The 123,214-nt window shown below is 45.7% G+C and overlaps 2 protein-coding genes across 6 annotated transcripts; both read right to left on the reverse strand.

The window, feature by feature from the left end:
• Window positions 1-19,118: 19,118 nt before the first annotated feature.
• Window positions 19,119-46,304, reverse strand: TMEM248 (transmembrane protein 248). 3 transcript variants are annotated; one of them, XM_075905077.1, is made up of 7 exons: window positions 46,162-46,304; window positions 31,370-31,546; window positions 28,509-28,794; window positions 26,542-26,692; window positions 24,772-24,955; window positions 24,299-24,442; window positions 19,119-22,254 (listed from the first exon to the last, which is right to left on the reverse strand). In XM_075905077.1, exons 2-7 carry the CDS (start codon window positions 31,526-31,528, stop codon window positions 22,234-22,236), a joined length of 945 nt encoding a protein of 314 aa, XP_075761192.1. In that variant the 5' UTR covers window positions 31,529-31,546; window positions 46,162-46,304; the 3' UTR covers window positions 19,119-22,233. The 3 variants fall into 3 exon arrangements, with proteins under 3 accessions (XP_075761192.1, XP_075761193.1, XP_075761191.1); XM_075905078.1 differs by lacking the exon at window positions 46,162-46,304 and adding an exon at window positions 44,831-45,088 and having other exon boundaries at window positions 28,575-28,794; XM_075905076.1 differs by lacking the exon at window positions 46,162-46,304 and adding an exon at window positions 44,831-45,086.
• Window positions 46,305-60,028: 13,724 nt separating this feature from the next.
• On the reverse strand, window positions 60,029-121,025 carry RABGEF1 (RAB guanine nucleotide exchange factor 1). Of its 3 annotated transcripts, XM_075905079.1 has the most exons (10): window positions 120,885-121,025; window positions 92,238-92,422; window positions 89,327-89,493; window positions 82,426-82,545; window positions 77,345-77,514; window positions 76,121-76,202; window positions 66,796-66,928; window positions 66,298-66,389; window positions 64,473-64,729; window positions 60,029-62,317 (listed from the first exon to the last, which is right to left on the reverse strand). In XM_075905079.1, exons 2-10 carry the CDS (start codon window positions 92,414-92,416, stop codon window positions 61,919-61,921), a joined length of 1,599 nt encoding a protein of 532 aa, XP_075761194.1. In that variant the 5' UTR covers window positions 92,417-92,422; window positions 120,885-121,025; the 3' UTR covers window positions 60,029-61,918. The 3 variants fall into 3 exon arrangements, with proteins under 3 accessions (XP_075761194.1, XP_075761196.1, XP_075761195.1); XM_075905081.1 differs by lacking the exon at window positions 82,426-82,545 and having other exon boundaries at window positions 77,345-77,511; XM_075905080.1 differs by lacking the exon at window positions 82,426-82,545.
• Window positions 121,026-123,214: the final 2,189 nt, after the last annotated feature.

Below are 123,214 nucleotides of genomic sequence, written 5' to 3' on the forward strand. Positions count from 1 at the left end.
ATTTCCCCACGCAGGCTTGTCCACATGCCGCATTTCCCCACGCAGGCTTGTCCACGCGCCGTATTTCCCCACGCAGGCTTGTCCACATGCCGCATTTCCCCACGCAGGCTTGTCCTCATGCTGTATTTCCCCACTTGCCGCATTTGCCCATCCGTTCCGTTCCTGACCTCACTGCCAAAATAGCCAATGAGTTCCTTCTCATAGCACCCACTCTTGCCCAGCAGCCTACAGGATCATCCCCCTGAATTAGGGTTGCCAGGTGTCCGGTATTCTACTGGACAGTCCGCTATTTGCACTCTTTGTCTGGTAAAAAAAAATCAGAGAATACCGGACATGTGCAATGTCCCGTAGTCTCTGATTTTTCCGACTGCGCACCGAACGGAAGCCTGGTGCGGGCGGGGGGAGGGGCTGGAAGGCAGGGCTACAATCGGCACTAGGCACCTGTGATTGCACAGAAGCCTGGCAGGGGCGGAGGGAGTGTCTGGGAGTCTGCCCCCACAAGGCTCCTGCACAATCACAGGCTCCCAGCACCGATCGTGGCCCCACCTCTCAGCCTGGGAGTCCCAGCTGAGAGGCGGGGCCGCGATCGCCGCCTATCCCGTGCGCCTTTATTTATTTATTTAGTTTGCTTGACCAAAAAAATACCGGGTGTCCAGTATTTTTTGGGAGACCATCTGGCAACCCTACCCTGAATAGCCAACAGCCGCTACTGCACTGAAGAGGGTGAATTTCATCTGGAGCTCAATGCCCCACTCTGCCAAAAGAAACCAAATCTTAGAAGAGAAATGTCCCCATGGTGGAAAATGCCACATTTTCATTTCTCCCCACCACCTTTACTACAGAAATATGCAAGAGACGTCTTAACACCTCGCAGCTCCCACACAAAACACTCTGCAAATGTCTTTCTCTGCTGGTTTTAGTTTTGGTCTGTTGCATATAGCAGCAGGCAATGATAGATGTAACCCAGAGCACTGTTCGAAATACCAAGTACTGCCTTTCTTAATGGTGTACCAAGGGACATTGTAATTCAAACTGCCCCAGTGTAACACACTCCAAAATGTAGGCAGCAGTTTGTTTTGCAGCCAACGATCTCGTAGACGACTCCACACAGACGACTCCAGTAACTCCGGCCATAAAGGCACTACCCCGTTATCTATCTGGATCTCATCATAGAATGGCCACAGTAATTTAGGAATCAAATTAGTGATCAACATTACCTAAAAAAGGCACAGTTGTGTCAATTCATTGTTTCATTTACTATAGGTCTAGTTAGTCACAATTAAACAGTAAGATGGGGAAATATTTAGTTTTGAATACAGTATTCTCACAGCAAAATGACTGTCCAAGTGTTATGATATCAACTCCAATTGGCAAATTACACAGTAATAGCATCCTGACTGGTCAATGATTAATTAAATCACACAGGGTTTTAATATCATGTGCTGCAATAACAATCACAGGAAACACACTCAAGAGCCACTTGCAGCTTGCAAGCCTGAGTCCGAGTATCCCTGATGATCATCATCAGTGGGAGAGACACATTAGCCCTACGACGGGAAACAGAAACAGGCTAGAGTTGTCTAAAATCAGGCCGTTTGTGGCTGTTCTGGGGCTAGGATCACTGTCACGTGCATTATCCATCATATCTCCCATGCAAGCACACATCACTGGTCTGAGGGTATATTACCTGTCAAGAACATTAGTTCCATGTTTTAGCTAAATCTAAGAAACACAGAGACACAGCTGTGCTTTTCACATCAGCCTGCCTGTTCGTCTTACACACGCAGCTCTAGACTTCAAATACTCATTGCAGCAGAGCAGCCATTTCAAATTCTTCATGAAAGATGTCTGTTTTGTGCGATGCATTTTAATAGCAAATATTAACCCTCCCCCAGCCCTGAAAGTTTTGAGCGAGGTTGCATGATGGGCTGGGGGCGGGGAGGAGGGACAAGTATTAATGTTCTTTAAAAGGAATAACTGAGCAAGGTGGACTAGTCATTTTGTAGTGGGCCTGATTTCATTTCCTGGAAGTGGCGAGGGCCTAACTGACCAGACTTGCTTCATCACATCTCCCTATGATCGACTAGACATGCAAAGTGACCTTGTTTACTTCTTAATTCACACTGCGACTTCTCAAGTTGTACACAGAGCGTCAGCATATGTCAAAACTTCAGCAAATTGTGATTCTGTCTGCAAACACCCACCCACACATATTATGCACCCACGCGCCTTCCTGCTGTTTCTTGTTCTAGCACTCAAGAGAGACAATGGCACGTCCCAGAAGTGTCTCCAGCAGGAGTACGTGTTACTTAGAACACTGCACACGAGAAGGCAGGAGCATCAGCACTGCTCTTGGTGCAAGGTGCCGCCAGGCTGGTTGGACAAGGAGATCTCCAAAGCCTCGGTGCTGCTGCACAGTTGGAACATGTCTGTGAAGATGCTGGCCCAAGGGTTTCTATTTGGGGCCTGTGAGATATTTTGTTTCCCATTGCCCATGCACAGGATTGCCAGATTCCTCTGGTTTCTGTCCACACGGGTTTTTCCCCACCAAAGTGACACACACATGTGAAGTGAGGTGAGTGCTGATTGGCTGCAGAGGGCGCCATGTGCTCCCTCTGCAGCCAATCAAAGTGTGACTACAGTTCAATCGGCGCCCCCTGCAAGTTATGCAACGTGCACACATGCAGTTAGGGAAACTACCCTGTCCTGGGAAGATAGTTCTTCTCTATGCCGGTGCTGTCTGCCCCTTCGTAAGAAACGTACCCAGCTGTTTCTTTAATGCATTTGCTAAAAACACCTTCACAATATTTTTTACAGCTGCTCTGACAGCAGGTGTGTACTGATTGCTTGCTGTGTGAAACAGATTAGTGATTTACATTGCCCCATTTTACACCTTTGGAAGCATGAGAAAGTGACTAGGACTTCACTATAAGCTCTGTCAATTCCCTTGTCCTCCTCTCCTAGAATTTAAGAACCCCCCACTCCCCCCTCAAAAAAAAGGCTGTACTAGTGTGCACCATTGGCTAAGCAGGGATCAGCTCAGATAATTGATTGATGAACAGTCAGTCATTTTTATGGAGGATTTTTTTTTAAATTTCTAACAGTTTACTAGCTCAAAACACATACGATGAGTCTTCACTAGTGCCTCTGGTTTCCCATAGACACAGAATAAAAGCCACATGCTTGCACTTTAACAGTGACCTACTTTAGTTTCACAAAAACAATGAATGAAAGTAAAGTTTCAAAGAGTGAGAGAGGGGAAACAGTGTATGTGTCTAACATGCATCATCTCCAGAAACAAAATGGCTGCCTGCCATTGCAAACAGTCAACGCCTTCGAAAGGTAAAAGATACATCACCCAGAAGAGACAGCCATAACATGAGAGCTGCACAGCTGAGAAGACCACAGTTGTTATGCATCCCTTGGAACTGACAAATATTAAACCCATTAGGTGGCTGGCAGTCTGTCAGATGGCTAATTGCCCTAGGTGCACTCTCAGCCTGTTCTCATGCAGAGAGATTAAAGGATTCATCTCCAGCTGTAGATTAGGACAGGGTTCAGGACAAAGAAATCCTGGGTAGCAGCTGGGTTCAGTGGGACTGAAATCTTGCAAGCTTCCTTCAGGAGATTTTGCACCAAAGTAGCACAAGATTTCTGCCATCTGTCTCTTGCTAAAACAGCCTGCATGCAGCAGCTTGTGCTCACCTATACAAGGGCTCCCCATGCTGCTAGGACGTGTGGTAACCTTACATGTTTGTGAGGGGTGTCGAATTCCCTCCATGAGAGATGCTGCCAGTGCAGTTTGGGCAGCGTTTTCGTTTGCAGGGACCAGTATTTACCAGTGTTTCACAGGTGAGCCGAAAAATCTCAGTGTAAGCGCACGTCACCCAGCCCTGTGACCTGGCGCTGTGGGGCCATGGAGCTCAGAGACTGATTGCTGAACTGTAAGTTAGAAATGTGCAAACAAAGCTAGTCACAAACCATGCACTTCCTAGGAACGGCCAGGCTGGGTCAGACCAACGGTCCATCTAGCTCAGTGTCCTGTCTGCCGACAGGGGCCGATGCCAGATGCTCCAGTGGGAATGAATGGAACAGGGAACCACCAAGTGATCTGTCCACTGTCACCCATTCTCAGCTTCTGGCAGAGGCTGGGGACACCATTCCTATCACCCTGCCTGACAGCCATCGATGGACCCGACCACCACGATTTATCTAGTTCTGTTTTGAACCCTGTAAAAATCCTCGTCCTCACAATGTGCACAACTTCACCAGGTAATTGCCGAATGGCTGGAGAGTGAGGGACGTAGCACCGCAGGAGTCACCCCGGGTATGTCTACACTACAGCGTTATTTCGAAATAGCTTATTTCGAAATAACGCATCTACACACAAAATGCATTTCAAAATAGTGCGTTCACACTGAGTGGACGCTGAATTGCATTTAAGGCCGGCCAGAACCAGGTCCAGCAGGGCACCAGGTCAGGACTTACTGTGTGTGGCTGCTGCCTGAGGCTATCTGAGGTCTGTGCTTAAAGGCCACCTCCCCTCTTCCCCCCCCCCCGCCCGGAAAGCCAGTTCTCAGGTTTCCCTGCTTGCTTGTCTACCTCGATGAGGGACAGCAAAGCATTTTGTCTCGGTGTGCTCTGGTTGCCCTCATTCGGGACACCACAGCACTCTGCAACATGGGGCCAGAGCTGCCCCTGGGCACTCTGGTGCTTCTCTTGGATGCGTTGCTGTGAGACTGGCTGCATTTGCTGCAGGCTGCCAACCTGGAAGTCCATCGGGGGGCTGTCAGTACCCAGGAGGCCCTGCGGGAGAGCTTCCACCCTGAGCAGCACTAACAGTCTCCCTGGTCTGCCCCACTAGGGGCTTGTGCCTCATTCCTCTCTCATGTCCTTCCACTTAACCCCCCCCCCTCCCCGCAGCCCCTCTTCCTGATGTAAAATAAAATACATGTTTTTTCATAAACACAAGCTGTCTTTATTTAACAAAACTGGGTGGGGGGGGGGAAGGAAACTGGGGAAAGGATTTGGGAGAGGGGAAGAGAGAGGGTGGGAGTAGGGAGCGGGAAACCTGGGAGGAGGGAGCTGGAAGGGGGAAGCAAGGGGAAGAAGGGAGAAGGGAAGCTCAGGGCTCAAGGTTGGGGGTCTTGCCGGACCAACTTGATTTTGAAGCGAACCTGCTCCTGGGTTCACATGTGGCCTTTGGTGGCCAGGCTGGCAGCTATCCTGCCATAGACGGCCGCGTTCCTCCATCTAGTGCGGAGATCATGGACATTGTGGGCATCCCCCCCCACACCTGAATAAGGTCCATGATCTCTGCCCTGGACCAGGAAGGCACCCGCCTTCTCCAAGCCCTGGCAGGCTCCTGGGAGCTGGCAGACTGCTCCTGGGGAGCGGTGGAGGGCTGGCTGCCAGTGGCTTGCTGGCTCATGTTTTGGGGCCACTGGGTCAGGGGCCCCGGTGGCCACTGCTGGCTCTGGGCTGGCAGGCTTGGAGCTGGCACAGGCACTGTGGCCAGAGACTACCCCTTTAAGGGCTCTGGGAATAGGGGGAGGGAGAGGAGTGTTCTTGGTTGAGGCTACAGCGGCCACCAGGGTACCACAGCACTTATTTCAAAATAGCTATTTTGAATTTGACATTATTCCTCGTAGAATGAGGTTTACCAAATTCGAAATAAGAGCTCCGCTATTTCAAATTCATTTCAAAATAGCGTTTTGGCTGTGTAGACGCTAGGAAAGTTATTTCGAAATAACTTTGCTGTGTAGACATACCCCCCTCCCCCCCCACACACAGCAAGTGTCCTCATTTCCACTTCTTTGGCTGTGACTTTAATCCAATAAGTCAGTTCTTAATGAGTGGCTAATACCTTTGATCCTTCCCCAGGCCCCACAGGTTTTCCAGGTCAGAGGAAAGAGGACACAATCTTCCTCTGGCCCAGTGAAGGTATTGACACCCCCCCAGATCGTCTAGAGACGCAGGGAATGTAACCATAATCCCAGCAGCAGATGGAAGGATAATTGGGGCAGTCATGAGAGAGCAAAGCTGACTCATGCACCATTCGTTCACAGAGGATTCAGCCTAGCCAGACATGTTCTTCCCCGGAGATGCCCACGCTCATTTATAATGTGTCACGGCGCTCTGCGTAAGCCTGTAATGACTGGCCAGCCAGTCTCTTTCCTGGATGGCTTTAAAAGAAGAGCTACAGGGACGCGAGCTATCAAGCCGAAGTTAGAAGTGGCATTTATTGAGCTACCTTCCTCCAGGAGCCACACACAATTCAGGCATAACTCTCCACGCTGCAGACCCTGTACCTGCCAGTTACCATCTCATCCCCCTCTCCAGTCTGCCCACCCCCACACTGCTCTCCTCACGCACTTTGTAGCTGTAGCGATGTGCCAGGGTCTCCTACCACTTATAGTTTCTTATCTCCTCAGAACATTTTGCAAACCCACTGTGAAGTGATGCTCCCCAGAGCCAGGGAGCAAAGCCCAAGCGCGTGTGCAGTATCCCCTTGCTCACACCAACCCGTAACCGGTTGATGGGTCTGCCAGGGCGCGAGCTGGAGAGTCAGAAACAAGGGGTGAGGAAAGCAAGAGGAAGTCACCCACACGCTGTAGCAGGAAGAGGTAGTTTATCCCAGCTCTTAGGGATAGCTCAAACGTGCTGTGGAAGTGTCATTGCTTCCTTTCAGACATCGCCGATTGGTATCTACTCGTCTGGCTAGCGTGCTAAGTACTCGTAGTTATGGACTTCTGGGGTTGACAGGAGAGTCACAACTGGACTCTTCCCAGAATGAACACCAGAATGGGCAGCAGGTTGGCTAATCATGCCGCCTGTTGATATTTCTGAATAGCAACTACTCCCACGGACGGGTTGGGGTCAAAACCTGGTATCACCAGGACAGAGGCTCTCTGTTTGCAATTAATCTGGCCTGTCCCAAGGATAGGGGCCAGTCAGGGGATGCGGATGTGTCCAAGACATCCCTGTGCTCTGACAAGCCCTGGTTGCTAAAGGACCATCCCCTCCTTCTGGGGCCAGGGGCATCCAGGTATAATTGACTTCAACGGGCTTTGGATCAGATGATTTTGGGGCCAGGCTTGCCTCCCCACAGGTCCCCTGGATGGAGAATGTGTAAACAAGGCTTAAATGCTGCCTCTGAGCCCCTCCTGGACCCACCCACTCTGATCTTGCAGCTCCACAGAGGACCTGGCCCAGTGCCCATTAAGATCCCAGCTGTGCAATCCCCAGGAAAGTGGTGACGGAATGATGAAGAAAACAGACTCAGGGAGCTAGCTGTGTTAGTCTGTAACTTTAAAAATGAGTAGTCCTGGGGCACCTTAGAGACAAAGCAAAACATAGATCTAGTATCAGGAGTTTTCGTGGGCAAAACCCACTTCCTTAGATGAGCAGTCTAAGGTGCTACAGGACTATTTGTTTTTGAAGAAAACAGAATAACTGGAATCAGAGCATTTTAATAATGAAGCCTTAAGGGTCAACGCTACTGCAGTTTCCCTCTGTCTAAGAGGGGCGAGAGTCTTGACAGCCCGGCAGGAGCCATGATCAGGATGCTGGGTTGGGGCAGGGGGATACAATGGGTTTTATTTATACTTTTCACAACCCTTTTTTTAGGAGTCTAGACCTCCCCGTGAGCTCACCATGGTCTTCAGGCTGCTTCATAAGTTTCTTGAGACGTCTGACTCCACACACCCTTTGTCATCAGTTGTACCTGTCCTTGGGCTTCTTTGCTACAGAAGGATCATATAGTGATTTGTGGGAAGTATTAATACATTACAGCATACTAGGGCCTTCATTATCAGTGGGAAATAGGTCAATGGAGGGATGATAGGAGTTACTATAGAGAACTTTCTGGGTGTCTGGCTGGTGAGTTTTGCCCACGTGCTCAGGGTTTAGCTGATCGCCATATTTGGGGTTGGGAAGGAATTTTCCTCCAGGGTAGATTGGCAGAGGCCCTGGGGCTGTGTCTACACTGGCCACTTATTCCGGAAAAGCAGCCGCTTTTCCAGAATAACTTGCCAGCTGTCTACATTGGCTACTTGCTTTTCTGGCAAAGCAATGACGATCTAATGTAAAACCATCATTGTTTTTCCAGAAAAACTATGCTGCTCCCGTTCAGGCAAAAGTCCTTTCCGGAAAAACTGTTCTGGAAAAGGGCCAGTGTAGACAGCCCAGTAGTCTTTTCCGCAAAAAAGCCCCGATCACGAAAATGACGACCGCTTTTTTGCGGAAAAGCGCGTCTACATTGGCATGGACACTTTTTCGGAAAAAGTGCTTTTCCGGAAAAGCATCCTGCCAATGTAGATGTGCTTTTTCCGGAAATACTTATAACAGAAAACTGTTCTGTTTTAAGCATTTCCGGAAAAGGGTGCCTATGTAGACACAGCCAGGAGGTTTTCTCCTTCCTCTGTAGCATGGGGCACAGATCACAGCTGGAGGATTCTCTGCATCTTGGGGCCTTCCAAGTATTTGAAGGCTTCAATATCTGAGACATAGGTGAGAGGATTATTCTAAGAGGGGTGGGTGAGATTCTGTGGCCTGCACTGTGCAGGGGGTCAGATTAGATTATCATAATGGTCCCTTCTGACCTTAAAGTCTATGAGGGACCCCTCTTTCCCAGCTGATACAAAGCCACTGACATTTCCAGACAGGTTTCAGTCTCTGCCATTGATTTGTATTCTATTTGCTTCGCCTGCTGCCGGGTGAGTTTGCTCCTTACCTCCGAGCGAGGGCGCGTGAAGAAATGCTGCTCCCAGTGATTTTCTGAGGCATCTTGGCTCTCAGTGATTTTCGCTCTACGTCTAGCCTAGCTCCACCCTTTAGAGCAGCCCCCAGGAGTTGCTGCTCTGAAACCTTGCCAGCAGGGGGCAGTCCTAACACCTGGGCCACCCGTCTTCAGCGGAGGCAACCTGCAGCCCTTGGAGCAGGGGTCTCCAAGCTTTTTAAGCACAAGATCACTTCCTAAATTTAAGTCAATCCAGAATTCACCTTGAACCCAAATACTCTTGCCCCACCTCCTTCCCTGGCCCTTCTCCAAGGCCCGGACCTGTCCACACTGTGGAGATGAGGTATAGGTATGGGGGAGGGGGACATCCTGACATCAGCAGCATGGCGAGGGGGGGGCAGCCTCCCGGCCAGACCAGTCAGGCTCACCCATCAGAGGCTCCAGGATCTACCAGTGACCCCAGTCTACTGCTTGGTGGCCACAATCTCAGTACTTAGGGGGCAGGGCGAATGGATGGCTTGTGGGGCTCAGCATTCGGCTATAGGGTCTAAGAATCGTCCCGGGGTGAGTTACGCTCACTGTTCAGAAATTACACTTGCCCAGGGAGCTGAGCCCGTGCCCCAGGGTCCTGTAGTGACGCCTCAGGCTAGCACCTTTCACAAGCACTAAGTGGATGGGAATTGGGCTGGAGGCCGGCCATAGGGCGCCCGGCGCAGGGGAAAGCAGTGCAGTGCTAAGGGATCAGCCGGTGTCCGTGATGTGACAGTAGAGCCAGGTAGCACTGACTCACCTAAGGTACCAAGCTGCTCTGCTCTGCAGTCACAACGGACGAGCCGGGGTTTACACGGGGGCTCCCATTTTACTAGACATAAGGGCACGTGAAGGGAGGGGCCGAGGGGAGAACGAGTGGGCCTCGAGGAAAAGGCCAGTTTGGGCACCTTTGGCCTCTGCTCTTCCAGGCCGTTTCCACCACTCCTGGGTTGATAAAGCGGGTGCGTTACTGGTCATTTCCCCTTCTCCAGCGGGACACACCAGAGGTGGCGCTTGGATCTTTCCTCTCCCTCAGGCCTCACAAAACAACCCCGCCTCTCTGTGTGCAGGGCTTCTGAGCCCACCACGCAAGAAAGCCACGGAGCTCTTGCAGTACCAGGGGCCCCAGGCACACTGCCTTGTGATGGGGAGGGCAGAGCTGGACCTGCCGGTTCCCGCCCACACCGCATGGGTCAGTCACGCAGCCGGCACAGCCTCAGCCGGCCCTGCAGCCCCACACCGCCAAAGAGCATCTGGAGCAAAACGTTTCCCCGTGAATTCACCCTTAGCACTCCGGCTACCAATTGGCGGGGGGGGGGGGCACCTGCATCTCCCAGTGAAACGCTCCCTCCGAGAAGAGAGACCATCACACCACGGCCGCCTGCGATTGTTTCAATCATTTCTCTCTGGCTACCACGTAGCCTTGTGCCTGCACCACTCTGGCGCACGGCTCCCCAGGGCGGAGCGGAACGATGCACGTGCTCCCCCGCTCCGGGGATATTCTGAGCCCTGGGTCCGCTCCTGCAAGCAAGAGGCCTCTCCCTTCCCCTTGGAGACGGAGGAAGGCCTGTCAGGATTCCTAGTGCAAGTGCCTTTCGCCATTGAACTGGCATTGAACTCCTTCGTAATGCTGCGTGTCTCTGGCTCTGCCTCTGTGTAGCTCCCGAAACCGGTCAGACCAGTTACACAGCCTGCCCGCTGAGGGAGAGGGGATGGACTTCACAGCAGCTAGCTCCCTGCGTTGTCTTTCCCTTACTGGTAAGATGCATCTGGTAGTTCTTGGTATTGTGTACAGCAGCCAGTACAATAAATCAAACCCACAGCTCTCCATACACAATAGTCACAGTACTACGCACACCCTCCCTGGCCTGCCTTAGTGCAGCTGCTCTGGAGAAGTCATTTCTGCTGAGCCTTAGTTCTGCAGCAAATGGACGCCACAGACACTTGGCCTTTCACTCCCCTCCCCTCAGGAGGCTTTGACAGCAGATGACTGAGGAGCGTATGGCTAGCCAGTAAGACTAGTTACTCCTCAATCTGCACAGGGCAGTCGAGCATTATAGGGTGGCTCAGTCATCAGCAGGATTCATGGCGTGAATGGGCTGCAAGTGCTCTGGAGGAAGCCAGAGGTTTCAAACAGATCTCTTGGTCTCTTGGAGAAGGGGCCTGGGCACTTGGGGGGACAGGAGGGTCTATCCGCGCTGTTCTTACTCCTTCCGTCAGAGCCATGCTCCATAGATGCTAGCAGCCTCAGCATAGCTGCAACACTAGGGGGTAGCACAGAAAGTGAAAACAAGTCTGTGCTGCCCAATAGAAACCATGCAGGGAACCACAGGGTGCCAGGATCTAACTGGCCAGCTTGGAACCTGGCAGCAGCACTAACATCCCCCTCCTGTGAAATACACAGACAACCGGCAATGGCCAGTCCTGGCTGTACCCAGCACTGCAGCCTCTCACCCCGCACTAGGGCATTGTGCTTGGACTAGAGCTCCACCTCGATCGTCAACACCCGTCACCCCAGTGCTCACCATCATCCTCCAGGCCCAGCAGGGATAGGCCAGCTCTGTGCTTAGCTTGCAAGGCTGGGGGAGGAGTGGAGGAGAAGAGAATCACAGCACAGAATAGTGCAGCAGCAGGACATGCAAATGCAGGTTTGACACATCCGCCCTCCTTCAGCTCTGACACCTGCTACTGTGCCCTGAACCTCACAGCCCCTTGAAGTTATCGATGCACACATCAGCCAATTCATGCAGCTCTCTTTGTACCACAGTAGCACCGAGGCTAGTCCTAGGCATCGTACAAACCCGTGGCAAGAGACAGCTTCCAGCGTGAACAGATGAGGGAACCAGGAGACCCGTGTCCTATTCCTGGCCCTGCCATCAGCTTCCTGCCTGACCTAAGGAGAGCCCCACCCTGAGCCTGTTTCACTTGGCGGCTTTTCCGGGCGCAGTGTCTTACTCTGTATGGATAGCACCCAGCACCTCTAATCACTTTACAGGGCGCAGCAAACCGTACGGCGAGGTGCTTATGGAAACATTCCATCAGCCATGAATTTACTCAGCCAGTACAAGAAAGCAGCGTCCTGAACTACAGCTTGCAACTCAGAATTTCCATTGCCAGCCCGAATGCACCTAGTGGACTCTTACTGCCACCTAGTGGTAATGATACCTAAACTGTCCCCACACTAAGGCTGTGTCTACACTGGCAAGTTATTCTGGAAAATCAGCCGCTTTTCTGGAAAAACTTGCCAGCTGTCTACACTGGCCGCTTGAATTTCCGGAAAAGCACTGACGAGCTAATGTAAAATCATCAGTGCTTTTCCGGAAAAACTATGCTGCTCCCGTTTGAGCAAAAGTCTTTTTCCAGAACAGTTTTCCGGAAAAGGGCCAGTGTAGACAGCAGAGATTTGTTTTCCGCAAAAGAGCCCCGATCGCGAAAATGACGATCGGGGCTTTTTGGCGGAAAAGCGCGTCTAGATTGGCCACGGACGCTTTTCCAGAAAAGTGTCCTGCCAATCTAGACGCGCTTTTCCGAAAATGCTTTTAACGGAAAACTTTTCCGTTAAAAGCATTTCCGGAAAATCATGCCAGTGTAGACGTAGCCCAACAGTGTGGTGCGAGAACACTCGGAGAAGTTAGAGGTGGAAGAGTCCAGGACCAGTGCAGCACTGCTCCTTACTGAACATTTACTAACTCTTCGTCACCTCAAGGATGCCACGTGGTGGCTTGCCCCGGCCTCCCTTCTGAGACCAGTCCACTGGGCCAGTGGCCACCAACCGGTAGATCGGGAGGTACTGGTAGATCTTGGAGCCTCTGACAGGGGATCCCGACTGGTTTGGCTGGGAGGGTATCAAGTACCAGCACGTCAGCTGCCCCTCCCCCCACCGCTGTGCTGCTCCCATCCTTTGCCTTAGAGCTCCCCCCCAGGAGCCTCCTGCTTGCTGTGCAGGGTGAGGAGACAGAAAAGGGGGGACGCGGGTGTCAGGGTGTCCCCCTCTAGTATCCCAGAAGAGTGCTGCAGTCCAGACATAGCCCTCGCCAGATTATGTTCCCTCCGCCCCATGTTTCTAATGTCTCAGTCCTGCTAACCTAGCTCTCTCCTCAGTCATACTGGAAATTGCCATGTTTCTTCTACATATTCCATTCCCAGGATGTTTTCTCTCCCAGTTCATTAATAACTGTGGTAAATAAAGCTGGATGGAACACTGGCCCCCTCACAATTTAGCACCCCACAACTGAGCATGCCCCGTGACTGGAGGCCTGCCGCCTTTCAGTCCACCGGACTCTGCCCCATTAAAGCCCATTTGAATTCATCGGAAGTACAATCTGGTAAAAGTCCTATCAGTTGTGTTCTCTTCAGCTCCCCACAAGATGGAGTGGTGCCACTCACCCCCAGGAAACCACAGATTGTGGCCAGCTCAGGTGTGGGCAGAGAGAATCCAGGGCCGCTCCGCTTCTGCCTGGGAGTTTAATCCTGCTTTGCTGGGCTACAAAATCCAGACTCGACCAACTCACAACACGACCCATCCTGGGCATGTCTGCAAGGAAACAGTCCCGCTGCTTTCCTAAGAATAGAATCAGAAAAGCCTCGCTTTGGTCATCTAGTCCAACCCCCTGCTCCAAGCAACCCCAACCCCCACTAAATCATCCCAGCCAGGGCTTTATCAAGCCTGGCCTTAAAAACCTCTACCATTCTGCCACCTGCCCAGGTGACCCAGCCCAGTGTTTCACCACCCACCTACTGAAATAGTTTTTTCTAATATCCAATCTAGACCTTCCTCACTGCAGCTTGAGACCATTGCTCCTGCCACTACTGAGAACAGTCTAACTCCATCCGCTATGGAAATCCCCGTCAGGTAGAGGAAGGCTACTATCAAACTCCCTCCTCATTCAAGAAGACTACACAACTTAACCCCTCCCCCCGTCAGATTGGCCTAGCTGCAATCAGAGGTTATTACCAGCAGCTGAAAGATGCAGTGTCAATCAAACCAGCCGCAGTAGCTACGGGCCTTGATCATAGGGTCACCATATTTCCCAGAGAAAAAAACAGGACACCCCGAGCTGCTCAGGGAAGCTCTCCTCCCATCCTCCCGGTGCGGCCGCTGCCTGGTGCTGGAATCCTGCTGCCCCTCACCACACAGGAATGCTGCCTCTCCCCTGGCTCTGCCTCCCTCTCCACTCCTCCCCCCCACCGCACCACCCCTCGCTTTTCTGAGGAAACCCGGCATTTGTCCCATTTCTCTTGCCAATAGACCAAGTTGGTGGGAGCAAATGGGACAAATGCCTCCTTGTGGCAAGAGTCAGGACAGCTGGGACAGGGCTTAAGAAAGGGACTGCCCAGGCCAAAATGCTAAGACTTGATTAGCATTTGCTGAACTACTGCCTTGTGTCTGGGGGGCCAGCCCATGTGCCTGCTAAGTCTGAGCTAAGGCCTCACTTGCTCTTTACTAGAGCATTTGTGTCTCTTTACAGCGTCTGAGGAAGGCCTGGGGCCCCTCCAAAAACAGCTCCCCCACCCAGACAAATAGCAAAAGGCCATGCACACACACTGGGCTCATCTAAAGCACTGGCCTAACTCTGCCGCCACTGAACAATTCAAGCCCCCGGGGAACAAGCTGCTACTCTCAAGAGTCCCACTGTGAGTTTTAGTTGTGATCCCTGAAGAAGTCTGGTGACAGCTGGGCTAGAGATCTATACCTCTAAGGGCAGGCCCTCAGCTCTCCCGCAGCCCTCATAAGAGTTCCGACACCACCGGTTTAGACCCTTGCGTAGCTTGGGGACCCCATGACCCAACTGATCCTTGCTTGGCACAACAGCTTGTTGGTCATTTGCAGCCAGTGTAAAAGATTAGGCTTCAGGCTGCTCTATGTTGTGTGGAGATTGGGCTGATGCCTAGTGGGACTAAAACCAAGGGACTCCAAGCCCCTTTTTCCCTGGACTGATCCTTACTGCAGCTCCGCCAGTCTAGAGTACCTGAGCCCAACTAATACCCAGACTTCCTAGGGCAGGCCTGCGCAAAACACAGCCCGCAAACTGGATCTGGCCTGCAGAGACAGTGGGGAGCCCCAGTCAGGCTCCACTGCTTGCCCCACACAGCACTCAAACGAGGCTGTGGGGTACTTTCTCTAAGTCTGGAGGGCAACCGGGGGGGAGGGTTCAGACACTGCTCCCACCCCCAACACAATCCCATTGGCTAGTTTCTGGACAGACACTGGCCAATGGGAGCTGCCTGTTTGAATAACAGGCAGCCACGAAGCACAGCCCTTCTGCTCACTCACTCAAACACATGGCCAAGCAGGCAGAAACATTTTAAGCCCTGCAAGCCCTTAGTTCTGCAGGCAGGCAAGTCTCCTGGGCTGTGTCTACACTGGCATGAATTTCCGGAAATGCTTAAAATGGAATACTATTCCGTTTTCAGTTTTTCCGGAAAAGGAGCGTCTACATTGGCAGGCTGCTTTTCCGGAAAAGCCCTTTTTCCGGAAAAGCATCTGTGGCCAATGTAGACGCGCTTTTCCGGAAAAGACTACGGGGCTGTCTACACTGGCCCTTTTCCGGAACAGTGTTCTGGAATAAGGACTTATGCCCGAGTGGGAGCAGAATAGTTTTTCCGGAATAGTGGCTGATTTTGTACAGTAGAGCATCGTTGCTTTTCCGGAAATTCAAGGGCCAGTGTAGACAGCTCGCAGCTTATTCCGGAAAAGCGGCTGATTTTCCGGAATAAGTGGCCCAGTGTAGACACAGCCCTGGAGAGAACCTGCCTCTGGCACCTGAACCCCTGCCCTCCCCAATCCTCTGCTCAGCTATTCCACATGCACCCATATTCCCTCCCAGATTGGCACTCCAATCCCTTCCTATCCTAGGTCACATCCCAGAACACTGCACCCCAGTCCCCCGCTCTAGGTCCAACTACCTCCTTCACCCAAACTCCCTCCCAGACTCTACTCTCCCTCCTATACCCCAATCCCTTACATCAAGTTCCTTTCTGCACCCAACCTACATCCTAGACCCCGCACCTCCTCCATTAATATCATGGAAGAGTGCAGTCCTTGACCACTTTCCAAAATCTTGTGAGTGGTCCCCCCCCCGCCCTGTCAAAAATCATTGCCCACCCCTGTCCTAGGGTGAGTGTTGAACTGCTAGAGTTGGCACACCACCTTCTGCACAGAAATAGGGGTTTCTAGGATGAATAGCCTGCAAGAAGGACCCTACGGCTAAGCGACAGGGTTTGTACCTAGGCATTTAGCTGCAATTCCCTTGTATCTGGCGTTTTTTTTCCAAATGAGCAAACTGTGGGAATTCTCACAGCTCTTAGTTCAGTTTCTTATGAAACATTTGTATCCTGGCCACAGCATCTAGGTTAACTTATTACAAAATGAATCCTATCTGGACCCAGCTTTTCCCCCGGCTTTTACGTGTCCTGCTCCAGGAACTGCCCTGTGAGTCTCCTGAGCAATGGAATATGCTCCCCCTTTCAACAAGGTGTTTAACCCTGTATGTGCCAGAAAGGCAAAGCCCAGATGCATAGGTTAAATTCTGCTCTGAAACATCCTCCTTGGAGTAGACCAAATTAAACCATGGGTCATGTCTTTTCAAATGCTTGCTGAGAATTACAGTCCTCTGCTCCCCTTCCAAGGTTACACACATTTAATAGGATACCATACCGCCAGCAGACCATGGCTATTTTTCCAGACAGCATAAGCATTGCCAGGAATCCACTGAGTAAACTTGCTTGTTTGCCAACTGGTTTTGCTTCCTCCTTTGGTTACAAAAGCATGTTTGTTTAAAGGGAAAACACATGAAACTTGCTTCAACGACTAGGCCAGCACCCCTTGGGACAAAGGGTTTAGATCTTTTTGTTCTACAAGTAGCCAGCATAGCACTAGACGAGGTAGGAGTTAGAGGTGAGTGTAGCTACACTAGAATCATACAACACGTAGGCACGACGCTAGCTCTAGGAAACCAACTCTTTAGGGTCTGGAGCATTTCTGCTAGTGGAATGGATTACAGACCAACACTTTACCTGCAGGTTACATTTGCTGATAGCTTGTTTGCAGAATAAGCCAAAGCAAGATAGCTTTTTTGTGCCCTACTCATGCAAGGTGGGCTTTCTAGTGCTCATCAAACATTTGGTGGCTTTGGTTTATTGGGTGGTTTCCTTTTTTGCCCTCTTAATGCCTAAGTGTGTTGCCCAGCTGAAGCACAAAACTTAATATACCACCGCACCATCAGCAGACCATGGCTATTTTTCTTCTGCGCCAGAGTTCAAAGAGAATGTTGCAGAACTAGTTCATCTCTGCTTCATACTCTTATATATCAATAGTAACCTAGTGCCTCCTTAATTTGTTAGCTGGAGCCATGCTGAGGGCAAGGTCCCATTCAGTTAAATAATTTGTGCCCTGCCTAGGGCCAGGAGGCATCTTTTAGGCATTTAGTTACATACGCCACAACACACAGCAGTGATTATTGTTGGAATCAGACTAAGAGGCACAGTTTGAGTCACAAAGCTGGGGCAGAGGCGAAACAACCAAAAGCTAATCAAAGTAAACATGCTTAGCCTTGGAACTTGAAGGCTGTATTTGAAGACCCATGAAAGAGAGAGAATTCTGAGAGGAAGGGACACTACACCAAGGCCTGGTTGACACAGAAATGACACCAACTGAACACAATGGGTGCAATTTGTGTGAACAGCCTAGAGAGCCCTTCTGCCGACTCTCAAAAACTGAGCCAGAAGCCTGCAAGAGAACTAAGTTTTAACTGCAGAGCTGGGCATATAAACCATGTGAACCGTCTCAAAGAGATGTCTGTTCCTCACAGAATCGGGACAAGCTCGCTGTTAAAGATTCAGTTCCATGGAAGAAATCCAACAGATTTTAAACTGTTACACTGTGACAGAAGTTACTGTGCAGATAGTCAGCACTTCCCAAAAATTGTAGTGTATGAATGGCATAGCACATCCCTATAAAAGATCATTTAAAGGAGGGCCTTCACATTATGCCAGAAGCGCCTTTTTCCTTGCAAAAGACAAATCTCCCCTCTTCTCAAATGGATTATCCCCAGTCGTTGAAACAAAATTTCATTCCTTGGTTCATTTCAATTTCATCATCCTCCACATTAGCCACATTTATAATGGTGGTTCTCAAACTGATTTGAGCGCACTTCCCTTCTGTGTGTCTACAGTACCAATTTCACCATACAAATTATATACACTGATTTTTAAAAATGCAACTCTCACTAAATGTTAAAGCCAGTAAGGCCCTTGTTCCAACAGAGCTAACGAACCATTGTAGTGAGAGCAGAAGCAAAATCACAACTGTGGTTGATGCTTACAATTAAATGTGTATGCAGTGTTGTAGCAAAATGGATTAATGTTCTGATAATTACTTTGTATAAAGCTATGCAAGCTAAACAGACACGTCAGAATGGACAACGCTATGTGAGGCGCTGATACATCTGGAGAAATCAGCTTTGCTAGTTATTCATTATTGTGGATAAAATGTATGCATTAACTTCCCCCCAAAGTTTTTCACATGCCCTCCACACATTGTGTATCCCCAGAGCCTCCCCCTTGCCATCTCAGAATGTCTGGCATAAGACAAGTGACTAGAAAGGGTATTGCAAAAGTATTTATATATGTTCAGAAGCGAGCATGGGTGAAGGAACTAGACAAAATGCTCACAAACGGTACCACTTGGATATCAATGTTTTCATTGCTGTACTTGCTACCCAAACAGCAGACGTAGCATGTACAGCAGGAGAACCAGAAAGGAAAAGTGATAAGAAGAAAAATCACCATTTTGGCTTCCCTGTCCCAGCAGTTACAGATCCAAAGAGGAAGCAATCTACAGTGCTAGTGGAAAACAGCCGGGAAGAATATTTTTAAAGGGAAATGACCCTTTAAAATGACCCATCAAGACCAAAATATTCTGAGATGTGAATCTGTCCTGTTTATTTCAAAGGTAACTTGAAACTATTTTCTGTGCCTTTCCCCACCAGACATTTCTCATCTTAGCCATCCTGTTATCTTTTCAGTGTAGAAATCTGTACTGTGTTGATGAAACTTGTTGAACTATCTTTAACTGCATAGCAAGACAATGGAGCGTCAGGTACAAGGAAAAATAAGTGTCATGATAAAATGCAGAACTCATTTTGGACATCAAAACAGACTTCTCCGCATGAGACACATTTTAAGTCTAAACTTAAGTGTTTATTGGAGCATATGCACAAGGTAGGGTTGAAATTTCAGACTACTGTGCTGTATCAAAACAAATTCCCCCGTATTGCAAACAGCGTACAGAGTGATTTATGAAGTGTCCACAAAAAACTGGTTTAAAAAAAAAAAAAGACACACACAATGGAATAAACTTTTTATTCTGCAAAGTAATATCCACATCTTACAAACACAAAATTAATATAGGAGAGAAATGTCATTATCAAATCAGCTATTAACCATCATGCAACAATACAAGTGAATTTTTTTAAATATACCATCTTAACCCTACATCAACTTGCAGAGGAAGGCTATAAACCAAGGCTCAGATTTTCTATGTAATGCCAAAAGAAAAATCCAACAGAAATGGCAGCTTTCTAACAACAAGAAAATACTTACAAATAGAATCAAAACTGATTCAAGTCATAGTTAAAAAAAGAAAAAGAAAACAAAAAGGAAAGATCAATATGATCTGAACAACCACTTTAATATTAAGTTTTTACCTTTCTGCTTGGCTGCATTAATTTTGTGTGTGAACTGTGCCTAGGTACAATCAGATACTCTTAGAAGTATGACAGTCTCAGCCCACTGAGTGATCTCACTTATTCTGCAATACCTAGGTACAAAGGGGGTAAATCAAAAACGAAAAGTACGTCCTTAATGCTAACTTCCTTGCATTTGTGGATTGCAATCTGAGTTTAATGTTTATTGTAGTGCAGTTAATTGTGGGATTTGGCTGTATTTTTTAAGCTGTCCCCTCTAATAATCAAACACACACTATATAAAAGCCTGTTCCCCAACAAAGCCCAATATTTTATTTTTATTTTTTTAAACACACAATTGCATTTTACTGTCTAGGCAGTTCTGTTCGGGGCTTGACAGTTTGCTGAATTATATAATGGATTTTAGATTTATTTAAAGTATCTTTATGTGATCATGGAAGAGTTCTCTGGGCATTTTTTTATACTTCCTGAATTAGCACCAACCTCCTTCCCAAGTTACCAGTTCTGAGCCACTCCCTAGTTGGTTTCAAAGATGAGTACTAAATAAAAAGGATGAGGATGCAGATATGAGAACAGTATAAGAGTGTTTCTCTAACTTTCTATGTATTTTTACTCAGTACATTTACTGCATCATTGTTGCAGTTTTACTAGTTAACAGCATTTTAAGCTGAAGAATAGAAACCCAGGTTATTTCATTTCTGGAATTCAGACTAAATGGCTGTCTCTAAAGTTTAATTTAAGATATCTGGAGGAAAAACCCCCACATTTTAGTGAAATAATTTTTCAGTGTGTGGTGGCTATCACAATTATATGAGGAACCATTTTCTGAAGAAAAATCTGATTTTTTTTCTTCAAAAATTCTGAAAAAAAATATGAATCTGCCATACATTGGAGTCCTAAAGCAATTTTATATAATATAGAACATATAAAATGGTCTGCAAATCACAACAGAGTGCAATCAATGCCAACAGATCAGAAATTACACTTAGGGATGTAAGCGACTAGTCTCTCCCTCCACCCCCGCAAAAAGGGATGGGAGAACAGAAGCTGGTGCTGGGCAGGGGGTGGGGGGCGGTGGGAGGGGGCCTGGCTTAAAAGCTGGTTCCCCATGAGGCACAGGGGAGCAGCGGGGGACTGGACACAAGCTTGGACAGCTGATTCCTGGCTCACACTGGGTTCCCCCCACTGCACACCAGCCTTTTAAATGTTTTAAGAGATGACAGGGTTAGTTCCCGGATCTGGAGCTAACCCCGCTGTGGCTCCCCTGCTTAATCGACTAGTCGATGGAAAATCCATTGACTAGTCGATTCGTTGATTTAATATCCCTAATTACAATCTTTGAATTGGATTTATGGTTTCACGTACCACATGGCAGCCTGAAACTTAAAGCAAAATGTATGCACACATTTACAAATACAAAACCGTGCTACCTGACAAAAAAGCTGAAAGATTACATGAAGGGTCATTAAGGCAACCAGTAAGATTTTAAAAGCCAGGGAGGAAGTGTGTAAAGGAAACTTCTCCAGGTTTAATAAATCTCATTAGATAGGACAGGCTAGAAGGAGAATGAATAAGACAAATTGGAGAGGGGGAGCGACCCCACAGAACAAAAGCTCTCTAAGAAATCAAGTCTGCTCTTACTTAAGAATGGACACGAAGACCAATACAAATTTCTCAGGCAAGATTTCTCTCAACTTATTCACAACAGGACTAGACCACTAGTTGTCACCTTCCCCGCAGTAGACAAGAGTAGATACATTGGACAAAGCTAATCAAATGTCATTTTCAGTTGCCCTTTAGAGATGTATGAAAGATCCAACATGAAGCACTTACAGTATCATTGTTTCTTCCTTTTCCTTTTGTTATTTGCACTGGACAAAGCTACATGGAGCCACAACTGACTATTAATAGAATGTGTTTTTAAATCCACTTTCAGACAGGTTATAAAAAGCTACTTTGTACCAAAGAAATTCCTGGTTTGAAGCCCATGAAGGGGGAGGCAAAGTGGAAAGCTTTCCAAACAACCCCAATGCCAATCAATGCTCTCCCATTCAAGCAGGCCACATGAAAAGCAAAACTTAGCACTGTGCAACAGAAAGGATTTTAAAATGAGACTCTGCCTTTAATTAAATTCTGAATAAAAGCACAAGTTTGTCCTAACTACTGCAGTATTAAAATGTGAATATGTATTTCTATTTTAAAAAAAACCCTAGAAATATTGATATTTTTCTTTCAAGCAAGGAACAAATGGAAAAAAGTATTAAGCCACATACCACAGGAGATGTATGTAGTAGACCAGTGGCTTTGGAAATGCAATATTATATCAAAGATGCAGACTGTTTCAAACACATTGTATACTGTACATATCATTGGGCAAAAACAAAGGGTTTGTTTTGTATTGTTTGAGACATTTGGAAGGACACCTTCATCTGCCCAGATGCAGCTAGACAAAAATATCTTGCTCTATGTGATCTTTATCACTAAACATATCTATTATCTACTCAAACATTCAGCTATGTCCACAGGTATAGGTTTAAAGTTCCGCGCCGCACTACTATGCGGAACAAGTGCATCATCTGACCTGTTCTGAATATACTTTTATAAATATGTACAAATCAATTACAGGCACTTGAAATGTCTTTGGTTGGAATAAACCAACATTGCAAGATAATGTATTCACAAAGTCTTAAGGCCCATCTGGGCTCAGCAGGCAATGATTATGGTTCTCAGCCATTTTCAGTAAAAGGAGGAAATGGATTATGCTTCTGACAAAGCAACCTAAAAATAAAACAAAAAAGACACAGAATTAAGATCCTGAATGTAACTGAAATCAACTATTTTCACATTAATTTATCTCCATGCAGCTAGGACAGCAATGGGCAACCTAAGCTGGTGAGTGGGCCACATGAGTGGCCCTCCATCTTAGGGGGCCCCAAGACTGTTTCTCGGGATAGGATAGTTTTGCTAACTACGCTTATGTACCTAGAATTTGTGAGGTGTACCAACCGAATAGAAGCAGCGCTTTGATTGGATGTAGAGGGAGTGTATGGCTCTCAGCCAATGCTTTGTACAATCAGCATGTATTTCACTTCACATTCCCTTGCTTTCTGCACGTCACTTTAGTAATATCAATAGGAAAAAACAGAAACCAGCAGAATCTGACAGCCCTGCACATGGGCAACAGTAACCAAAATGTCTCATGGGTCACACACAGAATGCTGATGGGCTGCAAGCTGCCCACCCCTGAACTAGGGTGTCATTGGCATTCTGAGGTCTGAGTTTCAAACAAGATAAAAATAGATCTGAAACTATTTTGCAATTTTTTGATCTGAGGAAGTGGGTCTGGCCCACGAAAGCTCATCACCTAATAAACCATCTTGTTAGTCTTCAAAGTGCTACGTAGTCCTGCATTTTGCTTCAGCTACACCAGACTAACACGGCTACATTTCTATTACTATTTTGCAATTGGCATTTATACAATTGATATTCAGCACCTCCCTAATAATGAAAGATAGTACGCTGTAGCTTCTTGTTACATATTTAAATACATATTTAATCCCTTATGCAAAGTGCATGTGTATGCCTGTGTATAATTATCCTTAAATCAACATCAGCATTAGTTTTTCTAATGCTGATTACAACCGGTGATAGCAATATTTTAATAAATATAATCTTAAATTGTCTTACTGAAGAAAGAACAATTTCAAGGTGTGTCATCCAAGCAGGATATATGCTAAAGTGCAAATAGCATACTTTGTTGTAAATACAATTTATTTGAAATTACATGTTAGAGGCATCAAAAAAGCCGAACTGCTGCTGTATTTATTGAACTTATACCCTACATTTACAGAATAAGGATCTTTAATCGAAGGATCGATCAGCACTATATAAATACTGGTTAAGCTTTTGAACAGCCCTAGGGTGTAGAAGACTATTGTATTCCTTTCAAACAGGAGGCAAAATAGAGGCACCAAGCAGTTAAGGGATTTGTTCAAAGTTTTAGTCCCAGTGGCTTGAGACCCAAGAGACTCCAGTAGTTATGATTCTCAGTCCTCTGTTTTAGCCACTGATTAAACTACCCTACTCTTAATTGAACAGAATCCTCTACCTTGGTTCTTCACTACCTCCAGGGGCTGGATATAAAGATACAGAACAAGGCACCTTTTACAGTAACATTAGTTACTGTCCTCCAATGAGATACTAGGTCAGGAGAGAAGTAGGGATGCAATAGTGTAGTTGATTAACCGATTAGCAAAAGCTTATAGGTTAATGGTACAGACTACATGTATTCCCCCCTCCCCCACCCTTGCCAGTAAATGTTTTAGCAGGCTGGCCCACAGCCCAGCTCAGTTCTGGCTTGCGATGGGTCTGGGACCTACCCCTGCTGTGGCTCTGCATTTAAAGGGTATTAGGAGCCAGGCGGGTGGGCAGCCCAGCTCAGCTCTCCCCCGACAGTGGCTGCTGCCACTCCACACTGCTGCCTCTTTATTAGAAGCACAGGGCAGCAGGCATAGTGGAACTGGTTTTTAAACTGGCCCTCCGTGCGGAACAGCTCTCACAGAGGCAGCAGTGCGGAGTGGCGGGGGCTCTTCCAGAGTGGGGCCAGCACGCACTGGATGCCAGTCCTGCCCCTGGGGATTATACAATAGTTGCCTAATAGATAAGAATTCATGAGGTTATTCGACTACTCAATTAACCAATATTTAACATCTCTAGAGAAAAGTAAATAATCTGTGTGTACCGATTACATAACGTAAACGCTGTATAGAAAAGGAGCTTTTCTAAGCTCCCTTCTCCCCCATGTTATTTTAGGTAAACTTACTTTTTCAGGGCAGAATTCTGTATTGCTTTGCCTCAGTTTGCTTGGTCTACCTTTAATAACTGCATAGCAGAACATTGTAATCACCATCACAAAAAGAAAATAACTGGTATGCATGAGATGCAGGTTTATTAGTGAGCGATCATCCTGCATTGAAAAATAAAAGAGTTTACTGATTCTGTAGCTAGTGAAGGAATTTCACATTTAAGCAATGGTTAGCAGATTAGCAAAGAAGCCATCCCCAATCTGGTTTCTTCTCAATATAAAGTTTGTCTTCTATACTGTCAAGGCAAACCTCATCCACCTTGTTGCTCTAATATCTTGGGACAAACAAAGCTACAACACCACTGCAAGCAACTATTTAAGAAAGCAGTACTATGTACCTACTTTAGGTCAGGAAGAGAAGAATATTGGATTCAATTAAGTCAACAGGAGGCATTAAGTCGATGGAACACAGAAAGATCATTGGCACTTACATCTGGAACTATGACAGTTAGTTTGGGATTTAAAGCATGATAGACTTTTCCAATAGCTCCTTTGTAACACCAGAAAGGGTTATAATCTTGTGCATATTTTGTATTTGAGTCCCTGGCTGTAGTGAAGATCTTGTACCAGAGCGTAGCATTGCTGTATGTCTCAGGAACACAATGTGGTGGCTGACTGAGGATAAAACACAAGCAAACAAGCAGATGAATTGCCATTTTCAGTGTCCTGTGCAGCTGACTCTCAGAACACAGTAACGGTCACTCTCTCTCTTAACAGTGTAACACAGTGTATTGGTTTAGTCAGGACCATCTGTAGTATCATAGCAAAATAAAATGCCATAGCAAAAAGAAAGCATAGAACCTATAGCAATATTAAGCTTTCATTGTAATCTATTCCAAAAAGTCAACCCACCATCATTTAATGAGAGGTGCATATACTAGTTTTTAAAACATAAGCTATTTTAAAAATAGCTTTCAGACAAATCTACCCCAAGCTCTGAGAGAGAAGGGGGATAAAGAGAATAACTTGGTGTGATGGACCCTTAAGAGTGTAGAAAAGAAGAAAGTCTGATACCATATGGAAGTAATTAGTGTGGCACTCTCCCCACCTAACACTCCTCTGGGTTTCACATTTTTGAGTGTTGTGAATTTGTTAACTGAAGGATTCTACCCAAAGAACAGGTACAGCAGCACTGTCCCCACACCGACCTGATAATGCCACCTCTAGGCAAGAGAGCCACTACTCTCCAACACCCAGTCAGTCTTGTCCTCTTGACACAGTTGTTGAATAAAGTGTGGGGGAAGCCAATCATACTTTTTGTGAACACCCTTCCACTGCTGAAGAGACTCAGACAAAAACCTGTTTCATACAGAACAGGTGCCAGAAAATTTGGTCACCAGTGATCTGGGCTTTGATCAAGTTATCAGCTTTAAATACTGCCACCTAGCTCTTTTATATCACTTGAAGGATCTGTACCCCATACCAATCCTCTGACTTCTATTTCTGCACAATATATCACTTTAACCATATTTATTTTTCCATTTAAAGATATTTCCATTTAAGAACGTTTTGTGAAAACATGTCTCCCTTACAACCACTGCCACCATTTGCTTTTGCGGAAGACAATCAGCCTCATTTTTGGAGAAGTTTTGAGATAGATGGGACTCAGGTTAAGCGGGTACTAAGCTGGAAAGAGAAACTGGCCATTTTCAGCAAGTTAGGGATGCAGAAGTCTGGAAAGCCCTTGAATACCTTTGTGTCCACTGAAAATTGAAGTGATGGTATTTTGAAATGAAAGAAAAATTGACATCAGATTATCAAGACTTTGTACAACTAGGAACATAGGAACTGCCATACTGGATCAAACCAGTAATCTATCCAGTCCTGTAACCTTCCACTGACAGTGGCTAGAATGAGACACTTCAAAGCTTAATTGTTACAGTTTCAAAACTAGGAATTCTATAGTTCCTGTCCAGAGTCCCTGGATTTTGGCTAGAACTCCATTAGGGACCATTTAACTGAACTATAGCACATAACGTCAAGAAAAAGAGAGACGGACCTAAATAATATATTGGGCAACTCCTCTGTGTTAGTAGAAACAGCAAATGTATTTTAAAAGCAAACTGGACTTTAACCACTTAACTTCTAAAGTCAATGTTAGAGCAGCAAGAGGAGCATAAGAAAAGCATCCAAAGCATTGAGAGAGTAGTGGTACATTGGTGGTAACCAGTCTAAGAACAAATATTTTAAAAGGCACTTACACTGTGACAGGAAACACACTGCTGGCTGCTGTGACTGTCATACAGGTTGTAAATACCACCTGTTCACAGTGACCATGGAGAACACAGTCATCTGAATTCCAGGCAGCAGGCAGGGTGAATGTAATGTTCATCTCCTCGTGGGATTCTCTGCCTTTTAGAAAAAAAGTGTGTATGCAAGAGCAGTAACAGCAACAAGTACAGTACTATGAAATGGCATTTGGTCAGTTGTACTTCTGTGGTGGGAGACAGCTTTGTAGCCATCATTGTAGGAAGCAAAGAAATATAAGGGAAATAACAAACAGACCTCATTTCCTTTCCTCTCAGAACCCACAGTATTATTAGTACAGATAGACTCTTTTTCTAGTCCAGCACCCTCGGTACTAGGATGTAAAACCCCGTTTAATTGGTTAACTGGTTAAACATTAAGGGGTAAGTGTGGAGACTGCTCCAGCCGGACCCCTGTCCAGAGCAAGCCTGGACCTGCTCCAACCCCTCCCGCCTCGGTTAACCAGTTAAACATTCACATCCCTACTCGGGACCTCATGAGTGCCGAATAAGAGAATTTGCCAACCCACATGAGATCAATATTGCGTAGCAGCATTACTAACACTTCCATGGCTTACTGGGCTCTTAGAAGACATTTAGGGGCAAATTAGAGCTAAACAGCAGCACAGAACACCGAGAGCCGGGCTAGTTGCCGTAAACAAACTTGATGGGACTGTGGGACATATGGACATCTGGCTAACCAGAGTGCTGAACTGGAGAGGTTCAATTTGTACTGATTACATTTTGGACCTGATCCAACCACCATTGGGCATTTTCAAATTTCTGAATTTAGAAAACATCTCTACAGTTGTGCATAATCTGGACATTGTTGGCAACAATTTTATGAGTACTCTCATCTCAGAATTTTAGCCCTTCCCCTCCCAAAACCTACGTTCATCTGCTTATACTTAAGTTTAATTTTTTTAATTAGAGAAATCTATGAAGACAAAACTGTTGAAATGTACCTTAGTATGCACGACCTCATCAACAGATACAATTGCAGACACACCAAACTAAACCACTGGTTTCTCTAAATGGCATATTTTAGGTCACCAGGGATAAGCCACATTTGATATATAGATTAAATCCAGGTAGGCTGATCAACAGAATTTGCATTATATAGTTCAGGAAAGAATAGAGATATTTGATGAAAGCAAGAGAGATTTTCAGTTGTGACATATGTTTGCTGTAGGATGTTATAGGTATAAGTCATCCTGATTTCACAGCACCATTGTAAACTTAAACATGCTGATTTTTAACTCTAAACAATTACTGTGACTCCAGTTCTATTAAGTCTCCACTCCCCATTGATCTGTTCCTCTAACAAGGTAAAATAATTGAGGATTCTTCGAGATCTTAGCATCACTGGAAAATTTTACAATTGTTGCTTCTTTTCAGCAGCTTTATTTTGAAAAAGTTCAAATTGTTGATTTAAAAATCAACAAAAGCTAAACCATTAAAGCAGAAGTATTCACCACCAAAACTGACCAACTGACATCAATAGCTCTCAAGTGTACATCAGGTTGAGAATCCCTGAATAATCATGTAGCAATTTTTTCAATGGAGAAATTTGTTTTGAAAATACTAGCAGCTGAATATCACTGTGTTGACTGATCAATTTTAATTTGCAAAATAGTATACATGTCTGACTGTACATACATCTTCCCTATTACCCCAAACACAGGAAAAAATTACTCTGCCAAAAAAGGTAAAACAAAAAACCTACTAACATCCTCTCCCCCATACAAAACCATAAACTTGTTATTGGAAAGTACAGACAACAATTTTAGCAATGCACATATAAAGCCAAAACAAATTATTTGTCTTTTCGGTGACAAACTTGATTTTTATATTACTTTTTCAGAAATTTCTAATAGAAGCATTATAACTATTTACTCTTGGAACAATCAAATTTTGCATACCTGAGAGTCCAATCTGGTGCCCCAAAATTGTGGAACTTAGATGTGTGATATTACGGGAATACCCACCAAATGGTTTGAGTGGGTCCAGAGTTAGAGTGATTGTCACAGAGATGTTTACTGGACCAGAGTCCTCAAGAGTCTGTGGCGATTGTGTAGAAGATCTGGCTTGCCCACTAGGCACTGTACTTTCTGGAGCTGTGGTATCATTGATGAGATGTTTTAAGGTTTCATTCTCGGATATACAGAAGTCCAAATCATTAAACCTCAGCAGGAAAGTATTCCAGTCCTTTAAAAAGCAAAACAAATCTAGGTTAGATGAGCAAAATTGCATACTGCCATTGCTTCAAAGAGCAGCTCAGATTTTTAATATCTAGTTTTAAACCTACATGGGATGTCAGGTCACCAAGAAACTCAATCCTGTCTGCCACAGAATCCTCAATAGGAGAAATATCTAGTAATCATGTTTTTGTAAATCAGATGCTAATTCTGATTCCCACTGACCAACTACTTGTTCTCAAAGCTATACAGGGCATGGTAGAATAATGCTCTCTGCAGAACTGCAAATTAAATGAATTATTTTGGAGTTCTTACACCAACTTTTATCTAGGCAGAAGATCTCATCTCACACAGGTAACTCACAATGATGTTTAGCTCACACACTTGTATGAAAATGTACCCAAATTATGGAAGAGCTTTTGCAAGGTAACTTGCAACCAAGATCAGTAGAGGTTCCATGAATCAAGCCTTTTGTCAGATAGAACAGCGGTGGTCAACCCACGGCTCGCGAGCTGCATACAGCTCTTTGATGAAAAAATTGTGTCTCCTGATAATTTAAAAAAAAAAAAAAATGTATCATCAGGCTGGCCGCTCGCGGCTGCCACTCTGTTCATGCCCACGTCCTCCTTCTCCCTGCCCCTCATGCTTGGCGTCCCAGCCAGAGCGTGCTCACAGTCAGACCTCCATGCTCAGTGTCCCAGCCAGCGCGTGCTAAAGGCCGGCCACTCAGTGCGTGCAGGGAGAGGCGTGTGGTGGTAGTGGCAGCAGCGGCTCCAGTTCCGGGACCCGGGTTACAGTGGGGGGGTGCCTGGCTCGGGGGTAGGGGGGGAGGAAGGAGGATTGGAATGGGGGGGGAATTGGAATAGAGTGTGGGGGGGTGCCTGGCTCTGGGAGGAGATGGGGATTGGAATAGAGCAGTGGGTACCATGCTCCTCAAAGCCGGCCGCTCAGCATATGTGCCCCCGTGCCCGGAGGGAGATGCACGTGCCGGTAGCAGTGGCAGTTCTGGGATCCGGACATTAGGTTGGGGAGAAGGGGGATTGGGTTAGGGCAGGGGGTGGGGTGCGCTGTGCCCAGCTCTGGAGAAGGGGAGGGGAAGAGAGGGGAGGGGAGGGGAGAAGAGTAGAAATCCGGGTACTGCATGCCAGCTCCAACTTCTCAGGAAGCACGTGGCTGTCATGGGGAGCAGAGGAAGAGCCTGCGCTTCTTGAGAAGTAGGAGCTGGCATGCAGACCTGGGAGACAGACACACACACACACAGCAGGGGGGAGGAAGTCCCTGGCCCAGCAACAGACCCGGTGTTTCAGGAAGCGAGCCAGCTGTTTATGGGAGGGGAAGGGAGGAGAGGAAGAGCAGCCCGCACGCTTCCTTAGACCCGAGATCCCCAGATACTGGTTGAGCTGTCCCTGTCCCCTCCCCCGGCCAACCTCCCCACCACCACCAGCACCCTGTCCCCTGCCACCTACCCCAGCACTGTCCCCTGCCCCCACCAGCACATTTGGAGCCACATTAGTGAGGCTTGGGGGTTTTTGGAGGGGTTGTTTTTTGCATCTCACTTGTGTGGCCCCAACTGACTTTTCTGTGGGTCAGTGACCCCGACTCAAAACAGGTTCCCCGCCCCTCTCATAAATAAAGACAACACTGAAACATTTTGTGTTTGAACATTATATTTTATTTAAATATGAAGCCTGGCCAACAAGCCCCCAATTGGGGCCAAGCCCCCATCTGGCCACAGCATCATAACACTCCTGCAACCCCTCAGACACCAAACCTGAGCCTGTCATACACTGGAACCTCGTTCTGAGTCTCTCATATCCCCAAACTCCTGCACCCCTGCATCCCCAGTTTTCTGCCACAACTCCCCTGCACCATCCACACACTGCAAACCCGTATCCTGAGCCCATCGTACTCCCAACCTCCCTGCCCTGAGCCCCTCATGCATCCCAGCCCAAACTCCTGCACTCACAGACACAAGCTTGTGGCTTGCTCAGCACCCCAACCCTCCTCCTGACCCCAACACTCTCAAGACTGGAGCCCCCCCTCTGAGCCAGCATCCTCTTCTCTACTTCCTCCTGCACCCAAATTCCCTCCCAGAGCTTGCCCCTCTAACCCCTTCCCTTTTTTTTTGTGATGGTATGCCCTAGGACCTATTTTCCCCCGGTACGGCTTTTTTTTTTTTTTTTTTTTTTTGCTTAACAACTTTCCCCCTGGTACGTGGCTCTTCACACTCTATCCACCGCTCTTTTGGCTCTTTGTCTCTAACAGGTTGGCCACCCCTGGAATAGAATAAAGGAGGGGTCATGAGGCATTACAAACAATCTCTTTAGGATAGATTATTAATTTTCCCTTTATCAGGTTAATTGTATCAAGACCATTCCTTACAAGGTAAATGACCACTATAGATAAAAATACAGCAATGCAAAAGACAACAATTCGCTCCTGTACACAGTGTAGGAAGAAACGCTGTGTTTTCTTTTGGGAAAACAGAAACTGTTAAAGCTAATTTTGTGTATGCTTATCACATAAGCATGTCCCATCATAAAGTCTGTAATTGCAGGATGTCAGAATACATATCTTATACATACCTCTGTCATTTCCGGTGACTTGATCTCCTTGATTTTAAAGAAATAGCCCAGTGTCAGAAAAGCTATTGCCATTGCGCTTACGCTGATCATAAAGACCACAAGGGGAGGGCGACTGCTGATGTAAACCTTCAGGTTCTCCAAAGGGTTTATGTTGAACATTATTCTGATTAGATCCACCTGAAAGCAAAGAACGTTAAAACAGAGTGACACATGGGAAGCTTGTAATTTTTTCCAATAAATAAGTCAAATCAATCAACAGGAAAATGCAGCTGCAGACTGAACAAATAAAAAAAAATGTCTCCAAAAATACAATTTCCAGCAAAGAATTAAATTAAAAGATGCATTGCTCATAATGGAATCAAACAAGCCTCCAATTACTGACTAGCTGATTAATCTAAATTTAACATTCCTAATCGAACCGGAATAGAATCCGAGAGCTGGAAGAGACCTCAGGAGTCATCGAGTCCAGCCCCTGCCCATGGCAGGACCAACCCAACTAAACCATCCCAGTGAGGGCTTTGTCAAGCTGAGACTTAAAAACCTCTAGGGATGGAGATTCCACCACCTCCCTATGGGGTCCCCCCCCCCCTCAACAAAACACACTGCCCTTCTCAGAGCCACAGGTGTGGGAGCCACAATTTTTTCTTTGAAGAGCCACATGCAGGTTGGCCACCCCGATCTACATGTCTGTTAGTCTTTAAGGTGCTACTAGAGTATTTGTTGTTGAAGTTTTTCCTGTTACAGACTAACTCCGCTACCCCTCGGAAGCATTTAATGTTAGTAATTTTTAACTTAATAAAAATAGCACTATATTTTTTAAAAAACAGTAATTTCAATAACATGTATATTTTCCTTTTATTTAAAAAAATAATTTGAGTTAAGGACTCAAGTAATGCCAGGTAAATCTGCTAATACATAAATAAAAAGACCAGGTCTTTTCTACTGAGTTGAAGCAGAATTTTCAGTTAATGCTATTTTTTCTCCATTTCTCTTGAGTTTTCCAGCATGCAAGTGACAGGAATAAAGGTCTACTGCAATTTATTCATCCCCACCCACAAAGAAAACAACGCAGTCAAGTGTTAAAGTGCAGCTTTGAGCAGAGCCTGTGCAAGCAGACACTACCACAAGCATGGCTGTTTCCTTTATTTGCTTCACCTGCAATTATGCTAAATATCTTAATCCTTAACGTACACAAGACTTTTGTCTATTAACTTGTGACGCATATCCAGACTTTGAGCAACTGAAAGATGCAAAACAAGCATCTCAATAGTATGGCACTTTAATGTGTAAAACTCAGCAATCGAAGACTAAAAGTAAGATCAATCTCTTAGGAATTTTCATTAAATCAAGGATTCCACTCCATGCAGGTTTGTGTGCATGACTGTTTCTTATATGCCATGTGTTACTATGAGCCTTACAATGAGCCTTACAATAACTGCAGCTTTCCACCTCGATTTTCCTATATTTTACATCTTAAGTTTCTTCTAGGAAGAAAAATCACTTTGTTCCAACAGAGACAGGAAAGTTATGTGAGATGGTTCACACATTCCTTCTCTATTGCCAAATATGGCACAGACTTCAACATACTGTTGTGTAAAGTCTCCGTCTGAGCTATTACCCTGTAAACTGGAGCTACTTGAATTACACATTGCATTAAATTGTAAGGTCCTGCCAACACATCACTTAGAGAACAACACTGGCTGCTGACTACATTGCTGTGAACACTATTTGGGGGAGGGGCAGTGTCTTCTAAGTCACTTAATCATCTACAAATCATCAGTAATAAAGATGGGAATTGATATCAGTCGGCTGCAGTGCTTTGGAAGGTACCTTTGTAACTACTGCGCTTTGAAGCTTTGTAATAGTTTCCTTGTAACATTCAGCTAGTTGCTTTGCTTTTTAACTTTGGCAACTTATTATAAGCTCCCTGATTGTTGAACTTGGCAATTCTGTAATCTCTGTAATTTTCAGCCACTTTACTTTTTAAATTCTGTAACTTTCTCTAAGCTGCATTTCACCCTGTGATAAGTGTGAGAGAGAATGGAAACTAGAACGTGTTTGCAGTAAGGAAAACAGCAAGGCTAAGAACATGGGGTCAGGAGCCAGGCAATGACTAATAAAAGCAATAACCGAGACACTGCTGCTCTAAACAAAGGGCCCCAATTGAGGGAGCTCTGGGCACGCTCCTCACATGGAGGAAGGACCCTGCCTGTTTGACAGGAGCCACCCAGTTCCAATAAAGATGAGAGAGCATGTGGCAGAAGCTCTCTTCATAATCAGCTCCCTGGGCAGGATGATCTGAACATACTATGCCTTGGCTTTCTCTATTTCTCTGCAACCCTTGCCTGCTTGAGGGCATAATGTGTGTGATAGCTCGTTCCCCTTTAGTTTAACCGTAAAGTGGATTAATTCCTCATTTAATAAATCCATGAGCGTAACCCTGGGGGTCTCCAAGGAAGTGTGGGGTAACACATACCACCCTCTCTTTTTTCCTTGGTTCAACCATGCACTGCTGCATCTATATCAGAGCTTGTCCCATGGACAGGGGCTGATACCACCTTGCACTACTGCCTTTATCATCCGAAAAGCCCAGAAAATTCATTTAGATTGATAATTAAAAATAATCCAAACACATTAAGGCATAGAAATGCACATATAAAAGCTAAGATCTCAAAATCCCAAGCAAATACAGTGATAAAGACTATCCTGGACAGTTTACAAAAGACAATGAAGCAGTAATTTTCTCTTTGATCTAGCAATGCTTTTTCCAGCACTGCTACTGTATAGAATACAGTAATCTCCAATTAGCATGATTTTCAATGCCTGTCAATTAATATATGAAAATGGATAAGGCAATGTACCTTGCAAGTTGAACTAGGTCAACAAGTTTTTCAAGAGCAGCATATACAAATAAGGGAGAATCTCGAAATTTGTTCCAAAGAGCAAAAAAACAAAAACAAAAAAAACAAAAAAAATCCCTTGAATTTGCGTTTCTTGGCCTCAATAGCTAAAGAATTGAATTAAACAAAATTCTACATATTACACTGAAGCAGATATCATGGGAAAGACCAAAATATAAATTTTAAGCCAAGATGCAAGTCAAGGTTTTTCTTAATGTTTTCAAATTATACACCTCAGCATTTGTAACTTCCTTTGGAAAGTTTGAAACTGAAGGCCATTTCTTCATCCCCTCACCCACCTTGTGCATACCAAACTATAAAACTAAAGATTAGAAATAGTAAAACATCAGAAAATGTTTTGTGTCCTGCACTGTGCAGGGGGTCAGACTAGATGATCATAATGGTCCCTTCTGACCTTAAAGTCTATGAGTCTATGAGAAAACAAGAGCACTGACATTTCTGAAAAAGAAAATCCAGTGGAGAGATAAGAATCACAGAAATATAAGACTGTCAGGGTTCCAGAGAGGTTATCCAATAGGAATGTAATATTCTATCAATTTAACCAATTAACTGCCTGCTGAACCACAAGTGGGGGGAGCACTGGAACAGCCCGCTGCCCATGGTGCATTGCTCCAGCTGAGTTGGGCAGAGCCTGCTGCACTGAGGGGTTGCTTCGGCCCAGCTGGATTGGAGCGCCCCTCTGCAGCATGGCACAAATGGCCCAGCCAGGCTGAAGCAGCCCCCCATCCACAGTGCAGGCTGCTACAGTCAGACCAGGCATGGGTTAACCTGCTACTCCGGTAAGCATGCTAGTAAGGCAATGCTTACCAGTTAACTCTTTACATCTATATTCTCTAGCCCACCTCCTCCCAAGTGTGGCCTAGATTAAGATAATTAACCTTAAAAAAAGAAACCACCACTAATGAGATTGCACCACCTCCTTTAGTAACCTATTCCAGTACTTAACCATCTTTGAAGTTAGAAAATTTCTCTGAACATCTAATCTTCCACACTGCAGACTAAGCACATTACTTCTGTCTTACCCTTTGCAGACATTGAGAGAAACTGATCTCCATCCTCTTTTTAACAACCCTTAATATATATGAAGACTTATCAGGTGTCCTCTCCCTCCCCTAGCCTGGACTTGTTTTCTCAAACCTAAACATACCCGGTTTTGTTTAAACCACTGTTCAAAGTTCAAGTTTTCTAAGCCTTTTATTATTGTTGTTGCTCACCTTCGGACTCTCCAGTTTGTCCATATCTTTCAGGTGTGGTACTCAGAACTGAATATAGTACCCCAGATGACACTTTACTAGTGTCACATATAACAACAAGTACCTCTCATGTCTTACATATGATAGTCCTGTTAATATACCTCAGAATGATATTTGCCTTTTATACCTGCACATTACTGACATATTCCATATGCGAACTACTATAACCCCTTTCTAGATCCTTTCCAAAAGTACTACTGCCTTGTTTTGTATTTAATTTTTCCTTCCCAAGTGTAAACTTTGTACATGTCTTTATTAAATGTCATATTGGGGATTTCACACCACTTCTTCAATTTGTCAAGGTCATTTTAAATTCTAATCCTGTCCTCAAAAATGCTAGCAACCTCTCTGTGCTTGGAGACAACTACAAATTTTATAAGCAAACTCTTCACTCTGAAAATAGTGAATAGTGCCAAACCCAGGAGAGATTGTTGAGTGATTCCACTAGCTAAATCACCCATTTTGACAGTGAACCATTGATAACTACTCTGAGTACAGTCTTTCAACCAGTTATGCACTCATGTTCTAGTAATTTCAATCTAGACGTTTTCCTAGTTTAATTAGAAGTTTGTCATGAGGATGGACAGATCAGTTCTGACCTATCTATCTTCGCAATGCCTCTAAGATTTCAGATTTAGAAAATATATGCTAATCCCGTTATATTTAAAATCATTGTCTTTTTTTAAGCATCAATGAATATTTTAAAAATGTCCTATTACTAACAGTACAATGGCAATTAAGAAATAGGTCACAGCAGGGCTAACTACTTGGAATTAAATAATATAAGTGCCATCTGCACAAAAAAACAAAGAAAAACCAATTGAATTATAAATTTCCTAACAAACCTTCCATAAACAACACAGATAAAAAATAAGAGCATTGATCTGAAAACTTACCCTTTTCATTCAAGAACAGGAAACATTCCCAGGTACAAAAAAAAAATTCTCAAATATTAAGTTCAATTCTCTTCAAGGCAAAGCGCGACATAATGCTTAAAATATTGAAGATAAAATCCCAAAGGATTAACATACACTGTCTGTTTGAACTCCTAAGAATACGAGTGGCTTGTAAAATGCTACTTTAAACTTGTGAATATCAAGACAATAATTCATTTTGATAGTTCTGAATTTAAAAGGCACTGGAATGCTGAACAAAACAAAACAAAAAATCTAAAGTCACAATAGGGACCAGTGAAAGTCTCCAATCTGACACAAAACAAAATTCAAAACAAAAACTAAAAGAACACATAGAAGTCCCCTGAAACCTGCACAGAAATCTGCCCTTTTTACCCTAAAAATATTTTGTTTTTTTAATTACTGAATTAATATTTCTACTTTTGAAATTGATTTACTGCAGCAATGAAAGCAGGTTTCATAATTTACTCTTGATAAGAAGAAAGTGTGAAATTGAGAGAAGTTTTTAATCTATTAATTTGCATATTGTTTTTTATTTTCTCCCATTAAAATCAGTGGTTAAAGAGAAAATAAAGGCTTTAAGAATGAGGAATCCTGCGGCACCTAAAACTCTGCCATGTGCAGGGAACGTGTCTACTCTTCTGATTTTTTTTTTTTTTGCAGAAGAGCAGATGTGCTCTTTCGGAAGCCCTGTCTTCCTCCTCCCACGAGGAAGGAGGACACTTCTGAAAGAGTTTTTTTTATACATTGGGCCAAATTTTGGGGGAAAAAACCCTATCAGAAAAAGGTACTCAAATTGCAGAGTACAATTTGCATACCTTTTTCTGATAAAGCCCCATAGTGTAGACATAGCCTACCAGATTTATCTTGATGATGAATCTGACAAAGTGGGTCTTTGCCCACTAAAGTTTATGCCCAAATAAATCTGTTAGTCTTTAAGGCAGTGGTCTCCAACCTTTTACACTCAAGATCACTTTTTAAATTTCAGAACAAGTGAAGATCTACCGCCCCATCCTTCCCCTAAAACCCCACCCTCTCAAATCTAGGTACCAAAAAGTTTAGAAGAAGGGTTTTACTACAGTTTTTAAATGAGATATGTAATGAGAGACACATGGCCAGACAATTTGAATTACAAGCAGAAAATGACTAGCAAGGTGTGGAAATTACAGCTTTATTGGACATAGCATGGATCTACAATGAAGGCAGAAATTAATATGTACAGAATAAAAACAAATTAAAAAAATCAAATGGATAGTAGTGAAAGAAACAGAGGATATGGTGTAGCAAAAGAACACAAAAAAATGACACATGGTTTGGAGAAAAGAGTCAAAGAAATACAGAATAAGATCATACCTTTCACGTCGATATTCCTATCCTGTTTCACCCAAAGATATCAAAGCAAACTTACAACTTAACTTTGTTACACCTCAAGTGCCAAATTAAGCAGTCAGTCAAACAAATACTGCCTGCATTTTGCAGATGGGTAATCGATGGCAAAGAATCATACACTGAAGGCTGCAAAAGAAGTTGGCATGAGGAACAAAACCTAAGAATTCTGATTCTCAACCCCATTTTAGTCAGTAGAAAGGCTGGTCCCCTTAAACAGAACTTGCAGTATACATATGGTGACCATTTTTCTTAACCAAAATTAGGAACACCCCCACTCCCCGACCCCTATTAGCCATGCCCCCCTGACACAAGAAGTCCCAACCCTGGAGGTAGTACTCCCAGAGTCAAGATGGACATATGACCAGAAGTAAATGGTGTCATGTGTGACCCCTAAGAAGTCCTCCCACCATCCTTCTACCAATAGGTTTGAGTTTGGCCCCCACAGAACCCCCCCATGCAACTATCCTGCAATTGCATTAACCCAATTTGCATTGCATTAACTCCTGGGGAGAGGCTAGGGGAAGTGTCCCTCTAAGACTTTCCTCCTTGGAGTGAATTTTATCTTGTGCACCAGCATTGAGTCCACGTGAGCTTGTTCAGATGGGTGCCACTGTGGCACCCAAGTTATGAATATATATCTCATAACCCTCTCCCTTTTCCCTCTGCTGCCATGTCTCCTCCCCTCCCCTCACTCCATCTGCTCCCCTGGGCTGTGTCTACACTGGCATGAATTTCCGGAAATGCTTAAAACAGAATAGTTTTCATTATAAGTATTTCTGGAAAAAGAGCGTCTACATTGGCAGACTGCTTTTCCGGAAAAGCCCTTTTTCCGGAAAAGCATCTGTGACCAATGTAGACGCACTTTTCCGGAAAAGAGCCCCGATCATCATTTTCGCGATCAGGGCTTTTTTCCGGAAAAGACTACTGGGCTGTCTACACTGGCCCTTTTCCGGAACACTGTTCCGGAATAAGGACTTATGCCCGAGCGGGAGCAGCGTAGCTTTTCCGGAATAGCAGCTGATTTTGTACAGTAGAGCGTCATTGCTTTTCCGGAAATTCAAGGGCCAGTGTAGACAGCTCGCAGCTTATTCCAGAAAAGCGGCTGATTTTCTGGAATAAGTGGCCCAGTGTAGACACAGCCCTTGTGTCTACTGCCTCCCACCCCTCTACTGTCCTGGCTCCTGCCATTCTCACTCCCCTCTGCCCTTTGGGGACCTGACCCCCTCCCTTTTACCTACCCTTCTCTGCCCCCGGTGTCTTCTCCTCCTCTAGTCCCACTCTGATCATCTGTAACTACCCCTCCCCTATCTACCGGCCCTGCTTCTCTCCTCTGGTGCCTGTCCCTCGCCTACCCATCTGCTTCACCCCCACAATCCCCTGGCTCCTGCATCTTCCCGGTGCCTCCCCCTTCCCTGACTGCCCTTGCCCTCTTTCTCCCTGGTGCCCATCCCCCCACCACCTCTGCCCCAGTTCTCCTCATGCCCATCTGCACCTTCACACATGACTTGCTCTATTCCCTGCCTTCTTCATGCCCACTCCTCCTTTCAACCCCTCTCCCAGAACCCACTGCTCCCCTCTCCTCTTCCTCCCACTGTCCCTCCTCTTTCCTCTCTCAGCATCACCTTATCCTCCCCCCCACCCCACTGACATTTTCCCTCCCTTCCCCTAGCCTTCTCATTGTCTCCACTTGGCCTCCTGGCATTTGTCTCTCCTCCACCCTACCCCTTGGTACCTTCCCCTTTCTCCTCCTGTCCTGGCCCCCTCCCCTCAGCACAAGCCCCTTCCTCTCCTCACCCCCCTCCTCCTTAGTTCTCCCCCTGCCCCTTCCCTCACCTTCTGCCCTCCAGAAAGCAATTTGCGGGGCTGGAGCCTGTGGTCTTGCCCCAGAAGCCCCCGCAGCCCCGGCCCCAGCTGCTCCCAGGGCAGAACCACTTGCCGAGACAGGAGTGGAGGCCACTCGTGGTGCTATTTTTAGTACCACAGTCCAGGTCCCCCTGGGCAGCCCTGAGTCCAGTTGGAGTCAAGCAGCAGCTACACAAAGTTCATCCTGGTGAGGCTGCCCAGGTGAGGCTGTCCTGGCTGGAATGCGCCTGGCACAGTTGCCGCTTGACTCCAACTGGAGCTGGGGCCAACCGGGGGACCCAGACTTCGGTACTAAAAATAGCACCACAGGTGGCCTCTGCTCCTGCCCCAGCATCTGCCAAGCCCGAGCATACCTTTGCCCTCAGCACCCCAGCCAGGCTCCACGCAACTCCTGCCAGTGCTCCAAGGCAGCCCGGAGAAGAAGGTGGTGGTGCCACCGGATCACGACCCATGTGGCAGAGGCAGTTCCACAGAGGGAAGGAGAAAGGGAGGGGAAGAAGAGAGGGAGGGGCTGCACACCACCTTTTGCGCCCTGCTGGCAGGAGGGGGGGAAGAAAGGGTAGAGGCTGTTGCACTGCACCGGTGTCCCCATCAAGTAGAGAAATGCCCAGCAGGGCTTTCTGGGACATTTCACTACTTGACCATAGAACCACAGAGCTGGAAAAGACCTTAGAAGGTCATCAAGTCCAGCCACCTGCCCTAAGCAGGACCAATTCTACCTAAATCAACCCAGTCAGGGCTTTGTCAAGCCGAGACTTAAAAATCTCTAAGGATGGAGACTCCTCTACTTCCCTAGGGAACCCATTCCAGTGCTTCACCACCCTCCTACAGACATAGTTTTTCCTAATATCCAACTTGAGACCATTGTTCCTTGTTCTGCCATCCATCACTACTGTGAGCAGCCTCTCTCCAGCCTCTTTGGAACCTTCCTTCAGGAAGTTGAAGGCTGCTATCAAATCCCCCCTCACTCTTCTTTCTGAAGACTAAACAGAACCAACTCCCTCAGCCTCTCCTTGTAGGTAATATGCTCCAGCCCCCTAATCATTTTGGTTGCCCTCCGCTGGACTCTCTTCAATGCGTCCACATCCTTTTTGTAGTGGGGGGCCCAGAACAGGACACAATACTCCAGATGTGGCCTCACCAGAGCCGAATAAAGGGGAATAATGACATCTCTGGATCTGCTGGCAATGCTCCTCTTAATGCAACCTAATATGCCATTAGCCTTCTTGGCTACAAGGGCGCCCTGTTGACTCTTATCCAGCTTCTCATCCACTGTAATCCCCAGGTCCTTTTCTGCAGAACTGCTACTTAGCCCAGTGGTTCCCAAACTTTTTGGCATCATGCCCCCTTTTTGATTTTTGAGAAACACTCATACTCCCCCTCCCAAAAAAAATAGCAGCAAAACTGGGGAGTGAGGGAGGGGAGATTGATGGGGGAAGGGGTGTGTGGCTGGGTCGCCTCATCCCCCCCCCCTCGGAATTTCTGCACGCCCCCCAGTTTAGGAACCCATGACTTAGCTGGTTGGTCCCCAGCCTGTACCAATGCTTGGGATTCTTCTGTCCCACGTGCAGGACTCTGCACTTGTCCTTGTTTGAACCTCATCAGATTTCTTGCGGCCCAATTCTCCAATTTGTCTAAGTCACTCTGGACCCTATCTCTGCCCTCCAGCATATCTACCTTTTCACCCTAGCTTAGGATCATCTGCAAACTTGCAGAGGGTGCAATCCATCCCTCATCCAGGTCATTAATAAAGATATTGAACAAAACCAGTCCTAGAATCCAACCTTGGGGCACTCCGCTAGAAATTGACCACCATTCTGACATCGAGCCGTTGAGCCCAGTGGGTAGCGATCGATTTCTAGCCAGCTTCCTATCCATCTTACCGTCTATTTATCCAATCCACATTCCCTTAACTTGCTAGCAAGAATGTTGTGGGAGACTGTATCAAAAGCCTTGCTAAAGTCGAGGTATATCACATCCACTGACTTTCCCACGTCTACAGAGCCATTCGTTAATCCATGCTGACTATTCCTGATCACTTTCCCTTCTTCCAAGTGCCTCAAAATGGATTCCTTAAGGATCCCTTCCATGATTTTTCCACGGACCAAGTAAGACTGACCGGCCTATAGTTCCTTGGATTGTCCTTCTTCCCTTTTTTGAAGATGGACACTACATTTGCCTTTTTCCAATCATCCAGGATTTCTCCCAATCTCCAAGACTTTTCAAAGATAATGGCCAAAGGCTCTTCATTGACATTTGCCAACTCCCTCAGTATCCTCGGATGCATTAAGTCCGGACCCATGGATTTGTGTACGTTTAGCTTTTCTAAATAGTTCCTAACCTGTTCTTTACCCACCAAGGGCTGTCCATCTTCATCCCATTTTGCGTCATTTCGCACATTTGTCTGGGAGCTGACCTTGTCCGTAAAGACAGAGGCAAAGAAAGCATTGAGTACTTCAGCTTTCCCCACATCATCTGCCACTAGGTTACCTCCTTCATCCAGTAGGGGACCCACACCACCTTCTAGCTAACATGACTGTAGAAACCTCTCGTTATCCTTTACATCCTTTGCCAGTCACAATTCAAATTGCGCTTTCGCCTTTCTGATACACTCCTCCGCCCCCGGCATTCTCAAGCTACAGATTTATACCCCTCCCTAGTAATTTGTCCAAGTCTCCACTTTTTGTAAGCTCCCTTTTTGTGCTTAAGTTCACCAAGGATTTCACCTGTAAGCCAATCCAGTCTCCTACCATATTTGCTTCTCTTGCTATGCGTCGGGATGGTTTCTTTCTATGTCTTCAATAAGATGGGGCACGAGGACAGAGTATTTAAACTCGGGACAGTCCCAGAAATATCGGGACATACAGTCAGCGTAAGTATGCATTTGTTTTTGCAAGGAGAGCTGGGGAGGGGAGCAGCAGAACTGTACCATCAAGAAGTCCCATTCAGTGATATTTTACCCAACAGACCCCTAAAATTCAGCTTTATTTACCCACACATGTAAACGTTTAATTTTAAAGTCTACATTCCTTTTAACAAAAGAAACTGTAAGATGTTCATATGCAAAAGGGGCCCAAAGCTAAAAGAACACTCAGTGAATTACAAAAAATAGAGTTGCAATACCATAGTACAACATCCGTTCGATGGGAGGAGTATTGGTCAGTATCCTGTTTGTTGCTGAAAGCATATGGCTTAGGCAGATAGCAGATGTCTGATTGCATCTGATGTCTGATTGCATCTGAAGACAACAACATGTGTATCTCTGAATTTGTTTTTAACTGAAGAAACGATTTCCATTTTACACAACCAAATTCGATTTAAAAAGCCACATTTAAAATAGAAAGAGGATCACATTTCCCCAGCAACAGGATCAATTCTATAACTCTTACTGAAAGACTAAAAAGAATGGAAAGCATCAGTGTCACCTCCGAACAAACATGCCTAAAGATACTATATCTAGAGTCAGACATTACTGTCCCAAGGCCAGTTCAAACATCCTTAGTCGGTATACCTTGTTTGCCAACAAAAGGTGTCAATTATTATATGGACACATGTTAACTAAAATTTGAATTGAAGCCATTCATTTCACATAGGTCAGTGAAAACTCTGTGATGGTGATTATATTAATATACTGCAACAACTTAGAGGTAAACAGTTGTGTCCATTTCACAATCCCCAAAATTTAACCTGTTTTAGTGCATTAAAGTTTACTAATGAAATGCAGCCCTAAATAAATGTACACATTCAATTCTGAACCTTAAGCCAACTAACTTTTCAACAGTTTGACAAGGACCAAAAAAGCAAACCTAAATCGATTCATATCTGGGTTTAGCACTTATCTACACAGGAAAATTTATCAGCACAATTATACAGCTACAGTGATACCAGTATAATTCCAGTGATATAATTAGGTATCCCAGGATTATAGCCATATCTGCAATTATTAGACATAGCTCAAATTCAACTATGTATCTAGCAGCCCTGTTTGAGATGTGTTATCTTTTGTAATAAAATTCTGGCCGATAGCAACATCTACACTTGAATGAATTAAAAACAAAGCAGCATAAATAATGTATGTGTAGTAACTAAAGTAAACTAATTAGGAAATCACTCAAGGTCTGCATCAGATTTTGTTACCATTCAAATTATTCTTTTTACTAATCTAATACAAAATTGATTGTAGCGGCATTTTAACCCCAATATATGAAAAACGAGCTAAAAATCAACCTAACGTTTCATTTTGGCTACATCTAGACTGCAAGCCTCTTTCGAAAGAGGCTTTTTCGAAAGTATCTTTCGAAAAAGCCTCTTTCGAAAAAGAGTGTCTACACTGCAACCACATGCATCTGACGAAGTGGGTCTTTGCCCACGAAAGCTTATGCTCCTACACTTCAGTTAGTCTATAAGGTGCCACAGGACTCCTCGTCGCTTTAGACTGCAACCAGTACTTTCAAAAAAAGCAAGCCGCTTTTTCGAAAGAAAGCACCCAGGCAGTCTGGATGAGCTCTTTCGAAAATGCCCTGTTTGCATTGAACGACGCCTTTTTTCGAAAGAGCGCTTTCGAAAAAAGGCGTTCTCTCTTGTGAAATTCGGTTTACCGCCGTCGAAAGAAAAGCCGCGTTCGTTCGATTTAATTTCGAAAGAACCCGGCTGTAGTCTAGACGCAGGGGAAGTTTTTTCGAAAAAAAAAACCCTTGAGTCCGGACACAGCCTTTGCGTGCTGAAAGCAGCCACCAAATGCCCCATAAACAAATGAAGCTTCAGCCGGGCAGAGACATTGACATGGAGATTGCTCGGCGGGTCGGAAGTCAGAGGCAGAGGATTTCAGCGCCTGCGGCCCCTGCTCGGGGATCGGATGCCCGCTCTCGTCCAGCGATTCGCCCCGCTGGGTGCGCACAGGGCCGGGGGAACCTGCCGGGGTCGAGCCGCCAGAGGAGCCGGGTTTCGAGCGCTTCCCTGCGGACGTGCCACGGGGCGAGGAGCCGCCGCCGCCGCCGCCTTGCGGCCCCCCCGGCTGCCTGCGGGGACCCCTCGAAGCGCAGCGCTCGGGCCGGAGCGGGCCCCCCCTCGGGGAGCGGCCCCCGCAGCGCGCCCGGCCCCGCCCACCGCGGTGCCACCTACCGGCGGCGCAGGCTGAAGAAGCCCCCGGGCCGGGCGGGGCCGGGCTCACAGGCGGCGGGGCGGCCGGCCCAGGACCATTCTCCGGCCCTGCTGCGGGCGGCTCCTCCTCCGCCGGCCTCTCGCCCCAGCTTCCGGGGACGCAGCCGTCACGTCACCTCTCACCCCCGCGGACGGCGGCGTGGGGGGGACAAGATTCCCTCGCGGCCAACAGCAACGCGGAGCCCAGCCCCCGCCCTTCGCTCTGCTTCGCCTCGCCAGCGGCCTGCCGGCGGGGGCGGGGCTTTGACAGCAGTGGGCGTGGATAGGCGGGGGAGGGGCGGGGCCAGGCTGGACTCTACGCTTCCCTGGATGGCTAGTGGGGAGAGGCTCCCCCCTCCCCCCCCCCCGGGACTATTGGGGAGGGGAGGGGCTCCCCCTGGGACTATTGGGGAGGGGAGGGGCTCCTCCTCCCCCCCCCCCGGACTATTGGGGAGGAGCTTCCCTCCCCCCCCCCCCCCCCCCCCGGGACTATTGGGGAGGAGCTCTCCCCTCCCCCCTGGACTATGGGGGCTCCCCCTCCCTCCCCTCAGGACTATCTATATAAAACCATGGTACACCCATATCTTGAATACTGCATACAGATGTGGTTGCCTCATCTCAAAAAAGTTATATTGGCATTGGAAAAGGTTCAGAAAAGGGAAACAAAAATGATTAGGGGGGTTTGGAATGGTTCCCATATGAAGATAGATTTAAAAGACGTGGACTTTTCAGCTTAGAAAAGAGGAGACTAAGGGCAGAGATGATAGAGATCTATAAAATCAAGGCTGGTGTGGAAAAAGTTAATAAGGAAAAGTTATTTACTTATTCCCACAATATAAGAACTAGGGGTCACCAAACAAAATTAATAGGCAGCAGGTTTAAAACAAACAAAGTTTTTTCTTGACGCAGCGCACAGTCAACCTGTGGAACTCCTTGCCAGAGGATGTGGGGAAGATTAGGACTTTAACAGGGTTCAAAAAAGAGATAGCTTCATGGAGGTTAGGTCCATCAATGGCTATTAGCCAGGATGGGTAGAAATAGTGTCCCTTGCTGCTGTTTGTCTGGCAATGAGTGACAGTGTAGGGACCCCATGAGTATTACCTGTTGTGATCCCTCCCTCTGGGTCATCTGGTATTGGCCACTGTCAGCAGACAGGATACTGGTCTAGATGGACCATTAGTTTGACTCAGTATGGCTGTTCTTAAGCCAGTTTGGCAAGAAACAACACAAACTTTAATTGTCTTCGTGGCCTTTTGGGATAAGAGGTAGTCTGGTGCAGTCAGTAGAGCCAGGCTTTTAAAAGCTGTACATACTGTTTGTTCCTGCAGATGGCCAGTCCACTCTTCTGCCCACTGTTAATTTTGAGTGCACTTAGTATGGGGACATTCAATCTCCTTTTGGTTTAAAATTCTGGATTCAGCTTTTTCCCCCCTTAACAAAGTTGTCTTTGGCTTTCTTTACTTAGTTACATATGGGCCTGATGGCACTAAGTAAGAATTTCTCTCCTTTTAGATTCTAAGAATTTTGTCCAGGGAGCAGTAGCTGGGTTGTCATAGCAGAACAATATATGTAAATTGGAATTTGTCCCAACTCAAGATTCTGAGAATTCTAAAAATCTTGAGTTGGGACAAATTCTAATTTACATATATTGTTCTGCTATGACAACCCAGCTACTGCTCCCTGGACAACCTGAAAGCGTTAAAGGGATGCATAGAAGTTGGTCTTGTACAATTTCTTTTTTAGGCAGTAAAAGGCCCAATGAACATTTTGCTTTTTTTCCAAAAATTAGACTTACCAAGCATATCAAGTGTTTTGCTGGAGGCCTGAGAGAGGACTCACATGTGGATTTGTGCTCACAATGTGTATTTTGCAAAAACTTTGACAAAAACTTTATTTTCAGCTGTTTGTCAGAAATTTAAGTAAACACAAACAGAAGACAATGACTTTTAAAACTGCATAAAAATCCCCTCCCTACTCAATCAAGTCTCATACTGTCATTTCCTTAGCACTTTGGAGGTTATATGGCTCAGCCCACCATTTACATACACATTATTCCATGAACCGATTGTTGAGGGCTGGGAAGGGAAGGGAAGGGAAGGGAAGGGGAAAGGAGGAAGATGAATTTCCAATCTTAAAGAATAAAAAAAGAAAAGAAAAAATTTCAGGTCATAAGAAATGTGCAAAAATGGATCTAAAGTGTTTTCTGCCTTTGTAATATTTAATGTTTTTAAAGATAAGCCATAGAGGTAGGATGATTTTATTTCCCAAATGGAAAATGGGTCACAGCACAGGGCTGGCTCAAACCTCCTCTCTCACCACATGGAGCTGCAGTTGTTGCTCGCCTGAGCGCTGCCTGCTCTCTCACCCCCTGAGCTTGAGTCAAATGCCACCCAGCTGATTAGCAGAACACCCACAGCTGGTGGCACGTGTTTCTATTGGTGGGGCACATCCACACATGCCTGGTGAACTTATTTTAGGCTGTCTAGACTGCAGGCTTTTTGCACAAGAAGCTTTTATCGGAAGAGATCTTCCAAAAAAACTTCTCGCGCAAGAGCACATCCCCACACAGAAGTGCATTGAAAAAGCGATGCGCATTTGCGAAAGCCAGCGGTCAGACTGATTGGATGCTCTCGTGCATAAAAGGCCACCCAGAACCACTTCAGCCAGGGCTTTCCGTCACCAGTTGCTTCCGAATGCTGGTGCCGGAGCCTTTCAGAGCCATGCGCGTAAAGGGACCCCCTGGCCAGCCGTTTCTCTGCTTCTGCTGCCTGCTTGCTACCTCTTCGAGGGACAGCAAAGCTCTCGCAGTGCCTGCTGTGGTTGCTGTCTTCTTTTTTGGACGTCACAGCTTTTTCCCTGGTGCCATGGAGCCGGAGCTGCCCCTGGGCTTGCGATGGACCCGCACGGCCATGCTGCTGTTTTTGCAGCACTTTGTGTCTGCTGCCTTCCTGGTCCTGCAGGACCTGGACCCCAAAGCTCAGTCCATTCTGGCAACTGCACCCCACAGTGGAGAGGCGTTTCTGGAGACTCGACACCAGTTCCGACTGGTGGGACCGGCCTGTCCTGGAGCGATGGGACGACCAGCAGTGGCTCCAAAACTTCCGCATACAGAAGGCCACCTTTCCAGTGGCTCATCCCCACTCTCCGGAGACTCGACACCTACCTGCGGCCCCCCCTCTGGAGAAGCGGGTCATCATCGCCCTCTGGAAGCTCACCACGCCCAACAGCTCAGTCGGTGGGCAACCAGTGAGGAGTGGGGAAATCCACCATTGGGCCCTTCTTATGGTAGTAAGGCACTTGGGGAGAGGGGAGTGTTGGATAAGGGGGACCCTCAGGAGAGGGGGCTCAGGACTGTAGGTGGTAGAGTGGGGGTGGAGGAAAAGCCCCGTCCCCGGGGGGTTGTGCCATCCCGCCCACACACAGCCCTGCTGCTGGTGGGGGTGGAGAGAGCAGCCTCATAGGAGGTGGCTCCTGGGATGTTTGGGGGGAGGGGTAGGGGAGCAGGGTGGCCACCTCCCAAGGGCTCAGGCACCTCCCCTTTCATTCTCTGGGTTGTTTCTTTGTCTCCGTCTGCAGGTGGTGAGGGCCCCTCCCTCCTGCTGTGGGGAGTCTGTCCGGGAGACCTGGATGCAGCTGTGGCTGGATTTGCTGCCCTGAGGTTCCTGAACTGCCGGGGAGCCATGGACGGGTCCCACACCCCATCCGAGCACCAGACCATTGAGCGGCACAGTACAGAAATGGAAAGTGCTACTTTTCCATTGTCCTGCAGGCTCTAGTCGACCACCGGGGACAATTTGCTGACATTTTTGTCAGGTGGTTGGGCAGGGCACACGATGCCGGAGTCTTTCAGAACTCAAGACTCTACAGGAAGCTGGAGGCGGACACGTTCTTCCCCTGCGGGGACTTTGCAGTTGGGGGACATGCACATGCCACTGTGCATAGTGGGGGACATGGCCTACCCCCTCATGCTCTGGTTAATGAAACTGTCCATCAGCCACCTCGATCCCAGCAGGGAGCAATTCAGTGCCCACCTGAAACAAGCCAGGATCCAGGTGGAGTGCGCATTTGGCCACCTCAAGGCACGCTTCTGGTGCCTCCTCGCCTACAACACCCCTGAGGTGGTGGCGGAATGTTGTGTTCTCCACAATATTGTGGAGAGGAAGGGGGAGGCCTCCCTTCCAGGGTGGGGGGCAGCCACGAGGGGTGAGTTTCCCAGCAGCTGTGGTCAGCTGCCATCTGACAGGCCCGTCAGGCCGGGGTGCGCATCTGGCAGGTCTGGAGGGAAAGTCTCTCTCAAGCACTCCAGTAACTCTCCCCAGGGCCTCCCCAATAGGGCCCTCTGGCTTGTTGCTCTGTCCCTTCCCTACCACAACTCCTCCCTTTGCCCCTTCCCTGACCTCCCAGTAAACACACCTGTATTCGTGAAACATTGGGAAAAGGGGGGCAGAGGGAGAGGGGCTCAGAACCGGAAGGGGGGGGCTCACAACTGGGAGTGGGAGGATGTGGCTCAAGGTGCCCCCTCGGGTGCGTGGACCTTGTCAGGGTTGTGAGGGTCTGGGGAGCACAGGGGAATGGATGGGGGAAAAGGCTGGAGCGGGGTCAAGGTTGGCGAGGGGCGGGGACTTAGGTATCACTTGGGGAGGGGCAGAGACACGGCATGTGGAGGGGGCAGAGGCATAGCAGGGGGGCAAGCAGAGGGGGAATGGGCATAGCAGGGGGACAGGAGGGTGGAAGCCAGGAGCAGCAGCCTCAGGTGGGTTCTCCACCATGCGGGACATGATAATAAACATCTTTATTAATAACCTGGATGAGGGGATGGATTGCACCTACTGCAAGTTTGCAGATGACACTAAGCTAGGGGGAGAGGTCAGGGATCAGGTCCAGAGTGACCTGGACAGATTAGAGGATTGGGCCAAAAGAAATCTGATGAAGTTCAACAAGGACAAGTGTAGAGTCCTGCACTTGGGACGGAAGAATCCCAAGCATTGGTACAGGCTGGGGACCGACTGGCTAAGCAGTAGTTCTGCAGAAAAGGACCTGGGGGTTACAGTGGATGAGAAGCTGGATAGGAGTCAAGAGTGTGTTCTTGTAGCCAAGACGGCTAATGGCATATTAGGGAGCATTAGGAGGAGCACTGCCAGCAGATCCAGAGAAGTGATTATTCCCCTTTATTTGGCTTTGGTGAGGCCACATCAGGAATAGTGTGTCCAGTTCTAGGCCCCGCACTATAGAAAGGATGTGGACACATTGGAGCGGGTCCAGTGGAGGGCAACCAAAATGATTAGGGGGCTGGAGCGCATTATAGGTGGTGTGTGAAGTATCAAAATGCTTTGAAGTTAATATTCTACCAAGCTGAATGAGGGAAGAGTAGTTCACATTTGAGTCAGTCTGTTCACTCTTATTCATTTCACTTTCAGAAAATTTTCTATGAATCCAAGAGGAGTAGGGACTTTCTTTTAAAATGAAAATTTAGATTCTGCAAAATCCATATTATGTGGGCCACAGATTCATGGAGTGGTTCAAACCTTCAACAACTCAGTCCCATCCTTTGGAAGTCACACTACTTTCACGTTGCTTTTTCCAGTGGAGAGACAATTTGCAGCCATATTACATTTTAGAAATCTAAATTGCAAGGACTCAAAGCATCATGCACAAGAGCACAATTCAACAGAAACTATAAAAGAAAGTTATTCCATTACTCTTTTGAAAGGTCTACGGTAAGGATGTGTCTAGACTACAGCGTTTGTTTGTTTTTTTTAAAGTGGCCTTTTTTTGAAAAAACTTCACCTAAGTCTAGACTACTGCCGTGCTCCTCCAAAAGTAAATTGAAAGAACACGGCAGTTTTTTCGACAGCAGAAAACCTTGTTTTATGAGGAAGAACGCCTTTTTTCAAAAGCGCTATTTCGAAAAAAGGCACTACGTAATGCAAACTGTGCTTTTTCAAAAGAGAGCATCCAGACTGCCTGGGTGCTCTTTCGAAAAAGTGGCTTGCTTTTTCTAAAGTACTGGTTGTAGTCTAGATGCTCTTTTTCGAAAGAGGCTTTTTCAAAAGTATCTTTCAAAAAAGCCTCTTTCAAAAGAGTCTTGCAGTCTAGACATAGCCTAAGTTCTTCAGCAGCTTACCTATCCTATTTAGTAGAGGCTCCAAAGTGTGTGCAGTGGAAGTCTTCCAAACATATGATCCCACCTACTAACAATACTTACTCTCCATCGTTGTGAATTACGTACCACATAGCATAATACCCAATCTTGCCAATGTTTGAGTAAGCCGCATTTAAGGTGCCCTACAATTACAAGGCCAGACCAGGATGTTTCTCCCCTTCTTCTCCAAGAAAACACGGATATACGGCTGAAAAGTATTACCGCTTTATCAGATTTGGACCAATGGCCAACGAATCAATGTCTGGGGTAAAGAGTACAATTCACTGAAGAGGGAGCTGTAGCCTGTTAGACCAGATCTGAAGTCAACTCACTCTCGCTTTCCAAAAGGGAAGTAAGTGACATTCTAAGTTGTGACGGCGCGTTGGGGGTCCCCCGTCTCCTGCACCCCGAAATGGCACAAACAGACTGCACCAGCCGGTGGAATAGAGGAAGTTTATTGCCTCTCCAGGATACAGCACAGCACAGATGTAATCTGGTCACAGAGCTGGGCTAGGATGCCTCAGGCCCCCTTGAGATGGGGGAGACTGGGCCCCTAAACTCCAGCCCCTTTCCCTAGGCTGTCTCTTCCATGCTCCCAGACAGCAACTAACCCCCCCTCTTCCAGCCCTGCCCCCCAGCCAGGGCAGCATTCCACCTTCCTTTGTTCCTCTCCATGGGGGGTGTCTGGCCATACTAGTTTGCATAGTGACTCGTCCTGTTTTGCTGGGTTGTGGTACCCACGGCAGCCAGTGGGGGTTACCCCAGAGCCAGCAGCATAGAAACCAGCCAGGTACCCCCACTACGTCACAGTTCTCCCCCCCCGAGAGCGAACTGAGCAGGGTCACTCCGCTCGTGACCTAGGGAAGTTCGGGTCCTCTGCGTGGGAACCCGCCCTGGGGACCTGGGTGCTCCCCTTGACTCGGGCCAGCCGTAGCGAGGCCCCACATGAGCTGGCTTCCCTCTGTCCGCTCGCCGCCCCGCTCCAGGGCGACTGGCACAGGCCTGTCCTCGGGGGTCACACCCACCCTTCCGCTGGCCTTGATCTCTGGCCAGGGTCTCTCGGGCCGGGGCCATGAGCCCAGTGAGCCTTCTCTGGACAGCCAGGGTGGCTTCCACCCCCGATGCGCCATCCAGGGAGGTCTTCCCCTCCCATAACTCTCTCAGCAAGCCCAGAGGGTCCTCTATCTGGGGTAGAGACCCCCAAGCCGCTTTCCTACTGTCTTGGGCCTTCCCGCCCCTCTGGCAGGAGTCACAGGACCGGCAGTACCGCTGCACGGCTGTAAAGATTCCCGGCCAATAGAAGTGCTGGAGCAGCCTCAGGCGGGTGCTCCGGATCCCCTGGTGGCCTCCAACGGGGACGTCGTGGGCCAAATACAGCAGCTCGAGGCGATACTTTCGGGGGACGACCAGCTGCCGCTGGACCCCCCATGCCCTCACCTTCCTGGGGGGAAGCCATTCACGGAACAGGAGTCCACGCTCCCGCAGGAATCTCTCCTGGCCACCTCTTCCCAGGGGCTGAACTGCACGGAGGCCAGCCTGATCCCTCAGCCTCTGCAAGGAGGGGTCTGCCTGCACCTCAGCCTGGAATTCAGCTGCTGAGGCAGGGATTGGGACCTGTTCCCCACCTTTACCTAGGTCCGGAGTCCCAGCCTGGCTGGACCCCGTGTCCACTAAGAGGATGGGACCCTGAGGACGCTGCCGGGAGTCCTTCCCTGGACCCACGTTGTCAGCCCCCCGCTGGCTCTGGCTCCAGGTAGTGACTAGAGCCCGCTGGGATTCATGGGGCCACTCCTCTAGGTCATTCCCCATCAACACCTCGGTGGGCAAGTGCGGGTGCACCCCCACTTCCTTGAGGCCTTCCTGCGCTCCCCATTTCAGATGCACCCGGGCTACAGGCACCTTAAACGGGGACCCGTCTATGCCCTTCAGGGTCAGCTGGGTGTGGGGTAGTATCCGCTCTGGGGCCACTATGTCGGATCGGGCCAGAGTCACCTCCGCCCCCGTGTCCCAGAAGCCCGTCACCTTCCTACCATCCACCTCCAGGGGTATGAGGCACTCGCTCCGCAGGGACCGTCCTGCCCCCACCCGGTACACGGAGAAATCCGCCTCCTGAGAATCAGACCTCCCAGGGGAGGTGCACTGAGCACCCTTCCCCTCTCTCTGAGCTGAGGTTTGCCTGCCAGCCCCTGCCTCTGGGGCAGCCTGCCCTTCCTCCCGCCCCAACCAGTTAACCCTGGAAAGTCACCGGTCTTGGGCCCTGGTGCACTGAGCCCTCTTGTGGCCTTTTTGCCCACAGCGATGGCAAGTTAGGCTTTGGGCTGTCTCTGTCCAGGCCCTGGCTGGTTCGCTGGGGCACAGACGACCTGTTCCTTGGTCTCGCCCCGTAGTTGACTCCCTCCGTCGCTCAGCCGAGATCCAGTCTCTGCGCGGTTCCCTCTCTCTCCGGGACTCCCGTTCACACCTGGACCGGCTCTCCGTGAACTCATCCGCCAGCCTCCCGGCCTCCTGGGGGTTCTCTGGTCTCCGGTCCTTGAGCCACAGCCTCAGTTTGGGTGGGCACGCTTCATAGAACTGCTCCATCAGGACCAGCTTGAGCAGCTCCTCTGTGGTCTGGACTCCGACTCCAGACACCCACTTGTGGCCGTATTGCGCCAGGCGGGAGGCCAGATCCACATAGGTCTCCCGTGGCCCTTTCTGTACCCCCTGGAACCTCTTCCTGTACATCTCGGGGGTCAGCCCGAACTTGTGCAGCAGGGCCTCCTTGACTCAGTTGTAATCCCCTGGCTGTAGGTCCTCCAGCTGACTGAGCACTCCGGCCGCCTCCTGGTTCAGTGCGGGGATGAGCTCCTGCAGCCAGTCAGCTTGGGGGAACTCGTTGCAGTCCACAGGCCCTCTCAAAGGCACTGAGGAACCAGTCTATGTCGCCCATGTCCTTCAATTGGGCCACCACGAGCCTCTCCAAGCGTCTGGCAGTCCCGGGACCCTGGGGCCCATCCGCACTCAGCGCAGCCGGTGCCCCGCCGGTTCTCCGCTCTGCCATGGCCAGCTCATGCTGTTGCTGCCTCTCTCGGTCCTGGCGGTCCCTTTCTCGATCTTGGCGCTCCTTCTCTCGGTCCTGGCGGTCCCTCTCTCAGTCCTCTGCTTCCAATTCCTTGATCCGCAGCTGGATCTCCAGCCGCCGCAGCTCCGCTGGGCTGGCCTCTGCCCTAGATGGGCTACAGCTTGCAGGCCTCCCGGGAGACGCTGTCTCATCTCTCCAGTGGGTTCCAGCGCTCCTCCCCCTCTCTGAGACTGACACACTCTCAGGGGGGGTCTGGCTGCTTCCCCTGGGGACAAGATCCTGGCCCTGTGGCTGGTCATTCTCTTCCAGCTGGGCAATCAGCTGGGCCTTGGTTGCTTTCCGCACAGGCAAGCCCCTCTCTCTGCACAGCTCCACCAGCTCTGCCTTCAAGAGTCGGGCGTAGGCCATCTGCCCACTGGTCCCCTCGGTGCAGACTCACCAGTCTAGTGCTGCAGCGCCCCACGATTCCCAGGAACCGCTTCGCTCTGTCTCCAGCATGCCTGGCTCCAGGGCTCGTGCTTCTACTGCGCCTTGTCGCTCGCCGCTGGAAGATCCATCCACAGGGTGCAGTGCATCCCACTTCTGACACCAGTGTGACGGCGCGTTGGGGGTCCCCCATCTCCTGCACCCCGAAATGGCACAAACCAACTGCACCAGCCGGTGGAATAGAGGAAGTTTATTGCCTCTTCAGGATACAGCACAGCACAGATGGAGTCTGGTCACAGAGCTGGGCTAGGATGCCTCAGGCCCCCTTGAGATGGGGGAGACTGGGCCCCTAAACTCCAGCCCCTTTCCCTAGGCTGTCTCTTCCATGCTCCCAGACAGCCAGCCAACTAACTCCCTCCCAGCCCTGCCCCCCAGCCAGGGCAGCATTCCACCTTCCTTTGTTCCTCTCCATGGGGGGTGTCTGGCCATACTAGTTTGCATAGTGACTCGTCCTGTTTTGCTGGGTCGTGGTACCCACGGCAGCCAGTGGGGGTTACCCCAGAGCCAGCAGCATAGAAACCAGCCAGGTACCCCCACTACATCACAGAGGCATCTTGCAGAGGGACCCCGGGTTTTCGTCTTGTCGGGAGCATCGATTCAGATCGGCAGAAGCCTGGCTCCACCTCTCCCCCATCTAACTCACCTGGCCAGTGCAGTGAGGGGGAGCAACTTTTGGTAACAACAAGACAGAGTGTGTGTGTGTGTGTGTGTGTGTGTGTGTGTGTGTGTGTGTGTGTGTGTGTGTGAGAGAGAGAGAGAGAGAGAGTGAGTGCACGAGTGTAATATGTCATATGCATAAGATAAATATTGAACTATGTATGTTCAATAAATGTGGCGTGTTGCCTTATCCCTCTGAAAAAGATCCCGGGTGCTTCTTTTAAGCACAACAGGCATGCCCATATCCCCTTGGGATCCCTGAGGCTCTGGCAGCACCAACAGCTGAGGGAGTAACCTGGAGCTGAACCAGGAAAGCACCAGGGAGTCCATGGGTACCATTGAGCCCGCTGCCACAGCATGCCCTGTGATGGTGCTGGTGTTGAAGAAATTAACGGTGCTATCTGTTGCACTGTCTGCTGTGCTGGGCGGATGGAGGCTGCTGTCCAGATAATGCTGGCAGAGTGAATACTTCCTGAAGCCCCCAAGGATGAGCAGGAGCAGTGGCCTCTCTGGTGTCAGGTCTCCATCACCAATGGACCCTGTGGCAATCGGGAGCATCTGGAGTGCCAGTGAGAATTTCTGTGCCCTGACGATCTGCTCAAGTCTGGCTAATGGTGCCGGACCAAGGCTCCACAGTGCTGAGACAGTGACGGGAGAAACGGGATGTGCCTCGATAGCTGGATCGGCTTGGTGCCAACGTGTATCTATGGCGTGGTAACTGGTGCCGGAGCCATGGCAAGGAGTCACCTTCAGTGGCACAGTGAGTAGGGAGAGTCACTATCTCCTCAATGCCTGTGGTGCCAGGAGGCACTTGCCCGCTCAGGTCTGCGCACCAACTCCAGCGATGCGCCCTGTCTCTCGTGCAGATCTATGGAGACTTAGTAGCGTCCTCCTCTCCGATGCTGGAGAAGAACGTGATCAGAGCGTGCATGGCGATCGAGGATCGAACAGTGGTTTACACTGGTGCCAGAGCCCCATGGGTAGAACTTGCATGACATTTATGTCCTGTGCGGCCTGGAAAACCTCTGATGTGAAGACAGATCTCACACACAGACAATGGCGAGCCAGGTGCTGGGCTCCCTGGGCTTGCTCTGGCCTGACTGTGGGCTGATTGCCTTTTCTTCCTTTGTCTTTATGAGATTTGTCTCTACCTGGCTTCCTAGAAGGCCTAGCTGGGGCGGGGGCGGGGGCAAATGAACAGTGCTGAGCCATTGACACAAGTGGTATGCTGTGCACAGAGGCCCTGTGCAGAGTCTGATCTCTAGTCTGACAGGTAGCGCGGACTCTATCAAGAGCACTTTAAGCTGAGTAATACGCTCCCTAATAGTTCTGGGATGGAAGGACCTGCAAATGCGACACTTGTCCAACACGTGTTCTTCACTCAGGCAACATAAACAGCATTCTTGCCAGCAAGTTAAGGAAGTATGATTGGATAAATGGACTGTAAGGTGGACAGAAAACTGACTAGATTGTCAGGCCCAACAGGTCTCAATGTCTGTTTGGCAGTCAAGTGTCCCAAGGATCGGTTCTAAGGCTGGTTTTGGTCAACATCTTTATTAATTGACCTGGATGAAGGGATGGATCGCACCCTCAGCAGGTTTGAGGATGACACTAAAATAGGAGAGAGAAATACATTGGAGGGTAGGAGTAGGGTCTAGAGTGACCCAGACAAATTGGAGGATTAGGCCAAAAGAAATCTGATGAGGTTCAACAAGGAAAGTGCAGAGTGCTGCACTTGGGAGGGAAGAATCCCAAGCATTGGTACAGGCTGGGGACTGACTGGCTAAGTAGCAGTTCAGCAGAAAAGGACCTGGGGATTGCAGTGGATGAGAAGCTGGATGAGTCAACAGTGTGTCGTGGGAGCCAAAAAGGCTAATGGCATATTGGGTTGCATTAGAAGGATCATTGCCAGCAGATCTAGAGAAGTGATTATTCCTCTTTATTCTGTACTGGTGAGGCCACATCTGGAGTACTGAATCTAGTTTTGGCCCCCCACTACAGAAAGGTTTTGGATGCATTGGAGAGGGTCCAGCAGAGGGCAACCAAAATGATTAAGGAGCAGGAGCACATGACCTCTAAGGAGAGGCTGAGGGATTTGCACTTTAGTCTGAAGAAGAGAAGAGTGAGGGGGGATTTGATAGCAGGAAGGATAACTTGCTGAAGGGAGGTTCCAATGAGGATGGACACAGGCTGTTCGCAGTAGTGAGGGATGGCAGAACAAGGAACAATGGTTTTAAGTTACAGTGGGGGAGGTCTAGGTTGGATATTAGGAAAAACTATTTCACTAGGAGGGTGGAGAAGCACTGGAATGGGTTCCCTAGGGAGGTGATAGAACCTCCATCCCTAGAGGTTTTTAAGGCCTGTATTTACTAAGCCCTGGCTGGGATGATTTAGTTGGGGTTGGTCCTGCTTTGGGCAGCGGGTTGGACTCAGTAACCTCTTGAGGTCTCTTCTAGCCCTAGTATTCTATGATAGTCAGCATGCTGGTCGCTAATTTGCATGGGCCTGTGATAAACAGTACAGGCTTTGAAGGGTGGGGAGCAGGGCATACCCCATCCCCCAGGCAGTCTTTTCATAGAGGTTAACTGTTCACAGGTACTTTGCAGTTCATTAAAGGGAACTTGAATGCAAAGGGAGTGCTTGTCACAGCTGAAGCTGGAGCATGCTGTTCTAAGAACCATCACTGGAAGTAAGAAGGAATTGAGGACAGGGCCAGTGACACTCTATATAGGACGCCCTATATATGTGGCATGCCTGTACTACTCCAGGGGGTGCTGGGGACCCCAGTCCCTATGGATAGTGCATATCAAAAAACTTCCAGCGCCAGTGCATGTGGCAGGCATATACAATCACTCAAAGAGGAATGTAATGTTGCACACCCTATTCTTTATGGAAATATGCTTCTGTGACATAACTCAAATATGCCTATGTAAAAGACTTCATGGAACATGTCATTAGAAGAGTTATAATCCCCCCAATGCGTATATTCTATTTGTTTGCATGCACCATACCAGTATTTGAAGTTAGAAAGTCAAAGCATGAACCTGTTATCTAGACAGACAGAGTGAGGGTCATAAGTAGTACTCAAGGAACTTAAAGGCCCAATACTCAGGACAATGTGCTTTGACTAGTCTTAGTTTTTCTGTACGCCTGAACTATGGTTGGTGCTGCCAAGACATGTGGGAGGGTCACCTGATGCTGGAACCCATTTTGGATACTGTGTTATTCCACTAGGAAAAGTTTTAACTGAACACAAAGGATTCCTGCCTTTGGAAAAAGAGATTCAAAGGATAGAAATTAATCAAGAGGAGCTGGTGCTAGATGTCACGACACCTCTGTTTACCATTTAAGAGGTCTGCTGCAACCCCCCCAGGGCTGAACATTAAGAACTGATCCCATTCTGGGAAGGCTACCCAGTCTGTAAAAAACTTAAAACAACAAATAGTCTAGCAACACCGTAAAGACTAACAAAACATGGTATAACCCACTTCTGCGGATGACTGGAGTGTTAAAAGTCCAGATCCAAGAATAAAGAAGGGAAGGTGGAAGGGAGGGAGGAAGGAAAGGGAAAAAAACGGGAGAAAAAAAAAGACAATGAATAGATAGATTCAAGTATTACAAGAGGCTGATAAGAACAATTAGCACTTGCATTGTTTGTTTGGCAGGTTAAGTCATTAGGATGTGGGGGTATCTTGACTCTGGAGGCCTCATACTTTGAAGGCACTGAGTCTGATGCCACTCTAGCAGGCTTTTTGGTATACTACTGCTTTGCCAGTGACTTAGTATTGGTTCTGGACAGGATGGGAGCCTGTAACGAAATACAAGATCTCCTAAGACCAATTCCGAAGGGGTGATTCTTGCCGTCTGGGTAGTGGCACAGGGCCTCGTGTCTTTACTTTTGACAGAGCAAACCTGATTGGCATATTTGATATACAACTAGGACCTATGAGTCTAAGATTGCCCAATAGGAGTTTTAGCTTGTCTTCCCTCAATTTCTTAGAGCTACTTTTGACATGTGCATGTTTCATTTAGAGTTGATGCAAAACTCCTCAAGTCAAGGGAGGCACCTTGAACGTCTATCATGGCAGGGAAAAGTTTTCCCAATTTATCCTGTCTTTTTGTGTTTGTCTTGCTCATAATCTCTTTGGGACAGGGACAGATTTTCTTTTATATCTTAAACAATGCAAAGTACGCTACTACTTAAATACGCCATCTAAATAGCTGACATTGTAGATAAATTTGTCTGTTTACTCTGTCCATGGGCAAGGCTAAATACCGTAAGCCATTTGCTTTGAAAATGTGTCAACATTTTATTTTCCATATCAAAGATAGTAAAGTTATGTAATCACTAGACTGGAACCTAAATTACCATAGAAATTAAGCAGAGATTTGACTTTATTTACAGTTCTGACATCAGCTTCTTCTGGAACTGTGGGTAAGACATAACCTCTCTACCTGTCTTTCCACTTGTAAAAGGAGTATGAAACTAATTCACCCATCTCAGAGAGGTACTGAGAATTAATGACAGACGATGACAGAACTTTGGTGGTTTGATAAATGAATAAAGCACTGTAGAAAAATCATGTCATCTGACTACTCCACTGCTCTCTGCTTCAAGTGATCTTTTTCCCCAAGGTAAAAAAGTTCCGTTGGTGATAATTTTTGATGTATTTACAGTCAAAAGTTCATAACCAAAATCTAGAACACATGAACATCCAAGGTTTCTTTGTCTCCACAAATATGGAAAAAATAGGTAACTGATATAAGTAAACAAATATTCAAACGTTAACATCACAATAAAGCGAGATTTTTGAAGAATTCATTAAGAAAGGAATAATGTACATATTTTTATTTAACACAGCAATTTAGTATGGAGTAGCTAAAAGTTCTGTACATTTTATTTTTATTTATTAACAGGAAAGAGACAAATGTGTACCTGGATATCAGAATTAGCACCTAATGTATGTAGAGAAAATAAAGACTCACTACAAGCACTGATCAGGTTCTTGAACAGTCTAGGAGCAGAATCTCATCAATATACAGTAACCACTCAAAATAATTTCTTGTGATCACCTGACTCATTGCTGCAGCTCTGCAGGGAAATTTGAGTAATTAGTTACTTTTGAAACACTAGGAATGCATAGTTCAAAATGGTTAAACAGACCAATTTGAGAATTAAAAATAGGTCAAGTCACAGTTTTGGTCTGAAATTATTGCAGTGCAGATTTTAAAGCATTGGTACTTTTTAAAGCAATGGAATACAATGAAGAGGTAGGTACCCTCCCCTTGATGGACAAAAATTAATGTTGCTTATGAACAGCCCTTAGCCAAGCTAAGGAAAGTGTCTCTGAAAAGCATTAAGTATCACAGGTACACAAATAAAGACATGGCAGACTAAATTAACTGGAAGATATTGAAAATGATATATAAAATGTTTCAGTTGAATATAAAAAAAATCTGCTAATGGTTACATATTTTGTGGAGTGTATTTTGTGGAGTGTTATTTTCCACACACTGTGTACTGTATTTTGATGTCAAACTTTTGTCAAAATGGACTGTATTACCTTAATGCTTAGCTTGTTCATTTTCAATATTAACACCCCCCCCCCCCCACTAACATCCAGAATAGTGCAATTTTGTAAAAATAAATGTGCTCATCCTTGCTCACAGCAAAGGGTCATGCTCTTAGTAAAAGTAGTTTCTATAGGGTTATATGAAGCAAGCCTGGATTGTCAAAAAAGGGCCAGGGTCTAGCATATCAGTGGAAAAGGCTGAACAATACAAACTGACTGTATTAGGAAAGAGTCAGTCACTGTTGGTTGAGTATTTTAGCCATTTCCCCCAGAACTATCACCATGTGTCCCAGGTCTATGTAATTTTCCTCTCCTTCCATGACCTGCTTCAATGCTTTTTCTTCTTACAAATAAGCAACACCAGCATCTACCTGCAACCCAACAAACCACCAGTGCACTGACAAAAATGGAGAAAAATGTTAAGGTGAAAAAATATTTCCATTTTCAGATTCCAAAATCAATTATAGAAAAACTTAAAAAAAATATACTATGACAAAGTTCTGTCAAACTGCAGATCATTCTATTGCACCATCCAGCTTGTTAAAATATATTAATGGCATACACGAAGTTAATATTGAACTAAATAAAAGGTGCTAAAATGGACATTTTTATATATCATTTTGAACTAATACACAAGGTGCCATGCACAGTTCAAATATTACTTTTTTAAACCTATTTACAATACTACATATTTTTTTTACACTATCTTTCATCATTACAACTATAGAATAAGACTCTGGAACACTGATACCTTTGAATTTCTGCTAGAACGCCCAGCCTTGAATTATTGAAGTAGTACTATCTTTTTCTTCTTAAATTTAAATTAAACTAATCATTTAAAAACACAAATGCATGCCTAAAAGGAAGTTTTCAGGAAAAAGTTGTCAATGGACTAGTGTTGCTTAAAAATTACATTGGCTTTGTGTAGAAAATTTAAATTCCGTTCAAAAAACCACAAAAGCCTAATAGAAATCTACTTTGACTAAAATAAATACAATTTATTACACACTAAACAAAATAATCGTACCTTTAAAAATGTACTGATTTAACTCATTTGATTTTTTAGCCTCAAACTTATTCCCCTTCCCAAGCAGCACATAGTATAGGTGTGTAAGAATTCCTTTTGAAGTTAATACTTTCCTGGTAAATTATCATCCAGCATAAACCTGAGGCTGCAATGGTGGGGGCAATTTATCATTTTCTACATTTTCAGAGTCAATAGCTGCTAAGGATTGATTTTTTGGTTTTATTTCCAATGGAAATTTTTCAACAATATCTTGGACTTCCTTAGTAATTCCATCAGTCCAATCTATGAGGTCTCTCTCTAGCTTCTTGGCTTCACTGACAATTCTTTCCTGTCTCTCATTCAATTGAGACAGGAGGTCTAAGTTTTTATACATCTGTTTAACACCTAGGCATGTATCAGACGACCAGTTTTCAGATTCTTGTTTCTTTGGAGATGTTTGGCCCGACATGTAGCGATCAAAATCCTCCTGGCTTAGATTTAAAGATTGAGCATCCAGCTTTTCGATGAAGGCCACAGCACAGCACTACATATAGAACAGAGAGAGTGTGTCACTGCAGGGTGCACGATGCAAGTCATAACCAATAACAAGTGTTCTGTTTTTTAATAGTGCTGCCATATAAATATAGTGGTTGCTGCTCTTCTGAAAAGTCTCTCAGTAAAGCCTGATATAAAAAAAAAAACATAGCTCACAAAAATAAAAATAACTAACATTTTAAAAGACAGCTGAACACCACTCAGATCAGGGCATCTTGGCTATATAAAGCAATTGAATGTTGACTGAATAAGGAAACGTCATTGAAAACTATGGGGAGACTGAATTTTGGGAAAGAATGAATGAAAAGAAAGTTGACAGAAGCATGTTTAAGAGAGTTTTTATACTATGTGCATTTGTTTTAGTTATGTACTAGGGATGTAAGCGACTAGTTGACTCGTCAACTATCCGATAAGCATAGAGCAGGAGCTGGTGCTGGGGAGGTACCAGCTGGTCCCCTTCTCTCCCCTCCCCCATCATCTCCGCAGGGTTTCAGGGGAAGCAGACACATGCAGGTGACCAAGCATGAGCTGAGAATCAGCTATCCCAGCTCATGTGTGGTCCCCCCTACTGCACTTGTGCTTTTAAAATGTATAAGAGCCACTCTGGCAGCCCGTCACACATTTAAAAGGCAGAGACACATCAGGGTTAGCTCCCGAGGCCGGCCAGCTCTGCAGTTCCCACCCCTTATGAACCAATCGACTAGTCAATGGAAATCCCATTGACTAGCCGATTAGCTGATAAACACCATTTAACATCCCTATTATGTACTGAGCGCAGTTTCCTGCGACACTGTCCAAGACACTGTCCAAACTCTAGATATATAAAAAAACTTTTCCTGTGAGATGACAGAGAGATGTCATCATGTCACTCTGCATCCCACAGCTGCTCCCTCTGCCCTCAGCTTCCCTGCCTACTCCTGCCTTCCCTGGCACTCAAGCAGTCTGGAGCCATGTGCCCTCCCAAAGAAGGGACAGAGACATGATGCCCCCTCCCTCGCGGGGGGGTAGGCAGAGCCCAAGTGCCCTCCTCTCTTGCAGACAGCAGGAAAGAGGCGGGCTAACCACAGCTGCGGCCTGGCCCAACCCTCCCCCACCCCGGCAGCTGGAGAGAGAGAGCTGGGCTAGCCTCTGCCTGGCCCAACCCCCCCGGCAGCAGGAGGAAGAGAGCGGGGCCTGCTGCAGCTTCAGCCCAGTATAACCCCCTCGGCAGCTGGAGGAAGAGAGCTGGGGCAGGCCAGGGCTGCCACGCCTCAACCTGACCATCCCTGCCGGCCAGAGCAAGAGCTGGGACTGCCTACTCCCACCCAGAGAAGGGGGTTGGCGAGTGTAGTGAGCAGTGGGCACAGAGTCCTAGTCTGTTTCTGAAAAAGGAAATTGGAGGAATTTATCAGCTTGAAGTGTTCTTCTGAGAGTATTATTTTGAATAAAACAGAAGTATTTTATATTAAGAACAATCATTTTTCTTGCAGAACAGTTACATATGTAAATTCCAGGTATCTGAATTCATTCTTTTGTTCGGACAAACACGAAGATACATGCTCACTGTGTTCCACGGATACTCCCACAGGACTGGTCCTCCTGACTCAAATGGCAACTGTGCATGCACAAGAGCTGTATAATCAAGCCTCAAAAGATTATGAATAGCTGGTAGTCTGTCAACCCTCTCAAAATTGTTACGAGTTAATAGTTCTTCATTTGTGTTATTTCTTTAACGTCTGAACCTTGAGGTTAACAGATGTCAAGTGATTTGGTGGGATAGCTGTGTTAGTCTGGTACTGAACAAACTTAAAACACAGCAAGTAATAAGTCAAATGGTAGCTGAAACTTCACTAACAAAATGAAAGCTTGCCCAACTCTGAACAAACAGAATGGAGGGCTTAAACAGGTTAAAAGGGTTAAAGGATGTGGCTAGGAAATCAGACCATTGTTTGGGTCATCTAACTTATGGGTGGGGAGGAGGAGAAAAAAAATGAATTGACAGGGAGTGCAGAGCAATACACTGTTGTGTAAGAACAATTTCACATTATCTTGTAACTAACACTTTCTGCTTTCGTCAATATAAAAAAACATTCATCTTTGCTGGGAATACCTTAAACAGGAGATGATCATATTGTATAGAGCACCAACACGGTTACTGAACTTACCAGATTGGTAAAATAGTAGCCATCCTCTCCTGTCATTAACCTGCTTGGATTACAGAAGCGGGTTATATACTGGATGTTGGACTGCAGACGGGGTGGGTTTCCCTTCAAAACAATATATATAAGTGTTGGTAAGAAGTCATCAGCAGAAGCTGGTTCATTTTTTGTTATTTTTATAGCGTTGAAGATATGTTTGCTGCATTGGGTGATGCATGCTAATTTATCACGAGGCACACGTTTTGAATCCATTTCGATAATATCTGTAAGATAAAACCCCAGATAGTTAGATCTCCATTCATTATTGGATTTATTCTCACAACACTTCCATGAGAAAAAGAAATATTCCCGTTTTACAAAAGGGAAACTTGCCCAATATTACACAATTAGTCTGTGGTAGATCCAAAAACTGAATCCATCTTTCAAAAAGGAGGACTAGGAGTTTGTTCGATCTCAGCAGTTGACAAGTAAACAGTACAAATACTAGGATTCACATAAGAATGACAACAGATACATGCCAAGGCACTGACTCAGTATGGTACCTCAATTTTACCAGACTACTTTCATGCTCAAACTTAAGCATAGGTTTAAGTACTTTGCTGAACTGGGCCCTAAGTGTAACAAATATAAGCTGCAGAAGCAAGATTTTTCCAAAGCACTTCTGCAGAGGGGAAAATAAATAATATTGTGACGGGGGCGGTCACAGACAGACGACCCTCGGGGGTGCCTCTCAGGGTGCTGACATGGCCATTGCCACTCGCCTTCCTGCTCTCTGGGGCTCCTCACTGCCCGGTCCTGCTGGGCCAGCTCTGCTGGTCTCCCCCAGCCAAGGCCCCGAGCTGAGGTCCCTGTCCCCACCGAGAAGCAGTACAGACACCGAACCACTCCAGGTCCAAGGAGAGTGCAGTTTAGGGCCCAGCCTCCTGAGAAAGCGCTCCCCAGATGGGATCAAACCCCAAAGAATTAGGTGAGCCACCTTTAACAATGAAAGGGGGAATGTGCACGCTGGTTGCCCCCCCCAGATAACAATCGCTTACACTGGGTTTTATAGAAAATAAAAATGGTTTTATGGAGTTGAAGTAGTAGGATTTAAGAAGTAATAGTGAAAGTAGACAAAGCAAAGCAGGTTACAAACGAAAAGAAACAAAACTGCTTGGCTAATTCTACACTGAAACCTCAGTACAATCTTAATCAAACTCACCCTAAAACCTCCTTTCTAGCTTCCCCTCCAAATCAGGGCTCTCTTCCACATCCTGGGGTCCCTGGCCCTTTCCTTCAAGTGCAGCCCAGCCAAAAGACCTTGGCCTCTCTTTCCTATTCCTTTTGTTACGGAGTTGAGGCCCCTCCCTACCAACCACTGCTCAGACTTAAGGACAAAAGATTGTTTAACAGTGGCTCATCTAGAAGTTGCAGGAAACACCCTCCATGTCTCCCAGTCACACATTGGAAACTCACAAATTATTCCCCACTCCCTGTGTCTAATTTTACACACACAAATGATTCATACAACAGAGTAAGATAAACAGAACCAGCAGATCATAACATGAAGATCGATGGGTTACATGACATAATTCACTCAAACCACCTTTGAGTTATGTATATTTATGTCCATGAGTCCAGTTCATAAAGCATTGGGATGAGGGAGCTCCGTCACAAATATTATAATTATATTTATAAATAAATAAATAAAATGAGGGACGGGGCACAGAGGGCAAAGGAGAGAGAGGCAGAGAGTAGACACTTGTTTAAAGCAGGAAATTTAGTATATGAAAAAATAGGTATTTGTACTATTTACTTTTGGAGGAGATAAACTAGTTTCTAGTTCACAAACCTGTAATTGCTTTCACTACCATATCAGAGACTTCTGGAATTTCTTCATTAACAGGAACACACAGCATTTGTGGAGTAACCCAATGTAGAGCCCTATCAAGAGAAACAAACACATATACCACTCATAGCGGTGAAGAAGTCTGAGATCAGCTGCACAGGTTAACAGTATGTAAACAGCTTCTTTAAGTGATTGTATGTGGAGCACATACAATCTGTTTGACAAGGCAAGCACTTCATCCCACTGAGCAAATTAGACCCAGAAAAACATTTCTATTATAGTATACCACGAGTGCATGATTAGTTTAAATGAAATAATTTCCATGATCTTAACAAAAAGTTATAAAAAGAATTAATCCAAAACCTTGCTTCCAGTTAATAAATTTGCACCACTCTTGCACGCATATTTCAGCCTGCTAGTTTTTTCATGAGTAGCATGGACACCACGCATGTGATTTTGGATTTTTAAGTTGATTTCTCTTTTAAGTTGAAATCCCCTTACCTGATTCTCTTTTGGACAACCAGATCCTTCTTTTCATCATCAGTTGTTTCAGGGCAGAACACGTATTTATACAATCGAGTCATGATGTATTTTTCAATCTGGTCCATTACTTTCTCAACTTTTTCTGGGGAAACTGAAAGGTAGAAACCCATGCCTCAAACACAGTAAACTAAAGCCAGTTAGACACAATTATGACTGAGTTATTTATTTCCTTTTACTGCTCAAGTCAAATGCGAGTAAAACAAAAGTTACCAATACACTGAAGAATCTAGTACTTTTCAGATATAAAGAACAAAGAACAAGACCACACTAAGGAGTGAGTATGGATGTGAAATAAGCACGTGTGTAGCTTGGTGGGCTAGTTTGCCTTTGTTATACTCTACTCCTGCTTCATTATAATCACTGCTACAGCATATTCTGCATACATTAGTTTCAGCAGTAATGCAAGTAACCTACAGGCTTGCATCCTGTAAGACACTAGCTTTGGCAACTTAGGATAAGTCTTGAAGCCTATACTATTTAAACAAACTTTGTACAGACTAACAGCCCAATGGAAAACCCAGAGTTTTGGGGAAGTTGAAAATAGAGGTTAAGTATATATCTGGAGATGAAACGTGTCTGAGGTCAACACTGTTCTGTGGGGACTACAGGGAGAGAAGTTACAAAGTAATTATCATAATAGCTAGTGAGGCTAAGTGGTAACCAATCAAGAGAGGTACCAATATGTGTCCCTTGGAGTTTCATGTCACAAATCAAAATTTCTGTTTTACTTCAAAGTATTCTACTTTGATGGGAAACCAAGCAATTTCCCCGATTTCCCTAAGATTATAGTCTGAGTCATTGCTAGCCCATAAAGAGACCCACTTCATAGAAATTATTAACAATATACATAAAGCAAAACAAGCTATTCCTCAATTAATGAAGGAAGGCAATGAGTCTTGAACAAAGGTGTGGATGTTGGATTAAAAGAAGGGGTCATATTAGGGATTATTGAGATTATTTTCACTATTCGAGGATACAGAAGAAAAGACGCAGACAGGTACCAAACATTGATAACAGCAATTTTTAAAAAATATTTTTGTATTTATTTTAGAGCGTATCTGTCTATCTACAAGTCTGTTTGCTTAAGAACTTGTCCTAAGTAAAATCTAGGGCCACCAAGTTTGATATACAGCTTCCTCTTCTCCTAACTTAAAGCAACGTCAGGGTTTGGTTGTGCCAGGAAAACCAGAAGCCCTGGGAAAAGGAGTTTTTCACAACATGCAAAAGGGGTGACTGCAGTTCTGAGGGACGCAAATATAAGAGTGGTCACTGAGGGCAGTGAGCCCGCAAGAGAGACTTATCCTGCAGAGTGTCCACTAGGTGCAGGGAGTGGCCAAGCAGGGCTGAGGCTCAGCCATTGTGCCTGCCAGAACACCAAATAAGTGGCCCCTCTGCCCCAAACCCTTTCTCCCACTCCCCGCCCTTGGCTACACCACCAGGGAAGGCCAGGGCAGGGGGGGAGAAAAAAGGCTGCTGGTGGCCAGAGGAGGTTGGGGAGGGGTAAAAAGACTCCTGGTGGCTTGGTGAAAGGGGGAGCTAGGGGTAAGAAAAAATGCCCCTCGTGGACAGAGGGCCCACGGTTCTGGAGGGAGAGAAAAGGCCCATGCTGGATGGGATGCCCCCTCCCTGAGACCCTCCTCATCTTCCAAACTTCACTCTTGTACTCCCTTTCCCCCCATCCTCCTGGACTCCCGCCTCTCATCCCCAAAGCCCTGCCATGAATCCTACCCCCCCCCCCCACCCATCACCAGCCCCCTGCCCAGGCAATGCCGGGCGCGTCTGCTAGTATTTTATATATACACTTTTGATATATTTTTGGGATGTGCACTATCTAGTCCTCAAGTGAGGGGAAACAGTATTGAAGCTATCCCTACAAAGGTATGACCATTTATATCCATACTAGGGATGTAAAGGACTAGTTAACTATCTGATAAGCAAATACTAACCAAATTGGATAGTCGACAGAAAAATTGACTAGTCACTTCCCCTGCCTTGCTGCCTCTATCAGATAGAGGAGCCCCCACGAAACCCAAGGTCAGCTGGGGACTCCACGCAGCATTTCAAAGCGGCAACGCCGCACTGAGTCCGGGGTCCCAGCTCTGCTAGGACTCTTGTGCATTTTAAAGCAGAAGCACCCACGTGGAGCCCTGAGTCAGTGGGACTTCCCACTCTGCACGTGGAGTTCCAACTTTGAAATGCACAAGAGTCCTCACTGGGGCTCTTGTACATTTCTAAGGCAGAACAAGAAGTGCTAATTGACTAGTCGATAGAAATGCCATCAACTACTCGACTAGTAAATTAATCGCTATTTAACATCCCTAATCCATACTAGTGAGATGGGGTTCATTTTACACATCACCCTGTCAAAGGGTAGCATGTAGCCTGCTCACTTGCCTGTAGCTATATAGATTATTTCCCTATAGTTTTGATTGTGTGTGTTTGTGTATTATCACAAGTTACAGTTCATTTATATTGGCAGTTTGTTACACCAGGCACTTACAGGACACATCCTGTAAGCTGATCTAAGGGAAAGCTAGCATGCACTTATCTGGGACCTTTCAACCAGATAGCAAAGTCAACGTGCATATATTCTGGACCTTTCCCCTAGATAAAGCAACTTTCAATGGTGTAGTAGCTTCAAACTTAGTAGGCCCATTATCAGAACATCTCAGGTTGTTCTAGAAGGAATGGTATGAGTACATGGTTTGGAAATATAGCTGTACATTCCCTATCTTATGAAATTTAGGTGTCTGTAACTGTGTTAATGTTTTAATAACTGTATTTGTAAATATACAAAAGTTATTACAGTGTAAATGTTGCAACTGTGCACATCAGGGTTCTCAATCATAGAATAATTAAATAGCGGGCCTGATTCTGGGACATGGGACCTGTCAATTCTAAAAATCAGTAAGCTGGAATTTTATAAGTAATTTTAAATCAGGCTACATGTGCCTAGGTCCGCAACAAAGAAGCTTAATATCTAGGTTCAAAAAATTTCTTAAACCCCTTAACACACATGGTCTTTGGCACAGTTTATAGCGTGGAGATTTTTAAATATACTTTGCTTTCAACTTCAGAGTTTCTTAGAAAACAAATGGAAAGTGGGCTTATTTCAAGGGTCAGAATCATGCCTATTATACTCAGCTCTATATTGACTATGGACAAGCTCATGAGACACATAAGTAGACTGTGAAGTATTATTCTGCACTATGAATATTAATTTTGGTTCTGCTGCTATGCCTTTTTTAGTATGAAATATCTAAGCTAGAGGCCCTTTGAACTTATTACACACTTCCATGCACACCTAGAGGCAAGATGGCTTAAAGTTTCTATTTTGATTGTAGAGAATACACCAAATACTGGATAAATACACAGTTTAATTACATAAAAGTAATACAAGTTGAAGGGAAAAACGTAAAAAAACAAGGAATGGTCTTGCAGCACCTTTGAGACTAACAAAACATATAGATGGTATCATGAGCTTTTGTAGGCATAACCGAGTTCATCAGAAGAAGTGGGTTGTGCATACAAACGCTCATGATATCATCTATATGTTTTGTTAGTCTCTAAGGTGATGCAAGACCATTTGTTGTTTAAGTTTTTCCACTTACAGACTAACTGGCTACTCCTCTGAAGCTTGTGAAAGGGAAATTACTCATCTTGTGCAGTAACGACGGTTCTTCAAGATGTGTCCCACCCCCATGTGTCACTGTTGGTGACTACCTAGCAGTACCCAAAGATGGAAGGTGCGTTTCAGCTAGGTTTTACATGTGGATGAAAAGACTGCTCTGGCTACCGCAGAGTCTGTCCCCACTTGTGGAGAAATTGCATAGTGCTTCATGAAAGTGTGGTTAGAGGACTAGGTAGCAGCACAGCAAATGTCCTTGAGGGGGTACTCCCTTCAGGAAGGCTGTTGATGTTGCCACTGCTCAAGTGGAGTGCTCCTTAGGGGGAATAGGAAGGGGTGTGCCTTGGAGGATGCTACCAGTTTTGAGATTCACTGGAGGAGCGTTCCAGGGGAATGCCCCTCTTGCTGCAGCGTAACAAACAGGGCCTGTGATTTCCAGGAGTGTTGCGTACAGTCTATATAGAATGCTAATGCCCTTTGGACATCCAGGGTGTGTAGAATAGCGTCTTCGAGAAGTGAGAGGCTTTGGGCAAAAGAATGGAAGGACAATAGGCTCGTTGATGGGGAAATCGGAACAAACTTTAGGCAGGAATGAAGGGTGGGGCTAGAACAACACCTTGTCCCCAAGGAATACAATGGGGATGTTGAGAGAGCAGCAAGCTCACTAACTTGCTTTGCTGATATGATGGCTGTTAGAAATACCATCTTTAGTGCCAGGTGACTACTTAGCAGTACCCAAAGATGGATACTTGAATGGCAGCCTGGAAAGTTCATGGAGAACTAATTTCAGATCTCACATTGAGGGGGGGGGGGGAAGAGGAGAATAGGTCTACACAGTGGATTATGGTTAAGTAGGCCTTTGAGAAATCTCTTAGAAATAGGGTGAGCAAATATGGAGAAACTGTCAATTGGAGGGTGGAATGCTGTAAGCGCAACTAGATGCACCCTAAGTAATGAAATGGATAGATCTTGTTGTTGCAGAAACAATGTAAATCGAGGATTGTGTGGAGAGGTGTGGATGAGGGTTGGATGTCATTTCTCCCACACCAGGCCATACATCGCCTCCATATATCGAGGTAAGAGTTGCGCATGGTCTGACATCTACTCTGGAGTAAGAAGTTTCTTATTTGCTGTGAACACCTCCGTTCTGCCTGAGAACCAGCGAGGAGCCACACCATCAGATGTAGTATCTGGTTGTGGATGGCGAAGGGTGCCCCTGTTATGTGAAAGGAGATCTGGGCAGGTTGGAAGTGGGTAGGAAGGTTGGAGAGACATCTGATAAAGATAGGGAAACCAGATCTGCCTGGCCCACTCTGGGACTATGAGTATGACTAGGGTATTGTCTGACTATCTTGCGGAGGACTCTGGGGATGAGTGGGATGGGAGGAAAGACATAAAAAAAGAGGTGAGTATCCCATGGGATAAGAAAAGTGTCCCCTAAAGGTCTGGGTCCTGTAAGGATGCACACCGCGGAACCCTGAATGTGTTGACAAAAGCGTTTGCAGGCGTTATGCACAGCTCGGAGCTCCAGGAGATTGATGTGGTGCCTGGACTCATTTGCCCTGAGGGAAATGATGGTGGAAATGGGCGCCTCAGCCAAGGAGCAACCCATCTATGGCAATGTGGCTGGATGGTTGAGCCTGACAAAATGGTACACCCATGAGGAGGTTCTCTGAATCGGTCCACCATCGTAACGAAAAAAAGACAGCTGGGGGAACCAAAATTGTCTGTGCACCCAGTGTTTGGACAGTGTGTAGACTGAGGTGAGCCAGTGCTGAAGGAATTGGAAGTGTAGATACATATGATGAATGACGTGTTGCAGCAGCCATGTGTCCCTTAAGCTGAAGGCAAGTAAGTAATGGGACCATGAGGCTCAACACAATGGTTGAAATCAAGATTTTTATTGCTTCAAAATGCTGATTTGGCAGGTATGCAAGTGCTGTGGTGGAATCAAGATGCACTCCTATGAATTCTAGGGATTGGGTTGGCCAGAGGGTAGACTTCTGGTCATTGACAATGAGGCTGAGAGATTCAAAGACCCCCCTTGGTGAAGAAGATCACCTCTCTTGTGGCCTGCTGTGAAGGGCCTCGAATAAGACAATTGTCTAGGTTGGAAATACCATGATGCCTTTGCGACAAAGAGGTATGCTGCTGCTACAGCCAGGGTCTTGGAGAAGATTCTAGGGGCTGACGAAAGTCCAAAAGGCAGAATTCTGTACTGGAAATGGTCTGACGCCACCGTGAAGTGGAGGAAGCATCTGTGCACCAGATGTATGGTTATATGAAAATACATCTCTTGAAGGTCGAGGTCTGCAAACCAGTCTCCCTCGTCCAGTCCTGGGATAATTGATACGAGTGTAACCAGAGGTATTGTTTAGAGGCAGAGCTCAAGGATAGGTCTCCAGCTACCCAATCTTTTTTCTGTGAGGAAGTAATTTGAGTAAAATCCCCCGCCCTGGTATTGCTTGGGTACCCTCTCTACAGTGCCTACATGGAAGAGATGCTATACCTCTTAACAGGGCAGCATTTTGTGAGGGGGTCCTCGAAGAGGGACAGGGAGGGTGGAGAGATTGGATGAACTGAAAATAGAGGAATGGAGTATTCGCACTTGATGACCTCTAAAACCCATCATTCCACGGTAATTGCTGCCCATTGGTTGTAAAAAGGGTACAAGCAGTAATGGAATATGGTGTGTTGGAAAGATACTAATAGAGTGCAGAGAGTGTGCTGGCTCTTTACCAAAGCCTCAAACCTGCTTCTTGGAAGTAGTTGGATGAGTAAATGTCGGTGCTGGTTTCTTGGCCTGGAGTGATTGCTGTCGAATGGCCTTTGATGTTGTTGCCTGGTAAATGTAATGTCTCTATGTCTGATAGGGAGTATACCGCCTCCTACGACATGGGGGCATATTACATCCCCAAAGTGTGTAAGGTGGTCTGTGTGTCCTTACTGGAGTGAAGGACTTTGTCCGTTTTCACTGCAAAGAGCTTCTCTTTGTCAAATGGTAGGTCCTCCACTTTGGTCTGAAGTTCTTTGGGGACCTCTGCTGCTTGTAACCACAATGTGCATCTTATCACAACAGATGTTGCAGTTGCTCTCACAGCCACGTCAGCGGAGTCAAGCGCCATTTGTAGCTCTGTACAATATGTAGTGTCACCTTCCTGTACTATAGATTTTAATATAGGCCTTTCATCATCAGGAAGGTGTTGCATTAATTCTGTCAGTTTAGCATAATAATCCACAGTTAGTGCTTGGCTAACAATGCTGTACAGATGGCTGGCTATCTGAAGCTACAGTGTTGAGAAGGAATATGTTTCCCTAACAAATAGATCTAAGCATTTATGATCCTTGTCCTGAGAGGCAGATCTGTATTGTGGATCTTAGATCTGTGGTGTGCCACATCAACCACCAGAGAATTTGGTTGCGGGTGCAGGAATAAAAAGTCCATGCCTTTAGAAGGGACAAAATATTTCTTGTCTGCCCTCTTGTTGGCGGGACTGCGGCTGGTGTCCACAAAACCTCGTCTGCTGCTTCAATAATTACTTCATCTATAGGTAGTGTGATCCTTGTCTTAGTGGAAGGATGAAGGTTCTTCAAAAGCCTGTGTTGTTTTTCTGGCACCTCTGATAATACCACCTCCTGGCTTGTTGCACCCCTTTTGAACAAGTCTGGAATTGCTTCAGGTCATCAGCTAGTGATACGTAAACAGGGATAACCGCCTCATCTGGCAATGAGGATTTGTCAGTTGGTACATCAGGTTGGTCAGCATCAAGGTCATCAATGATCTGTCCATCCTCTGTGTCCAGATCCACTGTTGGGGAAAAGTAGGTATGAGGACATAAGGGAGGTTCTGGCCTGTGGGCCAGTGTTGACTGTGCAAAGACCAGTGCAGTGTAGTGTGGGTGCCCAATGACAGTATGGAGACCAGTGAACTGGGTAATGTGGATGACAAGACCAATCAAGATACCATGGAGGATGGTGAGTGTAGCGTGGCCAGTGTCTATCATAGGATGAATGAGCTCTGGTTGGAGAAGAGTGTTGGGATGAGAATACACTTTGCCAATCCCCTTCGTAGTCGCTCTAGTCTAGGCAACCAGGGTGGAGAAGAGCCACGAACTGAGAAGGGGAATTGGGATTGGTGCCTTGGGATTGGGAGGAAGCGTATGGGGATCTAGGTCTCAGTTCCATATGCGGCACCGGTGCATCATATTCTTGCATACACATAGCAGGATGACGGCTTGGCGCAGGTTCCTGTGGTGCTGGGGAGCGTGGTGCTAATGGAGGTGGCATCAGTGCCGGGGGTGACGACACCAACTCCCGACACTGGTTTAACTGATTTAGATCTAATCTTCATTGGCACTGAAGTCTTGGTCGGTGTCGGTGATACCGATGGTGCTAAAGTCTCGTCCTGTTCCCTGGCACTGGGTCTTTTCGGTGCCGTAGTAGTTGGTGCCACAGTTTGCTCAGACCGTGATTTCAGGGTCTGTCACTGATGTGGTACAGGGGCATGTAGATGCCTGGTTTATCTCCCATGCTAACCCTTGGCGGGGAAGGAGCGGGCTGGAGAGGCCCTTCTTATGTGAGGGAGGATTCGAGGTTTTCTTCTGCATGGTGGCAGACTCAGACTGATTGGTGTCGTCCCTGTTTGTTTGCGGCTTGAGCACTTTATCAAATAGCAGCATGCATAGCCTGAGCTCCCTATTCTTGTGAGCTCTGGCTGTAAGGCTGAGGCAACGGATGTACTTTTGAGGGACATATGCTTTACCCAGGCAACAAATACAAGATCTGTGGCTGTCTAAAGTGGGCATAGGGTCATGGCACTTTTCACACTTTTTAAAACCAGGGGAGTCTGGCATTTCCCTGTTTCTTCTCTCCTCCCGCTCCCAAGCCTCAGTAGCTATATGCCCAGTGGGTCATATTCTCAGAGTTTTCCAGGGTAATCAATTTTCCTGTTTCTCCTCCTTTGTTCTTCTAGATTTTTCTCTTCTTGACACACTTTTTTTTTTTTTAACGAATTAGAGGTCTGAGGGCCGCGGCCCGCAAGGCTATCGGCACACTGCCCCTCAGGAGCTGCACCTTATTTACAACACATTTTTTTTAGTTAAACTAACTCTTACTAACTATAAATTTAAGAACTAACAGTTTTAACTAATTACAATTCAATTCCTATCTACAGAGAACTGAAGAAAAGGAAAGTGATCGAGCTCCATCTGTGACCTAGGGCGGTCAAGAAGGAACTGAGGGGAGTCAGGCCATGCACGTGAACTCCAAAGGTGTGAACCGCACGCACAACTCTCATGCATACACAGCCTGACTGGACACTGCTAGAAAAAGGCTCTGATCTGCATCACCGGGACAAGCCTGACACCAACAGCGGAGCTCCCACACGGCATCACTCGAAGGAGGACTGAACTGTTACTTGACATGGTTTTAAAAATATTTCAATACTCTGACAATCTAGAGGGCAAAACTTTACAGAATCTTAAGTATAGTTACGTTACTTGGCATAGCTCTAATTATCGTGTTTACTATTGATTAAGTAACAATGTCAAGAGAGGAGAAAGAGAGAATGGGAGATTTGGGAGATGCAAGTGGCACAAACCTCAACATGATACTGTTTCAGTGTGGTAAGGTGTGACAGAAAGAAGAGTCTCATACCTTTCCAACGAGTCTGTAATTTTTCAGCTACATTTTGATAGAAGTCCTGGGCACATTCAGATTGTTCCTCAATACTTAATTCCTAGGAAAGAATACTGATTTTAAGTGGAAAAAACAGCAGGTCATACAAAATATAAATAGCATAGGAGTAGTTATCTACCTATTCTTTTGTGGAAAATATTTGATAGCAGCAAGAGTTCAACAGAACAGAAATTTATTTGAACCACAAAACAGGACAAATATTTTCTTGATATTGTGATTCGAAGACAATGTTTATTTGATCTGCACAATGCCACTAACATGAATGGATGGAACGGTGGAGGTGTAATTAAAGTAGGGGCTGGGCAATGCAGCAGGTTTCTTGTCTGACCCTGAGAAAGTCATTTAAGCTTCAATTTTCTCATTTGTAAAATGGAAACCGTGTTTGTCAACCTAAGGAGAGAAGTTGAAGTTTAATTAGTTAATATTTTTAATGTGATTTGAAATGGAGGCACTATAAAAAGTAAAAATTCTATTACTGCTGACAATATTAATTTCTAGTGTCAGATCATGAGACACAAGCCATTTCTATTAAGCAAGGCATTTAAGCACTTGTATAGTTTCAAACATGTCCTTAAGTCGCATTAAAGTCAATGAAACTTAATCATGCGCTTACACTGTCATTTAAAAAAAACAAAAAACACCAAAATAATTCCTAGGGCTTTTTTTTAAATAAAAGCTATTGCTTTTCCTAGCAATTCTCACACAAATTTTGAAGCATTCAAAATACATAAAAATACTGATTATGTTAAGATAATCCAATAATTCATTTATGTTAATAAATTAGTCCAATTAAGTTGAAAATATGTACACACACGGTAGTGTAAGCATAAGTACTGCCAATGAAAAACTGCAGAATTAAAGTGTTTACATTCAGTACTTTTACTTTCCTCTATTGATTGCTTTTTTTTTCCTCCTGTCCCCCAATATTTACTCGGAAAACTCAGAAATTATTTTCTGCATCAATTTCAAATTTTATACTAAACACCAATAAACTCTTGAGAAATTTAAAATAAAATATAAACCAATACTGAATGCTGTATCATTTCAAACCTAGGTGGCACTATAGCCACATCAATGGAGAAATGATAGTGCAGCTTTTGTATAAAGGATTAAAATCTTTTGTTTTTGCCTAAGTCATTAATTTTTAACATGTCACTTACATAAAACACGTGATATACCTACCCTTTTGCGATGCATTGCTTCCAAAAACATTTTGCACTGTTTATAAATGTCTTGACCAGTTTTATGATAGGTCTTAAGAAACTCTATGAACTCCTTGGATGCTCGATCTGTTTCAATGCTGACCTGCCTGTTTATAGAAGGGCTAGGAGCCTTAGCTTCCTGAATTTCTGCTGAGGAAATTAGAAACAATTGCAGATTAATTGTACTAATCAATTATGGTACCAGATCAGAAAAATGTAAATTAGGTGTGCCTTATTTATAATTTTTTTTAAAGAAAGCAGTATCAAATAGTGACATGCTGAACCACCACTAAATGCAACTATCTGGAAATGCTTATTAAGCTAACAGTCGCAAATATTTAAAGCCAGATTCTCATTTATGTTAACGACGCTTTATATTAATTTTGACAGTATAAAGGAAACAAGCTGAGTACAAATTTTACTGCTGGGGGAATTGTGCACCAAAAAAATTAAAATTGTGCATATTTCGTCAAAATAATTCAATATAATCAAGCTGTCGATCTATCAGAGCCAAAAAAGTACCCAGACATGAACTACTTCAAGACAAGCCCAAGAGAGAAAATAATAGAATTCCACTTACCACCTACAGACCACAACTTAAACCACTCCAATGCATTATCAACAATCTACAACCTATCCTGGAAAATGATCCCTCACTCTCATAGGCCTTGGGGGGAAAGGCCAACCCTTGCCTACAGAACCCCCTAACCTCAAACAAATTCTTTCCAGTAACCACACAACACACCATCATAATCATCCAGGAACCCACCCCTCCAAAGAGCTCTGGTACCAACTCTGCCCACACATCTACACTAGTGATTTCATCATTGGACCCAACCACATCAGCCACCAATTCAGAGGCTTACTAATGTGATCTATGCCATCAAATGCTAACAATGCCCTACTATGTATATTGGCCAAACTGGACAGTTTCTTTGGGAAAGAATTAATGGACACAAATCAGATATCCGAAAAGGCAATACACAAAAACTTGTTGGAGTACACTTTAGTCTGCCTGGACTCTCATTAAAGGATCTCCAAGTCACCGTGTTGTTTCAGGCCAATTCCACAAGTCAAATATACAGGGAAGAATTGGAACTTAACTTTATTTACAAGTTTAATTCTTATGCAAATGGTATGAACAGGGACAGTCTGGCTTGCACACTACCTTCCACATCCTAATGAATTAACCAACCAACCAACCGACCGAGGTACTAATTGTTCTTATCAGCCTCTTATAACTACTTGAACCATCTACTCACTGTCTCCGTCCCCCCCGCCATTTTTCTGTTTTTTTTTCCTCCCCTCCCTTCCCTTATGTATTCTTGGATCTGGATTTCTAATACTCTAGTCAGCTGAAGAAGTGGGTTGCGCCCACAACAGCTCATGATACCAGCTACATGTTTGTTAGTCTTGAAGGTGCTACTAGACTATTTGTTGTTTAAGTTTTTCCTGTTACAGACTAACTCAGCTACCCCTCTGAAGCTTTTATTTCTAGTTATTAGTCAACAAATATATACAGCCATATGCTCATTGTTATGTCATCAGCAACTGAAGAGCAAGTGAGGGCTGGGGACTCAAACTCACAATTCATACTCACTGCTTACTATCTTCAAAAAGTCAGTAGCAAACAGTTCATGGAGCACATTTTGATAGGAAATATTTTAGGTCATTTCTAATAATTAAAGCACCATAAGCATTTAAAAGGCTACACTGTTCTTTACCACTCTGGCAATATAAAGGAGCTTTAAGAAAATTTTACACCTGTTTTATACTCCCAAAAGAATTCACTAAGAAAATCGGGAACAATTCACCAAGCAGACAGGCTTCTACATTTTATTCGGAGGGAACAGAGTCAGCCCCTTGTCTACCTTTTCAGAAATACCTTCTCCTCCATGCTGAGCATGGCACAATAGCAAGGGGAACAGAATGTGTTCCTTGATCACATGCATGACTGCCCAGCCTCTCTCCCCATGGTGATTTACATTTCTACCAGCTGCTCTGGGTGCCTAAGAGCAGGGGGCACATGGCCACTCCTGTGTTTCCCGGTCGGAAAAAGGGAAGCAAAGAAATCTCTGGCGGGAGGGGGGAGAAACTCTGCATACATTCAGTGACACCACATTCCCCAAGGAGTAAAGTTACAGTTACGTGCCCACTTCCTTACCCCTTTGTATTGCTAGAGCAGTGTTAATGTAAATGAGAATCTTTACTGGCTTTAATGTTCAAATTAGAGCAGAAACACCAAATATGCTCCAGTTTTCTACAAAGACCTCAACAACAGGTGTGAATAACTCTACCCGTTGTTTAGTGGGATTTGTTTCAATAATGTATGCAAGTTTACAAAGCTGTAGATATATACATTAACACAGAGTTTTCACACATTTCACTTCTGGAAATGCACTTCAGAAAACATCAGATGTATTTTAGACACTACATTTTACAATACAGACAAATTAAATAGGATCTTCTCTACCCAAGTTTACTACACCCACCTCTCAGCTTGCCAGCCAACACTGTCAAAATGAATAATTGAATGTAAGATTATGCAAATAAAGATGAAGAAAAGCAAGAAGCAAAGAAACAGAAAAACCCATGAAAATATTCTTAAATAGCAGACCTTCGACACAAACAAACCCATCTATTCCACGCAGAAGAGGAGAATACACTGCATCAGTAACCACACATGTAGGACTTAAAAAAGAAATCAGATTTCTTTTAAATAAGAGGAAAATAATTTGTCCATTAAGTTCATGTATTTAACTTGGTTTCTTATTCTTATGATTTTTTATAGGCTGAACACTATCAGATTAATCTCTCATGTCCAACTTTTCTCTTATTTCAAGGGGGTTGAACATCTGGAATGAATTTGGCCAGCAATGTTTAAGCAAGAGACTTTTCCAGGGCTTCTCACTTAGCAATTTAGTCTTCTCTTGATGAAAAACAGTATAACCACTATTAGCAGCAATGCAGTTACCTGTACCATGTCAAAATTTTACTCGTTACAGTCCATGTAAACAGAAGTATTTTATTTCTATCAGTTAAGATCAATATTGCTAAAGCACGTCCATCCATTTCTACTTACACCCAAACATTGTTCTTTAATTATAAAGAGAAATTTTTAAAAATGTTGAAGACTAAAAGCAAAGATTTCGTGCAGTATGCAACTGTGGTATATACACAGTAACTTGAATACTACTTAAATGCAATCTAGCTGATTACAGAGATGTTAAAATGTGTTTATTCTGGCAAATGTGAACCCACTGCGTAAAAGCTGGCTTTCTTTGCGCACTGGCTCCTGTCTCTGTCCTCCATTTCCCTCTCCCCACTGCCTCTGACACAGAGGTGGCAGGCGGGGAAGGGAAGATGTATGTAACACAGGGTTAACTGATGAGCCTGGGCTCAGAGGTTAACAGTTAACTCATTTACACTGTCGCATTGTAATCAATTACCATGACAGAGTAAATCATTTACTAAATTTAGTATTGAATAGTCAGTTGGTTGAGAATATGCATGTTAAGAGAGACATTTAAAAATAAAAAAACATTTTGAGATTATTCACTCTATATTGAGTAATTTTTTAATTTATTTTAATTTACTTAAGTCGATGTGGTGTATTAGCTAATTGGCTTCCATTGGTGTTCAAATTTATCAGCATAAAATTATATCATCCATCTATTCCTTTGAAATTTGGCTGATTATATATAAAAATGGCAGTCTCATCATGCTGTTTCTAGTTTTTGTTTAAGGAATACAAAAGCAGTTTAGAAAGCTTCATTTGAGACAATATTTTAACGAAGCTAAAAAGTAATAGCCTCCATCTCAATAAAATTACTATAGACATGGCTACAAAATTTGAGAGCACTTTTCATTTGCTCTCTAGTTTAAAATAATTATTACACTCTAATTATTACAGCACCCAAATCTGTAATTATTTCATATGAATCAGGGAGGTTGCATTTGCTACCATACTACTCTACGCAGAAATCTTAACACATGTGAAGCAGCATACTGTGTATTGTTCATTTCATTCTGTAAAATATGTCATTTTAGTAATACACTAATACATTTATTCCATATTAAGTGTGCATGCACATTTACTGAGAATTTAATCACAAAAAAATTTAAAGCCCATGTGAGCAGGCTACGAAGAACTTGCAGGAGGAAATCTCTCAACACGATACCAAAAATGTAAGGATAATTTTTACAAGGAGGATGAACATGATTTACATGAACATCTCCTTTTTCTTTAATTTCTAAGAGGGAATTGGTTGACATATCAGAACATTAGCATTCCAGCTGCTTCACACTATGGTTGTGCCATTACTTGGACTAAAGTCAGTGAATAAGAACATGGGGGGAAAAAAAGTATTTTCTAGTATTCCCTCAAACAAACCCGCCCAAATGTATCAGATACATTCTATAAAATAAAGACACTTTGCATATTAGAATTTCTTTAGAAATCAAAGCAGGAGAAGACCAAATAAGGTGATAGATTGTGGACAAGAACCTAAAGCATTTACTTTGTTCATTTTATTAAACTCAAATGATAAAAATGTCACTCCTCTCAACATAAAATTGCTTTCCCCTAATTTATGTAACTATAGCCTGAAGATATGGTTTGATAATCTAATTTTGGTAATCAACTTTCTACAAACAACTTTCTACAAACTAAAGTCCCATTTCTAGCATAGTTATTTTTAGTGCAGAATTTTAGAGGCTTTTACAAAAAAAATGAACAAGCATGCATATTCATTTTCTATTTTTAATAACTGAATTTTTTTTATAGTTTGTTTCCTGAAATATTGTGTATGGAAACATAAACCACTAAGAAATGTAAGTTTATTTTTTCCATAAAGGTAACTATTTGGTTCCCGTATCATAAACTAACATATCATAAACTAGCATCAGAATGTAAATAATGATGTCAAGTGTTGCCTTTCTTGTCATCATATTCAATGGCCTAAGTTATAGCTGGCACAACCCTCGTTTGGTTTTTGCTACACCTAACTAAATAAACTTACTAGAACAAGCAGACAGCTCTTTCAAGCTGTGCTGTGTTACCTTCAGTGGGGAAAGCCAGCTCCCAGGAGGGAGTAAAAATCTCCTTCAAGTCCCTGAGAATGTTATCAGCATTTCGCTCCCTCCCGAACTGTTCTTGCTTAAGGTTTCTCTCTTGAGCCACTGGAATAAATACAAACGCAAGCAAGACACCAAGAGCAATAGTGTCAAGTCGTAAAGAGAAGAGGGGGAAAAAAAAAGAAGGGAAGAACATGGGAAATGAGAAGAATGAAAGTTACTATTCTGGATCAGGGACAAAGAATTAAGACATTCAGTGATTTGAGATGCTTTTGTGTTTAACCAGCTGGCATTCACGGACTGAAAGACAGACTCCAAAAATGAAGGCAAAGTATATTTCATTTCTTATTCCAAGAAAATATGCAGTGGGTCTACAAAACAGACCGAACAATGTTTCCTTTCCTTAACAGTAAAATATACTCCATGCTTTTTGGAATTCCTCCTCAGGAGTTAAATTCTCATTTTACTACCCCAAGCTAAAGCACAATCACACAATTAGTTACTTTTTAAAGTTATTGCTATGCAAAGACAATGATGCAATTTTTCTTGTCTTTCAACATAAAAATAAATATCCTGTCAAGAACTTAATATTCCTTCAGAAACTCTGTTTAAAGTTTAGGGGAACACTGGTTACACTAGGGGTTGGCAACCTTTACAAACCAAAGAGCCAAACTACATCAAAATTCAGAACAAGTGGTCAACAAAGAGCCACTGTGTAAAAATGCCCATTTGCAGGACTAAAAATATACAATATTATTGATAGTTGACATGATTATTAATGATAGCATAACTGAAACATTGTAGTCACAGACTTCATTTAATGAGACTTCTGCTGCTGCTGGGGGTACAGGAGTCAGGGTTGGAGTGTCTGAGGGGCTCAGGGCAGGAGGTTGGTGTATGTGCAAAGTGCAAGAGATAGGGCAGAGTGCTGGGGGTGGGAAACATATGTAGGGGCAGGGGGGCCTGGATTACCTTACCAGGCTGGGGCTGGGCTGCCGCAACCGGGCAGCAGTGGCTGGACAAGGGACTGTTGGCCAGGATCACTGCAGCTGGATTGTGGCCTCCCTTCCTACCCATATCGCAGCAGGAGGGGGGCTGCCACCAGCCCTTCCTTTGGCCAGATTGGGGACAGACCGTGGGTAGGGTTACCAGGTAGACCCTGCCAAAAAAACGGACACACTTGATCATGGACCGAGGGGGGAGGGGGGGGGGGAGAGAAGAACTAGCTGGGAGGGGGGGTGGGGCTGGCCAGGAAGCAGAGCTGGCGGGGGGGGGGGGGGGGGGAGTGTCCAGGAAGGGGGGGAACTGCAGGGCTGGCAGGGAGTAAAGGGGGGGAGCTGGGAGGAAGAGGGGGTCGGGAAGCAGAGCTGGGGAGGGTCTGGGGCAGCGGGGCTGGATGGGGGGGCCCGGAGGAAGGGGGGCGGGAAGCGGAGCTGGCGGGGGTAGGGACAGTGCAGCCACTGGCCACAGCCAGAGTCCAAGGGGCCACGCCCCCAGCAGGCACTCACTTGAACTGCTCATAGAAGGCGGGCAGGGGGAGTGGCTGGGAGCCCAGCTTCTGCACGCAACCAGAGGCTCCCAGCTGGGAGGCAGGGCCGTGATTGGTGCTGGGAGCCTCTGGTTGTGTGCAGAAGCCGGGCAGGGGAAGTGGCTGGGAGTCCCAGGCCCTGCCTCTCCCCCCCCACCCTCCGGCTTTTACACGCGACCAGAGGCTCTTAGCGCCAATTGTAGCCCTGCCTCCCAGTTACTTCCCCGCCCCCGCCAGGATTCCATCTGGTGCCCAGCCGGGAATTCAGAAAATACCAGACATTGCACATATCCAGTATTTTCTGAATTTTTCTACCGGACAGACGGTGCAAATACCAGACTGTCTGGTAGAAAACTGGACACCTGGCAACCCTAACCGTGGGGCCTGCCCCAGGACACTGTGGCCAGGCTCCAGTTGGGGCTTTGTTGGCCAGGCCTCATTTTAAAAAAAGTAAAATATTATGTCCAACACAAAAGGTTTCAACATTGTCTTTCTTCATGGCAGGAGTGGGGAACCTTTTGTGGGTTGGGACCACTGACCCATGGGAGTGGGGAGGTGGAATAATCAATCAATGACCCATGGTAGGGGGAAGGAGCAAGGGGGACTGAGGTTCAAATCCTCAGGCCAGATTAACTCTTCTGGGATTCCATGGATTTTGTGAGCCCACCTAGGCTCTGGAGTGGGGCCAAAAGTGAGGGCTTAAGTGAGTGGGAAAGAGATGGGGGTGCGAGGTCTGGGTAGGAGATAGGGTGCAGGAGCAGGTTACGGGTAGAGTGTATGGCTGGGGGCATGGGGCAAGAGCAAGGGAGGGTGTAGAGTCTGGTCAGGGGGAAGGATGCACAGGGTAGAGTGTCTGGTTGGGGAAGAGGGTGCAAGAGCAAGGGAGGGTTCAGGAGCAGGTGGGGGGGGCAGGAGAAGGAAAGGGTGCAGGAGCAGGCTGAGGGTAGATATCTGGCCAGGGGGAAGGATGCAGGAGCAGGCTAGGGGTAGGAGCAGAGTGGGGGGCAGGGTGTCTGGCTAAGGAGAGGCTGCAGGAGCCCGAGAGGGTGCAGAATCTGGCCAGGAGGAAAAGTTTAGGAGCAGGGTGGAGATAGGAGGTCTGGCCAAGGGGAAGAGTGCAAGAGCAGGTCAAGGGTAAGGTGTCTGGCCAGGAGGGATGGTGCAGGAGTGAGTTGGGGGTGCAGGGTCTCAGTAGAGGTGATGAGCAAGGGGGGGGGGTGCATGGGAGGGGGTGGGGTCCGGGCATGAGGGGAATGGAGGCACTTACTTGCTTTTGCACCATATGCCAGTCCCAGGCATGGCCTCTCACTGGTCTCATTGGTCAGAATCTGGCCAAGGGGAACAGCGAGGAAAGCCTCCAGGAAGCACATCCCTGTGCTGATATTCCCCCAGCTGGGGGAAGGGAAGCGGCAGCGCACACAGCCACTACTGGTTCCCTTTCTTTCCTGTGATCTGTTTCCAGCTGGGAGACTCAGGGCTCCCCCCGTCCCCACAGGAAAACAGCACTGGCACTTCAATCTTGTGGGGGGTCTTCAAGGAAGGAGCGCCAGTGTAAGCTCTACACTCTAGGAGCTTGAGGGGGTGCTGAGCTCCAGTAGCAAAAGAGCAAAAAAGCTAAACTTCCTACTGAACCACATTTTGTTCGGGAACCATAGATTGCCAACCCCTGGGTTACTCCATCTTAGTTTTCCTTACAAAATTATGTGACATCTTCAGAATGTGTGGTGTTGCTTATAGCTTCAAAAGAGCATTTCCACAACATTCAGACATCTGACTATTGAATATTACCCAAACTCAGGATCTTATAATCTAATCGACATGCATCTGACGAAGTGGGTCTTTACCTACGAAAGCTTATGCGCCAATAAATCTGTTAGTATATAAGGTACCACAGAACTTCTCGCTGTTTTTGCAGACTCAGACTAACACGGCTACCCCTCTGATACTTATAATCTATTATTATTTACAGAGTGTTCCCCTACAATTCCTAAATCATGCCATCACACAAAAAGTGTGTCTGACCCTTGCTTGTGACAGAACTTCCAGCTGGGAAACATTTTTGAAGGATAAAGGTTTGAGCTTCCTCCCTGAACATGAATTTGACCCATTCCACTGTCAACATCACTTCTAAACAGTAAATTGCCCACTAATTTAAAAACTCATGGTTCTGAAAATAACCCAGTCCCCCTCCCTATATCTATAATCTATATCTATCATCATCTATATCTATATTCAAAAGAATGCCCGTCCATATGCATCTTTATTGAAAAGATTCTCAGGAAAGTGAATGCTTGCCATAAACCATTACTACGCCAGCCATTTCAAATATATGCTAAATTCAGTCCCCAAATTTACCCTTTTTTAAAAAAATTTAGTTTGAAATTGAATTTTCTATCAGTATGGCTACTGTGGACATTAAGCACATACAGGCAGTCCCCGGGTTACATGGATCCGACTTACATCGGATCCCTACTTACAAATGGGGTGAGGCAACCCCACACTAGCTGCTTCCCCCCAGCAGACCAGGGAGACGCAAAGCTAGCATCCGCCCCCAGCTGACCAGGGAGACGCAGAGCGGCTTTTCTCAGTAGACACCTCAGCTTGAGAATAAAGGACTGAGGGAAGTGAGGTGTGGGAAAATAAAACTGAGCTCTGGAGAAATGTTTGGCTAGAGATTCCCCTACAATATGTACCAGTTCCGACTTACATACAAATTCAACTTAAGAACAAACCTATAGTCCCTATCTTGTATGTAACCCTGGGACTGCCTGTATTGCTAACATAAAAGTAGTTCTATTAAATAATTTGAAAATCACTTTTAACAAGGCTAATTCTTAAAATGAGTGTTTAGGGGTCGTGAAGCTGTTGTCCTATGCAAGAGGGAATTTATAACATTGACTTAGCAAGAGCACAAACTGCTTGTTACAATTCTACTGCAGTTTACAATTCCTCAAGGTGCTTGATTTAAAGTTTATCCTAGTTGTTCCCTAACGTGGTGGTCATTGTTTGCTTTTGCTCTGATAAAGTAAATTGGTTTGCTAGAAGCATGGTACCACCTTTTATGACTCTTGGTGGTTAACTAGTAACTTTATTTTGTATCATTAACGCTAGGGCTATTGTGTTTAAGGTTCATTTCATTTTTTTATGATTTATTTTTAGCAAGCCTTTAAATAAAAGTATATTTTTAATCAGGAGTGTTTTATTGATGTTTATCAATTGAAACAGAAAATCAGAAGCCCTAATTAATATTAATATAACTTCAGATACTCTGCAGTAAACTCAAAAGACCCCTGTAATATTTTACAGGATTATTCATGGTGATTTTAATCCAAGGCAACCCACAAAGAATACTAAGTTTCTTCATACTCAAAGAACATTAGACATTTATCTGCAAACTTCCTTAGCATAGCTTTGTATTCATGGGATCTTTTACAAACAGTGGTATCAGGAGAAAATTCCATTTGTTTTCTTTCAGGGATATGGTAAATGCTCCTTCAAGTAGTAGTAAAGGGAACAAAGGTTTTCTGAACAATTCTTCATGTAGGCCCACTGACCTTTTTTGGAAAGAGTCATAAAAATGGGTTATATACAAAGTTGGGACAGATCAAGATGATAATTGTGATGTTTGGCTTCAGCTTGCTTTGGCATGAGTGCCGTGTTGCTCTAATACAGTGTTTCCTAAAATTTTTAAGAGCGAGGAAGACCAAACAATTTTTTTTATGAGGAACACCATAATTAGAAATGACCTAAAATATTTTGTTGAGAAAAAAAAAAAAGGTCAGGGGGGGAAATGGATCGAGGGAAAGTTACTGAGGGGGAAAAAAAGGGTTGGGGGAAGTTATTGAGCCACCCCCCCCCTCCAAGAAAAAGTCACCTGTCCTTTTTAAGGGCGGACATTTTTAATTCTGTTGTTTTCCGCAGCACACCTCCGACAGTTTAAGAAACACTGCTCTAATATGTTAAGTGAATTTCCTTCCAGCTGCTGTTTTGCTGGACAAAGAGAATGTTGTTGAGCTTAAACTGAGCTTAAATTGGATGACAACATATAATCAAAACATGCTGCCAAGAGGCAATTAAAAATATTAAGTACTTTGATCAGATCACTTTATGAATGATTAGGGGTTATAACCCCATCAGAAAAGAGAAATAATATGAAAATAACACGGGCAACAAAACTCCTGCAATTGAACCTTACACATGCATAGTATGAGAGTCACATAATATTCATGACACTTAATGATAACTGAAAGAGAAGTAGTGAATATGTAATCTGAATGTGTATAAGTGTCTTAAAATAAGAGGGGATACGGAAACCCTTATGACTAACTTTTACCCCAGGAGAAAGTAACTGACCATTATCTTTTTCTGTATGTCTACTGTATCTTTCTTTAATAGGATTATTATTGCAAGACACGTTTTGATTTAAATAAGCATTTGAATTAATAGTTCAAACAAGTGTCTCGGACACAACAGTCTGGCACCTTTACCCCAACTTGGAAGATACAACATTTTTGTTAATTAATCAAAGCTTCTAGGATGGGATATCCAACCTGGCCAAATTACATGGAGTATACCGTAATGTAAAGGGAACTATTGTTCATTTAGTGATTCTCAACTTGTGATTTCCATACCTATACTCAAAATTTGTTAGGGCTCTATAAATGAAAAAAAGGTAAAAAACCACTAATTTAGATTAGAAATGTAAAAAATGGTTAAAAATACAAACTGTAACTAATTACAATTCAATCCGTTACACAGTTAAATGCTGCCAGCCGTGAGGGCTCCTGGAGGCCAAGCCCCTTGGAGTTTAATTGTTAACAGAACAGATAACCATCAGCTTATCAGTTAACAAGGTAAACTCTTGCATCCCTAATTTAGGCTAACAAAAAGCCAACAAAATTTTTTAATTTTTTTTAAGTTTGGGAAGACTAAAAACTATTTACACAGATAACTCCTGTCAATAGTGTAAAGTGATCCTGGAGTTCCATACAGTCAGTGGTCAGTCATTATATCCGATAGTATTATTACGTTCCCTGTATGCTGATCAGAGGAATTACTACTAACGCAGTGGGAATTCAGGTTTTAGACTCTCTATTTGTGGATACAGTTTGTAAAGCACCTCAAAGAAAACAGCATGGGAGTTCTGGAAAACAGCAAAGTAGATTCAAAATAGTAGTTTTATCAGTATTGTTTCTAACAGTCAAGATGACCCTAACTTCCATCCTATACTTGTATAGTTAGAAAGGTCAAATACAAAATATAAGCCAATAAATATTTTGTAAGCCACTATACACAACCTTCTAAAACTCTATAAATGAATATATTTATATAGTAATGGTTCAAAAATATAAAAATTACCCTTCTTAGCACCTGTCCTGGAAGACGCACTGAAGAATTTCTTCACAGTGGTCACCTTGCGAGTCTTTTCATTTGTTTTCTTCTCCTCAAACTTAGAAAAGGTGAGCGACTGTGCTCCTTGAGTATTCTGACTACTAGCATAGGCTTCTTCCTCCTCACGCTGAAGTCTAAAATTAAAAGAATTTGGGATCTATTTAGCCAGTTAGCACCAACAAAAATTGTTAATAAGGTGATCTAGTAAGCACTGATAAATCAACTATCCTTTCTGACCCCAGATTCTTTTCTTCTTCCTCACCTCCACATCAACTCTTCTGCCAACCATTATAGCTCTTCAAAGCAGGGATTGTGCTTTATGGGTCTTAAAACATTTTGTATTTACTACAGGCAGTCCCCGGGTTACATGGATCCGACTTACATCGGATCCCTACTTACAAACGGGGTGAGGAAACCCCGCACTAGCTGCTTCCCCCCAGCAGACCAGGGAGACACGAAGCTAGCGCCCCCTCCAGCAGACCAGAGACGCAGAGTGGCTTTTCTCAGCAGACACCTCAGCTTGAGAATAAAGGACTGAGGGAAGTGAGGTGTGGGAGAATAAAACTGAGCTCTGGAGAAATGTTTGGCTAGAATTTCCCCTACAATATGTACCAGTTCCAACTTACATACAAATTCAACTTAAGAACAAACCTACAGTCCCTATCTTGTACGTAACCCGGGGACTGCCTGTATTCTGAACATTTAATTATAATCATAAAGAGCCTATCTGCTGCTTCAACATCTCCAGTGAACAGTTATTACTTATTAAAAGGATTTCATACAGGCCCAACACCATGGTACTTGGACAGTTACAAAATTACCATCACCCTTCTTCCCTTCTGAAGAGGGTATAAATTTGTTTTGGTCTATGTCAATCTCTGGGACAGACAGCTGCAACTGATTGCAACTACTGTAATGGCGCTTAGGGAACAGGGTCTAGAATACTTGAATCCAAGATAATTTAGGGCAATGGTTCCCAACCCTTCCTGGTCTGCTCTATACCTTTCATGAATTTGATTTGTCTTGTGTACCTCAAATTTCACCTAACTTAAAAACTACTTGCTTACAAAATCAGACATAAAAACACAAACATTACTGCATACTACTACTAAAAAAATAAATATAAAATTGATTTATAAAATAAATACATCGAAATATAAATATTGTACTTAATTTCAACTTACGGCATATAGAACAGAAAAATCAAGTCATTCTTTGCATGAAGTTTTAGTTTGTACTTGCTTGCTAGTGCTTTTTTATATAGCCTGTTATACAACTAGGCAAATATCTAGAGCAATTGATGTGACTCCAGAAGACCTGAAGGTACTGCTAATTGAGAACCACTGATTTCGGGCTTTTAGATGATAATCAACACTTGAACTACATGTTGAAGCAAACTATGAACTAGTATTGAGCACAAGGGATGTGCCAACACCAGCCTAGTTCCAGCTCAGGTACATCTAGATGAGGTTTTCTTTTAACTTGAATTAACTGCTTATTAACTTGAGTTAGCCAATGAGTGTTTACATTCTAGCTTGGACGCCCAAAAAACGTTTGTGATTTATTCCCAATTAAACTCTAGAAATGCCACAAGTGTTCATGTGCTGCAACAAATATTTCTGGAGTAGCCAAAAAACACATAGAAACACAAGCAATTTCATCACTGAACCCAACTACATCAGTTGTTCATCAGAGGCTCATTTAACTGCACATCCACTAATGTGATCTATGTCATCAAATGCCAGCAATGCCCCACTGCCATATATATTGGACAAACTGGACAGTCTCTATGGAAAAGAATTAATGGACACAAATCACGCAATACACAAAACTTGGAGTACACTTTAATCTGCCTGGACTCTCATTAAAGGATCTCCAAGTCACCGTGTTGTTTCAGGCCAATTCCACAAGTGAAATATACTGGGAAGAATTGGAAGTTAACTTCATTTACAAATTTAATTCTTATGCAAATGGTATGAACAGGGACATCGGCTGGCTTGCACACTACCTTCCACATCCTAATGACTTAAAAAAAACAACAAAACAATGGGAATTTAACAATTTGCACCTTCTCTATCAGCTTCATGTGACCTGAACACTTATAATTGACTCCTCCCTCCTTTCTTCTCTTTCCCCTCATCCCCTATTTATTTTGGAACTGGACCTTTAACACTAAATTCATCTGAAGAAGTGGGTTGTGCCCATGAAAGCTCTTGATACCAACGACATGTTTTTATTAGTCTTTAAGGTGCTGCAAGCTCCCCATGTAAACAAGACTATATTAAAAAGCAAGGCAGTTATTTTTGCCAAATTTGTTTATAATGTAACTAAGAACTTAAAACTGAGACTTTGTATTAATTATTGACTAAATCCCAAGATGCTTGTGTCCGTGTTTCATAGTAGATGAACTATATGTGTTCGGGTAATGCTAAAAATGGGGGCCTTTTTTATCCTTGCTCCTGCAGGGCAAAAATATTAGCTGAGAAGTATAATCAGCTATAATTTATTTCATCAGCATTTGAGAAAAAAGGCTGAACTAAAATGGTCCTAAAAGTAGATTGCATACTGTCAAGCATTAGTCATGGAATTCCAGACTTCATTATGTAGATTATGCAGATTATTTATTGGGCCTTTGTTTTTCTGTCCTTCTCTATCACCACATAGCAAAGCTCTTTTGAAAAATTTCTTATGCAAAACTATCACAAATGACACATTTCTTCCTTGGCATCAGATATTTGATTGTCTCCTCCTGCAAAGCCCAGAGCCAGCAACTATGCTGAAGGTAAAATGGTAAAAAGTACTATAAATAAAAGATGGCTGAACTGTTTGGGAAAGCCATTTTACTGCACGAGATGAAGGAATAAAGAGGCCTCTTTACCGCTCTGCCAGTTCCCAGTCTTCCTGAATCTGCTTCTGCCTTGCCTTATGGTACTCTTCTCTCCAGCACTTGGAACAGAAGCCCTGCCAAGCAGGGTTTCCATAGTAACCACATCCTTTCTTGCAGAGTAGCTCTGACTGATCAACATGAATTCCTCTGCGTTCAGACTTTAGGCTCATTTCTTCCTGTTTAAAGAGAAAAAGGTTAAAAAAAACCAACAACAACAGAAGAGAAACTTCCTGACAGACTATCCAATGAAAATACTTTGATGAAGAAGTGTAAGATATTTTGAAAAGTTCATTTGTCTTATGCAGAGAAACTTCCCTCTCTGTTTCAATTAGAATAGTAATAGAAATGTAGCCGTGTTAGTCTGGTGTAGCTGAAGCACTTTAAAGTGCTACATAGTCCTGCATTTTGTTTCAATTATTGATTAATTCAAGTGGTAAAAACAAAGCTAGAGGAGCCAGTGCAATTTTCACTATTTAGAACTACCACATCTGATGATTATAAGTCATACAGTACCAAAACAGACATAGGATGAATTTAAATGTATGCAGTTTTTGTCAATGTAATGTGATACGTAGAGGTCAACTATTAATACAGGTGGGCCGATTCCTCGCCATCTTGGAACCTTGTGTAGTCCTGCTCTGGGGGGAAAGAAGCAACACTACCAAAGCAGAACACTTCACTCTCACCAGGCCAGTGTGCATGTATGAGTGATTACACAAAGTGCAAAGTAGTAGAAAATAAACAAGATGAACGGGGCTACATCTAAACTGCAGGCTTCTTTCGGAAGAAGCTTTTCCTCTGGAAAAACTTATTTGAAAGAGCATTCACACAGCAAAAGCGCACGAAAAAGCGATCTGCTTTTTTGAAAGATAGTGTCCACATTGATTGGACGCTATCTTGCAAAATGAGTGATAAGGGAGGCATCACTTGATGATTAACTGTTCTATTCACTCCCTCTGGGGCATCTCCCTCAGCTGGAGTACTGTGTCCAGTTCTGGGCGCCACATTTCAAGAAAGATGTGGAGAAATTGGAAAGGGTACAGAGAAGAGCGACAAGAATGATTAAAGGTTTAGAGAACATGACCTATGAAGCCAGGCTTCATGAACTGGGCTTGTTTAGTTTGGAAAAAAGAAGATTAAGGGGGGACATGATAGCGGTTTTCAAATATCTAAAAGGGTGTCACAAGGAGGAAGGAGAAAATTTGTTCCTCTTGGTTTCTGAGGACAGGACAAGGAGTAATGGGCTTAAAGTGCAGCAGGGGAGGTTTAGATTGGACATTAGGAAAAAATTCCTAACTGTCAGGGTGGTCAAATATTGGAATAAATTGCCAAGGGAGGTGGTGGAATCTCCCTCTCTGGAGATATTTAAGAACAGGTTAGATAGACATCTGTCAGGGATGGTGTAGACGGAGCTTGATCCTGCCTTGAGGGCGGGGGGCTGGACTCTATGACCTCTCGAGGTCCCTTCCAGTCCTATGATTCTATGATTCTATGAAATACACTCGCCCACAGCGAGTAGATTTTACCAGCTGGCGAGTATAGGGGCAGACTGGCCCAGTGGGCCATTGTGACGGGTTGGCAGAAGCCCGCACTACGGGCGGCGCAGCCCCATCCGATCCGTCAGCCGGCAGAGGAGCAGAGCGCCGCTGGGAAGGGGGAAGTGTGGCGATTCTTGCCACCGGGCTTCCTGCGTGCAGCTCTGGCGCAAGGAGGTGGGGCGGGATGCCTGGGAGCTGGCTCAAGTCCTGCCACGGCCCCAGCCCCCCTTTGTCTCCGTGCCGCCCATTCTCCACACCACCCCTGCTCCCCTGGACCCACTGCTCTCCCTCTTCCCTGTGATCCTTTGGCTCTGCGCCACCCTTGCACCCCGCACCCTGCCCCCCCCAGCTCTGTGCTACCCGTTCCCTGCACTGCCCCTAGACCCCGATCCCTCTGCTCCTCCCATTCCCCGCGTCCCAGTTCCCGTGCCTCCACCACACCTGCTCCCCACGATCCCAGCGTCCCTCTGGCTCTGTGCCTCCCGCTCCCCGCGCCACCCCTGTACCGCACCACTGTTCCCTGCATCCCTCTGGCTCTGTGCTGTCCCTGCATCCTGCTCCCCCTGTGGGTCAGGAGTGAAGGGTACTTGTCCATAGGGAGGGGCTGGACAGGGCAGGGAAAACGCTGCTGTGACCCAGCTGCAAGTAAAAGGGGAAGTTCACTTGAAGCGCCTTTGCCTTTATGAAAAAAAACAAAAACAAATGAAAATGCTATTTATAGAGCTAAAATGACGGGACAAAAAGGAAAACAAACAAAAAAAAACCCATTGCAAAATGCAAACGTGTAAAAGACAACAGAAAATGGGGGGGCGGGGGACAGCCAAAAAATGTTTTGCTTGGGGCAGCAAAAAACCTAGAGCTGGCCCTGGGGGAGGGGAAGGGAGAAATATGGGGAAGGGACTTGTGCAGAGGGAAGGGGAGGAGGTCAGGAGAAGAAGAAGAAGAAGGCGGCACTAAGGGACAGGGGTGCAGGAGAGACAAATGTCAGGGGGCCAAGTGCAGACAGTGAGCAAAAGGGCAGGAGGGGAGGTGTCAGTGGGAGTGGGGACAGGGTGATGCTGGGAGAGGAGAGGGTAAGGGCACTAGGGGCTAGAGGGGGGAGGGGGAGGTGCTGGGAGAAGGCTTGAAAGAAGGGGTGGGCATGAGGAAGGCCAGTATGGAGCAAGGCATCTGAGGGCACAGGGGCATGAGGGGAATGGGGGCAGAGGGTGGTGAGTGGGTGGGTATCAGGGAAAAAGAGGGCAAAGGGACAGTGAGGGAAGGGGGAGGTGCCAGGAGGGTGCAGGTGCCAGGAGATTCTGGGGGTGAAGTAGAAGGGCAGACACCTGCAGGGGAGAGACCAGCACCAGAGGAGAGAGGCAGGGCAGGTGTGTAGAGGGAGGTGTTACGAAAGGGGATGAGGAGGGGTAGCTCACATGATCAGAGTGGGGCTACTGGAGTGGGCACAGGTGGGAGAGAAGTGCTGGCAGAGTGGGGGGCAGGTCTTAGGAAGGCTGATGGCAGGGAGAAGGGCAGGAGTCAGGACAGCAAAGCAGAGGAGGGTGAGGGGTTGGGGGGGCAGCAGGCACCAGGGGAGCTGATGGAGCAAGGGGAGGAGACATGGCAGCAGAGAGAAAAGGTAAAGGTTTATAAGATATTTATTCATAACTTATTAGTAATTACTGTTCTTATTCTTATTAGGAATTTATGCCATAAAAAACCACTTTTTGTGGGGGAGGGTGGCGAGTCCCTTTTTTGTCTGGCCAATGAGCGCTTCATTTGCATTGTCTCTGCTGACAAAGGCTGAAGTGTAGACGTACCCTCGATATAGCCCAAAATAAAAAGAGTAGCATTCCCACTTCAGTTCTAGAGAGACCCCCCTTGGTGATCCTCCAGACCACCATGGAGAAATACTCTTTTCTGTTGATGAACTCTGAGGTCTGGTGTGGGGGGCAAAGAATAGGCACATGGATTCCATCAGTGGCCGCAGTACAAACTGGGAATCCTAAATACAGTAAACTTCCGATAATCTGGCACCTTTGGGACCCAAGGGGTGCCAGATTATTGGATATGCCCGAGTACCGGAAGGGGGGCTATGAAAGGTCTTGACGGTCAGGGGGGTCGGCAGGGAACTGGGCAGCATGGGCAGCATCCTAGCTGCTCTGCCCCTGGCTTCCCCAAGTCCGGCACTGGTCAGTTGCAGTAGCGGCGGACTTGGGGAAGCCTGGGCAGAGCAGCTGGAGTGCTCTGACCCACAGCTTCCCCAGGTCCGCTGCTGCTGAAGCTGACCAGCATAGGATTTGGGGAAGCTGGGGCTGAGTAGCTCCAATTGTCCAGCTGGCCAGAGCACTTCCGGGTTCCCGATAGTTCGGCACCATTGGGAGTTCCGGACCACTGGATGCCGAACAACTGGAGTTTTACTGTATGTGCAAGGAGGGATTGATGTATTTGCACTGCCAAGTCTCAGGACCCAGAAGACAGCAACTTCTATATATAAGTGCTCATATCCATGACAACAGCCCTGATTGTTTTGGTGCTGGTAGATGAACCATTAGCAATTGACTGGTAGGAGCTAGTAGTGGTAAGCTTCCTAATTACAAATCGCCACATGCTTCTTCATGCCGAGGAGAGCTCTAACATAGGTGTCATGGTGCTGCAGCTCTAGGGTCAGCACCACACAGATTTCTAGAAAAATGGCATTTGACACCCTAGAGTCCTGTTGCCACTGCTATTCACCCCAGCTCTATAGCGCTATCCTGTACCACCAGTCAGCACTAGCTAGCTTAGCCCGGAACTATCAGCTCACCTGAGGCTGCTCCAGAAAAACTCATACAAAAATAACTGCTTAATTTCATCCTTCTCAGCCTCCTCAGATTACAATGCAGGTTGGACCTCCCTGGTCCAGTAATTTAAGGACATGACTGGTCCCAGATAAAGGAGTTTGCTAGACCAGACAGTCAATTTCAGTCCTTCTGCTAATGGCCTCTGAGCTTTACTCAGGGGCCTCCAGCATCCCAGCTAGGCTCCCCACCGCCGCTAACTACTCTGCCAGACTTGGCCACTGGGCCCCACTTTCAGGCATGGCTGGGCTCCTCTTCCACCCCAGACAGGCAGCTGACTGCCGTCCCCCCAACCCTCTCCAGCTGCTGAACTGGCTCTGTTCCCAACCCTCCAGCGGGGCTCCCAGCCACTGGCTCCTGTGCTGCGGGGCTCCCAGTTGGCCCCCAACTCCTAACTGCTGGGGCTCTCAGGTTTAGGAACTCCCTGGTCTAGCAACATCAATGGTCCTGCCAGACCAGAGAATTTATCCTGTATTGGCCTGCCTCTCAAGTTATTGCACAAGTTGATACATGAACACCCGCTTGATCATATTAAAGTCCATCAGAATCACCGTGCTTAGCAGCATTTCTGCCATGCTACTTGACAGTACTTTGAAAATGGTACTGGGTTTGCAAAAGCCAGATGATCGGATGAAGAAATCATCATTATCTTTTGTTCTTACTTCTGGTACCTCTCTCACAATCTACAGTAGAAAAAAATATCAAAGAGTGCATAGATGCTAGCAACAGAACATTGAACCATGACATGTCTGCCCAGAATACTGTGCACTTATTTCAGAACAAACCACAAACTTCATTATGACATTGATTGATTCAGAAAAAAGACAAATCCCTAACAATCACATCCACCACAATCCCACCACCTTTAAGAGGACAGCTATAAAGTCTCAAACCCAACCACCAGACAGTGGTCAAACCAGCAAATAAAGTGGTCCCACAGTAGTCCTAAACTAGAACGATTGCATTAACAAGACAACTCTCGAACACTGCCTAACACAAAGATGTTGCCACTCTACAATTCTCTCAGGGATTTAAGAATATCATATAATACTTCCCCAAACAACTCCAAAATCAAATCTACAACTTCATTCCCAGAAACCTACCTCAGATGCTTTCTTCTTGCTTCCTGCTACAAAAACATGGGAATCCAGGCAGGCCCATCATATCTGGACATTGCACTTTTACAGAAGGGATATCAGGACTCACACAAGTATGGCTGCTGTCAGAGCTGGAGCTGCTGGACCACATGATGGCTGCCCAAGCTGGAGCCACAGATGTGGTGAGGCTGCTTCAGCAGTCACAGCTTATCGGGGCAATCACCTGCCATGCGGCTCAACCCCTGGGAGCAGCTGTGGCCGCAGCTGCATGGTGGCTGCTGGAGCCAGGACCGCTGCAGCACACCCTATGTGCTGGGACTGGAGCCAGGGCCCCGGTGCTAAATTTAGTTCCATGGTCCCAGACCCAATAGCCACTACACAGCCATGGCCCCAGCTGCTCCAAGGGGCAGGCTTATGTGGCGGGTGGCTGCCTCCAATGTGCTGCAGCTCCAGCCACTGCGGCCCAGGCTCCAGTTCAGGCAGCCACCACACGGTTCGCGTGGTATCTGCCCAGCTGCGCAGGTGTGCACCACCTTACAGGGAAACCTGGTCGAGAGTTGATTTTCGAAAGCTGGTCTGAAGGGCTAGGGTTGGAAGAGAGATATTGGAAGACAGAGGAAGATTATTAGTCCCTGGCGCCAAAGATGCGCTGTGACTACTGTTAGGCTTTTTGAGAAAACTTTGGGGGTTGTAGACAGGCTGAAAGGTAGGTATGCCAATGTGTAGATACCTGTTAATTGTGTCATCATGTCTGGGCTTATTGGTTAATCCTGACAACTACATGCATTTCCACTCCCTTGCTGACATGAGGCTGGAGAAGCAGGAGCCCGCTTAAAAGTTGACTCCCCACAAGCACCAGGTTCACCCCACCCCACATGCAGGGTAAGGAGGCAGGATGGGCTGCCACGGAGCAGCCTCTGTCTATGAGGAGTTCAGGCACCCTATGGACAGAGGCTGCTGTCACCCTGTCTACTGCCTCAGTATCAGAGTCAGCAGCGCTGGGTGGCAGGTGGAGTCGGTCTGCATGGGAAGCTGGTTTTTAAAACAGCTCCTCTTGCATACCAGCTCCCGCCTACCACACCACACCATTGCCCCTGATACAGAGACAGCAGTTTAGGTGGTAGGGGGCTCCCCAGGAGAGGGACCAGAGCACACTGGCTGCTGCCCCCTACCCCCAGGGACTCTCAAATAGTCATGTAACTGCAAACATTTTATATGGTTACATGACTATTCAATTACATGCTATTTAACATCTCTACCGGGGATTGAATTTTCTTTTAGTGCTTCTCCTCGTTTTGTGGAGACAGAGAAATTAAAAAGAGAAGGTAGAGGGAAAGAAAAGTTCTGAAAGAAAACATCGGAAAGAAAAGTTCTTTTTAAAGAAAGCAATGAAAGGGAACTAGGAAGAGAATACCAGAAAGGAAGGAAATAATTAAGTGATTTCTTTTGTCTGTCAGGTGAAGAAGTGTTGGACTACTAAGTGCTCAGTCTGCTGCTGAACACAGTACAGAAGGAGCTGGGGGATGGGTGGGGTGTGCCGCATGCATAATCAACAGATAACCAGCACCACAAACAAGGTGGCTGCTATGTATGTGCAGCACAACCAGACAATTCTCAGATCACCAGTGCAAGCATGCACTGACACCTGAAGAGGAGCACCCAAAGGAACAATGCTCAAAGAAGAAATGTGTTACAGACCATGAAATATGGTCGGTCCTCTGCATGCATTTTACCTAATTCTATTTATACAGATTTCATGGGCAAGACTAGAGTTTCTCAAATTAAGAGTCCTGACCCAAATTTGCAGTGGGGTTCACAGACATTTGGGGAGGTTGAGGTATTGCTACACTTACTACTGCACTGCCTTCAGAACCAGGTAGCTGGAGAGCAGCAGCTGTTGGCTGGATGCCCAGCCCTGAAGGAAGCAACCCCCAGCACCAGCAAAGAAGTAAAGGTGGAAATACGATAGCTATGATATCCTTCTTCTGCATTGCTGCCTGCAGAGCTGTGCAGCCAGTGAATGGCAGCTGCTGAGCACTCAGCTCTGCAGGCAACAGCACAGAAGTAAGCATGGCAATACCACATTTACCATCCTTATTTCCGTGCTGCTGCTGGGTGGGGTACTTCCTTCAGTGCTGGGCATCCAGCCAACAGCTACTGCTCTCCAGCTACCCAGAGAGTAGCTCTGAAGGCAGCATTGCCCCCAGCAGCAGCTCAGAACTAAAGAGCAAAAGCATTGCAACTCCTCCTCCATGAACTCCGCCACACACACATCTGCACTCTCACATAAGGATGTTAGATTAGTTAATTAATCAAAATGTATCAACGATTCGATTAGTTGATAAGGACTAGCATGGTGTTCCACCTTATGCTCCTATGCATTTCAAAGACTGAAACACTGTGTGGAGCCCAGGGCTAGCAGGGAGTCCTGCTAACCCCAGGTTCCATGTGGGAACTTCCTCTTTGAAATGTACAAGAGCCCCAGCAGGAGCTTTTGTACATTTCAAAGTGGGAACACTGCATGGAGCCCGGGGCCAGCAGAGAGTCTGTTAACCCCGGGGTCTACATGGCTTTTCAATCTTTGAAATGTACAAGAGCCCCCACTGCAGATCTTGTACATTTCAAAGTTGTAACTCTGCTGCTTCGCTCCTGCCCCCTCCCATGGAGCTGGAGCTGGAGCTGGGGGGGAGCTGGCTTTTAAGCCGGCTTCCCCCAGAACTCCCTCCTCTTCCCCTCTTGCTGCCTCTTTGTGATAAAGGCAGCAAGGGGGGAAGCTTTTGCTTATCGGATAGTCAGCTAGTGGCTTACATCCCTACTCTCAACTCCTTTTTGGGTCAGAACCCCTACAATTACAACACTAAGAAATTTCATATTTAAATAGCTGAAATAATGAAATTTACAATGTTTAAAATCCTATCATGAAACTGATCAAAATGGAGCGTGAATTTGGCAGGATCCTACTCATACAATTAGAGAGTCAAGTATTCATTATTGAGAAGGAAAATGTATGCTGTTGAAGGGAACAATGTGGAAAAGTTCTGGATGCTTGTATGTAACTTACCGAATGTGACCCTGCATTGTGAGATAGATAGTGGACCAACAGAAACCGGTCTGATCTAGGATAGCTGCTTATGAAGGATAAGGCAAAAACTCATGTAACTAAGCTTATCAACGCATACTTGAGATAGATAGCTCCGATGATTAAGCCAATCAAAACGCTGTTACTAGCTTACATATTGTCTATTCCATTTTGTGTGTAACCATGGATATATAAGGTTACTGCAGACATTTTGAATTCAAAGTCTTCCTTTGAAATTTCCCACAGCTATGTCCCAATAAAGGTGTTTCTCTCCTTCCAAACCCAAGTGGGGGTTTCCATGACATTATCTAGCAGTAGCTCTCAACTTTCAGAATTTTAAAATATTTGATGCGATACTGAACAAGACAAATGAAACTACATTTACGGAATCAAGCCTTTGAATTGTTTGAAAAGAATAAAATTTGGCTCAAATAGACTGGAAATGAACGGTGTACATTTCTTTAATCTGTTAGGGTATCTTGTTCCATGGAACTGTTTCAGAGTGATGGAGCAGTTAACTGCAAAACAGCTTCATTCTAATTTTGACCAATTGGATCCATTTATGACAGAATGAACATACATTCACTTGACTCTAAACTCGTTACTAAAATGATGCCTACATCAGGGTGGGGGACCTCTGGCCCACAGGCCAGCAATGGTTTAATCGGGTTCAGCCCCTGACAGGCGGTTAGATGGTTTGTCCACCTGAGTGTCCACAGGCACAGCCACTAGCAGGTCAAACCAAAGGTCCATCTAGCTCAGTATCCTGTCTTCCAAAAGTGGCCAATGCTAGATGTCCCAGAGGGAATTAACAGAACAGGGAATCTTCAAGCAATCCCTCTCCCGTTACCCATTCCCAGCCTCTGACAGAAGCTAGGGACGCCATTTCTATTATTCTGGCTAATAGCCACTGATAGATCTAACCTCCATGAATTTATCTGGTTCTTTCTTGAACCCTGTTAAAGTCCTGATCTTCACAACCTCCTCCAGCAAGGAGTTCCACAGGCCAACCATGTGCTGTGTGAAGAAAAACTTAATTGTTTGTTTTAGACCTGCTACCTATTAATTTCATTTGGTGACCCCCCTAATTCTTATTAAAGGAACAAGTAAATGACTTTTCCTTATTCACTTTCTCCACAGTCATGATTTTATAGACCTCTATTATATCCCCCCCCTTAGTCTTCTCTTTTCTAAACTGAAAAGTCCAAGTCTTTTTAATTTCACTTCATATGGGACCTGTTTCAAACCCCTAATCATTTTTGTTGCCCTTTTCTGAACCCTTTCCAATGCGAATATATCTTTTTGAGATGAGACAACTACATCCGTATTCAGTAGTCAAGATGTGGGCATATCATGGTTTTATATGGAGGCAATAAGATGCTCTCGGTCTTATTCTCTATCACTCTATCGCTCTTTTAGCTGTCGCTGCACACTGAGTGGATGTTTTCAGAGAACTATCCATAATGACTCCAAGATCTCTCTCTTGAGTAGTTGTAGCTAAAATAATCCCCATTGTATTATATGTATAGTTGGGATTATTTTTTCCAATGTGCATTACTTTACATTTACCAACATTAAATTTCATTTGCCATTTTGTTGCCCAATCTCTTAGTTCGGTTTGAAATGTAGGATTTAACTTCCACTTTTTAAGCGATGCCTTTTTACTTCTCACCACTTTTTACTTTGTTGTTAAGCCATGGTGGCACTTCTGAGGTTCTCTTGTGTTTTTTAATTTGGGGGTATACATTTAAGTTGGGTCTCTATTGTGGTACCTCTGAAAAGTTTCCATGCAGCTTGCAGGGATTTTACTTTTGTCACTGTACCTTTTAATTTCTGTTTAACTAACCTCCTAATGTTTGTGTAGTTCCCCTTTCTGAAATTAAATGCCACAGTGTTTGGGCTGCTGAGGGTACTTGGATTATGCTTCCCTCCACCTTCTTTCTCTCTTCCCTCTTTTTCTGCAGTGTTGGAGAAAAGAACAACTTTGATTCCATAAGATGATTTCCTAACATGGGCTTATATGTGGCAAGAATATTTTTCATTTTGAATGACTACTTGTTGCATATAACATTTATATATACCAGGCTTTATATCCCTTTTTAGGAGCTGAGATTGTGAAGGGCTGAAAACTAAATAAAAGTCCCAGGACAGTTTGACCTTTTAGATGTTAACCATTTTATTTGGCAGCATAGGAAAAATATTTTAAGTTACATAGTAGTGACTGTTTTTGCTGCATTTGTACCTCACATTCATAATTTTAAAATCTCTATGTATGTACGTACGTATATATTCCTGTGTCCTCAATTGTGTGGTCTCCCCCATTGTGGGTGCTCTGGCAGGCCCCTCCTGCTCCCAGGGCAGCTTTCTGCCTACATGGTCTGTCACTCTGGGTGTGGGGTCCTAGGAAAGTTGCCTACCTACCCTGAGCATGAGCCGTCCCCAGAGCTCTGCGCTGGGGCGGCCACATGCAGGTCCCGGAGCTTGCAGCACAGGTCCTGGGGTCACAAAGAGTGTGCCAGGGAGCTAAGTGAGGGAAGTGTATGTGTGTGGGCAGAGAAAGCGATGGGGAGCCCCAGCCAGTCGTGCGCAGTGGCTCTGCCTGAGACAAAAGGTGAGTCCCTGAGTGAGGATGCAGGGGAGGCTGGGGTAGGAGCTGGGAGAGGTGGGCATTCAGGGAGCTTTGTGTATGGGGAAATGGGAAAGGGAAGTGTTGAAGGGATGTGGGGCACGGAGGGGGCTCCGAGATTTGAAGGGGACATGGGGAGGCACTTAGGGATGTCAGGAGATGATAGAGGTCTGTTAGTATGTACTTCATCTCTAGATAAATAAAAAGATTTTCCTGACGGACCACAGAGTGACATTATCACATCAGCTGCGGTCTGCTGCCTGCCCTCCTCCCTCTCCGGTACTCCAGGGAAGGAGGAGCCACGCAGCCTCCTCCCTCCACAGTGCTCTGGGAAGGAGGGAGCCACATGGCCTCCTCTTTCTGGTGCATGCGACCCCTCCCATCTCTGCCAGTGAGTGGGATAGGGATGGGGGTCCAAGATCTGGGCAGGAAGTGAGGTGCAGGAGGGGGTGAAGGTGAGAGGTAGGATGCATGAGGGGGTGAGAGTGCAGAGTGCGGGAGCAGGCTAGGGGTAGGGTGTCCTGCCAGGAGGGAGGATAAAGGACTGGGCTGGAGGTAGGGTATATGGCAAGAGGGGAAGGTGCAGGAGCAGGATAGTGGTCAAAGGGGAGGGGATGGTGAGGGCAGCAGCCAGACGGGGGAGGGGCTGGCGAACTCCTGAACCCTCTCCCAGTGCAAACACCCTACACCCCGAACCAGCTCCAACCCTTCCCTCCTGACCAGACTGCACCCTCCCTTGCCCCAGAACCTCACCTGCCCAGATCCTGCGCCCCCATCTCTATCCCACTCACTGGCAGCTCTGACCCACACACAAACTCCCATTTCTGGCCTCACCCCAGAGCCTTGGGGGGCCCACAAAATCCCCTAACCCTAGAATCCCAGAAGAGTTAATTTGGTCTGAGGCCTTGAACCTCAGTCCTCCCTCCTGCCACCACAGGCTAGAGCCCCAGAAGAGTGAGGCATTTCTGTAGGTGGCCACATTAGTGAGGGCTGGGGTTTTTTGAAGAACTTTTTTTCCTTCTCATTTGTGTGGTCCCTGATTGAATTATAGGTGGGTCAGTGGCCCCCAACCCCAAAAATGTTCCCCTCCCCGTCATAAAGACAGATAACATTGAAACCTGTGTGTTGGACATAATATTTTACTTTATTTAAAATGAAGTCTGGCCAACAGAGCCCCAACTGGGGCTTAACCCCCATCTGACTGTAGAGTACTGTCCCTGGCCCCAATCCTAGGGCAGGCCCCGCAGTCTAGCTCCCATCTGGCCACAGGAAGGGCTAGTGGTGGCCCTTTGCCTGCTGCGGTACAGGTAGAAAAGGCGGCCACGATGGGAAGAGGGATTGGCGAACTTAGTAAGCAGAGAGCACAGCCCCCTAGTATAATTATAAACCAACAAGTAATAAGTCTGACAAAAATAAGATTTAAGTATGAATCATAGAATACCAGAACTAGAAGGGACCTTGAGAGATCATAGAATTGGAAGAGACCTCAGAAGGTCATCAAGTCCAGCCCCCTGCCCTAGCCAGGACCAATCCAAACTAAATCAACCCAACCAGGGCTTTGTCAAGCCGAGACTTAAAAATCTCTAGGGATAGAGACCCCACTACTTCCCTAGGTAACCCATTCCAGTGCTTCACCACTCTCCTAGTGAAATAGTTTTTCCTAATATCCAACCTGGACCTCTCCCACCACAACTTGAGACCATTGCTCCTTGTTCTACCATCTGTTACTACTGAGAACCTCCCTTCAGGAAGTTGAAGGCTGCTATCAAATCCCGCCTCACTCTTCACTTCTGCAGACTAAACAGACCCAACTCCCTCAGCCTCTCCTCCTACGTTATATGCTCCAGCCCTCTAATCATTTTGGTTGCCCTCCGCTAGACCCTCTCCAATGTGTCCACATCCTTTCTGTAGTGAGGGGCCCAGAACTGGACACAATTCTCCATGTGTGGCCTCACAAGAGCCAAATAAAGGGGAATAATCACTTCTCTGGATCTGCATTAGGAGGAGCATTGCCAGCAATCTAATATGCCATTAGCCTTCTTGGCTACAAGGGCACACTGTTGACTCATCTCCAGCTTCTCATCCACTGTAATCCCCAGGTCCTTTTCTGCAGAACTACTACTTAGCTGGTTGGTCCCCAGCCTGTACCAATGCTTGGGATTCTTCTGTCCCAAGTGCAGGACTCTGCATTTGTCCTTGTTGAACCTCATCAGATTTCTTATGGCCCAATCCTCCAATTCACCTAAGTCACTCTGGACCCTATCTCTGCCCTGGAATGTATCTACCTCTCTCCCCAGCTTAGTGTCATCTGCAAACTTGCTGAGGGTGCAATCCATCCCCTCAGCCAGGTCATTAATAAAGATATTGAACAAAACTGGTCCTAGAGCCGAACCTTGGGGCACGCCGCTAGAAACCGACCACGATCCTGACATCGAGCCATTGATCACTACCCGCTGGGCCTGACCTTCTAGCCAGGTTTCTATCTATCTTACTGTCCATTTATCCAATCCACATTCCCTTAACTTGCTGGCAAGAATATTGTGGGAGACTGTATCAAAAGTCTTGCTAAAGTCAAGTCCAGTGCCCTGCCATCATGGCAGGACCAAGCATGGTCTAAACCATCCCTGATAAATGTCTGTCTAAACTGCTCTTAAATATCTCCAGAGATGGAGATTCCACAACCTCCCTAGGCAATTTATTCCAGTGTTTAACCACACAGACAGGAAATTTTTCCTAATATTCAGCCTAAACCTCCTTTGCAGCAGTTTAAGCCCGTTGCTTCTTGTCCTATCCACAGAGGCCAATGAGAACAATTTTGCCCCTCCTCTCTGGGAAACCCTATTAGATATCTGAAAACTGCTACCATGTACCTTCTCGGTCTTTTCTTTTTCCAAACTAAAGAAGACCAATTCCTTCAGTCTTGCTTCATAGCTCATGTTTTCTAGACCTTTAATCATATTTGTAGCTCTTTTCTGGACCTTCTCCAATTTCTCCACATCTTTCTTGAAACATGATGCCCAGAACTGGACACAACACTCCAATTGAGACCTAATCAGTGCAGAGTAGAGCGGGAGAATGACTTCTCGTGTCTTGCTCACAACACTCCTCTTAATGCATCCCCGATTCACGGTTGATATTTTTGCAACAGTCATACTGTTGACTAGGGATGTTAAATATCGGTTAATTGAATAGTTGAGTAACCTCATGAATTCTCAGCTGTTAGTCAACTATTCTATAGTCCCCGCAGGCGGGGCCAGCAGCCTTTCTATCAGAGGCAGCAGCATGTCAGGGATGGTACTTGGTCCTGACATGAGGGCAGGGGACTGACAGTTCTATGAGATAGGTGTATCTCCATTTCAGTCAGGCAGGAGCTGGTCCACAAGGGGAGTCAGTTTAAAAAACAGTTCCCCTCGAAGACTGGCTGCCTGTTACCCAGTGCTGATAAAGAGGCAGCAGCCCTTTTCGGGGTGGGGGACAAGGGGTGTTGGAGCTCCTGGACCCAGTGAGAATTGGAACGCCTGCCCACCCAGTTCCTAGGACACTTTAAACACAGAACTACAGTGGGGGTAGGTCCTGGACCTGGTGTGAGCCTGGAATGAACCAGACTGCTGGCCAGCCTGCTAAAAATGTACTGGTGCAGATAAGGAGGGGAAGGAAATGTGTGTACTCTATACCATTAACCTATAAGCTTTTGCTTACTGATTAACTGATCAACTGACTAATTAATTAATTTACACCTCTACTGTTGAGACTCATTTAGCTTGTGGTCCACCATGACCCCTAGATCCCTTTCTGCAGTGCTCCTTCCTAGACAGTCGCTTCCCATTCTGTATGTGCAAAACTGATTGTTCCTTCTTAAGTGGAGCACTTTGCATTTGTGCTTGCTGAAGCTCACCTATTTACCTCATACCATTTCTCCAGTTTGTCCAGATCATTTTGAATCCTACCCTCCAAAGCATTTGCAACCCCCCTCCCACTTTGGTATCATCTTCAAACTTTATAAGTGTACTCTCTAAGTTTACAATATCTAAATCGTTGATGAAGATATTGAACAGAACTGGTCCCAAAACCAGTGGAACCCTACTTGTTATGCCCTTCCAGCATGACTGTGAACTGTTAATAACTACTCTGAGAATGGTTATCCAGCAAGTTTTGCACCCACCTTACAGTAGCCCCATCTTAGTTGTATTTGCCTCATTTATTGATAAGGTCATGCAAGACAGTACCAAATGCCTCACTAAAGTCTAGGTATACCACGTCCACCACTTCTCTTACCCACAAAACTTTTTATCCTACCAAAGATTGGTTTGACATGATTAGTTCATTACAAATCCATGCTGGCTGTTACCTATCACCTCATTTTCTTCCAGATGTTTGCAGATGAATTCCTTAATTACCTGCTCCATTATCTTTCCTGGCACAGAAAAGAAAGTGGTTTGTCTGTAGTTTCCTGGGTTGTTCTTATTTCCCTTTTTATAAACGGGCACTATATTTGTGAAAATCATCCCTTCTCACATTCCTACAGATCAAGTCATAATTCCTACAGATCAAGTTTAATTTGTGGTGGCACACAGAGCAGCTGACTGAGGTACCTTGCTATCTAGGGGGCCAATACTGAATCATTAATGTGTGCAAATGTCACAAACTGGAGCTCAATGAATTCTTCAAGAGGAGTTTCTCTTCATCACATATAGAATTGATTAAAGAATCCTAAAATCACAGCTCTAGAGAATAGGGAAATAAAATCTTGAAGTTAAAAACTTAATGTTAACAAATCTCCGGGACCAGATGGCATTCATCCAAGGGTTCTAAAAGAACTCAAATGGGAAACTGCTGAACTATTATCTGTGGATTGTAACCTATCCCTTAAATCGGCTTCCGTGCCTAATGACTGCAAGGTAGCCAACGTGACACCAATATTTAAAAAGAGCTCTAGAGATGATCCGGGCAATTGCAGACCGGTAAGCCTAACTTCAGTACCTGGCAAATTAGTCGAAACAATAGTAGAGAATAAAATTGTGAAGCATGTAGAAGAACATAATTTGTTGGACAAAAGTCAACATGGTTTCTGTAAAGGGAAATCCTGTCTTACTAATCTATTAGAGTTCTTTGAAGGGGTTGTTAAACATGCGGACAAGGAGGATCCAGTAGATCTAGTATACTTAGATTTTCAGAAAGCCTTTGACAAGGTCCCTCACCAAAGACTCTTGTGTAAATTACATGGCCATGGGATAAGAGGGAAGGTCCTTTCTTGGATTGAGAACTGGTTAAAAGACAGGAAACAAAGGGTAGGAATAAATGGTACATTTTCAGAATGGAGAGGGGTAACTAGTGGTGTCCCCCAAGGGTCAGTCCTGGGGCCAATCCTGTTCAACTTATTCATAAATGATCTGGAGAAAGGGGTAAGCAGGGAGGTGGTAAAGTTTACAGATGATACCAAACTATTTAGGATAGTCAAGACTAAAGCACACTATGAGGTACCCCAAGAAGATCTCACCAAACTGAGTGATTGGGCAACAAAATGGCAAATGAAATGTAATGTGGATAAGTGTAAAGTAATGCACATCGGGAAAAATAACCCCAACTATACGTACAGTATGATAGGAGTTAATTTGGCTACGACAAATCAGGAAAGAGATCCTGGAGTTATCGTGGACAGTTCTCTGAAAACTTCCACATAGTGTGCAGCGGTGGTCAAAAAGGCAAAAAGGATGCTAGGAATTATTAAGAAAGGGATAGAAAATAAGACCCAGAATATCTTACTGCCCCTGTATAAAACTATGGTATGCCCACATCTTGAATACTATGTACAGATGTGGTCCCCTCACCTCAAAAAAGATATTTTGGCCTTGGAAAGGGTTCAGAAAAGGGCAACTAAAATGATTAGGGGTTTGGAACCGGTCCCATATGAGAGGTTAAAGCGATTGGGACTTTTCAGTTTAGAAAAGAGGAGACTGAGGGGGGATATGATAGAGGTATATAAAATCATGAGTCGTGTGGAGAGGGCCGATAAAGAAAAGTTATTTATTAGTTCCCTAAATAGAAGAACTAGAAGACACCAAATGAAATTAATGGGTAGCAGGTTTAGAACTAATAAGAAAGTTCTTCTTCACACAGCGTGTAGTCAACCTGTGGAACTCCTTGCCAAAGGAGGCTGTGAAGGCTAGGACTATAATAGAGTTTAAAGAGAAGCTAGATAATTTCATGGAGGCTAGGTCCATAAAAGGCTATTAGCCAGGGGATAAAATGGTGTCCTTGGCCTCTGTTTGTCAGAGGCTGGAGAGGGATGGTGTCAGCCGATGGTCAGGGCAGCGTGTGTGTGTGTCACACCCAACTCTTTAACTGCTGAGACACAAGGTCCCATCACAGCAGGCAGCCTAGGAGGCTAAAAGGCACCCCGAGAAGTTTAACGCCTGTGTCTTTACCGCTAGGACTGGGGTCCCGTTGCGGAGGGCAGCCAATAGGCTGACAGACGCCCCAGAGTTTATAGGAAGAGCTTATTACATCTCAGATTTCAACTGCTAGGATACAGGATCCCTTCGCAGTGGGCAGCCAGGGAAGACTGAGAGATGCCCCTACGGATCTGTTCCCCAGAAGTGACACGATCCAAACGCCCAAGCTCTCCCTATACCTGTCCCTTATGACCGGCTGAAGTTCTCTTAAATTGTGCTTGGTTCTGTTACAGCAACTGAAGGAGTCAGGTTAAAAGCTTAAACAGTTACAGGTTTATTAAAGAAACTTATAAATCATATGGTTACAATGGCTATTGCTCTATTTCTTAACTGCTAGCAAATACAGATCTTAAAAACAGTTACAAAGAAAATAAAGATAGAAAATAGAAATAATGGTACCAAGTGACAGCTTAATCTTTAAAGAGCTCTAAGTCTATGGGTACACTTAAGACAAAGGATCACATCCAGGTACAATTTTTACCCCCTTCTGTGCCTCTCGACTCCAGCTGGTCAAGCCAGGGCCGGTCCCTCAATTCCTAGGAAAGATGAATACAAGGTGGGCGTCCCCATGGAACCTTGGGAGGCCAATCACCTAACCCGACCAGCAGATAGATGGTAGATTGACAGTCAGAGTAAGAGTGCTGCTGGACCCATCTTTATTCCCATAGGGGCCCGTATCTTCTTTCTCATCTAAAATGCCAAATTGTGCTGGTCTGTCTTTGTGACGCCAGTTCTTACAAGGAAGTTTCAACTTAATTTACACTTGTAAGAGATAACTAAATTGTGAGTACTGGATATTTTTTTTACTGGGCAGGAGATTCCTCCCCCCGCGGATGGCTGTGTGTTCGTATCAATATGGGTTTCAGTCAAGGGCACTCCTCGGCAGCCTCTTGGTCAGCAATTGGCGTATCTCTGTTTACAGCCATTCAGGGTCACAGCAGCCTGCATATCCAGGCCTTCTGTTCAAGGCCTTTACTGCTCTGTGCCCCCTGCATGCTCCCAGCAAGCAAAAATGGATGTTGGGGGGGGGGGGGGTTCCTGTCTGGCTACAGATGGCAAGAGACAAATCGCTTGATCATTGTCTTCGGTCCACCCTCTCTGGGGCACCTGGTACTGGCCACTGTCGGCAGACAGGATACCGGGCTAGATGGACCTTTAGTCTGATCCAGTACGGCCGTTCTTATTCTGCAATTATTCCTCACTTAGCATTAAGTCTGCTTCCTAAAAAAATAATAAGCAGCCAACCAAATTTCAAGGGAAAGCTTGAAACAACTTCACAATTGCTTTCTGTATTACACTATTAGAAGACTTATCTGGCATTGCCCAGGTCCTTCAGGGGAGGGAGGCTGATTGTGTGAGGAGTGCAGAAATCAGAGCAGGGCCTTGGGGTGGGGGCATGGAGGAGGTGGGGGATGCACAGGAATTGGGGGGGTTGAGGAGGGGCTCAGGGCAGAGGACTGGAGATGTGGGTGAGGGACTAAGGGTTGGCCGGGGGGGAGGCGGAGGGGAAGAGGGCTCACGGTTTTCTCCCTTCCTCCCAAGCTCCTGGTCTGCAGGGGCCTTTCTTTTCTCCCAAGCTTGACCTGGACAGCAGGAGCCTTTCCCACTGTCTGGCAGTGCTTTCTCCACCCCGCCCCCCTGCGGCCAAGGGCTAGCAGGGGGAAGAGTCTGCGGCCAGAGGGTTATTTACCTAGTCTGGTGGCAGGCAAAATGGCAAGCCCAGCTGGCCATTCTCTTGATAGTACAGCTGCCTCCAGTGGTCACTCTGCAGTATAGCTCTCCCCCACTGCTGCTCCCAAATGGCTAATGTGAGCATTGTGTCCCTCTTCTAGGGATGTTAAATATCAGTTAATTGGATAGTCGAGTAACCTCATGAATTCTCATCAGTTAGTCGACTATCCTATATCCCCTGGGGGCAGGGCCAGCAGTCAGTGTGCTCCGGCCCCACTCCCAAGGAGTCCCCTGCCACTACATGAGGCAGCAGTGCAAAGTGCCAGGCAGGAACTAGTCCACAAGGGAAGCCAGTTTAAAAAACAGCTCCCCTTACAGACTGGCTGCCTGTCAGCCTGTGCTGCTGCCTCTGATAAAGAGACAGCAGCGTGGGGTAGCAGCAGCCTCTGCCAGGTGGGATCTGAGCTCTGACACCTGGCACAAGCTGGAACTGAGCTGGGCTGCTTGCTCACTTGGCTCCTAATACACTTTAAATGCAGAGCTGCAACAAGGACACGTCCTGAACCTGGTGTGAGCCAGGACAGAGCCAGGCTGCTGGCCATCCTGCTACAAATTAACTGGCAGGGGAGGGAAATGTGTGTAGTCTATAGCATTAACCTATACACTTTTGCTTATTGGTTAATCAGCTATACTATTACATTCCTACCCTCTTCCTTTCCACGTTATGGAAAACTGTCCCATTACAGGTAGTTCCTGTTTCCCTAGTGCAACCAAACACTGACCTTGCTTGAAGTTAGGATAAGAGTAAGCTGCATACCAAATTTGGTTGTCCTGGCTCTTACCATATAGGAGGAGTTCTTTAACAAATGCACTTGCAGACAGACATATAGGGAGCCCTGCCAGCACCAGAGCAGGGCTAGCAGCAGGGCCCCCAGCAGCCCAGGGTAGCAGGGACCCGTAGTTGAGGGCAATAGGAACAGGCTGGCTTGGGGGTCAATGTGCTGGTTGGGGCCAGTGGACAGGAGAGGAGCCCCGGGAGGCTTGGCTTGACCTCCCTGGTCTGACAAACTCCCTTGTTTTGGGACCACTCAGTTCCCAAGGGTGCTTGACCAAGGAGGTCCAGTGTAGTATGAGGGGAAAAATATTCGGAAATATGAAGCAATATGAATAGTGTACTTTGTGGGATTACAGACACTTGTTTATGCAGTTGAGAAGCAAAGATTGGTTTACTTATTAAAACATTTGCTTTAATTTCTTATTGATATAAATCTAATTTGGGTTTACCCTTCCTCACAACTCCAAAATTCTTTCACTATCAATTTTATGCTTGAATGATAAACTAGTATACTGCAAGAATATAAGAACGGCCATACTGGGTCAGACCAAAGGTCCATCTAGCTCAGCATCCTGTCTTCCGATGCCAATGCCAGATGCTCCAGAGGAAATGAACAGAACAGTGAATCTTCAAGCAACCCTTCTCCCATCACCCATTCCCAGCCTCTGACAGAGGTTAGGGACACCTTTCCTACCCGTCTTGGCTAATAGCCATTAATTTTTCTAGTTCTTTCTTGAACCCTGTTCAAGTCCTGGTCTTCACAACCTCTTCTGGCAACAAGTTCCACAGGCCAACCATGTACTGTGTGAAGAAAAACTTCCTTTTGTTAGTTTTAGACCTGCTACCTATTAATTTCATTTGGTGACCCCTAGACCCAAGACACTGCTCTTTCATAAAACAAAGTAGTGATATTCAATGGAGGACACTGAAAGGATACTGAAGTGCATGTTATCTTTCAGGAGAGAAAAATCAGCTGCATCTTTGCCTGACAGTTGCTCTTCCTAGAAGGGATGTTAAAATGCACTTATTTAGCAGCACGGAGGGGACAGGTGTGGAGGGAGCTCCACTAGGACCAGCAGTTGCAGGCAGCCACCTTAAAAAAAGATACAGAGCAAACAGTGGGGAAGGGGCAGGGAAGGCTGCTCTATGCATGAAGGTTAACAAGGAGTCCAGATCATCAGTTAACCAGTACACATTTACACTTTCACATTCCTATTTCCTAGGTAGCAAAAACTCCTCCTCCAATTGTTAACTTCAGCTTTAAGTTTGGGGGACAATGAAAAAAGTGAGAGGTTTCAATACTACAGTCATAAGCTACGTCTACACTACAGGATTTTTGTGAAAAAACCCGGGTGCGTCCACACCTCAAGCGCACTTCTGCGCAAGAAAATTTACAGTAAAACAGCAGAATAGAGGGCTTTTTGCAGTGTAGGCATACCTCTAAGAGGAATAACTCCTTTTTGTGCAAGAGTTCTTGTGCAAAAAGGTATGTGTGGATGCTCAACAGGGGTTTCTTGCACAAGAAACCCCTATCAGAAAAAGCACAGGGGTTCTTATGGCCATTCTGTGAATGGCAATCAGAACTTTCTTGCACAAGAGCATCCATGCAGTTAGAATGCTCTCTTGCGCAAAAGCACATTGCTTTTGCAATGTGCTTTTGAGGTCTGGACGCACTTTTGCACAAGAAGTTTTTGCAGAAGATCTCTTGCGCAAAAAGCTTCTTGCGCAAAACCCCTGCAGTGTAGACAAAGCCATAATGAGAAAGAGAGAGAGTCAAGCAAATGCCAGCAAAACAGTGTGGTTTGTAAGAAACTGGTTTTGCCTACCGCTCAATTATTTTCTGTGAACCCATCACTTCAATTAAGCAATATTTGAGGATTTTCTATAGCACGTGAAAGTTAATATTGTACCCATACACATTCCTCCCCAATTTACAAAAGAAAATGTTCAAAAGTATAAAGGCATTGATTCCATTCTTGCAAAAAAAATCCTCATCTGAATTATGCTTCTTCTACAGTATTCTTACAAAAGTCACTGAAACTAGGGATGTTAAATATTTGTTAATTTAATAGTCAATTAACCTTATAAATTCTTATCGGTTACTCGACTATTTTATAGTCCCTGGGAGTGGGGCTGGTAGCCAGTCCATTCCAGCCCCACTCCCAAAGAACCCCCTGCCACTCTGCACTGCTGCCTCTGTGATGGTGGATAATTTCAGAAAAAAAAAATCATTGTATGCAAGGCTACACGGACATGTTCTCAAATGAACCAGACAGATGGAAGGCAATGAACACAAAATTTTTCAAAAAGGAAAAAGGCATCAATTAGAAAGCAACAATTTATTTCACTAAGCCTATATGAAAAAGTAATGTCATTACAGATTAAACCTGTCTAACCTGGGACTCTCTGGTTTGGCAACATCTGTGATCCGCCAGAGGGCTGGGAGTCCACTGGGCTGGCAAGGCAGCAGGGCTGCCCAGCAGTGAGGTCAGGAAACCCAGAGCACAGCAGCAAGGCTGTGAAGAAGAGACAGAAGGGCGGCGGTGTTGCCCAGCAACAAGATCATGAAGATCGGTGGATGGGAGCAGGGCCACCCAGCAGGGATGGAAGAGCAGTGGGATAGGCAGCAGAGGGAAAGGGGGCAAGCTAGGCCAGGGCTGGAAGGTCCAGTGATAGACAAGGGAGGTCCAACCTGTGTTTACTAGTAGAATCTTCAGAAGAGTAATTATGAACCTCAGGTAGTTTTCTTTTAATTCCACGCTACAAGTATTTATTTTCAATCACTATTCAAATATTTATTCAATTCAGAACAGCAATCACTGAACTGCATGACACATACATTTCTTATAAGTCACTTAAGTGCTTAAGTATTCATGATTCACACATTCTCTTACAATAATTATTTAGGCATGCAATTATTATGTACTTGTAATGAATAAGGACCCAATTTCCTTCATAGAGAAGGGACAGACAAGATAGCTTAAATGTTTTCCATCCATGGTTCTATGAAATCTAATAAGTAACTTCAAAACAAACTAACGTCAACCCAATCATACTGTAACCCCTTTGTCTAGCACCAGCACTGAATCAATCACCAACACTTAAGCAACCAATTCACACTAAAAATATAAAGATAATAGCTATACAGCAATCAAATGTATAGTTATACTGCAATCAAATTTATTTTCTTATATATTTACTATAGTCTACTAAATATATGTTCATTAGAAAGAAAATCAAAAGACTTTCGTCGGTAAAACGGTTTTAATCTTTTATTCAGAATTCAAACTACTGCTCAAACACTACTGTAAGGCAACAATGCCAGAGGTAAGAATATAGGTAACAAACGCATTTTAACATCCCTAATTTCCATGTTAAGTAATCATGTAAGAGCTGAAAAACTCAGCGGTTATTCACAGGAGTGACAGTCAGCTCCCACCTGCCCTTCTGTGCTGCTCCCTCTGCTATAGAGACAGCAGCACAGGGAGGGAAGGGGGGGGGACAGGTAGCTCCCCAGGAACCTGCATGTAACCATGAAAGTTAAATGAGGAGCCCAGGCTGCTCATTGCCTAGCCATGTATATGGTTACACTTTCACATCCCTAATGGAAATGCAGTATCACAATTACATTTCATAATAGTATTTGCCAACGGAAGTTACATCCCCAGTTTAGAATTTTTAAAATCCAATGTGCTGGTCACTAGGCTTCTCATTATTTTTCAAACTCTTAAAAGTAATTTACAAAGTTATATGTAAATAAAGCACTACTCCCAGCAGTGCTGACAGTGCAAACTAAAACCACAATTTAATCTGTCCACATGCCAAGTGTCTGCATGTCTTATTATAGGAGCTGAGAGAAATCTGAGAGCCTGTCTTTAATGATTAATATTTTATTCATCATGGAGGTCAATAAGCAAAGTGATTTAAACAGATCACAACCAGGAATCTACATCTTCAACCTGTGTGCCTCTTAGAAAAGGAGGCAGATGGAATCACATGAAGTACAAAAAATTACTTCCTGCTGAGGGAAAAAAGAAAACAAGTAATACAGTATTAAATATGCATTTATAAATAATTTTTTATACAAAAATCAGGATAAAAATTGCTGCTTGAAGAATCGATAATTAGCCAATCTATTGCACATATATAAACCAAAATGCTAGATCACTAGGTGGCTTGCTCGCTCAAGGGCACAGAAAAATGGTTTTAAGGGGCTGACATCTGATATCTAATTCTTAGTGAGTCCCATATGATTGCACCTGACTCAAGTGTTGTCAGTATCACAAACATGATACCATCTACATGTTTTGTTAGTCTTTAAAGTGCTACCAGACTATTTGTTGTTTTTTTATGATTATATATTACAGTCTGAGGACTCGTTTAGGTCACAAACAGTACATCAGTGATATACAGAAAGGCTAACAGTACCAGAAGTTTATGATGAAAGGCAGGGGGGAAAAAAGTGAAACCGAGGAAGATATACAGACTAGATTGTATAATACTGTATATTGAAATAAATTCAAAATATGCACCCAGCCATATCTTTAGAAATTTCTTACACACAACGTAACACACAAACAATAAAATTCCAAAATAAAAATATCTGCCCTAAGGTATCAATCCATTAGATCATCCTATAAAATACTTCCTGATGTTTCAGCATTTCCCAGTCCCTCTTTTCCCCACTTCCACTCCCTGAAATACTAATGGTAGGACTTGCAGCATGCTCAGGTAGTCAACAAAATCAGAGCTTTTACAGATATTGGTCAGAGGGTTTTCTTCTAGAGTCAAGCAACCATCCTTGAGAGCACCATTTCCTTTAACAGGGGTTCTCCCATCAACCTAAGTAATCCACCTCCACGAGAGGAAGTAGCTAGGCCTAGGGAAGAATTATTCCATAGACTGGGGTGGGGAATCTTTTTTGATCAGAGGCCACTGAACCCTCAGAAAAATATTAGTTAAAGGCCATATACAAGTGAAAAGCAAAACAAAAAAATCCCAAACCCTCACTAATGTGGCTTCTGACTGAGAAGGAGAAAGACACTCCCCACATTCACCTCACACACCAGAGTTTAGGAGGGACCAGCCTAATAGATTTTGTGCATGGACTCCCCAATGCTGGGGGGGGGGGGGAGGGGAGCCCTGAGCCTTGGGGGCTGAATCCAGGCAAGCTGAGGGCAGCATCTGGCCCCCAGACCCGAGGTTCCCCACTCCTTCCATCGACCTACCCACGTCAGGGGTGGGCAATAAATTAATAATGCTACACACTAAATTGGATAGTCTTGAGGGAAAGCTCCCTATTGAACTAGCGATTTTCGCTATCGGGTAATTGAATAGTCGTGTAGCCGCATGAAATCTTTGCAGTTACTGGACTATTTGACAGTCCCTGAGGCAGGGCCAGCAGCCAGTCTGCTCCTGGCCCCACTCCCAGGGAGCCTCCTACCCCTCCACACTGCTGCCTCTGCATCTCCTGGAGCAGCCTCTGTCTGCCACAGACTCCGTTACCGCATCTCCCCCACTGAGTGGAGGGGGCAGGAGCACGCAAGTGACACTGTGCTTTTAAGCTGGCTCCCCTTAGCACCAGCTCATGCTTCTCCCCACTTTGCTGCCTCTGATGAAGAGGCAGCGGGGGGGGGGGGGGAGAGGGGATGGGAATGCAAGTACAGGCAGTCCCCGGGTTACATGGATCCGACTTACATCGGATCCCTACTTACAAACGGGGTGAGGCAACCCCGCACTTGTTGCTTCCCCCCAGCAGACCAGGGAGACGCAAAGCTAGAGGCCCCTCCCCAGCAGACCAGGGAGATGCGGAGCGGCTTTTCTCAGCAGACACCTTAGCTTGAGAATAAAGGACAGAGGGAAGTGAGGTGGGAGAATAAAACTGAGCTCTGGAGAAATGCTTGGCTAGAGTTTCCCCTACAATATGTACCAGTTCCGACTTACATACAAATTCAATTTAAGAACAAACCTACAGTCCCTATCTTCTACGTAACCCGGGGACTGCCTGTAGTCAACAAAATTAACCAATAAGCCTAGGCTTATCAGTTACTCATCTAAGAACATAAGAATAACCATACTGGGTCACACCAATGGTCCATCTAGCCCAGTATCCTGTCTGTCAACAGTGGCCAATACCAGATGTCCCAAAGGGAGGGAGCACAACAGGTAATCCTCACCTGTCTAGTCAACTACTCATCAACATCCCTAATGTGGACATCAATACAGCTCACCAGTACAGGAAAAAGAGCTATTTAATCTAGTTCACCTATGCTTTGTTATCAGAACAAAAGAGGGGGGTGTACTATCTACTAATACACTCTGTTAGTAACACCAAGGTTTCCCTTCCTCACAAAATGGTACTTTGTCAGTTTTTCCAAGTTTCAGGAAGTTACAATTTTTAAAATATAACAAAACCAGCCATTTAAATTAAGATACTATCACACTTTGCATAACAATCATGTTAGACACTAAGATATGTAAAAAACCCAATTATCGCTTTGAACTGTTTTATTCACTTATCACTGAATAAATATTTTAAGACCTAATCAGAAACAAGTGTTTGTAAGAATCCACAAATTAGTTTTTAAAACTCCGTAAATATTCCTAGCTATGTATAAAGTTAAGATTCAAAACTCTATACCTTACATCTCCCAAACCATAAAAAGGTCATTTATGTTTAGTAGTATTATTTTATTGATTAAACACCACTGTAACATTTCTAATCCAACCATTGTCTACAATATAGAATTTTAAACTATCTATACTTGAAAGGGTTTTATTATGAAGTAGTACAATCACAATTTTTCTGACCTCTAACAACTACCATCATTTAAGTATCTCCTTAGAAACTTAACGAAGATTCTTTAGCTGGGTTTGGCATATCCAAATTTACCTTGCTTTCCTTTATATAATGGGTTAAAGGCTACGTTTAAACTACACCCCTCTGTAAATTAGACATATCAAAAGTGCAAATGAAGCCGGGATTTAAATATCCAACGCTTCATTTGCATAATGGCAGCTGCCGATTTTTTCCTAAATGGGGTTTTTTTGAAAACAAATGGCAGTTTAGACGGGGGCATTTTCGACAGAAATGCCCCATTTCGAAAGACCCTGTACTCCTCAAAAAATGAGTACAGGATCTTTCAATTATCCAGTACTACACTATGGGTTTTTTTGGGGGGTTTTTTTAAACCCTGAAGTCTAAAAAAACAAAACAAAACAGAGGAATGGCCATAGGATACAGAGCTTTCACCTGGAGATCATAGGTTTAGTTTTGGTTCAGATGAGTAGTAGTTCCAATGGTTTACACTATAAAAGCCATGACAACTATTGGCAACCTTACTAAAAGAATCAGTAGAAGCACTAAGTATTTGGCAATGGAGTGAACTGGCCATTAAGACTGTATTACTCTTTCAACACTAAATGTGCTCCATTGAACCTCAGAATTGAAAGTACTTGCAACAGCATTTACAGAAACTTATACTGGAGTTGCTCCAAGTTGTACTTGTTCTGCATTTAGAGAGATAACATCAGATTCCAGAGCTGTCATTCTAGACAATGTCAGATTCCAAAGCTATCCTCTCCAGGGGCTAAGGGGAGAGCAGGGATGGCATGGCCTCCGTCCAAGGTGGGGGGGCGGGGGCATAGAGTTGGGGCTAGCCTGGCCTCTGCTCTACCCCACGGCTCAGGGGAGAGGGGACAGGCTAGTGCTGCGAAACCTCACTCTGGCCCTCCTAGGGCTACCTCCCCCACAGAGAGAGGGAGACTGGCGAACGTAAAAGCAGGGAGGACAACGGCCCCCTAGTTATCTGTATTAAAATAAAACAGAGAGGCCCCAACTGAAATCATAGCCCCAGTAACCACGTACAGCAAGAGACTGCTCGGACCCCCGTGGGAGGAGAGTCTAACCGGACCAGACGGATAAATCCCAGACAGAAGGAAAGTGATAGAAACGTAGCCGTGTTAGTCTGGTGTAGCTGTCATTCCATTGTACAGGTGGGGAACTAAGGCGCAGAGACTCGAGATCGGGGCAGAGATTTGCCACAGGTGGCCCAGAGAATCTCAGCCCCGTCCCTTAACCACAACGCCGCCCCTTTCGGTCTCTAGCGTGCCTGGAGCTCAGCCCGTGGGCGGCAAGGGGCGGGAGCGCTCAACACCCGGCACGTTGCTGCAGCGCTATGCCTACGGGCCGGGCCGGGCCCCCCCCTCCCCGACAGCGCTCCGGCCCCCCCCTCCCCGACAGCGCTCCGGCCCCCCCCTCCCCGACAGCGCTCCGGCCGGCCGGGCTCAGCGGGGCCCGCGACACCGCGCTGGGAGAAACGAACACGCCCGCGTCCGGGGGGGGGGGGGGGAGGGGCGCACCCTGACTCGGCTTGTAAGCGGGTTCGCTCTCAGGGGCCCGGCCCTGCATTTCGGGGCGGGGGGGGGGCGGGGCCGCCTCTACTTCTCGCAGAGGGGCCGGAGCGCAGGTGCCAAGGTCAAGGGTCGCCCCCGCCCCCCGGTCTCGCGGGCGGCCCCTCACCTGCTCCCGCGGGCGGCGGCGCCTCAGCCCCGCTCCGGCCCCTCAGCGGCAGCCGCCAACGCCGAACTCGCCAGGCTGCGTCAGACGCGCGCGCGTGGCGTCACTTCCGGCTGCCGGCGCCTGGGAGGCGGGGGCGCGCTGGCCCTGCCCCCTCCTCGGCGAAAGGGGGAGGCGGAGCACGGGGAGGCCCCACCCCCTGGGCCCTGCGGCCTGTCATGGAGGGGCTGCCCCCTCCCCCCCCAGCCTGGGAGCCCCCCGATTGCTGGGAAGGGCACAGGGAGAGGAGGGGGTGCTCCTGTGAGGGTGCCCCTCCCCCCACCCTGCACCCCATCTCCACGGGGGGGGGGCAGGGACGATGGGAGTTTGCTGGCTGCTTTAGGGAGCGGTGCAGGGCCGGGGTAGGGGTGAGCCTGCCTTAGCCCCCCCCTCCCCCCGCAGCACCACCCAGCAGCCACCTGTGCTAAACAGTGCCCAGCTGGAGCCCGCATTCCGAACCCCAGTCCTAGTCATGAACCCCTCCTGCGCCCCAAAGCATTGCTCTGGCCCTGAATCCCCCTGCACCCAAACTCCCCTCCTGCAGCTCAGCTCAGAACCCTTTCCACATGCCAAGTCCTTTAGCCCAAGATCAGAGTCTGAATCTCTCATACTCCAGCCTGATAAGCGAGTGAGGATGGGTGTGACGGACCGGGCCAGGTCTGGGCACCGCTCAGGGCGAATTGCTCAAACTCAGAGCGCCTTATTGCCCCTGACTGGAGACCATCCTCAAATAGGCCACGACCAGTCACACTCCTCAGACACCCCAGCTCAGGAGAATACATTACATGCATCGAATCACCAAGTTCTCAATGCAAGCTCTTAGCAAAGATGTTATAAACTGCTATCTTAAAAGTCTCTGGTGTACATCCTATGTCAGGATGAGCCAATGATTTTCCCCGGCTCGCTGTTCCTCGCAAGGCTGCATCGGTAATCAGTAGCAGAACTGAAGGCAAGATAGAGCCTGCCTCGTGGCATTTTATATCATCCAACCCTGGTATCTTCCAAGCTGGAGCAGATCACATGGCCCAGTGACCTATTCTTGTGTCCCAAGTCAGCAATCATGATACCGGCTGGTTTGCAGGTCCCAGACACATTCCTCAGGCGTGTATTAGCCTCTCTAAGAGGCTAATTAGCATAGTCACTGGCTGAACATTCCTGTAACATTGCTCTGTCTCAGAGAATCTTCCAGCATCAACACAGAGTACATATTTATAGTTCCACATATAGCTATCACACAAGTACATGAGTAGAATATATAGAATCAGTAGAACACAAGCTTTCACTTGACAGCTCTCATGGCCCCCTTTGTGCATACTTTGGGGCAAACCCCCTCCCCCTTGGGTACAGCAGTGACCTGTTTGATCCACTTAAAATCCAGTAACGTGACAATGGGGGAAGGAAAGAAGATGGTGTGGGGCCTTTGAGAAGGGGCAGGAAGGAGGTGGGGCAAGAGGGTTTGGGTTTGAGGTTGATCCTGGATTGTATTTAAATTTAAAAAGTGATCTTATGCTTTAAAAGGCTGGAGACCACTGCTATAAGCTGAGCTCTTGTGCAGCTGCTCAAGAGAGATTTAAATACTGCCCACCTGATTAGCAGAATGCTCACAACTAGGTTTTGTTTTTACTGGTGATACACATGCCACAGTACACAGAGAAAAAATGAGTCCACACACTGATGGGGAAGATTAGAGGGAACAGTAGTTACCCCTCCTCCCAAACCACAGTTTGAGAACTGTTGAACTAGATTTCTCTCTTGATAGGCATATGGTTGTCAAGGACAAATCTGTTATTCAGATCTTACTGCTTCAGGAGGTTGTGGTCATGACAGAGCACAACTACCTCCTAGGCAGCAGGTGGTCTCCAGTTGCCCCCAGAAGTAGCTATATTACAGCATATGTCATCATAGTATGACATATCTGTCTCCTCATAAGAGTTCCAACAATCCTCAGAGACATTGCATCGATGTGCCAGACATAAAGACAATTTCACTAACGTGTAATAACCCTTAAAATAAGGAATGGTGGTAAATGAGCTAAGAAAAAAGATCATCTAGGCAGTAGTAGAATATGTCTGTTCAAAACTGTTCCTAAACGGATCTGTCATGTGGAATAATGATCCTTCCATTGATAAGTAAAGGCTCTTTCCCAGCTGCAACATGTGGACATAAATGATCAATTCACAAATATCAGATTTACCAGACTGAAAGTGCTATTTCAATCTTAAGTCTGAGGTTAATGTTTTGGTGCACAAGTTATTCCTAGACAGAAATAAAGTACTGAAACAGCCTGTAAGATT

The sequence above is a fragment of the Pelodiscus sinensis genome, chromosome 21 (assembly GCF_049634645.1).
Source record: "Pelodiscus sinensis isolate JC-2024 chromosome 21, ASM4963464v1, whole genome shotgun sequence".
Taxonomy (NCBI): Eukaryota; Metazoa; Chordata; order Testudines; family Trionychidae; genus Pelodiscus; species Pelodiscus sinensis.

Excerpts from the sequence above, each read along its gene's own strand:
- TMEM248 (XM_075905077.1), bottom strand. The coding sequence starts at position 31,528 with ATGTTCAACATAAACCCTTTGGAGAACCTGAAGGTTTACATCAGCAGT. Across the intron at positions 26,693-28,508 it reads GCACCAGATTGGACTCTCAG|GCAGAGAATCCCACGAGGAG; the intron begins GTATGCAAAATT and ends TTTTTCTAAAAG. Across the intron at positions 22,255-24,298 it reads CAGAATTCTGCCCTGAAAAA|GTTGCTTTGTCAGAAGCATA; the intron begins GTAAGTTTACCT and ends TTTTATTTTTAG.
- RABGEF1 (XM_075905079.1), bottom strand. The coding sequence starts at position 92,416 with ATGAGCCTAAAGTCTGAACGCAGAGGAATTCATGTTGATCAGTCAGAG. Across the intron at positions 82,546-89,326 it reads CAGGACAGGTGCTAAGAAGG|TGGCTCAAGAGAGAAACCTT; the intron begins GTAATTTTTATA and ends TATTTATTCCAG. Across the intron at positions 64,730-66,297 it reads GGTAGTGAAAGCAATTACAG|ATATTATCGAAATGGATTCA; the intron begins GTTTGTGAACTA and ends TTTATCTTACAG.